Consider the following 107,220-nt stretch of genomic DNA (forward strand, 5'->3'; position numbering starts at 1 on the left):
TATATATATTTGTCTTTGTTTGAGCCGATTGATTTATGGTCCTGTGGCGTTTTTGTGTGTGTGACCAGGTGTGTAAACATCCTACACTCTCAGCTGTGACATCACCAAGCTGGGAGAGGGATGTTTACTCTCTTTGTCACAAAAAATCTTCAGGAAATGATGGCGACGAAATATAAAGATACACGTTTGTGTACAAACAATTGGGTATTCCCGCTATTTGTGTGTCAGAATAGCACAGCTGATTGCCTGCCATTACGCTGCGGTTGAATGTGGGAGTTCAGGCCACAGACTGCAGCTAAAGGTCTCATTTCTGTCCAGCTAGAAGATTGCATTACTCGCTCTTGCTTTGCCTATAAGTAATTTATCCTCATCCTGCCTCTAGTGTTACAGAGCTAAAATAATTTATGGAGATGTAACCAGTTGATAGGCCTTATGAACTCTTGATTCATCTGTGTGTGTTTATGGAATTGTTGGATGCTCTCTTGCATTTATGAAGGTCCTGCTAAAGTGTGCTGCAATATAAGGTGTATCTTTCTTTATAATTGTGCCTGTGTGTGTAGGAGGAAGTGCGTCAGTCCGTCGCCCCAACTGAGCCGGTTCAGTATTACTTCACTTTGGCGCAGCAGCCCAGCGCGGTGCAGGTCCAAGGTCAGCAGCAAGGCCAGCAGGTGGCTGCTCCCACCGCCACCACACTACAGCCTGGACAGATTATCATCGCTCAGCCTCAGCAGGGCCAGGTAATCATCACACACTCGCCATAAACCCAAAAAACGAAGTGTGTATATGGGCTAAGACTGCATTCGAAATCATTCAGTTCCCTTGTATATAGTAGGTGAGGATTTGTGAGTGGCAGTGAAGATACACAACGGACACTGATAGGTCACATAACAATAACAACATGATGAATATAGTATGTTGAGACATTCATGGTATATGAAACACTTTTTAGCAGTTGCAAAATACCTGTTCAGAGGGCCTGTGATTTTGGCCTTAGCTGTTCAAATTTAGCAAACATATGCATTTAAAGGGAGTGTTCACCCAAAAATGAAAATTGCCCCATGATTTACTCATCCTCAAGACATCCTAGGTGTATAAGACTCATTTTTCAGTTCTTCCAAGCTTTATAATGGCTGTTGAGATTTTGAAGTTCAATAAAGTGCATCCATCCATCCATCATAAAAAGTACTTTACACAGCTCTGGGGGGTTAAAAAGGCAAAAATAGCACAAAAAAATCTTTGTAAATCATATGAACTTTGTAAACCACATAAATGGATGCACTTTATTGGACTTCAACATCTCAAGAGCCATTTACTTCCATTATAAAGCTTTTTATATTTTTTTAATATAACTGATTGTATTCGTCTGAAAAAAACTAAGTCATATACACCTTGGATGGCTTGAGGGTGAGTAAATCATGGGATCATTTTCATTTTTGGGTGAACTATCCCTTTAACACAGGAAAACCTGCGAATATATTGTTGAGTCATCTTGCGTGACACAGCAAATGGCAAATTATGATATATGGCTCTGACGTAACTAAAGCATCTTGACTGTATAAAAGAAACAGGCAACTATTTTGATTATGTCCCACCCAAACTTCCTGTTTTAATAGGAAATATGTCAACACAGCAAAGAAAACTGGCATCTGGAGGACACTGTTTGCCCTTGTAATTACCCTAGTGTATATTATACTACGGTCTGGTGGACAAAAGGCTGAAACTTTATCGTACCTACTCTCTCACACAACACTTGAGCCCTGATTACTTTGATCAGCCCATTACCAGATCATTTGAAACATGATTGGTGAAGGTTGAAAGCCCAGAGGTGTCATTCACACGTTGCTATCAGGTGAACGGTAGACAGTGCAGTCACTCTCTTATGTGAGATCTGTTCAGGTTCCTAGCGTTAACACAGCAGTACTATCCACACCTCTCCTTTTTTGTTTTTATGTAATTAACTTTTATTTTATTAAGTTCTACTGGTTTAATTCTACCAGTGTAAGGCTCTTTTTCACTTTCTCACTCCTCTTCTCTATGGTGAACCTCTTTAAAGATCAGTGCTGCTTCAGCAAGCTGCAGTTTGCTGACCTGTCAGACTTGGGCAAAGTAGTGCTGCAATCACCTTAGAGAGCACTTGGGTCTAATATATACAGTGGGGTTCAAAATCAAATTTCAACCTAAAAATAAAGTTTTTAGGTTTTTGAAAAATGTAACCCCGAAACATAGTGATGTAAAATCAAGAAAAATATTTACATTTGTGGACAATTCTTTATTTATATGTTTATTTAGTAGTGGTGTCAAGTGTTTGGATGCTTTACAGTTGAAGTCAAAAGTTTACATACACATTGCAGAATCTGCTAAATATTTATTATTTTACCAAAATAAGAGGGATCATACAAAATGCATATTATTTTCCATTTAGTACTGACCTGAATAAGATATTTCACATAAAAGACATTTACATATAGTGTATATATACATTTTTTTTTTGTGATAATTGTTTTTGAGTCTCTTGTTTGTCCTGAACAGTCAAACTGCCTGCTGTTATTTTATTTATTTATTTTTTCACACTGAGTACAACTGAGGGACTCACATGCAGCTATTACAGAAGGTTTAAATGCTCACTAATGCTCCAGAAGGAAACAATGCATTAAGAGCAAGGGGTAAAAACAATGAATATTAGGGTAAATTTTACTTATTTTGTCTCCTTGGAAACATGTACCTTTCTTCTGTAGCTTCTGAAGGGCAGTGCTAAAAAAAAAAAAAAAGATATATTTAGGCAAAATAAGACAAATGTATCTTCATTTTGTTCAAAAGTTTACACCCCTGGCTTTTAATGCATCGTTTTTCCTTCTGGAGCACCAGTGAGCATTTGAACCTTCTATAATAGAGATTTTAAAAAAACATTTAAAAAATCTTACAGACCTCAAACATTTGAATGGTAGCATATATATAAAAGTAGGAAAGAAATACAATAAGAGAAAAATAGTGGTGTAGAGAATTTATGCATAGGAGGAAGCTGACATGTATATTGAACAATTTTGACAAAACATTTGTCAGGTTGTGACCTGTTCCTTCTTGTGCTCTGTTCAGGCTGTCTTCTGTTTACCCTTTAAGTAAAAATGTATTGTTTGTGAGGTTTTATCTTCATACCTGAGGACAGAGAATTGGTTCAGCTTCATCTCGCTGTCTGCTCACTGCTTTGTGCCACTGTATGCAGTCATTTCTCCCCAAATGCAAATCTTTCATAAACTGCCATTATTTTTCAATTTTACACTAAAGCTTACATTAATTTGCTGTAACAGAAGCTTCATCTCCGCTGCTGATTTAAACTCCGCTTCAGTTAATGCCTGTTCACATCAAATCTGGAGTTTCAAATATTCACAGCCATTTTTCACATTTGAAATGTTCACACTATTTGTTTTGCTTGTAAATGATTTGTTACTTGTAAATTATAAATTGTAAATATGTGACCCTGGACCAAAAAAACAGTCATAAGGGTCAATTTTTTAAATTGAGATTTATACATCATCTGAAAACTGAATAAATAAGCTTTCCACTGATGTATGATAGAACAATATTTGTTTGGGATACAGCTATTTGAAAATCTGGAATCTGAGGTTGCAAAAAAATCTAAATATTGAAAAGTTGTCCAAATGAAGTTCTTATCAATGCATATTACTAATCAAAAATTTTGTTTTGATATTTACAGTACTTAAATAATTTACAAAATATCTTCATGGAGCATGATCTTTACTTAATATCCTACTGATTTTTGGCATTAAAAAATTTCGACTCATACACAACTTAAGACTGGTTTTGTGGTCCAGGGTCACATATGTATTATTATTTATTAAAAAATATTGTTCAGGCCTGGTGTGAACTTTAGAGTTAACTTATTTTTGAAAGCTTTATGCATGTTTAATGTCATTGCAAAAATGTGGATGTGGTGTTTGTTCATACATGTGACACTTTCATTTCTTTACACTATTTGTGGCTTTTCAGTGCATTGCTTTTTTTTTGTTGCCTTTTATGACATTAAAGTATGCGCTTTGCATGTGCTTGCTTGTGTCGTCAAGTTCACTCTTTCTCGAATTATTTCCTCCTCTTCCTCAGGTATTGCAAGGAACCACAATGCCGCAGCTGCAGCAGGTGCAGGTTGCTCAATCACAGGCGACCCCTATCACGGTAAACACCTCAAATCCCACAAAATGGGCCCCTGTTCTTCCACCAAACGTCCTTTGAAGCACAAAGCAGCTTTTTTTGGACAAATAAATTAGAACTGCATTCTGAAGCACAATACATCGACAAAAATATTCCTGTATGGGTACGATATCATATACTATACGTTAAACACTGCAGCAAACAGACACCGAGGGTGTTAATATCTAAAGGTCAGTCCTGTTATTGGTTGTATGTATTTTGTACTACACAAATTTTTTTTTTTTTTTGGTCTTAGCAGTAGTCAATAGGAATTTTTCTCCATTGTGCGATGTGACCACAGACCTTGTGTTTATTGATCTGAGCTCCAATATTGTGGTTAGTGAAAGACTTCAAAAGGAACTTTATAACATTTTGCACTGAGAAAACTGTCATTTTATACGAAAACAGCTTTTTGCTGAAGTTTATATCAATATTATGGATATTAAGGATTCAGCCATTTAGCTTTGCCACCACAGGAAGAAATGACATTTTTAAATATATGAAAACAGAAAGGTTATTTTAAATGGTAATATTTCACAATATTACTATTTTTACTGTATTTTCGATCACATAAATGCAGTCTTGATGAGAAGGAAAACATCAAAATCTTTCAGAAACATTAAAAGTCTTCCCAAGTGCCTAACTACAGGCAGAAGCCACCATTTTCTCCTAAACTAAAAAGAGCTGATATTATTCACCCAGGACAAAATCTGCAATTCATATGCCCTCTACTTGATGCTACATGAGGTCACTGAACGTCTCAGGCCAGATAAAGTTGTGCTGCTTAATAAATTGCTCTCGCCTATCGGGTGTCAGTTCCTGAAGAGGAGAGATCATCTGTCACACCTCTGCAGTCAGCGCCCAGGTTTCTCCGTTCAACACGAGGCCCAGGGTCACAGTCTTGCATCTCTCCCCTTTCCTCAACACATCTTCAGTTTCACTTTCTTTTGGAGGCCTTCCCAGTCTACAATACATTGAGCTGTAATGCTAAAGCTAGTTCGTCTATTCCAGCGTACGTGCTGAAAGAGACTTGAAAGGCAGATCCAAATGCATCTTGTGCATAAGTTTGAATCTGCAGTCCCACCCTCATGACTTTCATCCTTTCTCTTTCAGAGTGCTCCGGTGACCATGCAGGTGGGCGAAGGCCAGCAGGTGCAGATTGTGCAGGCCGCTGCACAGGGACAGGCTCAGGCGCAGGCAGGACAGCCAGCTGGACAGACTATGCAGGTTATGCAGCAGATCATCACCAACACGGGAGAGATCCAGCAGATTCCAGTAAGAACTTAGGAGAAATGATGTTTACCTTTTTATTTTTGTCATTTGGCCTTTTCAAAAGGATTTTAAATTGGTAATGGGGAAATATAGCACACCAGACCAGGCAAACATGCTTGTTAGTTGAAGGTAATGATGTGTGCTCATCATTGCCCCCTTGTGGTGTCCTGCAGGTGCAGCTCAACACTGGCCAGCTGCAGTATATTCGCTTGGCTCAGCCCGTCTCAGGAACACAGGTTGTTCAAGGACAAATACAGACGCTTGCAGCAAACACTCAGCAGGTAAATCTTGAAACCTTTGAGGAAGTGCATACTTATATATATTAACTCCAATAAAGGGCACAAGAGAAGAGTGTTTGGGAACCTTTTTATTTATATTATCATTATTTTTCGCATTTGATGACACTAATGGCTCAGATGTTCATCTTCATCTTTAAGCAATTGTGTTTCAGATAATACATATTTCCTTTATTTGATGAATCGAATGAAAGTGATGGCTGTAATGTTGTTGAATTGTTCTTTAGATTTCACAGACAGAAGTACAACAGGGTCAGCAACAGTTCAGCCAGTTTACTGATGGCCAGGTAATGATTTAATGCTTTTGTACACACACATTCAGACAATTGTATGCTTTTGCCTTAACTCATTTTATACACTACTATTTTAGAATTCTCTTCTGGTCACCAAGCCTGCATTTATTTGATCCAAGGTATAGCTAAAGCAGCAATATTGTGAAATATTTTAACTATTTAAATTTACCTTTTTAAAATAGATTTTAAAATTAATTTATTTCTGTGACCAAAGCTGAATTTTCAGCATCATTACTCAGTCTTCAGTGTCACATGACATGATCCTTCAGAAATTATTCTAATATGCTGATCTGCTGTTCTAGAAACATTATTTATTATTATTATTATTATTATTATTATTATTATTATTATTATTATTATTATTATTATAAATATTTAAAACAGTTAAGTACATTTTTTTTCAGGATTCTTTGATGAATAGAAAGATCTAAAGATGAGCATTTACTGTATCTGAAATAACATTTTTGTAACATTTATACACTATACCATTTAAAAGCATGAAGTCAGTGTATATATATATTTTTTTGGTGGTGGGGACTAATAGGGTAATAGAAATGAATACTTTTATTTGCAAAGAATGCTTTAAATTGATCAAAAGTGATGATAAAGAAATTTATAATGTTACAAAAGATTTCTGAATAATGCTGTTCTTCAGAATTTTGTATTCATCAAAGAAACCTGAAAAATCTACCCGGCTGTTTTCAACATAATAATAATACTAATAAATTCATTTGAGCAGCAAATCAGAATGTTAGAATGATTTCTGAAGGATCATGTGACTGGAGTAATGATGCTAAAAATTCAGCTTTGAAATCACAAGAATAAATTACATTTTAAAATATGTTCAAATAGAAAAAAGGTATTTGAAATAATAAAAATATTTCAAAATTGTACTTTTTTTGCTGTACTTGGGATCAAATAAATGCAGGCTTGGTGAGCAGAAGAGACTTCTTTAAAAAAAAAAAAAGTTTAAAATCTTACTGTTCAAAAACTTTTGACTGGTAGTGTATATCAAAATATAGAATATTGTAAAATACTATAGAACACAGTATTTTATAATACTATTCTATGTTATGTGCTATGTAATACTATAATTACATTATTTTCTTTCTTAAAGGAATAGTTGACCCAAAAATGAAAATTCTGTTCCAAACCCATAAGACCTTTGTTTATCTTTGGAACTCGGATATTTTTGATGAATTCTGAGAGCTTTTTTGACTTGGCAACACAACTGAGACAGAAAGGCAGTAAGGATGTTGTTACAATAGTCCATGTGACATCAGCGGTTCAACTGTAATGTTTTGAAGCTATTAGATTTCTTTTTGTGCACAAAGAAAACAAAAATATGACTTTTCATAAAATTAAGGTTGAACCACTGATGTCACATGGACTATTTTAACAATGTCTTTACGTTTACGTTTGTCAGTTGCGTTTCAGATCTCAGCTATTTATGACTTCAGTAACCCACATCCCTCCCTTTCTTCCTGTGACTCTACAGCAGTTGTATCAGATCCAGCAAGTGACGATGCCGGCAGGACAGGAACTGACCCAGCCCATGTTCATTCAGTCCACCAACCAGACAGCTGACGGGCAGGTCACCACGCAGGTCAGTGCGGACTGAGGCTGTCCGTCCGAATCCTCATTGGCCCGCGGAGCTCCCGACACCACCAACCAACCACAATGAAGGAGAGGAGCCACACACCAACAAAACGCAGTCCTTCCACTTCCCTTCATCTCATGCCATATTTTGATCAAGTTCACCGACTGGTTAAATTCAGCAATCAAATAATAAACTTTAGATTTAAGCGTCATAATTTACCGTCCAAAATACATGTATTGCTGTTTTGTTAACAGAGTTTGGGTCTCTTTACTAAAGTGCTGGAAGGATCAACGTGTAGTGGCAGAGATTTTGATTTCTGCCATATTAATTTCAACTGTATGTCTTCTGCAATATGACTAAGGAGTATGAACCCACCGTCTTCCTTGCAGTATAAGTAGAATATGTCCTTGTTTTATAGTTCAATGTGGATATGGGTAGAGATTATGCTTTCCGATCTGTTCAGTGATAGTGATATTAAGAGTGAGGCTTTTGAAACCTGGAGGGCACTTCTTTCGTGAAAAAATCTATCTTTTTTGTTTTTGTTTTTTTTAAGCCCTCATCCATTTTGACAGATTATGCCATCTCATGATGTGTAGAGTTCTAAACTTGATAAAAGCCATAATCTACACATTCTGCATCTCTGTAGTTTAACTCTGTAATTCTATAGTAATTGTATTAGTTCAGTTGTAGTATCTTGTATAGTTTTGAAATTTGATAACATTGTATTTGTTAAAGGGCTTCTTGTTGGGTTTTCTACATGCAAAATGGTCCTCTTCGTGTGAATGTGTGTGAATGTGTAATTGACGTGCTTTCCTTGCGTGTTTTTCTGGACCAGTTTTAAAGAGACTTCCTCTGCTCCGTGAAATTGAACTGCTCCACTGTTACCTACTTGTAAAAACAACACCTAATTAAATAAAAACCCTTTTATATAAACATTTTTAATACCAATTGTAACTTTTTTTTTTATTGCCCTCTTTTTTTGTTCATTTTTTTTCCTTTTCATATTATAATTGTTGGTCATGTTGTTCTGCATGTAGTTATGACTGCCAGCATGATATGCAATACCTAGGTACAAATTTTATTTTATTTTTTATTTTATTTTTTTCTTTTGTAAACAGACCTTGGTTTGTGAGAAAATAAAAACTCCTGAAAAGGTTGGAAGGTGTATTTTTTTTTTTTTTTTTTTTTTTTTTACATCTTTGGCAGTACATTGTAAATAAAGTGTTTCTGGTGGTATAAGCAGAGCCGGCCCTCCCTATAGGCGAACTAAGCGGCTGCTTAGGGCCCCGCCGCCACTAGGGGGCCCCCACTAGTGATCCAAGTCATTACGTTGCAAAGCGCGTGGCTGTCACTAACCAAGTTTCCATCCAGTTTTCGAACTTTTTTGTTAATCGACAAAGAGAATATGCGTAAAATAAACCTGCGAAATTTGCTGTCCAACCGGCCTTTTACCGATAAAATGGTGTGCATAATGACCTCATCCCTAAAAAAAAAAGAAACCGTGACATAAGATTTGGTGTATCGCAAAAAAAAAAAAAAAAAAAAAAATTGCCCTTGAGCTGTTTCCATAATTTCGCCTATATTGCGTAAATTATATAGGCTAGTAGCCTGTTCTTTATCCATTTGAAACAAAACCTAATACTAAATGTAAGTGTCAAGAGGTTTTTTTTTTTTTTTACTTTGTTAGACTATTTACTTGATCATCAACAATAATCATAAAAAGGAGCAGTTGTATTTCTATCATTTTTTCTGATTAACTTTTAAATAGGAATGTTAATTTCGATTATTTCTCCTGACAACCGACGGTCATTTTTAACCGTTAACCGACAAGGTTATGTTAAAGTACAATTAAATGAAATTTTAATTAATACGCGGCTGTGACCCATAAAAAATACCTAAATTTGTTTTCCATGGATTAATTTTATACACGCAAAAAGCAGCATAAACAACAGAATGTGAGGATTCACATGGTCACGCACCTGCAGCGATTCTGCAAATGGAGGAAAACATTATAAAAGCTATATAAAAGAAACAAATAGATATGCAAAATATATTTTTCTAAATAAATAATGAATTAACAAAACGAAAAAAAACGTGAAACAATTAGTAGCCTATATCAACCTATGCAGAATTTAGTTTCTTTTTTCTGATGCGCTTTTGAGAAAGCGGCATCCTTTTTGTTTTCTTTTTTACAAAAGCAGACTGTTTGTTTTTAATGTGAATGTGCATAAATAAAATAAATATTTAGAATAGTTTGGAATAATGTCTTACTACTCTTATATGACCACAAACGAAGGAGTAGGCTATTGTAAGTTTCTTCCACTTTTATAAGGGGGAAAAAAATCAAGTGAGCGTGCTGGCGCCTCCTGCGCGCAGTTAAGCATTAGGCTACTAACTGGATCGACAACGCGGCTTCATTGTCAAAATAAAATACAGTCAAACATATTGAAAAACATGCTGTTTTATTTCCTCTCATTTTAGGACAAATCATTTAAATTTAATGGAACGATACTCATAACACAAGAACAAAAATATAAGAAGCTACTAACAAGCCAAAACGAGTTAATTTAAAATGTTGTACTTATCATTCCAATATCCACATAAAACAAGATTTTCAGAACAAAATGAATACATTTTAACTTGCAACGTAGCCTACTAAAGGAACATTAAATTAAGATATGTATGTTTGAGAGGTAACTTGTCAGTTTAATCAAATGAATATGATTTATGCGTTTTTTGAACTGGAAAACGGTGCTTTAACATTAGCAACACGAACAGGGACGCTGCCTCACATTTATTTGCCTCTCTACAAAAAGTGTTTCCAAACAGATTTTTGTGACATTTGAAGTATGGATTAAGAATTAATGTTCTAAAGTTAAACGAAAAAAGATTGTTTTGACACATAAGAAATTTAATCGACAAGGCATTTCCATCAGCTATGTCGAAAGCGCAAATTCCGAAGCTTTACATGTTTTTTTGTTTTTTTTTTTGTTTTGTTTTTTTTCCCACAAAAAAAATCTTTGGATGGAAACCTGGCTACTGGCAATACTCGATTTTTTTGCATGCTTTTGCAAGGCAGGGCCCCAAAATTATCCTGCTTAGGGCCCCCAGATGAACAGGGCCGGCCCTGGGTATAAGATCCAGGCTTTAATTCATCTTGTATAATGCCCTAGTCTCATGTTACTTACCTACCAAATTAAGGCTGTTTAGAAATGTTTTCATTAGGCTGCTAACTTTGACTACATTTATTTTTAACGCTGAGCACATTAAATTTGCCTCTGGATTTGGCGTCACAGTCGAACGTTCTGTTCCTGAGCTTGTACAAATGAAAAGTGGCTGTGTTGGTTTTCAACACACGGTGGCGCCATTTCAACCTGACTAGGGCTCAATCACTGCAGGCACATTTGTGGTAAGTAGAATTCAGACTCAGTTCCACGAATCGAATCTTTTAAACCTTTCTTTTCTTAGAGCCAGTTCTAAATACAGAATAAGCCGCAAGGTTGTGTTATTAATAAAGGTTTTATTGTCATTTGTGCCTAAGTCTGTTTAATGCTGGCATGGCTCAAAAATAAGCATATTAGAACTTAATTATACTTTGCATGCACATCAGACAATACATCTTTCTAGTGCATTTACTTGCAACAGTACTGCTACTCAGTTTTAATAGACCGATTTCATGTTCTCAGATGCTACATGGTTTTTGGCACATTAAAAATCGACTCATGTTTTAATTTTTTTTTATTGGTTCAGTAAATCGTTCATTTGTAGAACCACTCGGACCGATTGAATTAATTATTTTAATCATCGGATTGATTCTCATTCACAATCGCTCTAATCCTTTATTCAGGTCATTGCTTTCATTAGATTTTCAACGGCCAAATTCCCCGAACAATTTCACCTACGCAAACGTCATCACATTCCAATTTAGGAAATCATAATGCAGCCAAATACAATTTATGAGGAACATAAGCAACACCTCCAGAGTCTTTTATTAGTCACGTGACAGAGGCAATGAAAAAACGAATCGGACAACCCTCGCTGGACGCGTAAACAATGCCACTCAAGCGAACGGAACTCCATAATTTTGCTGATTATTTCTGCTGAAATGATCGATTATTATTATTATTATTACATGTTTTGGGCTGTACTAATCAGTCGGACCGGAAAAAAAAACATTTGGAGTACTAGACTGCCCAAAGTTATAACAAATTAAGGAGATAAGTTCAAAAACTGTCTGAGGAACAAAAGGCGTTTGTGGTTGGCCAAACTGAACCAGGATTTCCAGGGCAAGAATCTGGACGACATTTGTGTTTGTTTTTATCATTTCTGGTCAGGTAGGTGCAATAATTAGGCTAATATTTTAATTAATACCGCACTATGTATCTTTACCACATATTAACTTTAGTTTGTCAACCTATTGTGCCCTTCTCTAAATGATTTAACAGCTTCCACACGTTTTTTTTATTTTCGTAGTTTTGACAGCATTTTAACCGTGCAATCCATGCTGTTGTTTATATCTGAGTATCTCCAATATGGCCACCTATCCTGGTAACTGACTAAACTGTGACATAAATGCAAAACCTCTGTCTTTCTAGTTCATTTATTTGTAACATTTCTGCTATATGGATTTAAAAGATCATTTTAATATTCTCAGTTGCTCTTACTACCAATCTCTTACTCAGGCATAGTTTTTACAAATTGACTCTTGTTTGACAAAATGTTTCTTAATTCAGTAAATGGTCATTTGTAGAATCACTCCGATTGACTTTGAATCCTTGGATGATCGAATCAATTTATTAACTCTTGTTCGATCGCACTCTAATCCTTAATTCTAGTCATTGCGTTCGATTCATTTTCAGCACCCAAATTCCCTGAAAAAGCTCACCTACAAAATTTTCATCATATTCCAATTTAGGAAATCAAATGCAGTCAAAGATAATTTATAAAGAACGTAAGTAATTACCTCGGGAGTCTGTTATTAGTCCCGTGACAAAAACAATGAACAAATGAATCTTTCATGAATGAATCGTTTACAAATCAGACATCGCTCGCTACAGTGTTACCATGTGTTTTCACAACGCGTCATCAGTTGGCCATATTGGCAGCACTGAACGTAAACAATGCCTCTGAACTGGACGAAACTTGCATATTTTGCTGATTATTGCTGCTGAAAATGGTCAATGATCGTCATGTTCTGGGCTGTAATAATTGGGAAAAACATTTGGAGTACTATAGATTGCCAAAAGTTATAACAAATCAAGAAGAGGAGTGCAAAATACTCTCTGAGGAACAAAAGGTGTTTGTGGTTGGCCAAACTGAACCAGGATTTCCAGGACAAGAATCTTGATAACATTCGTCATTTCCAGTCAGGTAGGTGAAATATTAGGCTAATATCTTAATTAATACTGCTCATACGTATCTTTACCACCTATTAACTTTAGTTTGTCAAACTATTGCACCCTTTCCTGCTTACTAAGTCCTTCTCTATATGATTTAGCAGCTTCCACACAGTTTTTCCATGGTTTAAACAGCATAAATTATCAGAACAACATATTCAGTAGTACCATAACCGTGCAATCAATACTGTTGTTTACATTTGAGTATCTCCAATATGGCCATGCATCTGAGTAACTGACCAAACCGTGACATAAGTGCAAACCCTCTATGGCATGAGTGCTTGCATTTGCAACAGCATATCTTGACAAAATTACATAAACAAACTTGAAATTTTCCATCTCTTTTTTTTTTTTTTTTGTATAATGGAAAAAATTAAACGGTTGAGTCACGGGTTTGTCAATGAGCGCTAAGCTTTGGGAGGTCAGGCTGCTTTCCTTATCCGGCCTAAATCTTGAAAGGAAGGCTTGATTAGGAGAGAACAGAGAAAGGAGTGGAAAGAGTCGGATGTGCAGTCACAGTTAAGGCTCCTAAATGTTCAGCCATTGAGAATACAAGTTGTATACCAAGATATAAAATCAGGGCAGCTGCTGGTTTTGTCATTCTGTCTTTTTTATTTTATTTCTATTAATTTTATTAAAAAAAAAACGTTTCTGAAAGCCTTCATATGCTACAAATAAGCCTACACTTCCTGCAAGTGGTGTGAGGCCAGGATTTCACTTGTGGACATGGCTAATCGTCTTACGCGGTGAACAATTACTGCATTAATGAGTGAGGATTGGTTCTTAATATTTGAGATATGGGGCCTGGCGAATATCTGTACCTAATCCTGGCATGACTTGGATTTATTAACTGTGTTTGTCTTGGCTGTTGAGTTTCTTCAGGTCAAGGAATCATCCAGAAGATTAGCTGAAACAGGTCATGAGAGACCATGAGAGATTTGTTAATTTAATACCACCACCAAAATCATGCACAATAAATCATCTGATGTAAGACACTGCAATGAGTATTGCACACTTGTTGTTTTATTGTAGCCTATCACATTGTGCCAGCCTATTGTTGTCATAGAGAAAGCAGTTCTACTGTTTGCTTGGCACAGCCATTGTGTTGATAGTTTTGACACCTCATCATATCAAAGGGGAAACCCAGCGGATCAGGCTTCAACTTTGGACGTGGTTCTAAATTCCATTACATGACCCTCAGCTACTGATCTCCCATACTGATTTATTGCTGTTTGGCTTCATTAAAAGTATAAAACAGTCTTTATTCAATTCATTTTCAGCTTTATTTGTACAACACCTTTAGAACAAAAGAAAAAATGTGTACTGGCATTTTTAAATTGTTTGTTGATTTCCTAAAGTATAACCCATATATGACTGATTCTACACACACAAAAAAAACATTATACCATTTTGTCTAAATAAGTAAATAAATACAAATAAGTTTTAGCTTCTACTCTCGTGAACCAACGTCAAAGACTGACACGGACAAGAAAAATTGGTTAAATAAAGTTGGTATTTTTCTTTGCATGCAAAAAGTATTCTTGTATCTTCATAACATTAAGGTTGAACCATTGATGTCACACGGTAAATTTTAACAATGTCCTTACTAACTTTCAGGGCCTTAAACATGGTAGTTGTGTTGCTGTCTGTGGAGGGTCAGAAAACTCTCGGATTTCAACAAAAATATCTTCATCTGTGTTCTGAAGACGAACAAAGCTCTTACGGGTTTGGAACGGCATGAAGGTGAGTAATTATTAGTGACTAAAACAGAATTTTCATTTAAAAAATTATTTTCCAGCCAAAATTTATACAAAAATTACAAAAAAAAAATCAAAAAGTAAAAGTTGTCTTGTTTTCAGAAAAGACAAGTCAAAATGAAGTGTGTTTTTGCTTGAAACAAGCTAAATAATCTGCCAGTGGGGTAAGAAAAAAAATTTTGTTTTCTGTTTGAAATAAGATTTTTTTTTTTCTTACCCCATTGGCAGATTATTTTCATTTAATTCTCTTAATTTGAAAATATTTTTTACTTGTCTATAAAATCCTTTTGGATTTAAGAATTTTTCGATATTTTGGCTGGAAACAAGTCAAAAAATCTAAGTAAGAAAGGCATTTTTTTTGTTTTGCAGTGCTGTCTCTTTAAGTGAACAACGAATGATTGCAAAGATAATCTAAATGTAAAAATAGTGGATAAATGCATTTTATTATTATGTAATATCTTGAATTTTAGTGGATAACCAGTATAATACTGAAATTTCATGCTTTCAACAAGCTAGATTTTCCGACTCTGTGTATGTGCAAAACATTACAGTATAGTGGGAGAGGTATTTTATTTCAGTCAACTAAAGTAAATAACTATTGGATTAAACATTTGTACTCTGAACCGGAATCTTAATAGTGCTGAATTCTATTGAGGATAATCTTGTGTTTTCCTTGTTTTGGATTCTGTAAATGACTGACCCATTTGTTTTGAGACAAAGCTTTAGGAATTTGGCTCCTTATGATTTGCACACATGTCTGTAGCAGTAATCTCAGAGAGAGTCTGGAGCTACAGAACACTTGTCCAGACTCTTGTGGACAAGCCGGAGTCCAGGTGGGGCCTCAGTCACCACAGTTTCCATGGTGTGGGTTTATGGGTCCTTGCTTTTAAAAGCCATAGTGTCTGGGGGACTGAGGTTTGATTTATTGGCGCAAAGTGACAAACTCTTCCTCTTGTGATGTTCTGTACTGCACGCGCAATCAATGTTTTAAACATTAGGTGGGTGACACGAGGACATTTTAAACTTAGGTTGTGTCTGCATTTTAAGCCAGCTGAAAATACCAGGTACTTTTTTGACAACACCCAGCTGTGAGTGCTTGAGAGCTCTTATGATTAACAAAATGTTTCTCCAAGCTTTTTTTTATGTTAATATTTGATACCCGTAAACCCAGTATTACTTCTCCATTGTTGTTTAGTTCTTGTAATAGTAGAATGTCACAGTTGGCAATATTTGCCTTACCTCTACTCTGAATGGGCAGATTGGTAAAAAGTGACATTTACCCAAAGTTGAACATTGTTCAATTCTCGGTGACCAAAAAAAGAATGCAAAGTGTCCATCGTCTGCCATTTTTAAGTGCATAAAACATGTTTGAAAAATATTCTAACCTCAGGGAAAAATGCTTTGGGGGACACGGCCTTAAAGATGTTCTCCATGGTAGGTTAAAGGAGTAGTTCATTTCCAGAACAAAAATGTACAGATAATGTACTCACCCCCTTGTCATCGAAGATGTTCATGTCTTTCTTTCTTCAGTTGTAAAGAGGTGTTTTTTGAGGAAAATATTTCAGGATATTTCTCCATGTAGTGGACTTCTATGGTGCCCACGAGTTTGAACTTCCAAAATGCAGTTTAGATGTAGCTTCAAAGGGCTCTAAACGATCCCAGACGAGGAATAAGGGTCTTATCTAAAAAAAATAATAATAATAATGATATACTTTTTAACCTCAAATGCTCGTCTTGTCTAGCTCTGCCATGCACATGCCTATGTGTAATCCGGGTCAATACAGTTCGGGTATGTCGAAAAACTCCCATCTCATTTTCTTCTCCAACTTCAAAATCGCCCTACATCAATGTTTTACCTTTTCTTGTTAAGGGCATTTGACCTTTGCATGTTTACTTTGTAAACACTGGGTCGGTACTTCTGCAGCGATGTAGGACGAGAAAATGAGATGGAAATTTTTTGACATACCCTAACTGTATTGACCTGGATTACACGGAGTATGCATGCGCATGGCAGAACTATACAAAACGAGCATTTGGGGTTAAAAAGTATATACATTTTTATTTGTTTTGGAAAATGACCAATCGTTTCGCTAGATAAGACTAGGATCATTTAGAGGCCTTTGAAGCTGCGTTTAAACAGCATTTTCAAACTCGCAGGCACCATAGAAGTCCACTATATGGAGATACTTCCTGAAATGTTTTCCTCAAATAAAAACATAATTTCTTTACGACTGAAGAAAGAAAGACATGAACATCTTGGATGACAACGGGGTTAGTACATTATCTGTAAATTTTTGTTCTGGAAGTGAGCTACTCCTTTAAGGATTTTGGATACAAAAAGGCCTTGTATTTGGGTGGGAATAAAAGGTGTCTCAGCCCTCACAGGTCTTTTAAAAGGTTTCTTTCATTCAAAGTACTGGAAACGCACCAGCAAGTCCTGCTCACACACCAGCATGTCCTGCTCAGCAGAAGATACAACCGTGCTACTGTTCCAGCCTCTGGGCTGCACGTGCGTCATGACATCATTTTGGAAAAGGAAGTGATGGATTTGGAAGTAAGTTTAGGAGAGGCAGGATTCTAGTCTAACCACAGACTGCACAAGCTCAGTTTGTTTGGTGTTTTTCTGACCCACAGAGTATAATTTGATGTATAAATGATTTCTGTGAAAAGCAAATGATCTGAAGTTCCACTTAGTTCTGCAAAGGTTTTAAAGGATTAGTTCATTTCCAGAATAAAAATGTCCTGATAATTTACTCAGACCCATGTCATCCAAGATGTTCATGTCAGTCGAAAAGAAATTAAGGTTTTTGAGGAAAACATTCCAGGATTTTTCTCTATATAGTGGACTTCAATGGTGGGTAATGGGTTGGAGGTCCAAATTGCAGTTTCAATGCAGCTTCAAAGGGCTCTACATGATCCCAGCTAAGGAATAAGGGTCTTGTCTAGTGAAAGGATCAGTCATTTTCTAAAAATGCATAAAAATGTATATACTTTATAATCACAAATGCTTGTCATAGTGCGAGTCTGCAACTTCATGCATTACGCAATCACGTTGAAAAGGTCACATGTGGTTAGTTCTTCGTTTGTGTACTCCAGTTCAGGTAGGGTAGGGTAGAGCAGGGCAAAAAAACTCATTTTCTCCTCCAACTTCAAAATCAGCTGACATCGTTGTTTTACCTTTTTTGTAAAGGGTGTTGTAAATGCGACAGGGTCGGTACTTCTGCCTACGTCACACATGACCTTTCCAAATTGACTACGTAATCCGTGAAGTCGAGCCAGTGCAAGACGAGCATTTGTGGTTAAAGTAAATACACTACCGGTCAAAAGTTTTGGGTCAGTGACAGTTGTAATGTTTTTAAAGAAAGTCTCTTATGCTCATCAGTGCTGCATTTATTTAATCAAAAATATAGAAAAAAACTGTAATATTGCGAAATGTTATTACAATATAAAATAATGGTTTCTGTTGTAATATACTTTAAATTTTAATTTATTCCTGTGATGCAAAGCTGAATTTTCATCAGCCATTACTTCAGTCTTAAGTGTCACATGATCCTTCAGAAATCATTCTAATATACTGATTTATTATTAGAATGATCTATACTGGATCTATATTGGATTATATATTGCAACAGTTGCCCTGCAAAGTATTATTTAGAAATTGTGATATTTTTTCAGGATTCTTTAATGAATAAATAACTCAAAAGAACAGCATTTATTCAAAATATAAATATTTTCTAACAATGTAAGTATTTGCTATCACTTTTTATTCATTTAACACACCCTTGGTGAACAAAAGTATTAATTAAAAAAAAAAAAAAGAAGACGAAAAATTTATGCTGCGTCCGAAATCGCATACTGCTTCAGTAGGTACTACATTTAAATTCAAACGTACTTCATGACCGTTAAAACAGTACGTTCTATATAGTATGAACATGGGTAGTATGAATGGAATTCGGACATACTACATCCGCCGCGTCTCCACTTTCCATTTTTTCGAATAACGACTCCTCTCCTGGAGCCTGAAGTGTCCATCGGATGCGTACTGCAGAATTCGGGCGGAAGCAGTAGGTCATCCGGGTACTTCTCGCCTACTGTATTTCGAATACTATGAATTCGGACATACTACTCGCCTCACATACTGTTTTTCGCGTTCTATATAGTAGGGAAGTATGTGATTTCGGACGCAGCGTTACTGACTTCAAACTTTTGACCAGTAGTGTACATTTTTAAACATTGTTTCACTACATAAGACCCTTATTCCTCAACTGGGATCGAGCCCTTTGAAGTCGCATTGAAACTGCAGTTTCACATTGAAATCCACTATATGCTGGAATGTTTTCCTCAAAAACCTTAATTTCTTACCGACTGAAGAAAGAAAGACATGAACTTCTTGGATGACATGGGGCTGAGTGAATTAAACTAATCCTGTAAGTCTTTGTATCATATTGTATATTTCATTTCATTATTTTGTATCTTCCTTTTTCCTGACACTAGCTGAATTGAGAATAGCATACTCTTATTTCTCTTACTATTCTGTAATATGATAATATGCTATTCTGAATTCAGCCATTGTTTACGTTTTCTCTTCCTCTTCTATTGATTTATTCTTCAGTCTTGCCTTGTTACTGGTTGTTGTTCATCAGTTTTGTTTAGTCTTCGGTTTTGGTAGATGTGTCTTTTGAGTTCCTGTGTGCTTGTAAAAATTCTCATGTCTTGTCTTTGGTCTAGTGTTGTTTTGAAATAGTTCAGTTCTTTTGTGAGCTGAATTTGTTTTGGGCTGTTCATGGTTCATGTCATGCTTTTTTATGTAATTATTAATGGTTTTGAACTGGTCGTGAACTTGTGATTATTTTTGGATTCTGTTTCATTGCGAAGCAACTAATAAAGTGCAATAAAGTGGGGTTCACTAGTGGTAGGAGAAATGAGGCGTTTAAACAAGTTCTAATCAATACAAGCAATTGACCCTTTGCAGGGAGTTTGAGTAACAGTTGACCTGACCAATCATAACGCTGAATCTGCCATCTGCCAGACAGTAGAGTAGATTAACGTCGGGGAACTTTAACTTGAAAAATGCTGTGTTTTGATTTCTTTCCGCTAAAACAAGATACATTCTAATGTTCATTCATGTTTATTTCATTGTATAAGTAGTAAAGAGGAAGATACGATTGACGAAAACTCAATATTATCATGGTCACATGATGATATGAAATGGTAGGTCTTCCGGGCAAAAAGTCATGTTTTTAAAATATATTTAAACTTCTTATTCTAACATAAAAGGTCTTTAAAGTTGTGTTTTGGGCCATTATGCTTTGACATTGTATCTGTTAAACCAGGGGTTCTCAACCTTTTTTACGCCGGTGCCCCCCCTCCTTCTCGGATCAATTTTACAAGGCCCCCCTATGCCTGACATTTCCTTTAAAGTTGTTTATTTTTAAACTTTTTATTAATATTTTTTATTAACTAAAACATTTATTTTGCCTTTTTATTCTTCTACTGCATGTTATAAAAAATCTCAAAATTCAAACAAACTTTGAATTAAAGTTATACTTTTGAATTTAAAAGAAAACCCTCTGCTCAGTTCTAATTTTTTTACATACAGTACAGACCAAAAGTTTGGACACACCTTGGACACACCTTTGAACCAAAGTTTTCTTTATTTTCATGACTATGAAAATTGTAGATTCACACTGAAGGCATCAAAACTATGAATTAACACATGTGGAATTATATACATAACAAAAAAGTGTGAAACAACTGAAAATATGTCATATTCTAGGTTCTTCAAATTTGCACACTCTTGGCATTCTCTTGATGAGCTTCAAGAGGTAGTCACCTGAAATGGTTTTCACTTCACAGGTGTGCCCTGTCAGGTTTAATAAGTGGGATTTCTTGCCTTATAAATGGGGTTGGGACCATCAGTTGTGTTGTGCAGAAGTATATATATATTTCATCCGCACTATGCAAATGTTTTGAAATTTTACGCAAAAATACTATGCATCATAGCCCCGAAATCATGAATAGTTTGTGAATCAATAGCGGACTTATGCATGCCTAATGTACAACTCCGAAATACAAGAATAAATACATAGCGCGAGTTTGTTACTATTACTCTTTGTCGTCTTTACCTTTACATTAGCGCGAGGGTTTGTTTCATGCAGCCAAGAGATGAAGTAGAGACCTGTCTTCCCACGGGGGTATAAGTTACTTTTATGCGGGCTTTTGCGGGCGGGAGTGGGACAAAACATGAATGTCGCGGGTGGGAGCGGGACGAAATAACATATTTCTGCGTGCGGGTGCGGGACTAAGGCCGAAAGCACAATATGGCTTAATCTCTTCATCAAGACAGTTTCAAAGTGTTTCAAAGCGAAGCACGCATTTCGTTCAGGCGATCAGCTTTTGATCCAGTGTTTTTCGCGCATCAGAATAGCTCAGTTCACAGTGAATGCAGTAAACTTGTTTATTACATTTGCTGTGAGTTTAGTGTGCGTTTGGGAATGCAATGGCCACCGGTTATGCTTAATTTCCGTGGCAGATTATTACAGCATTTCACTAGATTTGAAGTGAGTTTGTAGGCCTGTTTTCACCGAAGCTTGAGGTTTTCCATCAGAATAAAAGCTCCACTGTCATCTCCGTCAAAATAAAAGCTTAAAAGTACAAAATGAATTGCTGACAGCTAGCGGTTTTAAATGGGTAACGTTACTGCAGTCCAAATTCAAAATATCTTTTTCAAGTGTAAAAATTAGGAAAGAAGTATTGTAATTTCCCTAGTGTAGTGTAAAGCAAAAACAATATACCTATGAAATATTCATTTTCATTTATTTTGCAGTGCAGTTGTTTTACAATGTATTACGGTCATTGTTGTTATTATTGTTTTATTCAAATTTGTTTAGCTTCCAAAAACACCAGTGTGAATGTAATTTAGACTGAGACAGTATACCACAAATAAAAAGAGGGTTGAGTCCCCTTTAAAGTTCAGGTAAAAGTCAATTAACTGACTTTTTTTTCTGACTTAAGATTTCTTAGTTGGGATGGAGTTCTTAATTTTGAAAATTGCATCAGATAGAATAATTAGAATAATTTAACTTTAAAATGTGCAAAATACAAAAAGTTTTTCCAATTCTTTTGAAATTTTTAAAAATATCACAATAAATGTATCGTAGACTTGATATTGCAGTGTTATCGTATCATGATATTTACCTAGATTTGACACATTAAAGATCCAAAAATGGTATTTATTGTTTGAATTTCTTATTCTCTAATTCTTGTGATGTAATGTGGATGGGAATGGGTGATTTTTAAAAATAGTACTGGTTAAAAGTATGAAAAGGTGTCTAAGCCCATAAGCATCAGCAGATTACACAAAGGCAATTGTACAAACTCATACAACTTCAACTCACCTTACCTCAACACCTAACATCAACAAGAACAGTTGTAGAACATCTGTTGTTGTTTTTTGTGGACTGTAGAAAACAAAGTATTGATGAAGTCAATGGAAAAGAAACAAATTTAATAAGGCAAACAATATTTTTGGTGTGGGAAACATTGCTGAGCAGTCGTGTTCTACGGAGCACAGCGGAAGTGAGGGCCTGAGGTCTTACCAGTCCTGCTGATGTGTGTGTATTTTTAAATTCTCCTAATGTCCCTCTGTGGGCGTTCAGTTTTGGATAACACAGGGCTTTCTGGGACGTGAGTGAATGTGTCCTGTGAGTGTGTGTATATTTATGTGTAAGAAGCTCTAAGTTTTCCCATATTGCCTCATCACATTTCTTGTCTATTTGCACCCATGCGTCAAAGGAAGGCGAGAAGGTGTTTATGTCTTTCAGTAGATTTCTCTTAGCAGTGACATTTGGCCCTTAAAAAAACGGGTGAATTCTCTTCTGTGCCCGCTGACCTTGCCCAGCTGCCGTTTGTCATCAGAATTCTGCGCTAGAGGTTTAGGACTTGTATCAGTCGGTTTTCATGTTAATTGCTAGTGTTAGGAGGGGACTCTGTTTGTTTATGAGTAGGTGAACCCTGAAAGATTGATTCTGTCATGTGAAACGTTTGAAGATAATCCTATGAGGTTGCTATGGGTCATCTGCATCCCCCCCCCCACTTTTAGCATAGCTTAGCATAGATTATTGAATCCTATTAGACCAATAGCATCGCATTCAAAAATAACCAATAAGTTACGGTATTTGTCCTATTTAACCCTTTGAGCGGTACGGTCCCGCATATGGGATTCTAATTTCTGTGCCCCTGGGAGTACGGTCCCATATATGGGACTTAGAACATTCGGTGACGTCACGCAAACTGCGCTTTGGCGCGCTGGCTGGCACTGAGCCAGAGACGGACGAGCTCTGCGCTTGTCATATAATCATAACTATGCAGTGTTTTTAACCACATAACACTTATTTTAGGTTTCAGACATTTAAATACACATAAGTACTAGTAAAAGGAGACATTTAGAGTTTGTAAAATACACACATATGTATATGGAAGCAGCAAATAACAATCTATTCAAATATAATTTGCCGACATGTTTTATTTATATCACATACACATAGGCTAAGTAACTAAAAAGTTCACTCTATTCCTCTTCTAGTTCACCAGCCACTTACTTGCATGTATTTCGGGAGAAACGGATGAATTTACTTGCTGTAAAGCCGGCTGACAGGACTCTCTGGCTGTGTCCAAATTCAGGGTCTGCATCCTCCTTAGGATCCTTCCTACCGGGTTGAAGGAGGAGGGGTCCTCCGAAGACCGCAAAACCTGGAAGTAGGTGTCTGTGAATTTGGACAGCCTACCCTTCTTTCAGTTCCCTCCCTTACCCGTTGCTCATATCCTGTCGCCTAGCAACCGTGACAGCGCTAAGCAAGAAGTAAGGTTATCTGTACTGCACAAAACAAAATAACTGCTCTTTCGTCCCTAAAAGCATTAAAAACAGCTTCAATCACTAACAAGAAATTAGCTGTGTTTAAGGGGATATTCACACAGGCAGTAAGAAAGAAGCTAGTTTACGAAAGTTTTGTTTTTAAACATATAAACATACAAATGTAAAAAAAAAATAAGCTTAACGCTAAAACCAAAGGCCTAACTAGACAACCGCTGTAAAAAATATTTTTTGAAACGCCAGTTTTTTTTAAACTTAGGCATTACTGCCGCTCGCTTCGTCCGCCATTATTTGAAAATTCTGGAAGCGCTCTGCCGAAAGAAATTATGGGATAGGTAGGACGGGAAAGGATCCACCAGACCCATCCTTCCAATTCGGGGAAAAGGAGGACGTATTTGTGGGCCGCATTTGAAGGATCCTACGAATTTGGACAGCCTTCGTCGCGGCGCTGTGACGTAACATCCTTCAAATGAGTCCTCCGAAGGATGTAGACCCTGAATTTAGACACAGCCTCTGAACCGCAGCACGAACAAACATGGCCGCGCCCATCTCACATTACAGATCACGATTCAGAGCATTTATATAAGGTTTTAAACGACGAAACATACTAATTCACACATATTTGTAAATCGGAATATCAGATAGTTCATTGCATGATAAGCAAGTGTGTGAGTATTCTGAATAAAAAAGGAAAAACGAAATAAAAGCGATCTATCTGTCATACAGTGTTATTGTGTCTATGTTGTGTCACATGACAAGCTTGACGCGTCGCCATGGAAACAATAAGGACGAACGTTCTAAAATAACGGTTGCTTTAAAAAAAACTCACTCTCGGGGGTCCGCTAGAATATTTTAAACTCACCACTGAAAGGGTTAAAATTTGACTCTTCTGCAGTTATATTGTGTACTAAGACCGGCGGAAAATGTAAAGATGCGATTTTCTAGGCCGATAAGATTAGGAACTTCACTCCCATTCCGGCGTAATAGTCAAGGAAGTTTGCTGCTGTAATATGGACGCAGCAGGCGCAGTAATATCACGCAGCACATCGCAGCACAACGTGACCAACTGCATGCACAGGGAGCATTCCTCGTTGGAAGTTACCTAGCTGGGAACTAATTTCAGGCGCTGCGTGATATTACTGCGCCTGCTGCGTCCAATATTACGACAGCATATTTCCTTGACTATTATACCGGAATAGGAGTGTAGTTCCTAATATTATCGGCCTAGAAAAAAAATCACATCTTTACATTTTCCGCCGGTCTTAGTACACAGATATAACTGTAGAAGAGTCAAGTTTTAAATAGGACAAATACCGTAACTTATTGGTTATTTTTGAATGCGATGCTATTGGTCTAATAGGATTCAATGATCTATGCTAAGCTATGCTAAAAGTGATATAGCCAGAACAGGAGAATGGATGAATGGATTTCAAAAAGGTAAAACTCAACTTATTAACTCGGGGGGAGTTGGAGAATGAGCCTATTTTCAAAAAAAGTGGAGTGTTCCTTTAAGTAAAACCAAGCTTGGTCTTGTCACATGCAGTTGTCCTTACTGGTTTCTTCAAGAACCTGTCTCATATTCCAATAGAAGCATATTGAAACTCCATGTTTATTGTTATCCCATTTGACATGAAAATAACCAACCTTAAAATGGTCAAGAATGAACATATCTGAACTTATGGGATATTAAGCAACGCAACTGACACGTTCAAGACCCAGAAAAGTAGTAAGGACATCGTTAAAATAGTCCTTGACACAACAGTGGTTCAACCGTAATTTTGCGAAGCTACAAAAATACTTTTTGTTTGAAAAGAAAACAAAAAAATGACTTCAGTTGCACAATTTCTTTTATTTTAACGATGTCCTTACTACTTTTCTGGGCCTTGAACTTGTCAGTTGCGTTGCTCTCTATGGAGTGTCAGAAAGCTGTCTCAGTCTTAAGTTGTTATGGGTTTGGAATGACATGAGGGTGAGTAATTAATGACAGAATTTTCATTATTGGGTGAACTATCTCTTAATTTTTTTTTGTTTTGTTTATATTGATTGTATTTTAATTGCTATAATTGTTTATTTACTAATTATTTGACGTTTTCAGGATATAGTTATGTTTATGCTTTTGGCAAATTACATTGCATTCAAGGTGTACATGTTATCAGTTCATTCATTACAAGTATCCCAAGTATCCTTGTAATCTTTTACACTTTTAAACTCTTACGCCTCTTTCCTGACTAAATGAATAGATGCATTTAAAAGTTAAACAGATTAATAACATTTCGTTAGTTTTTTCATCCTTGCTCCTTTGCTCCTTTAATTCCAAGCTTTAAAAACCAGTAGTTAATGAACGTGCATTGAAATATCATTAAGTTTAAAAAAAAAAGCAAGGGGTTCACTATGAAAGAACGTTGCAAAGTTGCACAAGAGTGCATGCAGGGAATAAAGCATAGGGCTTAAAAGGCAAAGGACTAATGCATTCGACGGGTGCTCTAAAGCAGTGCAAATAGCGGCAGCCGAAGCCATTAGGACGGTCTGCATAAAATCACATAAACTAAATGCAAGGTATTGATTGTTGATGTCCCTCTTCTCCGCTCCATCATCAACCATCAACACCACATAACTTGGGCATTAATTCTCAAACTTTTATAAGTTTACTGCAATATAAGAGAGTGACGAGACACTATTACTATTCTTATTTTACTATTGTCCTTACGGTTAGGTGACACACGCAGACAATATTGGCATTTACCGAGGCACATGTTCAGAGCTTAGAATACTGTACAGCACATCCCCAGCACCTGTTCGAGAGGGTTAATCTTGGCCTTGACATCAACAAGATGGCCCTTTGATTGATTCTCTCAATATGACTGAGTGCATGTTTAGACAGAAGTACATTGATCCAGCATGTAGTTGGATAAATGTTTGATGTTTGCACTGTGTGAATTATAGCTACTACAAGTTTAAGGGGGGATTTATATTTTGATTTTCTGTGTTAGTTTTTAAGGGTGTGCAGCAATTTGTCATTTGGCATCACAGAAAGTTAAAGTGATAGAATTAATATTCTGTCATTATTTACTCACCCTCATGGCGTTCCAAACCCATAAGATTTTCAACACAAATTAAGATATTTTTGATGAAATCCGAGAGCTTTCTGACCCTGCATAGACAGCAGGGTCCTACCGTGTTTAAGGCACAGAAAGGTACTAAGAACATTTTTAAAACAGTTTGTGACATCTGTGTTTCAACTGTAATTTTATGAAGCTACGAAAAATCTTTTTGTGCACAAAAAACGAAAAATGTTCTCCTCCACGTCACTCTAGCAGCATTTTGGAGAGTACCATGACGCATTCAAATGCTTTGATATGCTCGTAAACAATGCATACACATGGTGCTTCTGATGTAGAGTGGCATGTGAAATTAGGGGCAGAGCATGCCTCTAAAAACAATGTTTGCGTTTCATCTTTTTCTTCAATGTCGATTCACAAACTAAACACTTTATTGGTGCCATCTAGGTACAACCTAAAATGAAAAATTATGAAATGTAGACTATAGAGACAGCCCTAAATAAAACATATGACTTCAACGACAAGTTATTTCAGCTCAGGAATCCAGAAGTTCAGCAAGCACTCAGAAACATATGTCAAAATCTTGCCTTGCCTACTTTTCACAGCGATTGGTTATCACCCCGGTATTTTTCGCGTTTGAGATTTGCATAAAGTCGAGGAATGCCCAACCTTTTTGACACTTTTGCAACTCTCAACACTTTCTCGGTGGCACATTCAATTCCATAATGCACCGCCCAACTTTCATAGGAATTAATTGAAAATGCTTGCTCCGCTGCGCTTTCTACGTGCCGGTGGAAAGCACCATCAGAGGAAAGCACGCGCATGGATTGTGGTACTCTCCAAAATGGCGCTAAGGTGCATGACACGGAGGAGAAAAATTGTTGAATAAACTTATTTGACTTTTTTGCACACAAAAGTATTCTTGTAGTTTTTTTAAAATTACCTTTAATCTTACACTGATGTCATATACTATTTCGTCAATATGCTTGGAAACTTATCGGGCCTTGAACGTGTCAGTTGCGTTGCTGTCTATACAGGGTTAGAAAGCTCTCGGATTTCATCAAAAATATCTTAATTTGTGCTCCGAAAACGAACGAAGGTCTTACGGGTTTGGAACGACATGAGAGTGAGTAATTAATGACAGAATTTTCATTTTTGGGTGAACTGTCCCTTTAAAGTAAATTATTTGACCTTTTAAACACACTCACTTAAGTTTTTGTTACAAATTCATGTTATGAAATATAGCAGAAAAGGTAGTTAGTAATTTATCACATATTTATTTAGTATACCAAATGTCATCTTTTCACCTCAAATGACTCGCAACCGCTCTAGTTACCTCAGCTTTATACGTGCTATGACTAACTTTTCGCTAAGGTAAATTTCTTTTAAAGTCAAAATACCCTTTTTGTTTTCATTTCTTTTGGAAGGTTCAAGTCCTTGTTAGAGAAGCCAGACCTCCCCAAACCGCACAATACGCACGTTGTGTTTAGAAAGCAACTCTGTTTTGACAATTGACTCACTGAGGAGACGTTTGCACAAGGGTCATGCGCTAGATTGTAGTAAAAGCATGTATTTGAACCGAACCCCGGCGTAACATCTACTTTCGCTCGGAAAAGATGTGACTTGTTCCTGAGGGAAAGCAGAAAACATAATCCGTTCATCTAAATTTGGTGGCGGTGCCAGCCATCACTCCCTCTCCTCTTCGCGTCTCTGCTCTCACTTTCATCAACATCGCGCTCCGCGCAGCACGTGCCGGTTACGCACTCTCTCAGTCCACACCGCCGAGCGTCTTGGACTCTATAATATGTCACGGACGTTTGGGACACTCTTGAAATGACCGAACTACGGGCACGACTTTGAATTCATCTCTCACGGACCGGCTCCGCGCTCCTCCCCAAAGAACCGGAATCAGCGTCGCGCTCCGGAGAGGGAAAACCGGGCATGTCGTTTACTTCTAAACATTTCTGCTGTGTGCTTAGACAGGATTTGTCAGGAAAACTTGAGTTATGGCATGCGTTGGGCTTTTTTGTTCCGCTGGGTGTATTACAAAACTTTTGAGTAATTAATTCGCACGTTAGCGTCTCACCATGAAGTGCTCATTGTCCAGTTACGATTTAAGATGAAAACTGAGCTATCAGTGTGGAGTCAGGGCTTTAATAGATGTGTCTTTGTGATTAGCGATAGTGACCTTAACTTAACAGTAATAACATGTAGACGCGCTCTTTAAAGCTTTTCAACTGTTTCACCTGAGTAAGCCACGGTTATTCACTTGCAGGTTGTTAGAATGAGCATTTCGTCTTTTAAAGGGATTAATTGTCTTTAATTAGTTGTCTAATTGAGCTAAATGTGTTTATCAGCAAAATAATAGAGTAAGTTTTACTGTATATTAGAGATCGTTTTATAACAGTATTCACACTTTTCTACTTAATCAGTTAACATCGAGTCCACAGATACATTCTAGTAGGTCTCTAAAAATAGCTGCTTTTTATGGTTATTTGCCTAAATTATTTAACTTTGTATGTAACATATTCATTCTTAAATGAAGTGTCGATATATTTAATTTGTCAAGATTAGATTGAATTTAAATTTAATGGTGATCTTTGCGACTAAACTGTTTAGGGAAAAGTATTATTATTTTTATTATTAATGCAAAATCACAGTATGAATTATTAATATTGCATACATTTTAATTATATTATTAATTATAATATTGTATTTTTATTGTAGTATGACATATGTAGGACACTTAAACGAATACAAATAATCATTTTCGGTCATTAGGGGATTAAAAAAAACAATATCGGTCAATCTCTGCTGTATGTGTTGCACTAGTTTGCCTGTGTCAACACTATAATGTTGGGTAGCCCTTCAAATAACGGAGGCATTAGGATGCTGGCCCCCCCTGCAGCCAGTGATGACAGGCGGGTCGAGTTTGTGGCTCTCACAGCAGTTCACACCGAAAGAAGCGAGCCGTCGACCCCAGAGCGCGGACACCCGTCTCACCGCACCGGCTTACTGGGCACACCGCTGCCGGTGCCACCGGGCCCGAGGGCGACCCCTTCTGCCTCCAGCAAACGCTACAGAAAGTTACAGAACTGCCTGTACAACGTGCTCGAGAGACCCAGAGGATGGGCATTCATCTATCATGCCTTCATGTAAGTCACCCACAATTTTGAGATTCACTTTCTCAGTTTTTCTTTTCCAGAGTCTTAAGCTAAGCAAGAAGCATGTTGATAAATCACCTCAGAGAAACGGTTAATGACTGCAACGTAATTTGCTCACACAAATGGCCCACCTGCCACGCACACGCTCACCTGGAGTCAGCGGTGGTCTCTAATTCTGAACAAGCTGAGTCGAGATATTTTCCTATTAGGTGACCCTTCCAATAGACCATATCATTTCAGCATCAGCCAAGATTGATTTTCATCTCTCACAATTGGATTAAATTCCCATGCTGCATTCTTTCAACAAATCAAGTTTGCTTGAATGGGAGAGCGGCCGTTTGACATTTACAGATGCGTTGAAACTCGGTTGAAATCGTAAAATGCTTTGGGATGTTCTAATACAGCACATTATTAAATGTTTTATTCATTGTTGCTCGTCGTGTTGCCAACTAAAAGGGATGAGTATTTAGCAAGAGATGTAGAGCAAGTGCTCCGCCATGCTAACTTTGACACTTGTTTATTCAAAGTTAGTTATTAGCCCACTTCTCTTTGCTTGAGAGTCCTGAATGGTCCCTATTCTAAGATAATCCACTATATCATTGTATTTGACTGGTCAGAAGTTGTTCCCTGCAGGCAATCACATCAGAGTTCATTTATGGATGTCTGTGACTATAATTTTAGCCATGTGCAATGGAGGCAGATGTACAGTATGTTGTCTTTTAATTTAGTGTTTCTTTCTTGAAGTGTAATTTCTTTTTAAGAAGGCCCTTGTTGACCACCGTTTTTATCCTTTCAATGAGTACAGTGAGCTGTTAAAGGGGAGAGATAGACATCAACTGCATTCCCTTATAGTTTGAGCGCAGAATGGAGCTTATCAGAGTTTTTCATACCTCCGCCTGTCATTCATCTCTCTCACTCAAAAGCACAACACAGAATTAATTCACTGGTCTCCTAATGAGTGCTTTTGGTTTTCAGGCCTAATCTAATTGCAAATTCCAAAATAACTCGTAATCGCACGGCTTCAGGGTAAACAATTCGAGTTTGATTTTTTTAAAATATATATATATATATATATATATATTGATTATTTGAACTAATATGTGGTGCGAATTACATTATTAATCTTTCTGCACTTTAAAGTCAACATGATTTTCACTTTTACTACTGTTACATGACGTATTTCCAAGTGAAACAGGATATTCAGTGAGAGAAATGTAGGGTGGGATTTGATTTTATCCACCATGATTAGCACGTGGAAAGTGGGCGTTGGATATCAGAATGGAGCCAGACAGAATGTGATTTTCCTAAAACAAGACCAGGGGTCTGGTTCACCAAAAAAAAAAAAAAAAGTTTATAAAATAAATTGTGAGAAGTGAGAAGTTCGTACGAATATTCCTAGGTGCAGTTCTTGAGAACGTCTTCATTTTTAATTATAGGTTTAATTTTGGACGCACCTGACGGCCGTTTTTTAATGTTAAGTATGTGAAGTGTGAGTCTAAAGGTCATTAAAGTTCCTATATGAAATCTAGGCTCATCAAACGTTTCTGCAAGTGGACGTATTACGTGAAGTACCTTTATACCTATTATCATAAACTTGAAAAATGTGTCTTGTCACTCTTGGTCAACCTGCTAAAAGAGCTTTCCCTTTGTCCATAAAGAGAAGATCTGGTCTGGCGTGTTTCACCCCAGTGTAGTTTAAACAAGTATAACGGTCTCTAAGCCACTGCCACTATTTGTTTACACCATCTATGTTGAGCACTCTCTTCTTCCTCTCTCTCTCTCCTCTCTTCTCTCTCTTTTACTCTTTCTCTCTTTCACCCACACACTCACACTTACTAAATGCACATAGAGCCTATATATATAATTAATACACTACCAGTCAAAAGTTTTTGATTAAGATTTTTTAATGTTTTTTTTAAAGAAGATTCTTTGCTCACCCAAAATACAGCAATTATGAAAAAATATTAAATAATTTTTCTATTTAAAATAACTGTTTTCTCTTTGAATATATTTTAAAATGTAATTTATTTCTGTGATTTCAAAAAATTTTAGCATCATGACCCCAGTCACATGATCCTTCAGAAATCATTCTAATATTATGATTTGCTGCTCAAAAACATTTTATTATTATTATTATTATGTTGAAAGGTTTCTTTGATGAATAGAAAGTTCAGAAGAATAGCATTTATCTGAAATAGAAATCTTTTATAACATTATAAATGTCTTTATCATCGCTTTTGTTCAATTTAAAGCATCCTTGATAAATAGAAGTATTCATTTCCATAATTTCTTTCCCCCCAAAAAAGCTTTTTATTTCAGATAAACACTGATATTTGGATCTTTCTATTAATCAAAGAATCATAAAAACATTTACTCAACTGTTTTAAATATTGATAATAACAATAATAAAAATATTTCTTGAACAAATCAGCATATTAGAATGATTTCGGAAGGATCGTCTGAGACTGAAAACTGAGTAATGATGTTCAAAATGTAGCTTTGATCACAGGAATAAATTAAATTTAAAAATATATTTAAATAGAAAGCAGTTATTTTAAATAGTAAAAATATTTAAAATTTGTACAGTTTTTGCGGTGCTTTGGATCAAATAAATGCAGGTTTGGTGAGCAAAAGAGACTTCTTAAAAAAAAACATTAAAAATCTTACTGTTTAGAAACATTTGACTGGTAGTGTATATAAGGTAAACACCAAATTTGACATTTTTACCAGTTCATGATCTTAGTCAGAAATCATGGGATTAATCGCAATTATTTATTAAACTGGGTTTAAACAGATAAAAAATAAAAAATAAAATAATCAAACAGTACTCCACTTTCTGTGCCTAATGGAAAGCTCACTGTATAAATTGGTCTTTATATATGAAAAATGTATATTAGTCTCTGTATTTTAGGAGGGTCGTATTTGGGGCTCCATATACTATTATCTGTCCTGTGACAGGTTTGGTGCAGCTACGCTACGCACAGAGTAAATTCTTAAATTCAAACTTTTTTTTTACTTTCTGTATTGGCGTAGATACTTCATTTGCATTTATGGCAGATTAGTTGACAGTTCTTTTACTTTAGGAAATAATTATAGCACTCTGCATAAGAGCTCTTGAACACTTGAGCACTCTGAGCAACACAGTAAATATGTAGATGAGCATTCTTATAATAATACATTGACTCTCTGTCCTATGAATGAAATACAGTGAGGAGTTATTAACAGTACCTGACGTGTCAAGGTTATGGCTCTCAAGTTTCAGACACCCAGTGTCTAATTTTCTGTTTCTATTAGCGCCTGGGCATGTGGCTTTTGGATGTTGTAAATTCTGTCAATGTATGGCATTAGTTTCTGAGTTTACCTTCTATATGCCATTCGAGAACAACTATTAACATGAGCATCAATGCAAATGGATGTCTGATTGATTATTTAGTGTTTATTCATGGCCATGACAAATACAAGTTAATTGCTAGTAGCTGTACTTCAGCCAGAGTCTCTTAAATGTCTGAATTAGCCCAGTTTTAATGGGAACTTTAACTGTAGATTAGAAACCATACTGCATGGCTCAGGGAAATGAAGTAGCACATTGATCATTAAGTTGAGACTGCGATTAAGCAAGGGTTATAATGCCTTGATCGCTTAATTAGCTCTGCCCTGTGAGGCTGCTGGAGGCAATGTGTTTCTCCCATGGTACTGTGTTTTTGCCACAACTGTTGTGTAGAGCTTCTCAAACAAGCTTTTTCATTCTGAACACTCTGTCTCTCTCTGAAACCCAACAGTCAGATGGCTTTCTCACAGATTTGAAACATGCAGTCTTAATTGCTAGGGAATTATGTGAGATTGTCAATATTTTGACTCAGCAGTAGAAAGCTTGTGTCTAATGGACAATTTGGATGGGATTAGCTTTCTAACCGACATTTGACTTAATAACAGGAGAGTGTTTCCTCAAAATATTGGATGAGAAAAAAATTTGTAGTAAAAAACAACAACAGCGCCAGTATTACAAAATATAATGTTAAAAAGTTTAATCACTTGTTTTTCTAAAGAAACTCTGTCCAGCAGCAGCACTAGCAAGTAAAGTTAAAGTGGGAGTCTGCTCTTGTCTTCCCTGAGCCCATTGACTTTTAACAGACCCACTAAAGCATGCAGTAGGTTTGGTGGGGGGTAATTGAGAATAAATGGGTGAAAGTCATGTGAGAGTAGGCAGTGCCTCCGTTGCGATTTGATTGGATATGACTGGTTATGTTAGGCTGTGATTGGTTCGTGCTATAAATCCCACCTATTGTGTTCATGAACAATATAATACAATATAATGGCGTTAATAGGAAGACTAGTTTAAAAAAGTAAGTGACACTTAGATACACACTTAGATATAACCACTTTGTTATGTCAAAATATAACTTAAAATGGCATGAAAACATGATCTGTGGGAGTTTTTAGTGAGTAATCAGCTTGGTGAAATTTTAATTAATACTTACTGAGCTCTGATGACGGATAATTAAATAATTAAAAAATAGTTTAAAGTAAACTATTAAAAAGAATAGCTGAACATAAGTTCACAAATAAAATATATTGTTTAAATTGTTAATACCTTGTACGACAGCACATAAAAAAAAACACACTTGAAATATTTAAAAAAATAAAATGGAAATATTTTGACAATAAAGTCACAATTCTGAGAATAATGTTGAAATGTTTTGAGAATAAAGTCAAAAAGCAACAAAGCACAACATATTTTGATTACTGGGTGGCTGATGCGCTACAAATAATGAATGGAAAACATTAAATATTATTTCCAATTATTTACTGTATTATACCGTAAATAAAACAGCTTGTGAATAGCCACTTATATACCTCAGAAAAGACGTTTTGCGTAGTAGGTGGTGGAATTTTCACAAAGAAAACAGTGTAATTTAAAGAATGTCTCATTGTAATCAAAAAGATTGCGTTCTGTCCTGCCACATTAAAGAGTGATAAAACACATTATTGCAAGACACATTGTTTGTATTTCGCTATAAAACTGACAGATTTTGAAAACTGAGACCTTTTTTTATATTAAAAAGTACCAAAAGCACAAAGCTTATTGCTATTATTGGATGGCTGGCGCACTACAAATGGGCCTAATGAATGCAGTCGAAGATGTGAAATATTATTTCCAAGCATACTGTCCCTCCAAGTCCACATGGTATGATTTCTACTAATAATTCCAGATACATTAAAATACATTTCGGTGGCCTGGTAACTTCTCTCGGTGCTCTCAATCATTTGCATACGCAGACTATACTCTTAAAAAATTATAACTTTAATTGCTACCATTTAATTCTCATAATTTCAACTTTATTCTCGAAACATTTAGACTTTATTCTCAAAACATAAAGACTTTATTTCTCATGCTTTCGATTTTATTCTTGAATTATTTCGACTTTATCTTCGAAATTTCAACTTTATTTTTCATACTTTAGACTTTATTCTCGAAACATTTCGATTTTATTCTCGAAATATTAAGACTTTGTTTCTTGTACTTTCGACTTTATTCTCGAAACATTTCGACTTTATTCTCGAAACATTTTGACTCTATTTTTTAAATATTACAACTTTATTCTCAAAATGTTTCTACTTTATTTCTCGTAATTTCATTTTTATTCTCGTAATTTCGACTTTATTCTCAAATAATTACAACTTTAATCTCAAAATTTTAGATTTTTTATTTTTTTTTAATGAATAAAAGGCAGTCATAACCTTATTTTAATAAATGTAAAATGCTTAAAAGGACTAACTTGTTGAGATTCATACTTGGCTTTCATAAATAGAATATTGATATTCTCGAAACATTACAACTTTATTTCTCAAAATGTTGATTTCATTTTTTAAAAATTCCGACTTTATTCTCGAAATTTCAACTTTATTTTTGAAACATTTCGACTTTATACTCGAAACATAGCGACTTTATTCTCTAAATCTTTTGACTTTATTGTCAAATTTCGACTTTATTCTCGAAACATTTCAACTTTATTCTCGAAACACTTCGACTTTATTCTCCAAATTTCGACTTTTTTCTCAAAACATTTCGCCTTTATTCTCAACATTTCAACTTCATTCTCGAAACATATAGATTTTATTTCTCATAATTTTGACTTATTCTCAAAATTTTTCGATTTAATTTCTCCTAATTTCGACTTTATTCTCCTAATTTCGACTTTAGTCTCAAAATATTTTAAGTTTATTTCTCATATATTTTTATGTGGCACTAAAACGCTGTCGGAACCTTCAGTTATTATTTTAATAAATGTAAAATGCTTAAAAAGATTAACTTGATTAGATTAATTCTTGGCTTCAATAAATAGAATATTGATTACATTGTTATTTGTTAAGTGACAGTTGTGAGCATCCAGTATTTATTTATTTGTACCATGATAGAATGTCATTATTACCACTATAACTTATTTTACCCAGAAGGATGAAGCTTCACAAGGCAGCATGACAAGAAGAAAATGAAATTCAATTAGGTGGGAAAAAATGTAGGTAATGTGCTCTGTGACTTTTATAGATCTTTTGATTCGGATGGATTGAAGGCACAAATGACATTACTGTCAAACTTTTACCTTCTTTAAGGAAAATACTGAGGGACAAAATGCATTTTGTCCACTCACTTGGGTGAAAATGAAGCCATTACACACAAATCATCCAGAAAGGACACCTGCTGCTGTTCCTGGCACAAATTCTTTCACTTGTGACACTGAGCCATTGCTAGGACACGAGAGAAACCTTTGACACTTAGAAGTTATACACAAATGGCTGGTAGCCTGTAAAATGTTTAAAAGGATTGTTTTTCTATCACCCCCGCGCTCAACCCAGATTAAGTTGTCTTGTCAGAGGGTAAACTTACAAGCTATCAGAGTGTTGACGTGACGTTTGCTAGAGATGGGGGTCAAAGGTGAACACATGTAATGTACATGAGCACATGCCTAGGATGCAGCTGGAGTTTTAGTAGGCCGAAGCTGACCTTTGGTTGCATCCGTTTTCCATAGCACCACATATAGAAAATCACATGCTGTTTTCAACATGCCCCGAGCAAACACAAGGGCTTTCAAGCTTCACAGCGGTTCTTGGACTGTAAATGGGGGCAACGGTGCCAGGAGTTGTTAAACAGTCTCAGACTGAAGAGGTGAACAGCAGTGATTACAGTGGAAAACATCTTCATCCCCTGAACAGCCCCCAAGTCACGCTTCAACCTCACCCTACAAATTAAGCAATAATTGAGCACTCGTTTTGTTAAATGACTTTCTTGTTTATAAATGACTTTAGGATTAACGAAACATCTTTGCGGCTTAATATAATAAAGATGGTATTGCACAAAGGAAATGGATGTAGCCAAAAGAGAAGGATGTTATGGAGGTGAGAGAAGCGAGGGAAAAGTGAACAGGCCTGCATTTTTATCTCCTTTAGGATTCAGTCATGTTTTGCAGTTTTACCCATTCTTTAACTTTAAGTAGTCAGCCAGAAATAACAGCTTGTCCAGAACTGGTGCTCGGTCCCTCAAAGTGCTGTACACTTGAGTTTGAGTGAATAAATATATAACAAAAATTGCGCTCCCTCGGCACAAACGTGTAGCCTCGCACTGTGGAATTGCGTGTGTAAGAAATGCTTTTGTGCTCGTAGTGCTGTTGCGCTGTTCAATAATGCATTTTTGTGCTTTTAAAAAAATTACACAGCGATCATAAATCCAACGGGGATAGGACCCTCCTCTCGCGGGAAGGTCATTGATTTTTTTTTTCTTCTGTGGTGGCCGTGACCTTGTCGAGTCTAGCTGCTGACCAGCGGGGCCACTGGGATTTTTAGGATATGCTGCATTAAGGATGCCAAGATTTGTACAGTGGATTTGTAGCAAAAAGATTTGTAGGCCCTAGACAAACCACAGATTGTTTGTCCTGTCCACCTCTGGATGACAAGGCAATGATTTAATACACATGCTTTAGTAGGCTTTTAAACATAATGATGGCAGACACTTTTCCAGTAAGCAGGGCGGTTATGATAAAGTGTGTTGAGTGATACCTTGAACTGTGTTTCCAGCTTGGAGTTGCCTTTAGTGGTGTTTAGTGAGATGTTTCTGTTGGATTTTAAGTTTAGTTTAGTTTGATATGGTTAGCTTTTTCTTTTGTTTTGTTTTTGTTTTTATTGAACTATTTATTTGTTTATTTTTATTTAGTTTTTCTTTTTTGTTTGATTTTGATTTTTTTATTTAATTTTGGTTGTGTTTATTTTTTTCTGTTTTTAGTTTTTGTTTTGTTTTATTTAGATTTTTTATTCTGTTAAGTGTTGTTTTTTTTGTTTTGTCTATTTTATTGTTTAATTATTTAATTTAATTTCATTTTTTATTTGTTTTTTTGTTTTGTTTTTTTAGTTTGATATGTTTAGCTTTTTCTTTTGGTTATTGGTTTGGTTATCTATTTTATTGAGATTGAGATTTTTGGTTTTGTTTAGATTTTGTTTATTATTATTTTGTTTGTTTGTTTGTTTAGATTTTTTGTTTTAGTTTGATATGTTTAGCTTTTTCTTTTATTTTGTTTTTGGCTTATTTTTATTTATTTTTTAGTTGTGTTTAGTTATTTTTCTTATTTTAATTATCTATTTAGTTTTTTGGTTTTTTTGTTCTGATTTTGTTTTTTTTTATATAAAATTTTTATTTTATTTCATTTTATTATTTTATTTTATTTTGTTTTTATTTTTTGTTTTATTTTAGCTTGATATGTTTACCTTGTTCTTTTCTTTTGGCTTTGTATTTATTGAACTATTTGTTTATTTTATTTTGTATTTCGGTTTTGTTTTATTTTATTTTTATTTTTTGTTTGTTTGTTGTTTTTTATTTTTTTATTGTGTTATTTTGTTTGTTGGTTATGTTTAGATTTTGTTCTATTTTATTTGATTTTATTATTTGTTTTGTTTGTTTAGCTTTTTCTTTTCTTTTGTTTTTGTTTTTATGTAACTATTTATAAGTTTATGTTTAGTTTTTTTCTATTTTATTTAGTTTGTTTTGTTTTGTTTTATTTTTTATTTTCTTTCATTTTATGGTTTTATTTATTTATTTATTTATTTTTTATTTTAGTTTGATATGTTTTCTTTTTTCTTGTTATTATTTAACTATTTATTTGTTTGTTTATTCTATTATTTATTTTGGCTGTATTTGTTTTTATCTATTTTTTTATTTGTTTTTTTATTTATTTTATTTTTATTTTCATTCATTTCATTTTTATTTTCTTTCATTTTAATATTTTATTTAGTTTTTATTTGTTTTGTTTTTTCTATTTTAGTTTGATATTTTTAGCCTTTTCTTTTCTTTTCTTTCTTTTTTTACTATTTATTTGTTTATTTATTTATTTAGTTTAACTTATTTTTTATTTTATTTTGGCTGTATTTAGTTTATTTATTTATTTATTTAGTTAGTTTTGTTTAGATTTTTTTGTTGTGAAAAATAAGACATCAGCCTTTAGCTACTAACTTTATTTGTGTATATATAGGACTTCAATATTGACACCCGATATTGACATTTTTTTTATCGATACCCAACTTTGATCTTTGACAATTTTCTACCTGCAGTTTTTTTTTATTTTCCTCACCATGCCTTTTAACTTGGTGACTTTTATTTTAATTTTTTGCATGTTGCATACTGTACCTATGTATTGACTGCAGTAGATAATTATCAATCATATTTCAGACTTTTACAACATGGGCTAAGACAATATGTTTAAATCCTCATTATTTATAGATGAAGGATTGAGATGGATGCATCTTCCAAAGTACACTTCATTTACACAAAACAGGAGATGAATGAAAATTCATCTGACGTTGTCCAGAATTAAAGCTAGTTAGTCTATTAGAATGACTGCTAGTGTTGCTTCAGTACCCGTGTTTTTTATTGAAAATCAAGTGGTGTTCCATCACAGTACCAAAATTGTTTATTGAATATAACTTTGTACTCAGCATATTCATTTATCCTGCTCATGACTGCAGTGTTGCTTGTTTCCCATTAGCCAGTTTTATTGGTTAGCGTCAGTGAAGTGTGTAAATTCTGCCCCATTAAAAACAGCCAATATTTATTTAGCTATCACTCTCCATTCCATGATATGCTTCAGCAGTGTATTATCTCTTCTTCTCACACCACCTTTAATTTCCGCACAGGCTACAGCACTCCCTCTCATGCCCATGCAGTGGCTATCCACTCATTTGACTAGTGGTAATAAGGTGAATTAGGTGGAAGAAGAGGAAATGCCTTCTGAGTCCTTCTGCTAAGTGCTAGTTGAGGGCACATTCAGGATTGATTGTTAAGTACTTGTGAGTGGACTATAGCCTCAGGTCTTTGGCTCAGGTCTTTAAGTCTCAGTAGGATGGTCCAGTCCTTCCAGGATAAAACACAGACATGCATCTGTTTTTTTTTTTTTTTTTTTTTTTCAAATCAGATGAGCTAGTTTTGTGTTGTTTTGTACAATTTATTCAGAATTTTGTCTGAGGTGCTTCATAATGTTGTGTTTGTTTGTTTTAGTGTTGTCTTTTTGTTGTTGTTGATTTTTTTGTTCAGTTTTGTGTTATTTATTTATGTATTTATTTATTTATTTTCATGTTTAATCTTGTTTAGTTGTTTGTTTTGGTTTATTTTTCCATTTTGTTTAATGTTTCCATGTTTCATCTTTTGCTTTCTTTCTTTATTTGTTTTGGTTTCTTTCAGTTAGTTTTGTCATTTTGTTTTGTTTTGTTTTGTTGTCATGTTCCATCTAGTTTAATTGTTTGTTTTAGTTTATTTTCATTTTGTTTATTTTTTTATGTTTCATCTACTTTATTATCTATTTATTTATTTTTTGTTTGTTGAATTTATTTATTTTTTTGGTCATGTTTTTTTATTGTTTGTCTTGTTATTGTTTGTCTTAATTTTTCGGTTTCTTCCTTTGCTTTTGTTTTATTGTTTTCTTATATTTTGTTTTACAATTTTTTTTGACATGTTTCATCTAGTTTAATTGCTTTGGTTTATTTCCATTTTGCTTATTTTTTATGTTTCATCTACTTTATTTTTATGATCTATTTATTTGTTTGTTTGTTTGTTGGATTTCTTCATTTTTATTTGTTTGTTTTGGTATTTTCATTCTTGTTGATTTTTGTTTTCTTTTGCTTTCTTTCTTTATTTGTTTTGGTTTCTTTCAGTTAGTTTTTTTATTGTCATGTTCCATCTAGTTTAATTGTTTGTTTTGGTTTATTTTCATTTTGTTTATTTTTTTATGTTTCATCTACTTTATTATCTATTTATTTATTTCTTGTTTGTTGAATTTCTTTTCTTTTTTTTCGGTCATGTTTTTTATTGTTTGTTTGTTTGTTTGTTTTGTTGATTTGTTTGTTTAATTTTTTAATTTGTTTTGGTTTCTTTCTTTACTTTTGTTTTATTTTTTATTTAATTTTGTTTTTTATTTTTTATGTTTCATCTACTTTATTTCTATTAGTTATTTATTGTTTGTTTGTTGGATTTCTTTTTGGGTTTTTTGGTCATGTTTTGTTTTTTAAATTGTCTTGTCTTGTTTGTTTGTTCAGTTATTGTCATTTTTGTTAAAATGGTGTGTTTTATTTTTGTTTTTTAAATGTAATTGTTTGTTTTGGTCTTTTTTTAAACTTAGTTTATTTGTATTATCTATTTATTTATTTTGTTTGTTGGATTTCTTTCATTTTGTGTTTTGTTGTTGTTGTTGGTCATGTTTTCATTGTTTGTTTGTTTGTTTCTTTTTTGTATTATAATTTTTTGTTGTTGTTTTTATTTATTTTAGTTACTTTTTTAAAACTTAGTTTATTTGTATTATCTATTTATTTATTTTGTTTGTTGGATTTCTTTCTTTTTGTGTTTTTTGTTGTTGTTGTTTTTGGTCATTTTTTTTCTTTGTTTGTTTTGGTATTATATTTTTTGCTGTTGTTTTTATTTATTTGTTTGTTTTGGTTAGTTTCAGTTAGTTTTGTTTTATTTTATTTTATGATGTTTTGTTTTATTTGTTTAATTTTTTCATGTTTCATCTAGTTTATTTTTATTATCCATTTATTACTTTTTTTGTTTGTTAGATTTCTTTCTTTTTTTGATAATGTTTTGTTTTTTAAATAGTTTGTTTTGGTTTGTTTCCATTTTGTTTAATTTGTTCATGTTTTATCTAGTTCATTTTTATTGGTTTATTTGGATTTTTTTTTGGTCAAGTTTTATTTAATTTTTTTTTTTTTTTAAGTTTTGTTTTTGTGTTGTTTTATGTTACAAAACATTTAACTCTCAGAAGGTGGAGCTCCGTTTTACAGTGGTGCTGTTATTTTCTCAGTCACAGACTGAAGGCTGTTGCTCAGCAGATTGAGTTAAATGAGGTGTGTAGGGAATGCTCTCTTTATCTGCATTAGTTCACATTGTTTATTAAGGCTTTGAGTGACTTCATTATGTCTCATCCTTAGAGGAACTACTTACTAAGGAAGCTGAAGGTTACTGCTCTTATGAAAGATGTGCTTATTTCTTTTTTAATTTTTCCTAGAAAAGTAAAACAATAATTAAGCAAAATATGAGATTAGCATTACGCTAATTGGATTTTATTAGAGTGGAGGAAGTGATTATCCAGGATCACTCTCGCAGCCTGTAGATGTTTGGGTGTAGAGATGCACCGATCCGTATCGGCCGATCACTTGCGCGTTTTGTCAGTAAAGCCGGTTCTGTAATCAGCGGTAAATGCCATCAGGTGCGTGATTTCACGTTGAGCCGTATATACTACACACAGCCGTTGTTCACTGACGAGCTGCGCACTTTCACACTGATAATGAACATTGATTTGCGCAGCTCGTCGGTAAACAACGGCTGTGTGTAGTATATACGGCTCAACGTGAAATCACGCACCTGATGGCATTTACCGCTGATTACAGAACCGGCTTTACTGACAAAACGCGCAAGCATTATCGGCCGATTCGGATCGGTGCATCCCTATTTGGGTGGCAGGTCACTGTAGTCCAATATACATTCAAGAAATGTGAAAGAAAGTTTGCCATTTCCAGTCAAGACCAAACATGCATGGGGTCTGGCCTCCTTCAATGAATGTTGCATCCCTAGATTTCACACAGTCCCTCCTCACATCTGTGGCAGTGCCTGCTGACACTGAACTGATGTCTCATTCAATACCCTGTCACATTCTGTACATGGCGAAGCATCCAGCTGGCACTACCGGCTTTACTCAGGTTCCTGATAAATTTATACCATGGGAAGGTTATTCAGTGCTAATGTTAACTATGTGTGTGGAGAGAGAGAGAGATGTTTTTTTATTTTGTGTATCCATGCTATGGCAGCTGCCAACATGTCTTCAGTTTCTAAAGGCGATTAAGACCAGACCAGAATAAGAATTTGATCTTTTTTAGGCAACACTAGGGCTGTGCAATTAATCGCAATCGCAAAAAAATCGCGATTTAAGCACATGCGATTTCTAAACCGCATAAGGCTGCGATTTTATCTATCCCCCCCAACGGCACCCCCCCCCCCGCCCCCCTTGAACGTCAAGTTCATTTTATTTTCGATATAGCACCAGATCACAATAGAAGTCATTTAAGGTTATCTTTCCTATAGAACAGGTCTACACATTGTTCTCTTATTAAACAAACTAAACTGCCTTATGTTATTCATCTTATTTACACGAAGGCATGTAATTTCTGTCTCTACATGGTCGCGCGTTTACAATGTCTCCTCCGCGAAAACACGGACTGGATCGCGTTCATAAAAACCTAATTTACTATAGCGCGGAATACCATGGAATTCGTTGATTTTTGGATTAATAAATCAAAAATTGGTCTGTCACTTAATTCAAATCACGATATTGACTAGTGTCTGTGAAAACTGAAATGCAAAAAGACCGTTTTAATATGAATCCTGCATGTTCCGTTTGCCTCTGTATGCATGAATGGCGGAGACGCCTTTTATTTTTCTACTACACGCATACTGAAGCACACGTGACGCTCCCGCTAATTTTTTGCATTTGCATCTCACATGAACAGATCAACTCAATCTCCAAAGGTGCTGCGAGTTTCACTTTTACCGTTTCATTTGAGAAAATTAGCATCATATTATACTGTACACACAGAAACTTCACGGCCACCTGTCAAAATAAAAGTACGGTTTAACATGAAACAGAACAATATTAGTCTTGTATTACTTTTGTACAGTATCATGTAGGTGTTTATATATATATTAAAACAATATATATGATAAAAAAATTAATATTACAACAAGATTAACCACTTAATTATTATTTAAATGTTTTAAACTGAATATAATTTTTCTTCCATGTATTGATTTTAACAGTAAACCTCTGTTTGTTTGCCAGCAATTAAAAGGGTTTATTTTTCATTTGATTAAAAATAAATAAATGTTTATGCTTTTTGATTATCAGAAAAATTAAAACACATAAGAATTTCTTTAAAAAAAAAAAAAAAAGCAAAAGATTGTAGAGCCCTCAAAATGTTAAAATAGAGAGTTTTGGACTTATTTTTCCACTGAAATGAATGTTTTCGTTATTACACAAAGTAGGCTAAAGTGCCGGGAAAAAAAGTAACATGGGTTTCTTTGTGAGTTTATAAAAATGTTTCAGAGTTTTAAGTATTTTAAAAATCTAAATCGAAAGTCTGAAACTCTTTGCCTCTCTATCTCCAAATATTTATTATTGTAACATATTTTATTTGATATTTCTCTGTTGATTCTTGCTCTTTGTGTATGTTTTTTTTTTCATCTTTTCCCTTATTTTTGCTATAATGTTGTAAGTATAATATTTTTGTTGATTATTTACAGTATTAATGATGATTGTGCCTCATGTTTTGTTCCCTGTCTTGTTATGTACATTTTCGCAATAAAAATAAAATAAAATAAAAGTAACATGGCTAATTTATTTTATGTTGTCTGTTTTAAAGACAATTTTACTACAGTTTTGTTTATTAAACTTAATAATATGTTATTTCATTGTGACATGTTTCGTTATGCACTTCTTGTGCTTCTTGCACAGCCCTAGGCAACACCAATGGTAAAATTGTATAGTTAATACAATGTTAACATAGCAGCCATTACTCCAGTCTTCAGTGTATGGAAGCCCGTTTCCTCCACTGAATTAAAAAAAAAAAATAGTCTCAATTCTGTCTTTTTTTCTTGCACGTATGAGTTTATGATTCATTATAAAGTCAGAATTGCAAGATATAACCCACAATTCTCAGAAAATATGTCACTTTTGTCAGAATTTTATTTTATAATTGACTTTATTTCTCAGAATTGCACCTTTATGTCACAATAGTTTTTTTTTTTTCCTCAAAATTGCGAGTTTATAGCAGTTGTGGCTTTTTTTTCTCAGAATTGTGAGTTTGTATTGCACAAAAGTCACTTTTTCAGAATTTGTTATTTTTAAGACTTTATTTCTCTGAATTGTGACTATATTTCTCAGAATTGGGAGTTTATATCTCGCAATTGTGACTTTTTCTTGGAATTGCGACTTTATGTCTCAGAATTGGGAGTTTATATCTTGCAGTTGTGGCTTTTTTCAGAACTGTGAGTTTATATCTCGCATTTGTGACTTTTATTTCTCAGAATTATGAGTTTATATCTCACAATTGTTTATTTTTTTTCTCAGAATTGTGCATTTATACCTCGCAATTGTGACTTTTTTTCTCAGAATTACGCATTTATATCTCTCAATTGTGACTTTTTTTTCTCAGAATTATATCTCGCAATTGTGACCTTTTCTCAGAATTGCAAGTTTATCTCTAAACTGTGACTTTTTTTTCAGAATTGCAAATTCAGTATCGCAATTCTGACTTTATAACACACAATTGCAAATGATTAAGTCAGAACTGTGAGATATAAACTCGCAATTCTAAAATCTTTTTTTTCAACTCAAAATTAGACTTTATAACTCACAATTACGAGTTTAAATCTCACAATTCCCAGAATTTGAAACAGGTTTCTATATCAGTGTTGCATGATCTTTTTTTCTTCTTTCAAACATAGAGGTTCACTCTGATTTTGTGCCATTCAATCAAAGTGGGAAAAACACCTTTAATTTTTTAAATAATAGACGATACAAATGTTATTTTGTTCCTCACATAAAGCCATGCAAATGATCATTCACTGATAATTTTCTCTACTGCAGTTCTCAAATCTCATTTGTGCTCATTTGTGCTCATATGTGACCCTGGACCACAAAACCAGTCATAAGGTTAAATTTTACAAAACTGAGATGTAAACATCACATGAAAGCTCAATAAATAAGCTTTCTATTGATATATGGTTTGTTAAGATAGGACGATATTTGGCCGAGATACATCTATTTGAAAATCTGGAATCTGAGGGTGCAAAAAAATCAAAATACTGAGAAAATCACCTGTAAAGTTGTCCAAATTAAGTTCTTAACAATGCGTATTACTAATCAAAAATTACATTTTGATATGTTTACAGTAGGAATTTTACAAAAAATCTTCATGGAACATGATCTTTACTTAATTTCCTAATGATTTTTGGCATAAAAGAAAAATCGATAATTTTGACCCATACAATGTATTCTTGGCTATTGCTACAAATATACCCCAGCGACTTAAGACTGGTTTTCTGGTCCAGGGTCACATATGCCTATTCAAATATATGATGTCATGCTGACAACCGTCTTTGGTTCTCATGCATCGCATAGCCGATTGTGATACACCAAATTTTAACATATGTATTTTAAAATGATAAAAAAGATGAAAATCATTGCGAGAGCCGTTGCAGTAAAAGGTAGCGTTGTGCGGTGGTTCGTCCTTGTGACAGAGAAGAAGTCCTGATGCGGTGTATTCATTTCTCCTTTCGGGGCAGAAATGTTTCCCGTGGGACGACCTGTCTCTCCCAGGATGAGCAGCGCAGCGGGTTTTAAGTTTCCGGGATAATGACGAACAGGAGCTTGGACTGTTCTCCAGCTGATAGTCTAGTGTTCGCACTGTAATTTACAAACGCTGACTCAGGGTTAAGATTGTGTGTATTCTGCGCTTTTTTAGTGTTATTTTTTTTCCCAATGAATCACAGTGATTAATTACCATGTTAATCTAGCAAGTGCATAACTGCCAGTCAAATCACTGCTTTTGCAAAGTCGGCCACGCTTAACAGATTTCCTAGAGCGGGGAAATAGTAAAGCAACCGTGGGTGATCACAAATCTGTATTTGTGCAACTTTCGTCATGCGAGGAATGCAGGAACACTCTTGTTTTATTGACGTAATCCGGTATCCATCTGAATCTGTGAGTCACAACACCCCCTCCCATAAAGATCAGACGACGACCAGCGTTTGAAAAAGCACAGAGAGACGGGAAGACCAAAGGCCCAGAAGTGCATAACCGTCATAGCGTGTAACGTGATCCACGCCAGCGTTGATACCCCCTTAATCTGCAGTAATCTCTGTTTATGTAATGTTATTTTTTGCCAGGCTAGACTCGGAGTCTGACGATTCTGGTGCGAGCCTTTGACCCAGGCTTATTTTAAGTGGACGTAACCATCTTACTACACTCAGGTGGTTTTTACAACAACAAACTTAAAAGTTAATCACCAGAGATTTAGGCCTGTTAGAGATGCTTCAAATACTTCGACCTTTAGAACATTGTCTTTTGTAAGAAGCCAAGGGACATTTCTAGCATTTGAGCCTGCTTTCATAAACACCTTAACTGTAAATGTCATTTGTTTGATGTTTTCATTGTTCAGGGGTTTATGTTGTAGTCCTGAATTCATTTCGGGGTTAAAATAAGGTCAGCCAATTTGTCATGAGGGTTATTTGTCAATAAGGTCATGATTTATTCATATTATTGTTTTTTCATATAACAAGTCTTTTTAAACTAAGAGGGTTCGTCAAAGGAGTTTGAGGTTTTATTTGTGTATTATTAATGGTTAAAACGCCATTAACTTAAAAGGTCTGAAAGTCACACGCAGCAGTATGAAACGCTGTCAAGTGCACATGACCTAGACTCTGTTTTAACTCCGTTTTGCATGTTTGTGTACTGGTGTGCATGTGTATGTGCACATGTGAACCACAGAATAAACATTTCCACTATTTATTTAAAAGAGCTCTAAAAAATAACCTGTTTATTTTGTCATCAGTTACACCACCCTCATGTTGTTCCAAACCCATAAAACGTTGGTTAATCTTCGAAACACAAATTAAGATATTTCTATCATGACAACTATCGGGGTAGATCGTAAAATCTGTATTAATGTAAACAGAATGTGCATAGGTTTGGTCTCTGCTACGCTGCTGCTGCAGAGCAAGTAGACTTGCTTCTGCAAAATGCTCAGATCATAAAATTAAAAGGAAACATGCTGCTGCTGCTGCTAGAGAGAGGAAGGTTCCCTGTGGCAGATCTAGAAAGGTGGTGCTGGGGAAGTGGTGGGCTAAGATGAGGACACTCATAGTGCGTGGACATAGCATTCGTTGAATACATCCTGGTAGGGCTGGGCTGATAATGATAATTATCACAATATAATTTTTCTTGATTTAAATGATAACAAGAGTTTGATAAATGTTTACTCACTGATGAGTCTCGGTCACTAAACAGCGCTGTGAGATCCAGTGTGAAGCACTTGATTTCAGCGGAGAATGCAAATGACTCTGTGATTTTAAAGCCAGATGGTACAGTGCTGACAAACAGGAGAAACACTGAGCGCAACCATACAGTCTAAAGGCTTTTCAATCTACAAATCGCCATCATTTACCATGGATTTACTATAATCACACTAACTGCACCATAGTATTGTGGCAGAATTGTGTGATATTCATATCGAATTTTATTATAGTATTAATGTAGACATGTGTTAAATTAGTAATGGAATATAATTTTTTTTTTATTAAGTTACAGTGTTTGTGCATTTATACTAAATGATTTATTTAAACTACTGTTTTTCATACAAATTCCAAGAAACCACATAGATTCATTTTTTAGCATTTACATTGTTAGTTCATGTTAGGTCACAGTGTAATAACTAATGTTAACAAACACAACTTGATTTAATAATGCATTAAATGCTGAAATTAACATTAACTGATATTAATAAATGTTGTAGGAGCATTCTTATTTCATGTTAACTAATGTAGTTAACTAATGTTAACTAATGAACCTTATTGTAAAGAGTTACCATGATTTGAAACAATATCACGCATTAAAACATGCAAAGACTACGGTTGTTTTTTTAGATATTTATTTCGTTAAGGAAACTTGACTGGAAAAGTGTAAAGAATTAAGTGTTTGTAATGTTCTGACCATAAAGAGTAGTTTCAAACCACAAATAACTGTCGGGTTTCTACAACTTTCACTTAGGAGCAAAAATCTGCCTTTAAACTTGAAAGAAATAAAGATTTGAAGTTTATTGTGATAATTATCAATATCAACTAAAATACTAAAAAAATATTGTGATAATTTTTTTGCCCATATTGCCCAGCCCTATGTTCTGGTTATATAGGTAAACAGTACTGAGTATGTGAATCCGATAGGGACAATGAATTAAATGAACCAATTAGAATGCAAGTAGAGTTTCATGGCTAAACTATTCATTTTTAATGAAACCTGAGAAGATCCCTCCATTAAAAGTCCAGGTAACCAATAGTTAGACTACCTGATCTCATGACGAAAACGTACCTGTGGGAACTTTTCACAATATGCGAAATACGTACCAATAAGTACATATCACTGCAGTTACCAACAGAAATGAACACTAGAGGTGGTAAAACCGTGAGCACTTGTAATCATTTTCATACACAGTTATGATTACAACTCCATGTTTCGCTTTCCGGACATAATAAGCTTGTTTGATAGCTCAACCATCACTGAACTGGACTTAGGTTGCAGAACCCTTATCTTACATTAAAAATACATTAAATATCTTGAAGTTTTATTTAAAATATCTTCATTTATGTTTTATTCATGTTTTGGGTTTGGATGGACATGAGGGTCAGTAAGTTTGATTAGCTTGTGAACTATCCCTTTAATGTTTTAGTAGTCATAAATTAGAACATAAGCAGTCAAGATATTTTCAGAGCATTTACAGAAATGCCATTGAGTCTTTTATAGTTTACAGGATCAATAAAATGTAGTGATTGAAAATAGTGATTAATCTTCAACTTTTGCAGACTAGAATGACTTAAAATAATAAAATGTCTCAACTTGTCACTACTCTAGTGACTATTTTTCAGTATTTCACAATTCATTTTCACAATAGACTTATACAATAAAGTTTTAACTACATAAATGCTATTGTGCAGGAAATAAGATTAATTGAAAACACTTATTACTTACGATGACTAAATTCTGTGGTGTTGCTACATTATGGATTCCTATGCTCTGTATTTAATTTGCATAGAATAGTTAGCAATGGAGATTCTAAGAAATAGGGTGCCCCTGTGAACGTCTTCACTGACAAATCGGCAGAGCTAACCTCCCACTCCCACCTCCCTCCTGCTTGCCGGTCGGCAGCTGATGTCTTGTGTAAGTCCCCTTAAGTGTTGTTAAGGCCCTTTAATTTATAATGGCAGGTTGTATAAACATGTCGGGAAGCCTCACCATAGCAACAGAACTAAAACAAATTCATAATATAGAGAGGTATTTATAAGGGCTAGCATCCTGACGACTCTCACAAAGTGGTTCGGTGTCCGTGTATCTGTTTTTGAACGAACATATTAGTGAACTTCATCGCTAGTACCATTATCCATACTAAAAATGCTATTAGTGGAAATCATGGATGATTTTTCTTGGTCATACTTCTTGGTCATATTGACTTCGCACACTGCTTTTTCTATCAGCTGCATGCAGTTAGGTCTGTCACATTATTTAACACACTCATAATTCAAGTAAATTACAAAACAATATCAAGATTAACATTTGTTGCTAATGTGAGAGTATTGGACTGAGTGTGCATACAGTATATTTATGACTTTATTTAGACTTTGTAGATTAATTATTATTATTTACTATTATAAATCAATTTATTAACTGCAAATCTTAACTATTAATAATGTTTCTTTCTCGATCACAGATTTGAGCTTTTATCTGTATGAAATATAGTTCTTATTTTGGAATATTGTGTTGTTAGTTGTGGATACAGCTGTACTGAGTATGTACTTAGATACGTAACAATGAGGTAACGCTTTTACTAGTCATTTATTAGACCTGACAGATCCAAGTAGGAGTGTACAATCTGATACTGTGCATGTTTTTCTTTGTGAAACTACGAAAGCTTTCTAGCATCTGCTGGCCTGGATGGTCTTATCTTGGCTCTGCTTCCTACAAGATCTCATATGATGAATGAGAAGAATTCACAGATGATCTCAGTGTTTCTTGTTGTGTTTCTCTTATATTGCTTAGTACGTTGTTAAATAAAGGTGCTTCACGATGCCATAGAACGACCTTTTTTGTCTAAATGGTTCCATAAAGAACCTTTAACATCTGAAGAACCTTTCTGTTTCAGAAAGTGTGGTGAAAGAAGGTTCTTCAGAAAAGAGTGTCCGAATGGTTCTTTGTAGACCCAAAAGTGGTTCTTCTATGGCATCGCTGTGAGGTACCCTTTAAAGCACCTTTATTTTTAAGAGTGTAGTTCTAAGATAAAAAGACAGCCATTAGAAAGTCATGCTAATATCTTGCATCCAAGAAATGCATCTGGTCATGCTATTTTTGATTTCTTTATTTTTGTTATCAGTGTTGAAAACAGTTCTGCTGCTTAGTATTTTTCTGGAAACCATAGTTGTTTTTTTAGGATTCTCAGGATTCAACCTTGTAAGTGTAACACTTTTTTTTAAAAGTAATGCATCCTTGCTGATTAAATTTCTAAAGAAGAACATACTTTTCTACTTTGTTCAAACATCTCTGTTAGGTTAGATGGGGGAATATCATGTATCTAACATGTGTTTGCTGATACAAACTGTAACTGTATCAGAAACTCCAGGTTAAACCTCTAGTGATGAGACAGCAGCGGTGGAGTCTCTGTTCTGTGTTTTGTGTCAGTTTGAGCAGCGTTGACAAGGTGCTGCACCCTTGATTACACTCTTGCGTGCCTCAGCAGTCGTTTAGATGAACCAGAAGGTCCATGTTTGAAGTCTTGGTCAAAGATGGTAGCCCGCTGATCTTGTAAATAGTACTTCGAATGATAAGCGTAATGGTGAGATAGCATTTGGCATGCTCTATAAACGTCTCTTCTTTGCTGCCAGATGCTCCCATCGCTTGTCTGTTAATAAGGCTGTCTTCAAAAGAACGTTCCCACCAGAGGGTCAGAGGGACGCTTCTGTGACATCTCAGCCGAACAGAGACACTGACACTTCGTGATCAGGCTTGTGTAACTTTGATTGGCTAAATCTTTTTATATAATTCAGGGGGCGCTTATTTCTAGGAACTGTTTTAGGGTTTTTTTGTTCTTTCCTCCACCCACAGTGTTATGCACTTTTTAGGATACTACATAAATAGTGTGTGTTTGTGTGTACATAATTGTAATACACACAAAAATGCATACACTCACTTGAAGTAGATACAATTTTTGGTATATACAGTCAATCCCGAAATGAATTTGATTAGAAATGACACAGACGTCTTCCAGAAGATAATAAGACGATGTACAAGAGGCATCATTGTGGAAAAAAATTATTACTCATCTTTTATTTACATTTGAACAAAAAGTGGCATGTCCAAAATTATTCATACCCTTCTTAATAATCGATAGAAAAGCCTTTATTGGCTATTACAGCAATCAAACGCTTCCTATAATTGCTAAACAGCTTTTTGCATGTCTCCACTGGTATTTTTGCCCATTCATCTTTAGCATTGAGCTCCAACTCTTTCAGGTTGGAGGGTCTCCTTGCCATCACCCTGATCTTTAGCTCCCTCCACAGATTCTCAACTGGATTTAAGTCAGGACTCTGGCTGGGCCACTGCAAAACATTAATATTTTTGTCTGCTAACCATTTCTTCACCACTTTTGCTGTGTGTTTTGGGTCGTTGTCATGCTGAAATGTCCACTGGTGCCCAAGGCTATGTTTCTCTGCAGACTGTCTGATGTTGTTGTTGAGAATTTTGATGTATTGCTCCTTTTTCATGGTGCCGTTTACTGTGATTAGGTTCCCTGGTCCACCGGCTGAAAAACACCCCCAAAACATTAGGTTCCCACCACCATGTTTGACAGTGGGGATGGTGTTCTTAGAGTTGAGAGCTTCTCCTTTTTTACACCAAATGATGGCTACATCAGGCCAAACAATTCAATTTTTGTTTCATCTGACCATAAAACAGAAGACCAGAAGTCTTCTTTGTCCAGATGAGCATTTGCAAAGGCCAAGCTGGCTTTTGTGTGCCTTATCTGGAGAAGTGGTGTCCTCCTTGGTCTGTGTCCGAAACCCAGCGGTGTGCGGTCTCTGTTGGACTGTCTGCCTTGAGATGTTGCCACCAGCAGAGCCCAGATTCATCAGGATGGCCTTGGTGGTGATCCTTGGATTCTTTTTTTACTTCTCTCACTATCCTTCTGGCCAGCACAGGTGTCACTTTTGGCTTCCGACCATGTCCTCTGAGATTTTTTAATGTCTTGTATTTTTTAATAATACTTTGCACTGGAACTTCAAAACATTTAGATATGGTCTTATAGCCCTTTCCTGACTAGTGAGCAGCCACAATGCGCAGCCGCAGGTCCTCAGTGAGCTCCTTAGTCTTAGCCATGACTGTCCACAAACCAACAGCAGAGAGCTTCTGTTTTTCACCTGTTCAGTTGATTAAAACAGCTGTTCCCAATGAATCAGGGTAATTAGGATGCTTTAGAACAGCTTGGACTTTGGATTTTCCCATAGACTGTGACAGTTTGCAAAGGGTATGAATAATTTTGGACAGGCCACTTTTTGTTCAAATGTAAATAAAAGCTGAGAATATTTTTTTCCACAATGATGCCTCTTTTACATCGTCTTATTATCTTTTGGGAGAAGCCTGTGTCATTTCCGGTCAAAAAAACTTGCTGGTTGAATAAAAGTAACTTTAAGTCAGAATTTGCCAGGGGTATGAATAATTTCGGGCTTGACTGTATATATATGACAAGAAGACGTACATAAACTACTATCGAAACACATTTACCAAATAAATTCACATTTACCATTAGTTAACATTAGTTAATGTATTAACTCTCTCATGGACGCGTGGACGACAGTTAGCAGAAGCTAGAGATTACGGTTAATAAAGTTTTAAATATAGATATTTTTCTTTAAAAAATGCATTGATTTGCTTCGGAAAGGCCTTTATTAACCCTCCAGAGCCGTGTGGAGTATTTTTATTATGGATGCATTTTATTGGGCTTCAAAATCTTAAACCCCATTAACTGCCATTATAAAGGGAAGAGCCAGGACATTATTTAAATATAACTTTGATTGCATTCGTGTAAAAAAAAACAAGTCATATACACCTACGATGGCTTGAGAGTGAGCAAATCATGGGGTAATTTCCGTTTTTGGGTGAACTGTCTTTTTAAAGTCATTACCTCCCACATAAAAGCTTTGCCGCTGACCACCAAAGATGTGTAACCTTTTTCTTTTTCTCACACCCTTGAATTCCTAAACATCTTAATCCGGTCAGCCACAGGTCAAATGCTAAAACCACTTCTTTCTTTTGTTGTTGTTCAATCCACTGACCAGTACCTGTAAATCTCATAATCCACTAAAGGAAATTCCCACTAAATGAACAGAAGTTCTGCCACTTTCTGACAATTTAGTTGCAGTTTCACTTCTCTAACCGAACAAAGACCTCGACTTGACCGTGCACCTATTAAGCAATTATCCGTGCTCCATGCCCAACGTGTTACTCTTAATCAAAAGAATGATTTGTAGTCCTAATCCATACAAAGTGGAATCGAGTAATGAATAAATGCTCAGAAATAAGTGGAAATATTTAGCTGTCCCACAGAGCATAGTATTCAAACTGCAAAAATATTTGTATATTTCTAAATAATACATAATGCAGTGTTTTTTGTGTGAGCAAGGCTATTAGTGAGTGGTATCTCCAATACAATCAAATAATAGTAATTTAAAAGAGTAGAAAGCACACAGTTTGGAGTGTAATAGATATATGAAGGAAATACACTACCAGTCAAAAGTTTTTAATGTTTTTTTTTTTTTTTTTTTTTTTTTTTAAAGAAGCCTCTTCTGCTCATCAAGCCTGTATTTATTCGATTTATTCAATATGTTTTAAAATGTAGTTTATTCCTGTGATTTCAATGCTGAATGTTTAGCATCATTACTCCAGTCACATGATCTTTCAGAAATGATTCTAATATTCTGATTTGCTATAGAAATAGAAATCTTTTGTAACATTATAAATGTCTTTATCATCACTTTTGATTAATTTGGAGCATCCTTGCTAAATAAAAGATACTGACTCGAAGCTTTTGAATGGTAAAGTGTGTAATGTTACAAAAGCTCTTTATATCAGATAAATGCTGATCTTTGGATTATGAATTATTATTAATTAATGAATGTTTCTTAAACAGTAAATCAGCATATTTGAATGCTTTCTGAAGGATCATGTGACGCTGAAGACTGGAGTAATGATGCTAAAAATGTAGCTTTGACCACAGGAATAAATTACATTTTCAAATAGAAAACAGTTATTTTAAATAGTAAAAATATTTCAAAATTTTACTGTCTTTGCAGTACTTAAGATCAAATATACAGGCTTGGTGAGCAGAAGAGACTTAAAAAAAAATCTTACAGTACCACTCAAACGTTTTTGAACAGTATACGGTGTGAGAGCTATTTATTTTGAGACTATTTTTGATTCATGTAACATGTACTGATATGTGACTTTGGTATGGTTTGTGGCACTATATTTATATTTAGTTTAGATCACAGACTTAAAATCGTCTCAGGTTACGTATGTAACCCTGGTTCCCTGAGGGAACGAGACACTGCGTCCTGAAACGCTGTGGGGAACGCCATTGGCGGGCCGCACTCTGAGTCATGTCCAACGTCCAATGAGAAACGGGAGTGACGTCACAGGCGCGGTGACGTCATCGACCAGGAAGTATAAAAGCACGTGCGTTTGAAGCTGGCGTCAGCTCATAGGCATGAAGCGAGCGCAGCAGGGATGCGGGAATTATGGTCCGAGACGCAGTGTCTCGTTCCCTCAGGGAACCAGGGTTACATACGTAACCTGAGACGTTCCCTTCCGGGAACTCTACACTGCGTCCTGAAACGCTGTGGGGAACGAGGTATCAACGTCCCCATAATTTCCGCACCCTGCCTAGTGTCTGCTAGAACAAGGGGGGAAAAAAAAAAAAAAAAAAAAGACAGCGTTAGTACATTACAAACCTCAGCCTGGGGATCCTGCCAGGACATGGGTGGTAATACATCTCTGACTGTGGAGCCCACCAGATCAGAGGGAAAGAGACCTCGGCCCTCGAGCCCACGAGGTCATGTCATCCTTCGTCTGGTCTCGCAAGACCGAGAAGGGACAGTGTCTAGCAATACTTACCTGATGAGACACTGTAGTAACTCCGCCTGGTGATCTTGCCAGGACGCGAGTGGTAATCCACCTCTGTCTGTGACCCATCACCAGACAAGAGGGATAATGAGCCTCGGCCCTCAGGCACACGAGGAGAGATGTGGTCCTTTGTCTGCGTTGCAGCCAGTACAAGAGGGACACGAGAAGTGCCTGGTGATCTTGCCAGGGCACTGGAATTCATCTCTGTCTGTGATCAGCCACCAGACAAGAGGGATAGAGTAGGCCTCGGCCTTAGGCACGCGAGGCTAGGATTCTCAACCGCTGCCTGTCCTCAGACCAGTGCAGGGGGAGAAAAAAGTTCCTCGGCCCTCGGGCGCACGAGGAGAGATGGTGGTCCTTTGTCTGCATTACAGCCAGTACAAGAGGGACACGAGAAGTGCCTGGTGATCTTGCCAGGGCACTGGAATTCATCTCTGTCTGTGATCCACCACCAGACAAGAGGGATAAGAGACCTCGGCCCTCAGGCACACGAGGATAGGGTTCTCGACCGCTGCCTGTCACACGACCAGTGCAGGGGGAGAAATGCTCCTCGGCCCTCGGGCACTCGAGGAGAAGTGGCGATCCATTGTCTGCGTTACAGCCAGTACAAGAGGGACGCAAGAAGTGCCTGGTGACCTTGCCAGGGCACTGGAATTCATCTCTGTCTGTGATCAGCCACCAGACACGAGGGATAGAATAGGCCTCGGCCCTCAGGCACACGAGGCTAGGGATCTCAACCGCTGCCTGTCAGCAGACCAGCGCAGGGGGAGAAAAGGATTCCTCGGCCCTTGGGCACGCGAGGAAAGATAGTGGTCCTTTGTCTGCATTACAGCCAGTACAAGAGGGACGCAAGAAGTGCCTGGTGACCTTGCCAGGGCACTGGAATTCATCTCTGTCTGTGATCCACCACCAGACGAGAGGGATAAAGGCCTCGGCCCTCAGGCACACGAGGCTGAGGTTCTCGACCGCTGCCTGTCATATGACCAGTGCAGAGGGAGAAGATGCTCCTCGGCCCTCAGGCACACGAGGAGAAATGGTAGTCCGTTGTCTGCGTATAGCCAGTACAAGAGGGACATAGGGAGTGCCTGGTAATCCTGCCAGGACACTGGAACTCATCTCTGTCTGTGATCGACCACCAGACACGAGGAATACAAGCCTCGGCCCTCGGGCACACGAGGCTGTAGAGGGGAGTCATACGCCTTTGTCTGGGGAAATTGCCAGAACCAAAAAGGGGTAAAAACTCCTTTCCTTACTCAAAGGAAAGCGCCTTTTGACCTCTTGGGACTAGCCTTAGTGCTAGGGCTGAAGGATGACTGAGCCCGGAGTGGCTCTGAGGTCTAGTTCGTAGAATCTGACGAACGTAAGAGGTGAGGACCAACCCGCCGCACTGCAGATGTCCTTGATTGGGACACCTGCCATCAGAGCTTTGGAGGCTGCGACGCCTCGAGTTGAGTGAGCCTTGACTCCCATCGGTGATGGGAGACCAGAGGACTCGTATGCAGTAGAGATGGCATCAACGATCCATTTACTGATAGTAGGCTTGGAAGCCGGGCACCCCCTCTTAGGGGGGCCGTAACAGACAAACAATTGCTCTGATTTACGCCACAGGGCAGCTCTGTGGACATAAGTGTCTAGTGCTCTTACTGGACACATTAAGTTATACTTCCTCTGGTCGTGCTCCACGAATGGAGGAGGATAAAACGCTAACAGCGTTATTGGCTGTGGTGTTACTGAGGGGACCTTGGGTGTGTACCCAGCTCTTGGGTAGAGGAATGCTTTGGCCAACCCTGGGGCAAAGTCAATATAGGAAGGGGCCACTGAAAGGGCCTGCAGGTCCCCAACTCTCTTAAGAGATGTCAGCGCCAACAGCAGTGCTGTTTTTAGGGTAAGCATCCGATCGGAGGCCTCCTCCAGAGGCTCGAAGGGAGGCTTACACAGCGCTTCTAATACCACAGCCAGGTCCCATGTAGGGACTCTCGGTCTTGCACGAGGCCTCAGCCTGAGTGCACCGCGGAGGAAACGTGAGACCAGGGGGTTTCTGCCCACTGAAAGGCCGCCCTGAGGGGCGTGGTAAGCCGATATAGCCGCCACGTACACCTTCAGGGTGGAGTGAGCTAACCCAGCGGACAAACGAGTTTGCAGGAACTCCAGCACTGTACCAATTGGGCAGTGGACTGGGTTTGAGTGGCGTTCGTGACACCAGGACGCAAACAGGTTCCACTTTAGGCCATAAAGTTTCCTCGTAGAGGGAGCTCTGGATTGAAGGATGGTCTCAGCAACCTCGGTTGAGAGACCAGCTTCTATGAGCTGTGCCCCCTCAGGGGCCACACCCATAACTTCCATTTCTCTGGGTGGGGGTGGCGTATTGCGCCCCCAGCTTGAGAAAGAAGGTCGCTCCTGACGGGAATCTCCCACGGAGAGCCGTCGAGGAGGGCGATTATATCCGAGAACCATACTCGGGCCGGCCAGTACGGGGCTACTAGCAGCAGCCGTACACCGTACCGGCGCACTCTTTCCAGAACTCCCGGGAGCAGAGCGATCGGGGGAAAAGCATACAGACGAAGCCTCGGCCACGTCTGTACCATGGCATCCAGTCCGAGAGGAGCTGGAGGAACTAGAGAGTACCAAAGGGGACATTGCGATGTCTCCTGAGTCGCAAAGAGGTCCACTTGGGCTTGACCAAAGACTCTCCATATCTGCTTCACCACCTGAGGGTGAAGCATCCATTCCCCGGGCCTCAGCCCCTGCCTCGACAGGACGTCTGCTCCCACATTGAGACGTCCAGGAATGTGAACTGCTCTCAATGAGAGAAGCTTCCCTTGTGACCACAGGATGATCTGGTACGCCAGCTTGTATAAGGGGCGTGAACGCAGACCTCCCTGGTGGTTTATATAGTAGACCACCGCCGTGTTGTCCGTGCGGACCAGCACGTGACGGTTTCTCAGGTCTGGAAGGAAATGCTTCAGAGCCAGGAACACTGCCAACATCTCTAGGCAATTTATGTGCCAGGAGTGATGCTGGTCGTTCCATAGGCCTTGGGCGGAGCGGCCACTCATGACCGCTCCCCACCCGGTGAGGGATGCATCTGTCGCTAGCGTGACGCGGCGGCAAGGAGCTCCCAGCACTGGACCTTGTAGTAGGAACCAGGGCTTCTTCCACATGACTAAGGCACGTAGGCAGCGCCGCGTGACCTTGATCTTGCGGAATGGGTTCCCCCTCGGGGAAAACCCTTTGGTTTTGAGCCACCACTGCAGTGGTCTCATGTACAGCAGTCCAAGAGGTATCACGTTGGATGCAGCTGCCATAAGACCTAACAGTACTTGGAACTGTTTGACAGTGAGTAGCAGGCCTAGTTTGACCGCATTTACTGCAGTAAGGATCGAGTCTATCCGAGCAGGTGACAATCGTGCCTGCATCGTGGTCGAATCCCAGATTACACCTAGATAAGTGGTTCTCTGTAATGGAGATAGCACACTTTTCTTGGCGTTGAGTCTCAACCCCAGCTTTTTCATGTGAGCAAGAACAACATCTCGATGTTGAGCCGCTAACTGTTCTGAACTGGTTAGAATGAGCCAGTCGTCTATGTAGTTGAGTATGCGGATGCCCTGGAGTCGCAATGGAGCCAGAGCAGCATCCACACACTTCGTGAAAGTTCGGGGAGAGAGTGCTAGGCCGAACGGAAGAACTCTGTATTGGTAAGCTTTGCCCCTGAAAGCGAACCTGAGAAACTTCCGGTGTTGAGGAAGGATGGAGACGTGAAAGTATGCGTCTTTCAGATCTATCGTGACAAACCAGTCCTCGGACCTGATTTGAGACACGACCTGTTTGACAGTCAACATTTTGAACTTCAGTTTTCTTACTGAGAGGTTTAGCTGTCTGAGATCTAAAATGGGCCGCAGGCCCCCATCCTTCTTGGGAACAATGAAGTACCGGCTGTAGAACCCGGCTTCTCTGTACTGAGGAGGGACCACCTCGATGGCCTCCTTCCTCAGGAGAGTATTCACTTCCTGTTCCAATACCAGAGCCTGCTCGGGGCCTACCAGAGTAGGAAATACCCCGCTGAAAGGTGGCGGCCTGGCGCCGAATTGAATGGAATAACCTTTCTCTACAGTACGCAGGACCCACATAGAAATATTTGGCAGTAGTTTCCACGCTGCCAGAAATTCTACTAAGGGAACCAGCCTCTCGAGACTGGTCTCTGGATTTATAAGAGGAGCTAACTTGGTGACCTGTAGCAGCGAACTGGCAGGATGCACCTGAAGTGAGCGTTCTCGAGACCCCCGTGGGGGTGGCGAACTCTCTGGTTCCGCTACGTTTCCGGGCGGAAGGACCAGAGAATGATGTTCGCGGGAGACTGCCGCGCCCTGTAACACCGGCAGGGTTAGCTGACGAATCTCCTGAGGGCCCCGAAGAGAGGTGGTCACCGTACTCCTCAGAGGCGGTGAGGCACCTGAATCTTCGAGAGGGGCTGCCCTCATTGGCCCTGGGCCACGACCATCAGGGCCTTTTAGCCGAGGCCCTCTTGGACTGTAGGACGACCCTCAGGTCGGGCCTAGTCTTCGAGGACCCCGGCTTGGAGCGTTGCTGAGCCCGCCCTCTAGGCCGCGCCGGAGGGGACGGGTAGCAACGCTCCTTTTCTGGGTCTCCCTGTGTGAGGAGCTGGAGTGCGGCTGGGGCTGCTCCCGTGCGGCAGCCCCAGAGGAGAAAGTGCGGCGAGGGAGGTAGCGCTGGAACGCCGCTGCCTGCCTACGGGCCTCCTGGTGCCTGTTGACAACTGTGTCAACAGAGTCACCGAAGAGGCCAGCGGGGTGCAGGGGGGCGTCCAGGAGCGTGACCCTGTCCTTCTCTTTCATGTCGGACAGGGTCAGCCAGAGATGCCTCTCCGCGGCCACCAAGGCTGCCATAGACCGCCCAACAGCGCGAGCGGTCTCCTTGGTGGCCCGAAGCGCCAGATCAGCGGTCCTACGCATCTCTGACACGCTCACCTCCTCGCCATCACTAAGCTCCTTCAGCAGGTCGGCTTGGTACGCCTGGAGCACAGACATGGTGTGTAAACATGCACCAGCCTGACCTGCTGCCGCATAAGCCTTGCCCATCAAGCCTGATGTTACTTTTAATGGCTTGGTGGGCAAGGACGGAGCCTTCAGGGACGATGCCAGGCCGGGAGACAGATAGCTCGCTAGTGTCTGCTCGACCTGAGGCATCGCCCTGTAGCCGTATCCCTCCATCCCCCCCACATTACCGTAGTAATCTGAGGCGGGGGAGTAGAGACGAGAGGAATACGGCTTATCCCACGACCTCGCGATTTCTTTATGGAGGTCGGGGAAAAAGGGAAGGCTCCGTTTGGGAGGTGCTGATTTAGCCCTCAGGAAGCGCTCATCAAGCCTGCTCGCCTGGGGCTCTGGATCTGGAGCGGGTGACCAGCTGATATTGAGTTTGGCCACCGCGCTCGTCAGCACCTCCACCAGCTCCTCATACTGGGGTGATCGGGGGGGCGGTTGTGGGAGATCGACGCTCTCTATGTCAACCTCCTCGGAGGAAGACAGGAGAAGCGCCGACTCCTCCTCTCGGAGGGAAGGAACCGCAGTGCGGGCTTCCTCATCCAAGAGGAGGTCATATGATCCGCTGGGTGAGGAGAGAGATAGGGGATCACCCGTCTCAACTCCCTCCAGCAGATCTAGCTGCGAACCCCACGAGTGCAGCTGCCGCTCCGCCTCGACGGAAGCGGGGCCAGACCCGCGGGGAACGCTAATGAAAGCCCCCTCCTCAAAGAGGGCTTTCCGGGAACGGAGCAACCGCAGCGGCATCCGCTCGCACTGCGGGCAGCCAGCCCCCTCAAGGGCTGACCTAGCGTGCTCCGCTCCCAAGCAGACCACACATAGATCGTGTGTATCCCCACCAACAATGAAGCGTTGGCAGGGAGGGACACACCGTCTATGTGGCTGCTGAACCGCCATTGTTCTCTCGTTCTGAAAAGAACGCTCGTTCTTAAAAGAACGTTTTCCCCCAGGCATTTCTGCTCAAATAAAAGTAGTGCAATTGGCACTGAAAAACAGCAGAATGCAGATCAGACAGACAATAACACAGAGCGCTCTCGCTGAATGACAAAAGCTGACGCCAGCTTCAAACGCACGTGCTTTTATACTTCCTGGTCGATGACGTCACCGCGCCTGTGACGTCACTCCCGTTTCTCATTGGACGTTGGACATGACTCAGAGTGCGGCCCGCCAATGGCGTTCCCCACAGCGTTTCAGGACGCAGTGTAGAGTTCCCGGAAGGGAACTGATCAGGAACTACAGAACATAAAAGTGTGCAGGTAAGTGGATGCTGCTGAAATATTACCATTCGGCCATCCCAGCGCTGCAGTAATGACAGGGAGAAATGAGGACATATTTAGAAACAAGTCTGCATTAAATCAAAGCTTCTTTGACAGAGCTGTGGGCCACGTGCACCGGCTTCTCTTCACCTCATGTGTAAATAAAGGCATTATATTTTGCAAGGCTTTGGGCTTTTAGGAGTGACGTTAGCAGTGCATTGAGCGGTGAAATGTCAGCACATAAATACTGGAAATCTGGGCAATGAACTGTGCATGTGAAAGACTGCAAGTGTGCAAGATGTGTGTATTTTGAAAGCACACAGCTTCAAATCTTTTGTGCAAGTTTGTGTGAAATTGAAATGTTAGGCACATTTCAGTAAAAACGTGATATTTTCACAAAATACATATTCTGTAATAGTTGCATATGAGTCTCTCAGTTGTCCTCAGTGTGAAAAGATGGATCTCAAAATCAAACAGTCATTGTTGGAAACGATTCAAATATACAAAAATGCTGAAAAACCAAAGAATTTATGGGACCTGAAGAATAGCGGGCACTTCAGGACAAACAAGGGACTCATGAACAACTATCACTAAACAAAAAACAAACAAAAAAACAACATCAAGTGTATGTAAACTTTTGAACAGGGTAATTTTTATAAATTCAGCTATTTTTTTTTTTGTGGGCTATATGTAAACGTCTTTAATGTGAAATAAAAAATAACATGCATTTTGTGTGTTGAAACATTTTGCACATTCGGCAAGGTGTATGTAAACTTATGACCTCAACCGTATATATCGAAAATATATTGTTTTTCAATATAAAATTGCAGACGTGGTAACACGGAAGGTTAGAAGTTTTTGTGTGTGACATCCTGTTTGTTCAGGATCTGGAGAGGATTCTCTAATTGTCTGCTCATGGTAACAGTATTGTCTGTAAATGTCAAGCCTCTCATCATCCTTCTGCCGTCCAATTAACATCTCTCACTGCTCTTCTGCTTTTCCACTCAGCAAGCTCAGCATATATCCCACTCACAATACCGCGACTCAGTGGCCTGTGATTGTGCCCTTTCAAACTATAGCGTGAATGAGAGTTTCCAGATAGTAGAGTGTGTTCAGAAGGCCACAGGGTGTATATGTGTGTGTGTGTGTGTGTGTGTGTGTTGGTGAATGGATGTGTGACATGAATGAATAGTGGAGACACACTGATAGATGCCATTTGCAGTTGGCACAACAGTATATCAGTGATCTGATTAAAATGAAGTAATTTATGATCTAGCAGTTACATAAAGTCTCTTTAATAAAGGCTACTCTCATAGCTGAATATGCAGTAAAAAAAAACACTACAACAGCATAGAATTGTCGTAATAGTAGTCTGGGTGCGAGCTTTAGCAAAGGTGAATAAACACTTTTTTTCCTGGTTTGCTCCTTACACAAAGGTATGGAAGCCTACTTTAGCCTCTGAATAAAAACAAAATATTTTTTTTCTTTTTATCTTACAATTCTGACTTTCTCGCATTTCTGAATTTATGTTTGGTTAGCACTGCAAGAGAAAATAATAATTTAAACTCTTTTGTGATTTTTTTTATTCTGTGGCAGAAGGAAAACTGGAATTATGGTATGGAAAAAAGTCAGAATTGCGAGATGTAAACTCAGAATTGCAAGAAAAGAGTCTGACTTTTGTGTTTATATCTGTGATTATAGTTCTTTATTTCTTAGAATTGCAAGAAACTGAATTGTGAGATAAAAAGTCGCAATTCTCTTTCAATGCTTATAATGATCTTGTGTGGTAATGATTCAAAAAATGTTACTTTTGTGTTCCTGATACAGTTTTGGAATGACATGAGGGTGAGTAAATAATGACCATGAATTCACTTTTGCTTATACTGTTGCTTTAAGTCAAGCAAAACATAAAACTGAACTAAACAACATTGAGGACTTGAGCAAAAGCTATCGTTTCCTTTCCAGATGTGAAGTGTGCTATTAAAAACATTTAAGTGACCTCATAATAACCTCATTTCCCATGCAGGGCAGTTTTTCATGATTCAGTAGCTTTAGCCTGTGATTTCTTCTGGGAAGTGTCTGTGCTCATTTTCACTGATAGTATTTCTGTTTGTATGATCGGTATCTATCAGTGTTAACCCTGTTTCGCTGACATTCAGAATTTATGCTTTCCAGACTGGTTGCAGCTATGGTAGCGCTGTACTTCCCATTGTGTTGTCTGCTCCTGCTTCTTCTTTTTGACATCTTTCACAACTGTGTACAGTGTAATAAACACTGACTTCCAACTCCACTTTACAATTAAATGAATTATTATGAACTTAGCAAGCAGCTTTCAAGACTGTGGATAACAGATTTGCATTATGGATGGATTGTTTGGTTTTACGCAGTTTCCCAGCAGAGCTTGTGTTGCCAAACCTGTGCCTTGTGTTTATTTATGCTTCAGCAAGATGTTTCCCCTCACTTGAACAGTTGTATTTTTAATTTTCAATACTGTAAAGACCCACCATATTTTGCAGTAATATTTGTTGATTTAAAGAAAATCGGTCAACAGTTTGCATGGATTTAAACTTAATTCATATTATTTTTAACTATTTTTAATAAAATAATTTTGATTTTACATTGATTTTACATTTTATATATATATATATATATATATAAAATGTAAAATCAATGTAAAATCAAAATTTATGTTATTATATATATATATATATATATATATATATATATATATAATAACATAAATTTTGTCTTAAATATGTTTGAAACAAGAAAACACTTTTTGTAAATGGAGTAAGAAAAGGCCTTGGGATTTAAAAAAAAAATTACTATAAAAATAGACAATAATACTGATTAAGAAGATTGTTTTTTTTTTTTTTTTGCAGTATTTTTCAGTTAGTTCAAGCTGTCCTGACAATATTTAAAAGGGACATTGGATGCCCATTTTCCACAAGTTGGTATGATTCTTTAGGGTCTTCGTGAAATGTCTGCAAAATACTTTAAAATTCCTTAATGGTTGTTTAAAACAACACCCTTTGTATCTTGTCACAAACAGCTCTGTTCAGTCTTCCGTTTTGGTGCATGCCACTTTAAATGATAATAAGCTGCTACCAACCCATCCCTCTCCCATCAAAAACAAAACTTGCGTCCTCAATGACTCTGATGTTGGGAGAAAATGAAGACTCTTATTTTCACTTTTGCATTCAAATACAAAACACCTGCATTGTTTATTAGACATTGTTGTCGCTATAGCTGCTCGACCATGGAGAAAATGGTGGACAGCGTACAACTGGCTGAGGGCGGAAATATGCTAATATGAGACAGTCCATCAGTGGTCGTGGGCGGGGCCTGAACAGTATGGCGTCATACTGCTCAGAAAATAAAAACAGCTTGTTGACACCATGTAAAAGTTAATTTTGCATCTGATGTCCCCTTTAATAATTTAAAGTAAAGTAATATAGTAAATTGATATTCCATCCAAAGTGTTATATGCAGACAAAAGCATGACAAGATACCCTATAACAATGTAAATAAACCGGGAAATGGAGAAACATCAATCTATCCATCCATCTATTCTCTAGACCTCTTGTCCTATATAGGGGTCGAGGTAAATGGTCAAACAATGCAACTGTATTAATTATTCATGCCCTAGTGCATGCTGGGAAGAGTTGAATGGGATTGAACCAGTCCTATTTAAAAAATAAATAAATAAATTTAAAATAAAAGTTTTTTGTTATAAAAAAGCTGGAGTAAGATGAATTGCTTGCTTTCCTGAAAGTTTGTATCAGATTTTTTTGTTTTGTTTGTTTTTTTAGAATTCTTGGTTTCAGAGTTTATCACGTTTTCCCTGACTGTGCCTTTATATTAATCAGAATGCATGAAACAGTTGCAAAACCACTGCATTTTAATCATGATCCAAACAAAAATGCTACATATATAGCCCCTGGAATGTCAACTTTTTTAAGATATGACAAGTTTTAGCTTTAAGTAGTACTGGGCAGTTTTATCAAAAACAGATTTCGATGTAAATTAGATTAGTATCATTTCAAAATCTAATGCAAAAACAGTATAGTTGTAGAACTATACTGTGTGAAACATCTGAACGTAACAAAAACAGCAGACGGGCTGAATGAGAATGCAAATTTATTCTCTGACAGCAGGTAGCGCTTATGGATCAGCAGCAATACAGTAAACAAAGCTGCACTTTGCTTATAAATACTACATTAATATGCATTATATTGAAGTAAGATGAAACGAAAATACCATCTAAACTTGTAAACACAGTCAGCTCCCCTCAGAGATGCATTCATTTAAACCCCCAACCTGCAATTCGGTATTTAAGATCGTGAATAGTGAGCTTGATCTGCCTGCTACAGTATTTTCTTCTCTTTTCTTCCATCTTAAGTGTCTCTGGCTTCTGTTAATGACTATTTACAGTTGTTGTTTTTTTGCCTATAGTTAAAGAATTACTTGTGTGTTATTAAAAGTTCTTCATCCATTAGTCAGAAATGTATGCAGTTAACAGAAATCTCTCAATTCACGACGCTGTCTACATTGCTTACGCTGCTTCATTCTGCCTGAAAGCTGTATATTGTTAGGATTTCACATTACTAAGCAAGGCAAAATGACTACAATAATGAAAGAAATTGGTATTTGCTCGAGGTAATCATTTTAAACAGTGACATGGACAGATGTTTAGAGGTTCTCTCTTTTGTTCAGGTTACCATACACACGTAATTGTACTATATAAAGCCTTGTACAGTATCAAGGCATTCATCTTTTTTTGCGTCTTCAGCCTTTCTTTCCTTTTCGTATATTCCCCACAGATACCTCGCAGCATTAACAATGTGGTTGTGTGTACTGGACAAATTTGCAGGCTGTCACAATTCAAGGCACGTGGATATTTATAGAGCTTTCCACTGCTGCCACCTTTGTCCTCTGCTTAGAGGTGCAATCTTTTTCCTCTTCTTTCTCTGATTTGCTATACTATTTGTTTTCTAGCATTTTAACCCATCTACGTATCATTCTGCGTGCTTATTGTCATCCTAGGTAAATCATGTGACACCTTCCGCTTTTTCTATTTCCAAACATTTATCCTTCTTCCACCCTTACCGTAGCTTAATGTTTATCTCTCTCTCGTTGTGTAACTGATACCTGGTCCATCAGCTTGCCTCGATTGAATTAGGGTCAGAGACTCTGGCTTTATGCGCAGATGTTTTGTGGTGTGCAGTCTACAGAGTCCAGCTCAGCAATGTGTAAAGCCCTCCCTATTCATCATCCCCTCTGTTTACCCACATGGCCCATATCTATGTCCTCATGCTTTCATCTCGCTGTGGCTTTTATGGCATATTAACAGTCCAAGTGATGAATTTAGCCTAAGATTTAGCCTAATGAGGACCACAGCAGGGTCCATTACAGCATACTTCATCTTAATGTATCGCAGAGAATGAGAAAACGAAACGGGTCATGCTGCGTACGAGGATTATTTCATAACCCATATTCAGTTTTAAAAAACTAGAGAAGATGTTACTTAAAAGACATAAAGCCTTCTTATTAGAGATTCTAATGATTTATGTTTTATTGGATGGATGGATTATTTGGATTCTGTATGAAATGTCTGATGATGGATAAATTGTTGGTTAAAGTGAGCAGCTTAACTCGAATTAAAAAGTTTATGCAAAAATAAACATTTACTCGCTTTCATATTATGCTTTTTTTCTTCTCTTATAGTCTTCTCTTATTTTCTTCTCCCATAGTCAATACTACTACTAATAATAACAATAATTAAAATTTTATGTATTTAACATTTTGTTACATTCTGTTGCATTCACGAATGCTACTATTCCATATACACTACCAATCAAAAGTTTTTGAACAGTAAGATTTTTTATGTTTTTTAAAGAAGTCTCTTCTGCTCACCAAGTCTGCAATTGATCCAAACTACAGCAAAAACACTCTGAAATATTTTCACTATTTTACTATATTGTTTTCTATTTGAATATATTTTAAAATGTAATTTATTCCTGTGATTTTAAAGCTAAATTACTAGCATCATTACTGCAGTCACAGTGATCTTTCAGAAATCATTCTAATATTCTGATTTGCTGCTCAAAGACATTAATTATTATTATTATTATTATGAATAGAATTTTTCAGGTTTCTTTGATGAATAGAAAGTTCAGAAGAATAGTATTTGTCTAAAGTAGAAATCTTTTGCAACATTATAAATATCTTTATCATCACTTTTGAACAATTTATTTCAGATAAATGCTTATCTCTGGATCTTTCTACTGATCAAAAAATCCTGAAAAAAATTATTCATACATTTTAAAATCTATTCAAATAGTAAACAGTTTAAATATTTCAACATTTCACTGTTTTTGCTGTGCTGGATCAAATAAATGCAGGCTTGGTGAGCAAAAGAGGCTTTAAAATAGATTAAAAATCTTACTGTTCAGAAACTTTTGACTGATTGTGTGTCTGACATTTATCCAAATGTATTTGAATAATTATTCATATATATTATAATATAAAATGAGAACACAAAAGTAACAACAACAACAACAACAACAACAAAAATTGCATTTACAAGGTCCAAAGTTGACGTTTGTTCATTTGTTGATTTCACAGGGTTAGCTTCTGAAAAGTTTTTTTCCTACACTGTACATTTTTATTATTATTTTGTAACTAAAACAGATTATTGTAGTACATTTTACGAGAAAATACTGTTTCAGTCTTTTTGTACTTGAGCTGTTTCTTTGTAATAATTTGTGAACCTTAATAGCAATTTCTAAAATTTCTACCTGGACCAATTGTCAACACAGGCATACCATCAGAGGATGGTATCGACATGACTTAAAGTCAAATCATGTGCTTACCAGGAAATACAAACACGCGTGGCACTGCATTGTTTTCACCTCACGAGACTGTCATTTCTGCTGAGTTGAGTATTTGATTTCTGCTTTTGCCAGATTGACTTTGGGCTTGGAGGTTGGGTTCAAAACTTGCTTCTCAGCTGAAATGCTAGCCGCACATGGTCTTTGCATGCTCTAATGTATCTATTTTTTTTTTACTGCGTTCATCGTTTTTTGATGGAAACCTACTGGGGGCAGCTAAGCAGTTTCTGGGCATTTTCTTCCTCTGGCCATCCAGTCAGATTGTTGATGATTCAGGACTGGGAAACTGGGCCTTGGCTTTCAGTGCTTTTGGCCTCTTTTTTTTCAGTCTGTTGTTTTATGAGGGATCATTTTACCTACAGTACATTAGTTTGGCAGTAATGAGTCACGCTCAGCAAAAACGGTTCAGGGATGAAGTGACCTTTTAGTCTTCTGAGGTTTTCCAAAATTATTATTTATGCATAAAGAATGTTTGAGGAGCATGTTTAAAACTAAATGACTTCAGATCAATACCATAATAGTTCCCATAATCTTTGATATGTTTTTATTAGACCAATCTTTCAATCTATATATATATATATATACACTCAGAAAAGTCTAAAAATATATTTTTTTGTAAGTGTTGATCGTGTTTGCTTAAAGTCATAGTTCTTTTCTTGCACTCCAAACTGCAAATGGGCGAAATTTCAACCTTTCAAAAATGTCTCCAGAAACCAAGTCCATTAAATAGTGTTTGTGCGTGTTAAATTAGCACTTAAATCCATGTATTATTAATCCTGTTTTTGTTTACTTAAACAACAGGTGTTTCCACTCACCCATGATTCGCTTTTTTCCATCCAACACACGAAGGCATGGATTACAGGTTTATCCGTGGCCTCCTTGCTGGATTTGTTTTTTTTTTTTAGGTCTTGACTCATTCTTTGGGATGGTAAACTTTAGAAATAGAGTATTATTATCTTTGGCCTTTTTTAAGTGTTTACAGCCTCTTCTGAAGTCACCTGAACATCATCTAACAGTAGGCTACTGTATTTTGATGAAGACATGAACTGGGGGGTGTTCCATAAAACAAGTTTACAAAATAAGCCAGGCTTTTTTCAGTTAGTCTGACTTATTGTCACTTGATTTGGCTCAAAATAAGTCAGAATAACTGAAATAAGCCTGACTTATTTGGTAAACTTATTTTATGGAACACCCCCCTGGCTGTCTGCCTATCTCTGTCTCCTTCCTCTTTTCTGAGTGAATCAGTGTACAGCGGCTCATTTAGATCTGTCAGTCTCGTAATGCTCTTCATTCCTTAGAGTTTGTGCTATTAGCATCTTACTGTTTCTATCAATAATTGATTGTGAAAAAAAGCCCCAGGAGTTGTATTTCAAACATCCTTATGGGCCTTATTAGGCAACAAGGTTCTTTTGTTGTGACTATTTGAATCATCTTGCTGTTGCTCCTAACCGTCACATTGCACCCAAGAACACAGCTGAACACTTTCATTCTCTCCTCGTAGAGGTAAATTGCTAAACTGACAAGTAAGTCAGCGGGTATGAGCGAGCGGTAACGCAGAGCCGTGTGAGCGAGTGGGCCAGATGTGTCCGGTTTGGCATCATCCCCAGCAGCAGCTGCTTGCACGGAGCCAATCGGACTCCAAGAGCTTCTCTGAGAACCGCGGGGTGAATCCAGCTTTTACTTTGCGGAGCTTCAGCTGGGAGCACCTGGAGCTGTCCGGGAGCCCCAGTTCTTGCGAAAGGCCCCCTTTTCCCAAAGAGTGTGAGTGCTCCCGAGAAATAGCAGGAAGTGGCTGTAATCTCTGCTTTTATCCACTCCATTTTGAGTGGGCATGCTGGGCTTTCCAAGCGGGGTCTGTGACAGCAGTGATTAAGAGCATCTGTGTGAATGAGCTGAATGCCAGCTTGGATTATGGGGTGCCATGGCGAGTTTCTCCATCTACCAAAGGCCAATATTCATCAGTATGTGTAGAACATATGTTTGTTTTTTATGTTTTTGGTCAGTCTTTGCTGTGATATATGTGTTTTTATTTTTCCTATTGTTTCCTGAGGTTTGGTAGTATAGACTAAAAAATAATAATTATAAAATAACTGTTTTACATGCTAAATTATTACTCATCCCAGTTTTGTATTGTATTTTGATCTGTTAGTTTGTGTGTGTTTGTTTGTGTTTCAGTTTTCTCCTAGTGTTCAGCTGTCTGGTGCTTTCTGTTTTCTCCACCATCCCAGACCATCATAAATTTGCCAACGAGGGGCTCTTCATCCTGGTAAGGGGTTAAAATGACACCAACTATACCTTAAAGCAGCGGTTCCCAATTCCAGTCCTCGCGACCCACCGCTCTGCACATTTTGTGTGTTTCACGCATCGCTTCCGACGTTTGTTCTATTCCAACGTTACTGCCCTTCGAAGTGGACATCACAGGATATTCCGCCATTATTCATTAGTTCGAAGCGAGCGTATGTGTTCCATTTGAAGGTCATTAAAGCGTGCGAGACGTAAATTTAAAATGCATTTATTTACAAATGCACTTATGTCACACTTCTCTAGTAAGTTTCATCTGTGTGTGAAGACGCTACATGCGGTGACGTAGCGCAAATATGTGAATGAATGTTTCGAAGTATAGTAAACAGATTTCCCCCGCTTAGGGAGCAGGGAGCAATGAACACTTTGCAGGGACCACGTCAATCGGATCGCAGTTCCTGCACGGACCTCACTTCTAATGAGCTGGTTATCTGAATCAGGTGTGTTAACTAAGAGAGACATGCAAAATGTGCAGAGCGGTGGGGCGCGAGGACTGGAATTGAGAACTGCTGCCTTAAAGGATTAGTTAACCTAAAAAAAAAAGTCATTAATTGCTCACCCTCAGAATACTTTGTGTGTCTATGCAGGGTCGGAAAGCTCACAGATTTTATCAAAATAATCTTCATTTGTGTTCCAAAGATTAACAAAGGTCTTAGGGGGTTGTGGGGGAGTAATAAATGATGAGTAATTGATGACAGAATTTTCATTTTTGGGTGAACTATCCCTTTAAACAGCCTAACAATAACAATCACTCTTGAGGAAAATTATATCAAAACAATGCTGATTTTGTTCATGACACCACAAGAACATGCACAGTCCCAAACATTTCGCTAGCAGCTTTCCTTAGTGGTGACATCAAAGGCATCAGACAGGAAAAAAGTTAAACCTGTTTCACGCTTTTAAAAATGTCTCAAAAACATTTGACCCTGGTAAAACATCTACTAATCAAATATTAGCAATTTATATGTTGATTTATTTTAAGGCACAGCTACTTTTGAATGGCCAGGCTTTTTTCGTACCTAGATGGTATAATTCTAGGTAGAGATGCACCGATTGACCGGCTAGAGATCGGAATCGGCCGGTTTTTCGCATGATCGGCCCTGATCGGTGACCGGACGGTCAATTTCTCCTCTTACCGATTCCTAGCCGATCCCTTTATTGCCAGTGGCGCATGCAATTACGTCACAGCTACGCGCGCGCACTCACAGTCGAGTGTAAACATGTCGTTGGTGTGAGTGAAGATGACACAAAGATCGCAGTTTGTAACAATTATAAGGCCAAAATACAACGTGAGGGAACAACCACAAACACCTTTCGTAACAACAAACCTAATAAGACACTTCCATCATCAGAACCATCACTCAGCTGAATATGCCCAGTTTGAAAAGAGGAAAGCGGCTAAAGCTAGCGCTCCGAGTCTAAACCAAACCTCGCCAAAGTGTCGAAGGTGGTAGATTGTGCCCCTCGCTCTGCGTATTTTGTTGTTTCTCGTAGTTAACACACCTGACTCAGATAACCCGCTCGTTAGAAGTAAGATCTGTGAATAAAATGTGTTCCGATTGACATGGTCCCTGCATAGTGTTCATTGCTCCCTACTCCCTGAGCAGGGGAAATCCGTTCACGTTTACTACACTTTCATTCATTCACATATTTTCGCTGCGCCACCGCATACAGCCTCTTCACACACTGAAATATTTCGAAGCGAGCATATATATATATATATATATATGTTCCATATGAAGGTCATTAAAGCGTGCGCGACGTGAAATTAAATTGTGTTTATTTACAGATGCAGTAAATTTCATCTGTGTGTGAAGACGCTGTATACGGTGATGTAGCGCAAATATGGGAATGAATGTTCCTTAGTGTAGTACCGCTGGATTAACTGATGACAAGGCAGAAATGCTTCTCTTTATCAAAAAACATTGGCCATTAATGCTCAAGTAATAGATTTAGTACTAGCATTGCTATTTCTACCTGTTTGAAGACACAGTGCACTTTTTGTTTTCAAAGTTATTGTTGTGAGACGATTCTGTAATTAATGTTTTAAAAAATCCATATAAAATTAATTGAAGAAAAGTAGATTTTTGTAAGTAAGCATGCTTTGTTACTTATATTTTATTTCTAATGTTTTCCAGGCTCAGAGCACTTTATTTTGTTAAAATTTTTATTATGAGAAGATGCTGTAATGTTTATTCATTTCTTTTATTATAAAATACCAAAAAGATTTTTGTTACTAGTATAACTATTACAGGAACTAATTTTTTACCTTTTTCGAAGGCACAAAGCACTTTATTTTGTTGTTAAAGTTATTTTGTTGTAAGAAGATCCTGTAATGTTTATTAATTTATTTTATTATAAAATAAATTTAATTAAAGAAAATATTTCTGTATATGCTTTCATTACAGTAAAAATCGGAATCGGCAAAAATCGGAATCGGCAGGTCACACTTACTAAAAAATCCGAATCGGAATCGGCCAAGAAAATTGCAATCGGTGCATCTCTAATTCTAGGGCTAGGTAAATATTGGGCTGAACACATGCCGGTTTATTTTGACCCAGCTGGTTGGGTTTAATGTTTTTACCCAACATTATGGGTTGTTTTATTTAAGTCTACTATTGTTTAAAAATTATTATATTGCTAAATTAAAATAGGCAGGAAATTAAAAATAACACACAGAATTACAACAGCAATAATGAAAAGGTAAACATTTATTAATAAGCAAGAACATCCATAGGCAAAAATATAAGACAAATTAGTTTATTCTGGTGAATACAGCATAATTTACAATATTACATACATTTAAACTTGTTTAACAAGCATTACAGAAATAAAAAACTGTCACATTTAAAAGAAGCATTTTAGTTTAAGTGTATTCAAATGTTCTCTCTAATCACTTTTCACCAAAATAGTGCTAATTCTCGTGTCAGTGTGTTGCTGAAATCTGAGCTAGTGATGGACTGCTGTTCGTCAGGGGAACTGCGAAGTTCAGACTGCTGATTCTTGTTTCACTCATAGCTGAAAGATGCCGTAACTGACTCCATAACCTGCCTGTAAACAAACATTACTGAGATTAAAAAACACATTTTAACATTAAATTAAATTATATTCAGTATTATATAGAATAGAAAAAGTTTGTTATGCAAGGCAAAAGGCATTTCCATCATGCGAAGCGACCACTGCTGGCACAGCTGACTGACATCTCGTCCTTGTATGTTAAATTTGTAAAATAATTTACAGCACAATAAATACTTTAAAAATAAAATAAAATGTATACAAACCTTTATTTCACTCAAAAAGTGCACCAAATCGGCAGAACCACTATCTCCTGTAGAAGACGCAAACAGCCCATCCTCTGTAAAATGACCCAACAGGCTGAACCCAGCATTTGGGTTTAAAAAAAATAACCCAGCTTTTTTTAGAGCACAGAAAAAATACCCAGCACCTGAGTAAAAAAAAATTAAAACAACCCAATATAATGACCATACAGGCTGAACCCTGCATTTGAATTATGTAAGGAATAATTGACGACGGGCCGTAGAATTCTTAGAAAATAATGCACACCCGAGGTGGTGATGCGGTCACGACGCGAAGCGAAAGTGTAAACCAATAAAATTGGTATTTGTACCATTTAACACATTTGACCATAATATATATTTTACTGAAGTGCACTGAAAGGTGCATAGTTCACCCAAAAATGAAATTTCTGTCTTTATTCACTCACCATTACGCCATTCCAAATTGTTCTCCTGTATTATCAATTTCTTTTTCTTTTTTTTCTTCTACTGAACACAAAAGAAGTTATTTAGAAGAATGTGGGTAACCAAATTGTTGACTGGAATGGCATCAGGGTGAATAAATGACAGAATTTTGATTTTTGGGTGAACTATTCCTTTAGCTATAAGTGTAACACAAATATTTTTAAAATAAATGGATCGATCACAAAAGTAGAAATTGTTTCTTGTTCTTAATTATTGATTGAATAAACCTCATCCTTCATCTCCAGACAGCTTTAAGCCTGACACAGCATACATTGTTTCACATCTATTGAATTGCATACAAATGAATCCACTGACTCACTCTTACCTGTAGAGCAAATGGTTTGACTTCCTTCCTGTGTTTTGTATCCAAAAATGTAGTTTAAAGAAAATTCAAAGTCGGCAGCCACAGACTATCTGATCTGTCTAAGTATCTTCACTAAACAGCATCCACGTCGTCTGCGCCGTCTCTAAATACATTCATAATAGCACATCATCTGAATAATTAATCGCACAGGGCTTTCTCTGTGGCCGTTAGTCTGTCCAATCGCAGTCAGTATATGTTTTTTGAGGTGTTTTAGGAGGTGTGTCTTTCAAAAAAAGGTGAATTTGGTCTTTTTTTCTGTTCGCCAGCAGTATGGATTAAATGTGCCGTGTATGCAAGCCTGTTTTGCTGTCTATTGTAATACAAAGAAGTTTATCTTATTAGTCCAGCCGGTATTGTTCTGAAATCCTTCGTAAGCATAAACATATGTAGTAGAAAGTAACTCCAAATTATTATTAATTCATTATAAAGCTTTTTCCTAAAGTATGTTCCGTGTGCCGTCCATCTTGAGGGATTGCGAACTTTATTTACTATGATAAACTATAATCAGTGTTCTGTATACGGCTTCATTATAACACATGAGGGGAGCGTTTGCTCAGTTTATAACTGCAAGGAAACACATTTTGAAAATTATTAGGCCTTATTTTCATTACCGTTTTAGCAGCATCTCAGGCCGGATTCATTTCTCATCTGATTGGCACACGGTAAGCATTCTTGTACTGTCTCATGTCTCCCTGTGGCTGCGTTAAGTGTGCATTTTGTTTTCCGCTGGGATCTTTGCTCTGGGAAATGGCAGTGTAAGCACACGGCAGGATTCAGGTGTTGTCGAGTATGCAAGAAGTAGCCGACTCCATCCAATAATCTTAGCTGCAATTCTATAATCACTCATTCAGTATGAAGTGCTTTCCCTCTCACACCGACTTTCTCTCCCAATTTTTTTCCATTTAATGGTCTAATTCAGGAAAGGGCTGTGTTGTCTATCATGCAGGTCCTGGTATTGACTGTACACTCAGTCTGTAATGTGTTTGTTCACATTGAGAGCGCGGGTGCCACTACAGGATCTGTAATCAATACACACATTTAGCGCAGGCCTCTGCGAATCCAAGCCGTCTGTGGCATCTTCAACAGGAAGAGAAGCAGTCATATGATTTAGCGTAAATGATAACTCATATTTTTTATGAATTAGAGGTATTTGATCAGTCTAGTACTTTAGTCTTTACTGCCAGGTTGCGTATTTTTATATTTATAGATTACTGGCAGAACATCTGTCATAAGTTTCAAGGTACTAGACAGGCATTATTAAGAGAACTGATTTTAACATGATTCCATGTTGTTTGACTTGCAGGAGTTTGTGATGATCGTGGTTTTTGGGCTGGAGTACTTTGTGAGGGTCTGGGCAGCCGGATGCTGCTGCCGGTACAGAGGATGGCAGGGTCGGCTACGGTTCGCCAGAAAGCCCTTCTGCGTCATAGGTAAGACTTAGAGTCTGAGATCAGAAGCACCATGTCTATTTAAAGTGATGGTGAACCAACAGTGTTTATATAAAGATCTATGGCAGAAAACACTATTCACATGTCTAAATTTAGTCAGTTCAGTCAATATTCTGTCATTCTGTCATTGTCTATACAAAGTTATCTTTATCAAGACATACATGACTTTTTTAATGGTCAAAGCTTATATATATATATATATATATATATATATATATATATATATATATATATATATATATATACTAATGTACACTTCTGTTAAATATGTTGAAAAAAGTCTCTTATATTCACCATTCAAAATACAGTAAAGCTATATTTACTTATATATTATGAATGACTTTTATTCCTGTGATGCAAAGCTGAATTTTCAACGGCCGTTATTCCAGTCTTCATTGTCACATGTTCCTTTAGAAATCATTCTAATATGCTGATCTGGTGCTCAATAAGCATTTCTTTTCGATGTTTACAAAAGCTGAGCTGCTTAATATTTTCGTGGAAACTGTAATACTTTGATATTTCAAAAAGAACATCATTTTTATAAAGCAGAAATCTTGATCACACTTTATTATAAGGTCCAATTCTCGCTATTAATAAACCATTAACTACAACACTTTCCTCAATAAACTGCTAATTTGCCGCTTATTAATAGTTATTTAGGTAGTTGTAAAAATGTAGGTATTGGGTAGAATTAGGGATGTAGAATATGGTCATGCACTATAGGTACTAATAAACAGCTAATATGCTACACTGTAAAAACAAAAGTAAAAAAAAAAAAAAACTGGCAGCCGTGGTTGCCAGAATTTTACTATTAAAAAATACAGTGGCAGCATTTAAAGTTTTACAGATTTAACTGATATAATGTTAATGTACCAGTCTATTGAAGTACTGAAATCTGTTTACTACTTTTGTAATATACTGATAACCACCAAAAGCAGGTGGTGATGAGAAAGTCACATAATGAACCAAAGCTCATCACAAGAAGCTTTTACACAAGCTGACAAAGAAAATACTAACGTATATAGAAGGTGCACAATGTCATTCACACAAACACTAAACACCATCATGGTAAGACACATGATACTAATAATGCAATGCACATTCATTTAACAACATTAGATGTAACATACAACCCTAATGAACGTAACTGCTCAGCAAAAACTAAAAAGAAACATTGTTATGTCAACAAAAACACATCAAATGTGAAATGTAACACAGGGAATTCTGGGAATGTCAATTTAAGTTTTTTCACTCTAAATGAAATGAAATGTCCATTACAGTTTTTCACTGTATATAGTAAGGGAACTTACTGTTAAAACATGATCATTTTTACATTTTTTTTTTTAAAAACATGATTCATTTTTTTAAAGTCTTTTGTTACTTTGTAAATGCGTTTACTATCACTTTTGATCAATTTAATGTGTCCTTGCTGAATAAAAGTAATAAATTCTTTAAGGCAGAAAATATTACTGACCCCAAACAGTAACTGTTTTGAACAGCAGTGTGTATAGATATCAATGTACAATAGGTTGAGAATTCAGCTCGTACAAACATAAATGACAACAATAGATGTCTTACAAAATATGGTGCCCCTTCAAAAATGAGTTTTGCTGTCATATATTAGTGAAATAATATGCATTTAAATACCTTTTAAATATATGCATTTAAATGTACAATTTTCTTTGTTTCTCTCCATCTGTTTTCCATCTTTGTCATCTGTTTTTCTCATTTTGTAGACTTCATTGTCTTTGTGGCATCGCTGGCGGTGATAGCAGCGGGCACACAGGGAAACATCTTCGCCACATCTGCTCTACGCAGCATGCGTTTTCTGCAGATCTTGCGCATGGTGCGCATGGACCGCCGAGGAGGAACCTGGAAGCTACTGGGCTCTGTGGTGTACGCTCACAGCAAGGTGACGGCACACCTGCTAATCCATCACAAGACGTTTGCTTCAATATTATGTCACTCAAACATTTGTTTAAAATTTATTAGTTCACTTCCGGAATAAAAACTTTCTGATCATTTAGTCCCATGTCATCCAAGATGTTCATGTCTTTCTTTCTTCAGTCGTAAGGAAATTAAGTTTTTGAGGAAAACATTCCAGGATTTTGAAGGTCCAAATTGCAGTTTCAGCACAGCTTCAAAGGGCTCTACATGATCCCAGAGGAATAAGGGTCTTATCTAGCAAAACGATCTGTCATCTTTTGAATAAAATTACAAATGTATATACTTCTTAACCACAAATGCTCTTCTTGCACTAGCACTGTGATATGCATGCATGTCTAAATGCATTGCGTAATCATGTTAGAAAGGTCATGCAAGGTTAGTTCTTCATCTGTGTACTCTGATTCAAAAAGGTAGGGTAGGACGAAAAAATCTTTCTCCTCCAACTTCAAAATCATCCAACGTGTTTTACTTTTACTTGTAAAAGGGAATTTGACTTTTGTGGACGCTGACTTACTTCTGCCTACTTTACTTGTGAGTTTCCCAACATGACTATTTAATACATAAAGTCCAGCTAGTGCAAGCTGAACATTTGTGGTCAAAAAGTATATACATTTTTATTTTTGGTTCTTGACCAATGACTTCAATTTGGAGCTTCAACTCATTGAACCCCATTGAAATTCGCCATTTAGAGAAAAACCCTGGAATGCTTTCCTCAGAAACCTTAATTTCTTTTCAGCTAAATAAAGAAAGACATGCACATCTTCCACGACATGGGGGTCAGTAAATTATCAGGAAATGTTTATTCTGAAAGTGAACAAAAACAAAGTGTTATAAGATTGTCTGAAAAAAAAAAAAAACTTTCCTTTCTGTTTCAGGAGCTGATCACAGCCTGGTACATTGGCTTCCTGGTACTGATCTTTGCCTCGTTCTTGGTCTATTTGGCTGAGAAGGAGGATAACCAAGAGTTTTCCACTTATGCTGACTCCCTCTGGTGGGGAACAGTAAGTACTGTCCTCGACTCAACTGATGACCCGTGTCGCTGCTGTCAGACTTGTTCTTTCAGTCAGTTCCCTAGCTCAGAATAGCTTTGTGGGAATTGATGTTGCAGCTATTTTGTTTGATTTCTACTGGGATTATAATTCTGCCTCTAATAGACTGATTGCTGAATAATATCCTGAATCTGCTGAGTTAGAAACGATTTTTAAAAGCATCACGCCTACGTGCACACAGTGGGGCCTCAAGTCAGGGGTATTATAGTTTTTCACTTTCTATTTATTTTAGATTCATATTTTAATTTACGTATGTTTCATAAATGTATATTGCATGTTATTTTAGTGTTTTCCATTGTTTCAGGTTTAGTTCAAATGTTTGCATTGTAATGTCTAAGTTATTACTATCTGGTAGCATTTTACTGTTCAATGCAAGGAGGTTGTAAAGTTTTTATAATACATTTTTAGTTTATTTATTTAAAATTTTTAGTTTAGTCATTTTTAGTTTTTTTTAGTTTTTTTAGTTTTCATTTTAGTTTTTCAATACTGTAACCCCTTTTTTACAGCAAATGACCAATTTAATCATTTTTTTAGAAAGATTTTGTTAATTGTGTTGTTGCTGATAATTTTCCTGACCTTGCCATGCATTTCACTGATCAAACTGGTTAACCATAAATGTGTTTTATGATTTAAAAATGTTGAAATTAGGTGGAAAAAGCATCTTGTTATTTATACCTCCACTGTTTTTACCCAGATTACCCTCACTACGATCGGCTACGGTGACAAGACGCCACGCACCTGGCAAGGTCGGCTTTTAGCGGCTTGTTTTGCCCTGCTGGGAGTGTCCTTCTTTGCCCTGCCAGCTGTAAGTACTGCCGTCGATTTTAAGATCAGTGACATTTCTTTTCCCACCGATCCCAAACCATCTAATAGTCCTCTGTCCTTTCTGTAAGGGCATCCTGGGTTCAGGTTTTGCTCTGAAAGTGCAGGAGCAGCACCGGCAGAAACATTTTGAGAAGAGAAGGACTCCCGCTGCCAACCTCATTCAGGTAAACTGCTCAGTCAGCAGCACACCTGCCGCAAATACGATCATGATTTCTATTTCCACGTCCAAATACGTGTATGTTGTGTGCGTGTTGTGTACATGTACATCCGTGTGTGTCATCTTGTGCTGTGCTGTATCGTGTTGTCTCCCCAGGCTGCATGGCGTCTCTACTCTACAGATGCTCAGCACTCATATCTCACAGCCACCTGGTATTTCTATGACAGTATGCTGCCGTCCTTCAGGTAAGTATGACCTGTCACGGAGCCATCCGCGGAGATGCTTATCTGTGGCGTGCAAGTTGAACTGGCCTTGTGTGTAACTGATATGACTGACAGGTGGCTTTGCCGTTTTGAGGTCATGATTTCAAAATGAAGGGGTTCAAAATATCCCAAATAGCATTAGACTGATTTATAATCGAGTTTCTGAGAAAACAATATTTTATTCAGGATAAACACTCAGTCAATGAATCCCCCTGCGCACACACACACACACACACACACACACACACACACACACACACACACACACACACACACACACACACACACACACACAATGTTACTATGAAATCCCTTTCACTTTAATTAAAAGTGGTACTTTGACCCAGAAATCATGATTTAATTGATAGTTTTACAGTTCCTTTTATCATTTTATTCATCTGCAACATTCATTTTTGCATGTACTGAAAGCAAAGATTATGAGTTTTCATGAGTTACGTGAGATTTAATTTTGGTCCCAGTTAATGTGGGATGAAAAATGTGGAGAAATAGAAATTGTAGCCAGTTTTTTATACTTTCTTTTAAAACAAGTCTTGTTATGTTAGGCAAAAAATTATATTTGTTTAATGATTTCTTCACTACCAGTCAAAAGTTTTTGAACAGTAAGATTTTTAATGTTTTTTTGAAGATTACCAAAATACAGCAAATGCTATTTGAATATATTTTAAATTTAAATTTATTTCTGTAATCAAAGCTTCAGTGTCACATCATCCTTCAGAAATCATTCTAATATGCTGATTTGCTGTTCAAGAAACATTTTATTATCAATATTTAAAACAGTTAAGTCAATTTTTTTCAGAATTATTTGATGAAAAGAAAGATCAAAAGATTAGCATTTATCTGAAAAGAAGTTTTGTAACATTATACACTACAGCATTCAAAAGCTTTAAGTCAGTGTTTTTTTTTTCCTTGGGTAAGAAAAGGATGCTTTAAATTGATCAAAAGTGATGTTAAAGGCATTTATAATTTTGCGAAAGATTTCTATTTCAGATAAATGCTGTTCTTCTGAACTTTCTATTGATCAAAGAAGCGTGAAAAGATTCTGCTCAACTGTTTTCAACGTGATAATTTTTTGAGCAGTAAATCAGCATATTAGAATGATTTCTGAAGGATCATGTGACTGGAGTAATGATGCTAAAATTCAACTTTGAAATCAGGAATAAATTACATTTGAAAATATATTCAAATAGAAAGCAGTTATTTTAAATAGTAAAAATATTTTAAAAGATGTCAGTTTTACAGTTTTTGCTGTTTTTAATGCAGGCTTGGTGAGCAGAAGAGACCTTAAAAAACATTAAAAATATTACTGGTAGTGTACATATTCATACAAATAAGACAAATTAAACAAAAATAAGTAATTTTACAGTGCATAAAGATCCTAATTAATATATTTTTGAAATTGACAAACAAATATGGTTCATATTTCTATTTCTCCCTTAATAATATTTATCCCACATGCATTCTTGTTGGATGAATTCATCTTACTAATTATCATTCATTTAAAATGACAGGGATGTTTGTATTTCTGTTTAACATTTCTTAAATGTAAAACCTTGCTATTGTAACTGGATTGTCCCTGTCGTTTTAAAATGTTTTGATGGTTAATTTGCCATTTTGTGTTTAGTTTTGAGTTTATTTGGCATCTTTTTCTTTTCTTTTTTTGTTTTGTTTTCTTTATCATGTTTTATTATTTATATTTTTTGCTTGTGGGTCAGAGAACTGACATTACTGTTCAGTCACCTCCAACGGCAGCGTAGCACCAAGAAGGTTCTTCACAACTCCTACCACACCCTGCTGTCGGGGCTCCGGCCGTATAGCTCCCCCTACCTGTCCGGGGACAGGTACGACACTGTCCAGTTTAACTATTTTCCTAGAGGACACTAACTCTTCCCTGCTATTTACATTTACATGCTACAATACTATATAGTGTCAGATCTCAGGTCATTACTTAAAACATTCGTCAATATATAAGTTGTTCACAGGAAGTTCAACACCTGACACTCCAATAAGCTGCAGTTAATGCAGCTACAGTAGTTGTACTTGTTTGTGTTTTCTGTATGCCTTTCTGTGTTTGCTCGTCTTGTTTTTTGTGCTGATACTAATACACATCTATACTGGGACATTGAAAGATTTATCAGATATGTGATGAAGTTGTACTCTTTGATTTGGGTAAAAAGTTGCTTTTTAGTAGTTATATAATCAAAAATCTCCAGAATTGATCACATATCTGATGCTGGTCTTTGATACAATGGCCTTTGTGTGTGTATGTGTGTGTGTGCGCGTGTATGTGTGTTAATGCATACACACATTCGTGTGTGAGCATTATCTCTTTACCCTTTGACCTTTCAGTGTGTCTTACAACCCATCTTCATACCCCTTCGTTCAACTTCTCCATTCTCCTCCTCTCCTCTTCATCTCTCTGCCATCACTTCATCCATTCACGTTTTCAGGAGGACAGACGTTCCATGCAGGTTTGTGGTAGGCTTTTGAGACGACTGTATTTCGCCCAATGGGAAGTGTCGTTGGCCGTGCTGTGTTTACAGTTTGAGGTGCTTTTTGTTTAGAGCGACCATGATAAAAATTAACTGGGCCTCAGATGCAACGATGGTCCGGCTGCATTCAGATGCACTGAAATCTAATCGAATAACCTCACATGCCAGTACCTGCATGCAACCCCATCCCTGCCTGCCTCACTTTAGACTCTCTCACTCTACTTTTCCGAAATTACCTATCACCCCTATAAGTTGCACATGTTGTAGTCCTTTCAACTAATCCTGGGGGGGGGGGGGCAGTTTTTCATTTCAGTGCAAAAAAAAAAATGTAAAAAAAAATGCAGAGATGTGCTGAAAGGCTGCAAGTGCTGATCCTAAATCCTGAATGTGTGTGTGAGCTCACCTACCCTTTCTCAAGAAACACTTATTTCTCCACTTATTACTAAGTTACACTTTGTTTTAAAGTGCACGTTATTGCCTAAAAGTAATAGAGAGCTTGATGATGCTCCAAACCTGTATTATTTGCGTTCATCTGTGGAACACAGAGATATTAAGCAATATTTACAATAAGGGTCAGTGGGAACTGTCAAGAAAACAAAGTGATGTGGTTCGTACAAGTTGTGTGCTATATTCCAAGTTTTCTAAAGCTGTACAATATATTTTAGTAGGACTAAAATGTAAGTCAGGGATAGTTCACCCAAAAATGAAAATTCTGTCATTAATTGCTCACCCTCATGTTGTTACAAACCCGTAAGACCTTCCTTCATTTTCAGACACAAATTAAGATATTTTTGATGAAATCCGAGAGCTTTTTGACCCTGCGTAGACAGCAACACAACTGACAAGTTCAAGGCCAAGAAAGGTAGTAAGGACATTGTTAAAACAGTTCATGTGACATCAGTGGTTCAACCATAATTTTATGAAGCTATGAAAATACTTTTTGTGCAAAAAGAAAAGAAAAATAATTTTATTCAACAATTTCTTGTGCACCACATGCATGTGTCATGTACTTGCGTGATTGCGCGACGAAGACTGACACAGAAGAAAAGAAATTATTGATTATTATCAATATTTACAACAGTTTAGTAATTTTTTTCAGAAGTCTTTGAGTAGAAAGATCCAAATATCAGCATTTATCTGAAATAAAAAACTTTTTAACATTACACACTTTACCATTCAAAAGCTTGGAATCAGTATCATTTTTTGGGAAAGAATAGAAATTAATACTTTTATTTAGCAAGGATGCTTTAAAGAAAACGTTGAATAAAGTCATTATTTTTGTTTTCTTTGCACACAAAACATTTTCATGTAGCTTCATAAAAATCCTTACTAACTTTCTGGGCCTTAAATGTGTCAGTTGCATTGCTGTCTATGCAGGATCAGAAAGCTCTCGAATTTCATCCAAAAATGTCTTAATTTGTGTTCTGAAGATGAACGAAGGTCTTACGGGTTTGAAACGATATGAGGGTGAGTAATTAATGACAGAATTTTCATTTTTGGCTCAACTAAACCTTTAAGAAGGTAAGTTAAATTTGGATCCATTCCTCACACAAAGCATTTACACATTTATGCTATTTTATAAAGATGTGTTTTGTCATTTTTAGAGCTTGACTGCCTCAGTCCACATTGACTTTCATTGGATGGGGAAAAAAAGCAGCCAGGACATTTTTCAAAACATTGTCTTTTGTGTTCCACAGAAGAAAGAAAGTCTAGATAGTTTTGAAATTATAAGGAATGAATTTGCATTTTTGGATGAACTATACATTTAAATTTGACAATCTGAATTTAAATTATGTTAAGATACACTAACAAAGAAAGATGAATCTATATCTGCTTACAAGGAAAACATCTACTTGGGTTGTATTACACACTTGCATATGCATATGAAATTTCAATGTTTGCCCGCAATGTCTTGCAAATGCACACTAAAAACAAGTGTAACACGTGTGTCCTGGCACAGCCGACTAACCCTCACGACCCCTCACGAATCCCTCCCTCTGCCTTGTGTGTCTCTTCAGTCAGCTCATTTCTAAAAAGAGGGGTTTCTTCCGGATTCATACTGGCAGTAAGCAGAGGTATCCATGTGTGATGTGCCTGTGCACACTGGGCACGATCCGTCCCACCCCGATGCCTGAAACTCTCTGAGACGATGCCTGAAACTCTCTGAGACTTACTGACCCAGTGCAGCTCGACCCATTCAGGGAGATTCGTAGATTCATAGTCATCATGACTGGATTATATATTCCTCGTAAACGGTGAAATACTAAGGCTGCACTAGCTCAATAATCTCAGTAATCTGCCCTTTAATCTGTGAGAGGCTGACCAGAGAACAGAGTACTGTATATCTCTGCTCAATGCACACAGATGAGGCCTGCATGTGCTCACAGGGCAAAGATAACCCATGCGGTCGGATGTAACTAAAAACCTGAATAACTGTTCTTCATGGTTTATTTCGATATGCATGTCACTTTGATTTAACTGTTTTGTTAAGAGGCTAAATCATTAATGGCATGTTGTGGCATTTGGATGCAGGAATATCAAGAATTCTTAAATCAGCTGTTATACATTTTGTAGGAGAGGTATGCATGTACGAGTCATGCTTAGACTGAGATCTTTGTTTTAATGTGTTTAAGCATGTGTTTGAATGCGAAAAGTAATCTGGTGTAGATTTATGGGTTGATAAATTGTGCTCTTGACAAAGGAAGTGCAGTGTGCATGAGGTTTGTGACCTCTATGTACATGAGATTTAAACACTTTTTCAATTTAAGGCTTTTCACACTTGAAATAGTTAACCCTGAGTCATTCTAAACCCTGATTCACGTTTCACACTGCTCATAATTTACCCAAGGTTAACAATTAGTACTGTGTATTTTATTTGTAAGATGAGGTTTCACACTGTACATTCCTAAACTCTGGGTTAACGTTCTTATTTGCGTATTTTCGGTGTCAGTGTCATTGATTGGACAAACACATCACGTGACTTTTTTACAAACAGTCAAACCAAAAAATTTTTTACTAGTCAGTGCAAGACACTAAAGTTCATTTATGTAAGTGAGGATGACAAAATAAAGTAAACTGTGACTTCTTATACTCAAAAATTCTTAATACAGTGGACTATCAGTAAAATTGATAAAAATTGGGTCCAAAAATTATTCAGACACTTTAACTTGACCATGTTTTTCTTAAGTGTTTTTTCTTTAATTGCTAATGCAACCTAATTACTTACCTTTTTATCAAATTTATCTGACATTATCAAGATGAATTACTTCTGACACAGTTTAACTCTGAGTTCTTGTCATATTTTATTACCATTTTCTAAACAATAGCGAATAAACTACTGATAAATGCACTGATAACTTGAGAAATGTTAAAGGTGTCAAAATAAATTTCGGTTTGACTGTAAAGTTTTTTTCTAAATGCACCTTTAAAACTATAAAGCTAAGAATATTCACAAAAAATGACTTCTGCGTTGTAAAATAAGGTGGATACAATGCGCCATGTTTTTGCGACTATCCAAAGCACAGGAACATGAGGCATGGGACTGGTTGTCGGTTGCATCTAGTCATAACAGTTTAACACTGAATTGTGTCACATTGTGCACGTTTGACATAGGTAAAAGCAATGCTGACACTGCTTCTAAATTTTAAGTGTGAAACATTAAAAACGCATTTAGAATGACAATAAGCGGGGGTTAAGCACCATGCGAAAAGCTTAAATGATGACTAGGACTGTAGAAGATCTTACTTTCTGGCATGTTTTCATCAACCATTTCGAAATGTCATTATTTTTTTAATAAAATTATGGGTTTAGTTTGATTAAGCAAAACATTTCAGCTAAAAATACCCACTTCTGCATGCTTGTGCTTGATTCCATGGATTCAAAGAGTGCTCTTGCATTTCTACTGTTGCTTCTTTTGATGGCATGCTACAGGTTAATACACCATCATCCCCAATCAACTCAAGACATTAAATTAATATCTCAATATCTGCTATGCTTTCTTAACTATTTAAATAATAATGCAAATGACTTTACTTACAGCACTATAAACATTTTCAACAATTCTAGAAGTTAAATCAGTGGAGGAAGTCTAGACCCTTTTAATTGAAAGTGATGCACTGCAAAAATCATTCATTTTGTCTTGAAAATATGTGTGAAACAAAAAACTATTTGTAAATGGATAGGAAAAAGGCATTGGGATTTTAAAAAAGACATAGTATGTTTGTTTGTTTGTTTTTACTAAAAGACAATAATACTGATTAAGTAGATTGTTTTGCAGTGTTTTCCTGTTAGCACAAGCTGTCAAAATTTAAATGGAACATCGGATGCCCATTTTCCACAAGTTGGACCCTTTAGGTTCTTCATAAAATTTCTGTAACATACTTTGGTTAAAATTCCCCATCTCTTTAAATGATAATGAGCTACTGCTCACTCCGCCCCTCTCTTTCATCAGGCATGTCCATATATGGCATGGAGGTGGTCTTATTCACAATAGCTACCTATCTATATAAAAACCGGCTGCAAATTGAAACAGCTTGCTGGATTACCGTTTCAGACTTAGACAGCCCTTAACCAGCTGGTGCGTTTTCTGCTTTTCTGAGCTAGCAGACACGTCAGCAATCTAACTAAATGCAAAAAAAAAAAAAAAACTAAAAGAGTGAAAATCTCATCCGATGTCCACTTGTTATGATATTATCTAAAATGTAGATTTGATAATGCAACAGTGTAATATAGAATTGAGATATGTACTGTTTCTGTTTAAATGTGGGAAAAAAAATCTTTTAATAAAAATGTAAGTGGAAAATAATGTAGATTTGAACCATGAAATTATGTGACACTTACACAGGGCAACATATGTCTTTGATTAATCATTTTCCTTCTATGTGGTGTCAGCGTTACCATGTAAATTAAACTAATCATCTGTTGATAGATCAGTGTCTGTTTCCTAACCCTTTTGTCTGTTTGTCTTTGTTTAAATGTATTCTTACATAAGCAAGCATAGTTTCTGAAAAAGTGTTTTACATTATGGAACATGTAGGAAAAATATTTATCAATGTCCTTGTTTGCATTCAAAATTGGTTAATTCCTCTAATTTTTTTGCCAGTGGGAAGATGGGCTTCCGCGATCGCATTAGGATGAACAATTCACGCTCCTCTCAGGCTATCCGGAGCAAGGCTTCTCCTTTGCCCCCAGGTAATGTGCGGTGCTCCCCCAGCACAGAGAACGTTCCTGAAGCCACCAGCCCCGGCAAGGTCCAGAAAAGCTGGAGCTTCAACGATCGGACTCGATTCCGTACCTCTCTTCGGCTAAAACCACGACCTGCTGCAGATGGTAGCTATCTCTGTCCACGTTTTCCTTTGTACAGATACATGTTCACATACAGAAACTACCATTCAAAACTTCAAGGTTGGGAAGATTTTTCTCTTATGCTCTCTTTTCTCTTTTCTCTTATGCTCTTCAAGACTGCATTCATTTGATAAAAACACAGTAAAAACTGTATTATTGTGACATATTATTGCAATTTACAACAACTGTTTTCAGTTGTATTATATTTGAAAATGTAATTTATTCTTTTAATGGGAAAGCTGAATTTTTAGCAGCCATTACCCAGTCTACAGTGTCACATGATCCTATTTAGTTGATGCTTACAAAAAACGTTTCTTAAAGGGATAGATCACCCAAAAATGAAAATTCTGTCATTAATTACTCACCCATAAGACTTTTGTTCATCTTCACAACACAAATTAAAATATTTTTGATGAAATCTGAGAGCTTTCTGACTTTGCTTAGACAGCAACTGTACTATTATGTTCAATTCTTCGACGCAAATTCACGTTGTGTTGCTGTATATGCAGAAAAGCTCTTAAAATTCATTATACATATTGTAATTTGTGTTCTGAAGATGAACAAAGGTCTTACAGTTTTGGAAAAACATGAGGATGAGTAATTAATGACAGAATTTTCATTTTGGGGTAAACTATCCCTTTAAATATTATCAACGTTTAAAAAACAAATGTTCAGAGAACACAATTTATTTGTCATATAATGTTTAATTAATTTAATGAGCCCTTGCTAAATAGAAGTATAAACTTGTTTTAAAAAAATCTTCCTGACCCCAAACTTTTGAACGGTGGTTTGTGCTTTGCTCTTCTCATTTTGGGCTGATCTCTTATAGTGGAGGGAGTCGGAGAAGAGCACACAGAAGACAAATCTTACTGTGATGTTGCCATGGAGGATGTGATACCAGCAGTGAAGACCCTAATTCGAGCTGTTAGGTGAGTCAGGGGTTGAAATCCCCACTACAGAGCTCCACAGAGTCCTATAGTTCATTTAACGACCGAGTATTCTCAGATAATGTCACCATGCGTGCCGTTCAGTTTGAATGAGTGGTTGGTCTTTTGCAAAAGGGACCTCAGTATAGAATCTGCTCCGTCAGCCGTGACCTTTTCACGGTGCAATTACATCAGTTGGCCATTATGGAGACAAAGCGGGGTTAGACTCATAGAGGGCATGGCAACCTTCGGTTGTGGCTCCTACTTCTTGCTTAAACAAGCAGAAAGTAATACAAGATGTTCTAAAAATATTGTCAAGTTCTTACTGAGAAGCCAGTGGCCTCTCTCTGATTGGTCAGTGCGGCACAACCTTCTAGTTTAGGAAGTACAGGATGTGCATGTGTGATTGTTGTTCACATGGATGAATTAAAAGAAAACAGCTAAAAAAAAAAACGGATTTGATTTTTTTTTAGGAGTATTGAAATATTATATTTACTTTAATTTTTCTGTTAAATTCTGTCAGCATTAAAAGGAAAAGTTCAAGTCATCTTTTCACCCACCTTGTGTTGTTTATGCAAGTGGTATGACTTCTTGAGTGAAAAAAAACACAACACAAATAGTCCCTCCTGTAAAACATCTTTTTTACCTTGTCAAAAGCAAATCTGTTCACAAAAATCTGTTTTGGTGCATGCCTCTTTAAATGACAATGAGCTACTCTGCCCTCCAAAGGCAAAGTGCAGTAACTACGCCAACACTGAAACTGAGAAAAATGCCTTTAAAGTTTTTACGCCAGCTAGTCAAACATGTTGACACTCTTGTTTCTCTGAAACACTCTCGTTTCTCTGGGACAAAATTGAACCAGGAGACTTTGCCACAAGACAAAACAGTTGTCACAAAGTCCATTTTAAGCCTTAACTCAATTTTGACCAAATGCGTAGTTACTGCGCTTTGCCTCCTCTCTTTTTTTTTTTTGTATATTTGGTGCACGTTACCATTAAAAACAAAACTAATCCTGTCAGCCATTTTGATTTATGTTGAAAACCTACTTTTTTGAACTCATCCTAGACAGTATGTCCAATTTTGGGTGCTGACAAAAAGTTATGGATTCATACAGTGCCGCAACAAATGTGAGGCATAATGCCAAAATGACTCTGTATGCAGGCTGTATCTCTGCAAAGTTTTGACATATTGACAAATTTTAGTTGTGCAGTTATCACCTCACACTGACCACACCACATCAATTTTGTAACAGCAAAACCTACTGGTTGACAGTGATAAAAAAAAAAATTTGCATTTTCATAACGATATGGCAATGTGTTCATAAAAAATAGCATTACGAGTTTAAAAAGTATTTTTTTAACTATTTAAAATAGCAAAAAACTAAACCTTACAAATTTTTAATTTTGGAGTTCATCCGAATTTTCCTTCTGTACCTTATGGCTCAAAAGTTATTAGAGTGGAACTTTAAACAAGTGGTGGCGCTAGAGAGTCTGAGTTAGAGACTCCAGACTTGCTATGCTTAATGTTGAGACTGTCCACCATCAGTGTGCCAAGTTTCACAACCGCAAACAGTTCTATGGGGTGCCATAGACTCAAGAGTGGAAAAAACGAAAGAAGAAGAAGAAGAACGCCAACGGATTCTGTGCTTGGCCCCTAATAATTTCTCATTTTAAATAGGTTTTGTGTATAATTTGTTCTACAGATTCTTTTAGCTCAAATGTAAGTCATTTAGGATAAAAGCATCTTCCAAATTCATAAATGTAAATGTCAAAACTAAATGTGAAAAAATGTCATTACACATCATTAGCATCACAAATATAGTCACATATAATGCCAAAATGCAGTTGAAGATTGATTCAGGCCATGATCAGATCTTTATAACAGGACATGTGATAAATGTTTTGACAAAAAAGGAACAGTTTAAAGAATTTCAAGGAATCAAACAGTGCAACCTGGTCTCATGACAATGTACTTGTGGACATTTTGCGAAACGCAAAATTCATACCAAAAAGTACATATCACTGCAGTTTGCAACAGAAATGTCCACTGAGTGGTGCTAAAAAGTTTTCCCCTCGGAACAGATGAACGTACATATGGTACATTTTATGTGACGTTGGTTTTGTACGTGTCATTGCAGTTCTGACTTGAAATGTCCATTGAATGGTGCTACAACTCTAATGCTCCGTGATGTTTTAAAATAACGTACCATATGCACTATACCTGTATACAAAACCCGATAGTATAAACAAAGGCGAATGTGATGTAAAAACGCAATTATGCCGCTTTAGCTTGTTTTTCGATCTCTCATCATTCATCATGAGTCATGTTTTTCACAAGATTTGTACCCAAGGATTCCACATCCTAAGTCCAACTCCGTGCCAGCAAGCTTGTTAGGTCCGCAAAGCGAAACATATAGAAGTGTAATCATAACTGTGTACGAAAACAAATAAGTGCTGGCTGTTTTACCGCCTCTAGTGTACATTTCTTTTGGAAACTGCAGTGATATGTACTTATTGCTAAATATCATATTTGCACCTTGCACATACTGCACCTGTGAATGTCGCACTTTCTGAGAACAATCGTATCTTCCAGCCTTTCATCCTGACCAGTATACCGTGGGTGATTAGGTCACATTGCCCAAACACATTCTCAAAGCAGAACTCCAGGTGTGTACATACTCACAGGTGCATCATTTCCTGTTATCTGGGCGAGAAGATTCTGTGTTTTACATAAGAGCCCTCAATAAGATTGATGTCCTTAAGGATCAGGCAAATTTTAGCTTCACCACAATGCTGAGGTTTCACTTTTGCGGAAGGCCCACAGTTTATCAGTGTTCGGCTGCACAAATGTGTACAGCGTACTATTCAGTCTAAGGACGGAAGAATATGGAGCGCTCTAAAACCAGATTTCCCTCAAATAAACCTTGAATTACTTTCTGTACAGTTTATAATGTAGTATTTTATGTCCCTGGTGTAGCAGAGAACCAGGGGAAAGCTTTGGCAGTACTGCAATGAATTAGGTCTGCTTAATGACTAAAATATTTTCTATTCATGGAATATTTCATTTAAAGTTCCTGTATGTTATTTTGCATTTATCCCTACCTCTGATAAATTATGAAGGCTGATATTTGTTCATGCAGCTATTCTTAGAGATTCCATCTCAAATGCTTCTGTGGACTGGGGTATTCTAAAGCTGCCCATATAATGATACACCCATACAGTGCATTGCCATCGAGTGAGCGAGTCAGCATTTTAAGGAAACCCTTGGAGGATGGAAATAAATGGGATTTCTTTTTTCCTTTCCCTCTCTCCTTCTCTTTTTCCTTACCCTCTCTTTTATCCACACCTGAGACCCGCCCTGGCAAAATATGCAGCTACCTGCAAAATTAAAAGACGGAAAAAAAATACATATACAGACAGCAAAAAGCCTAAACTCTAGAGTCATCAAGAAACTTGTTTGTTCTGTGGGGGAGGTTGATGGGTGCTGTAGGCCAGCTGTGGACTTCTTCTGAGATCCGACTGAAACTGCACCATCACCCGGGCAGAGATGCACAGCTCAACATTTGCTGTTGCACACGCAAGCTGTTCCTGCAAAACAATGGCTCTTTAAAAAAAAAAAAGTCCTCCTCAGTATGTTGAATTTACCAGCACTGGAAGACTTTTGTCCAAGCTCGGTTTCCCCCCCTGCTGGTTGCTAATAAATCTAGAGAGTGAGGAAGGACAGTTCTCCTGCTTGTGTTCTCTCCATAACTGAAGCTTATCCCACTGACACTGACGGTCAAGAGCATCTCTGCTCATGCTTAGGTGCATACAGTGATGTCTAGTACATTTTCAGCTGCTTGTGCCTCAGAGATTTGCTGATATATTTTGTACTATTTAAAATAACTGTTTTCTGTTTAAATATATTTTAAAATGTAATTATTATTCCTGTGATTTCAAAGCTGAATTTCATTACTCCACTCACATGATCCTTCAGAAATGATTCTAATATTCTGATTTGCTGCTCAAGAAACATTTTTTATTATTATTATCAATATTTAAAACCGTTGAGTACGTTTTTTTCAGGATTCTTTTCAGCATTTATCGGAAATAAAAAGCTTTTTTAATATTATACACTATACCATTCAAAAGCTTGGAGTCGGAGGGGGAATTATAGAAATGAATACTTTTATTTAGCAAGGATGCAAAAGCGATCATATGCGATGATGAAGACACAACATAATGATAATAAAGAATGTTTTCTGAGCAGCAAATCAGAATATTAGAATGATTTCTTAATGATCGTGTAACTGGAGTAATGGTGCTAAAAATTCAGCTTTGAAATCACAGGAATAAATTACATTTATAAATATATTCAAACAGAAAACAGTTATTTTAAATAGTAAAAATATTACAAAATGTTACTGTTTTTGCTGTACTTTGGATCAAATAAATGCAGACTTTGTGAGCAATAGAGACTTTTTTTAAAAAACATTTAAAATCTTACTGTCTAAAAACTTTTGACTAGTAGTGTATATGAAATGATATTTTGGAAATATTTGGAATGTGTGTAGGATTGCTCATTTGTTTTCCAGTTATTTCTTGTAAATAAGCATTTTAGGATTTATACACACACACACACACACACACACACACACACACACACATGTTGGGTTTACATGTTTTATGGGGACATTCCATAGGCATAATGGTTTTTATACTGTACAAACCGTACTTTCTATTGCCCTACACCTACCCTACACCTAAACCTAGCCCTCACAGGAGATTGTGCACACTTTTACTTCATCAAAAAAACTCATTGTGCATGATTTATAAGCCTGTTTCCTCATGGGGACCTGAGAAATGTCCCCACAAGGTCAAAATCTACTGGTATTCCTATCCTTGTGGGGACATTTGGTCCCCACAACGTGATGAATACCAGGTACACACACACACACACACACACACACACACACACACACACACACACACACACACATGTTGGGTTTACATGTTTTATGGGGACATTCCATAGGCATAATGGTTTTTATACTGTACAAACCGTATTTTCTATCGCCCTACACCTACCCTACACCTAAACCTAGCCCTCACAGGAGATTGTGCACACTTTTACTTCCTCAAAAAAACTCATTGTGCATGATTCATAAGCCTGTTTCCTCATGGGGACCTGAGAAATGTCCCCACAAGGTCAAAATCTACTGGTATTACTATCCTTGTGGGGACATTTGGTCCCCACAACGTGATGAATACCAGGTACACACATACACACACACACACACACACTAGTCAACATTTGAAGTGGATCAAAAAAATTAAATTAAATTTGTCCAAGACAAGAACAGGTATTGTTTTGGTTTTAGGACAACTTTTGTTAAAGAAAGGTTTTAAACCACTTCAAATGTTGACTACTGTATGTGTATGTATGTGTGTGTGTGTGTGTGTGTGTATATATATATATATATATAGATATAGATATACACACACACAAAACACGTATAAAAATTAATTAATCAAAGTTTTAGACAAAACAGTAAACAAAATTAGCTTACATTTATTTGTTAAAAAAACATAATTTGAATAAAATTAAAAATAATAAATAATTGCACAATTGTGTAGTTTTTCTTCATTTTCTAAATAATTCTTCTACAGAGTGCACACAATAAGGCATTTTTTCAATTTTTTTTTTTAGATTAAAATATTTATTTTATACTTCAAAAACTACACTATAATGACGTGGGAGAAATTCCCATTTTTCCCTCCGGTTCCTAGGAGGTTACATTACACAATACACACGCACATGCTTTCCCTCTGTGTAAAGAGGGTGTCATCGTCAAAGTAATTACCATCCGTGAGGTGGGGGATGTATTCTCTCTCTCTCTCTGCGCTGACTGTTTATGAGTCACGCATGTAATTGATAAGGCCTCTTTCTGTAATTAATCTTGTTACACTTATTAATCTTGTGACTCGTTTCACAGCTGTTTGCTTTTGTTTGCAGTATTTCTGTTTTATCTTTCTCTGTAATGCCATGGAGGCTTCTACGTCATTCTGCCTACATTCTGGCTCATCATAATGTGCTTTTGTTTTCTCCTGTGAATGCAGAATTCTGAAATTCCTGGTGGCCAAGAGGAAGTTTAAAGAGACCCTGCGGCCATATGATGTGAAAGATGTGATTGAGCAGTATTCAGCAGGACACCTCGATATGCTGGGCAGAATCAAAAGCCTGCAGACCAGGTTGGATAAATCAAAATAAAATACAGACAAGCCATCATTCCTACAATTAGATTTTACTCCTAACACAAAAGCATTTCCAATTGAATTATTTTATTAACAGGGTGGATCAGATCATAGGCCGTGGTCCCATTCCATCAGATAAAAAAGTGAGGCCTGAAAAAGGGGAGAAAACTCCTCCTGAACTGGAACAGATGGATGAATTAAGCATGATGGGACGTGTGGTCAAAGTGGAGAAGCAGGCAAGTTATGAATATTAATATCGATCTATGTACCTGTCTAACTATCAATTAAATTTGGGGTCGGTAAAATTTTTGTTTTTGAAAGAAGTTTTTTAGACTTTGTTTTTAGAATGTATGTTTTTAAAATAAGTCTTTTATACTCTTATACTTAGATCGCATTTATTTGATCAAAAATACAGTAAAACGGTAATATTGAAAAGTTGAGGTTTTTTGTTTAAATATCTTGCAAAATTTAATTTATTTTTGTGATGGCAAAGTTGAATTTACAGCAGCCATTTCTCCAGGCTTCAGTTGTTGTTTTTTCTCTTATTGTTTATTTTGTTTTTGTTTTTTTGCATTTTGTTAATTTATTTATTTATTTTGAAACATTACACTTTTTTATTTTATATTTTAAACAGCAACTTTAAAAACATGTAAAAATCTTCTGTAAATTTAAATGACTTTACTGTCACTTTTTGATCAATTTAATGCATCCTTGAAGAATAAAATTATTAATAAAAATATAGCTGCAAGCAGCGATTACTGGGGTTCAATCGCATTTAGGCATGTATAACAAAAGACATTACAAATTATTTAGCAAGCCTGTAACCACCTAAATGAATGATTTAAAAAAGCATTTTTTTGGCAATTACAGTTATCATTTATGACTGTTATAGCATCCATTTTCCTTAAAACATTGCATGCTTGTTTTGAATCACCTGTCACATGTGCTCACCAGGTTTTGTGAAGTTTTGAGTTTTTGTTGAGGTTTTATAGGCTTTTGGGTATATTCGGACAGGCCGCTTTTCTAAACAACCCCGTTATAGCTTCTTAAAGGGTCAATTTCAATATTTTTTCTAATAATTATTGACCTAGAGAGTCTAGAGAATTGCACTGTAGTCATTTTTTTCCAGATTAAGCGAAAAACCTAGGACTAGTTCACAATATATATATATATATATATATATATATATATATATATATATATATATATATATATATATATATATATTTTAAATACAATACAAACAATTTGATTGACAACGTTGTAGAAGTCGTTCGGAAAGAGGTCGTCTATCGTATGATATGAAAATGCATATGTGTGAATGAAAACAGTGCAATATCCAATCACTGATGCTCTTGAAAAATGTGATATCGCTCACAGTGGCCGATTTCTTTAAAATTTCTCACAGGCCATTAGGGCCGTGAGTCAAACAGGCCCACTGAGTTTTGTTCCGATGGACCTCTGTTAACCTTATCTAACAGGTAATTAAAATTCATCAGGCTATGGCAGCCATGTTTTTTTAAACAGGCAAATGTCCGTATAGATGCTTGTGGCAATCTGGACCAAGACTGTGAGTACCAATTTTCACGTTAATAGGATAAACCGACCGTTGTGTAATTGTGGCCATTTTTATGCTTTTTCCCCTCTTATAGTGCCACCAAGTGGTCAAGCTCTGTGACCTTTTTTTAATGTGATCTCAGATTCAGCTCTTACACATCTGTTAGGCAAAAATACCTCATTCCATTCAAAAGTTATAGCCATTTTAGTAAAGCAGCCCTGCTGCTTTCAAATGTTTTGGCACCCATTTGCAAAGGTAGGTCGAAAGTTGTTGTTTTTTAATAATTATTGATATTCACTCTCCAGAGAATTTTTCCTGCACTGGTTTGTTTCAAATCAGACAAAAAACCTAGGACTAGTTAGCAAAAGTAGTTCTTTCAAAAAATGTGAAATATCTGAAAATTTCGTTACAGTTATGGGTGAATCCGAGGAGTGCGTTTTGTCCGGGGTGAGCTAAGAATTTCAATGACATAAGACACTTTAGGAGTTATGAGTGACTTCGTACTTTTGATCACTGTAGTGCCCCCGTCAGGCCCATTGGGGCTAGCTTTGGTGACATTGTCGGCGGTGCGAGTACTACCATCCCGCCAAGTTTCAAGTCTCTACAACTTTCGATTTTGGTCTGCCTGATCAGTTTTACGTGGAGATTGCTGATCCTTGGCCATTCTAACAATTACAATTGGGTTTCAGCGCTATGCACTTAAACACCTAAAAATCATGCTGACTCCAGACTTTCAAATGGTAGTGCTTTTATCTAGTTAAAATATACATCTAAATGACTTTTAGCTCATTTTAATATGACATGTATTAAGATTCAGCATGCATTCCACTACCTAATACTACCAAATCTTGTTTTTTCTTGTAGTCAAAAAAGTTTTTTAGAGGCTATGCATTATTAATTTTACATATATATCTTATGTATATATTCAGTGTTAGTGTGCTTAGTTTTCACTTGTCATGCAGTAATTCTATAGTGTCTAAAGTGCAGCCCATTGTGTTTCACATAGAGTTGTGGTTTTGAAAACTGCTGACATTCAATAATATTCCAAACTAATTTCCTGAACATTAGCAGATCATCATAAAATAGAGCTAGGTCTTGTTGTAACTTGACAACAATCTCTTTATTTTTTCCTTTTCAGGTGCAGTCCATCGAAAACAAGCTGGACCTGCTCCTAAACTTCTACTCCCAGTGCCTGAAAAAGGGCTCGTCCCACTTCACTCTGTCTTCCCTGCTGGAACCCGACTTAACCTCTGACTACCACAGTCCCACTGATCAACGCGACCTGTTCCCCTCGGCAAACACCCTTAATATCTCCCACTCAGACAGTGGCAACATGGAATGACCCCCAGAGACACCCAGCAGCAGTCCCACTCTGACTCTAGCATCAGGGCAACTCATCCAAAGGCTAAATACCTCCCTAAACTAACCTAGCACAGTTCCTCTAAACAACTGCTGTATCCTTGCATGGGTTCATCCTTTGCACAGTGGATGCTGCCTTCAGGCCAACATTTCTAGACTTTTGCCTTGCAAACTATGCCCTGATATTTCGCAATGTCCGGTTTTTGTTTTAACACAGTCTTTCTTCTTTTTACTTTGATTCAGAGAAATATTCTTACATGAATGAAGATGTTATTGAGGTTTGTTGAATATTTGGACTTCCTCCAGTAGATGGCAGAGTTTTATCTAAAGTGGTCTTCAACCATCACTTTTTATCAGTCTTCCAAAATATGAGGGGACGAATCACCTGAATGCTACAAAACTGTCCCTTGTACATTTTATTGATGCTATTTCTTTCTGGAGGTCTCTGTGCCAATATCGTTTCTTGGTTTTGTTGAGGTTTTGATAATCAATAGGCCCCCCCCCCAGAGCAATTCTATTTTTCTCTCTGTCTTTTTTTCTAAGAAATCAGGGCATTGTGAACTGAATTTGATTTTCGGACTCTCCTTCTCGGCCTTGGCCTTACACTTTGGCCCGATGCAATAGACTCCTCGTGCCACAAGAAGAAGTCGCTGAGCTTCTAATGAATGTACTGCATATAGTACTTTTCCTTTATTTATCACTGACATGTCCTTAGCAAAAACGGCATGATGGACTGACGGACAGGATTTCCACCAAAGCATCATCTCCTGTCATTTTGTTTGTGCATGGTTCCTCTTGGCACTTCAGGAAGGAAAAAACTTCAAAATGTGAGACCCTCAGGTTTCCTTCCCACGTTGCGGTGTCTCTTTGGCTTATTGGGTCCCTCTCTTCTGCGATCGCACCCTGCCACTGCATCATCTCCCAGAAGCCCACCGTGCAAAAAATAAGAAAATCAAATAAATAAAAATATTCTTTGATGAAATAGCCAGCATTAAAGTGCATGTTAATAGTTCGAATAGTTCAGGCAAGTTTGTTTTAATTTAGTGGGGTTAGTTGTAGAGGCTGTTCATATGCCCTTCTCTCCAATCCTCAGCCTCTCTGCCTTGCAGCCCATCTCCTCATTCAGCATGTGCATCAGTCAGACTGCAAACAAATAAGAGGGTCAAAAATAGTCTATATATTCTGCCCAAATGATCAATCAGAAGAGATTTAAAGGGATATTTCACTCAAAAAAATGGTAATCTATATCATTCCGAATCTACATGATGGACCCTTTTCACATTTCTACACTATACAGGAAAACTGTAAAAATATGTGTATTTAGAATTTTGCACTTCATTGCATTGTGTTTTAGAGTTAACAGAAATATCTATAAATTACCGGTATATTTTTCTTTTTTTTTTTAGGGTTCTCAAAAGCGGAAGTCTTCATAGTTGGGAAGCTAACTTATGCTATCTGAACCATGGAAAAAAACACATGAAAGCTGGTAAATCATATAGAGAAGGACTTAGTACGCAGGAAAGGGCACAATATTTTGACAAACTAAGGTTAATAGATGGTAAAGATATGTATGAGCAATATTATTTAAGATATTAGCCTACTTTTTCACCTACCTGACCAAAAATGATAAGAACAAACATGAATGTTGTCAAGATTCTTGCCCTGGCAATCCTGGTTCAGTTTGGCCAACCACAAACGCCTTTTGTTCCTCAGACAGTTTTTTGCACTCTTCTTCTTGATTTGTTATAACTTTTGGGAGTGTATAGTACTCCAAATGTTTTTCTCATTTTGACTGATTAGTACAGCCCAAAACATGACAATAATTGACCATTTTCAGCAGCAATAATCAGCTAAATCTGCGAGTTCCGTTCAGTGGCATTGTTTATAATCAGTGCTGCCAATATGACGCATTGTGAAAACACTCTATATAGTGGTGACTGGAAACAACAACAAATTTTTGCATTCCTATTTCTCCTAATAGCAAAAGAAAGACTCCATGACAGTGTTTCTATGACTTTCCGAAACAGCAAAAAAAGTAATAAGGGACTGATTATGTGGTCAGAAAAGAGAAGGATGTCACTTCCTCAGCCACTGTATCAAAAACACTCATGCTAATCGGTTTTCAGTAATTTAATGCCAAGGTAATAAAACACATAGTATAGTGCATTATGATAACAATAGCTGTGGAAACATCATCACAATCTGTAAAAAGGGTCCATTTTCTTTCATCTGTGGAACAATTTTTTTTTAAATGTCTTTGTGGCCTATACAGTGTCAATAAGGTCCAAAACAACATATTTGACCCTATAGACCTAAAAGCGGCATTACGTAACTTTTGGTTAAAAATTATCCAGAATCAATTATTGAGAAAGTACATAACCAATCAGTGTTCAAAACTATCTCCTTACTTTAGCCCAATTCACAATGGTAAACTTGTAGTAATGTTTTGTAATTTGAGTGGTTCGGGTCATTCGTCTTTGCGTCATTACGTCACGTCTCTATAAATAAAGAAGGAGTCCTGGGCTGTCTAGTAGGCTATATCGTGTGTCTGGATGCTGTAGATGGCGGATCATTTGTATCCTCTTCTTACAGCAGCTGGATTAAACTAGTCATTTTAGAATGAGTTCTAAGGAACATTAAATTGTTTTTCAATGTCTTTCGATGACATTCAAATGGTATGACAATTAGAGATTGTGAACTGAAACTGAAATCTACAGGTAACACTAATTTGAGAACAATTTGAGAACAGAAGAATAACGATCATTTTCACGGTTTGACATGATTTGAGCTAATTTTGCTATTGTTAGATTTAGGCTATGTTTACACTAGTACGTTTTCGTTTTAAAATAACTTTTGCTACGGGTACGTCTGTTGTTTACACTACTCCATTTTTGAGACTTTCGAAAACGCTGCAGACCCCATTTTAGTTTGAAAACTCTGGGGTTGCGGTTCAGACCCTGTTTACTCTAGTGCGTTTTCACTTTAAAACAACATTTTAAAATGAAAACGATCCTTGTCTACACTGGTGTTTTCTCTGCCTTTCAGAAACAATCTTTGTCCACATTACACAACCGAAAACACATGTCACATTACCATTCATAATGAGCATAAAGTTATTGTTTACACAGTCGTTAAGAATATGTAGAGCGAATGTGGGCAGCCACGCCATTTTTTAAAAGTATCTGTTTTAGTCCATTTAAACGCACACTGAAATGCAACCCCAGAGTTTTCACACTAAAATTGGGTCTGCAGCGTTTTCGAAAGTCTCCAGTTTAGAGGGACGAAAACGCCAGAGTAGGGTAAACAACGGGCGTAACTGTAGCAAAAGTTATGTGTATTAAAACAAAAACGTACTAGTGTAAACAGGGCCTAAATCACCATTTAATCACTCTTTTTCAGTTGGTCAGAACAAAACTGGCAGACATTTTACTTGTTCAATTGACATTATTAGTGAAACTTACTTCTAACACGTAGTATCTGTATTTCCAAAGTACAGTGAATATTCACACTGGTGCATTGAGTGACAGTTCACATGATTCATCCGTGCTGAAAAAAAACGTGCCAATGCACAACCCACGTAAAAAATATAATCCGCAAAAAACTGCAATTTCTAATAGAGATGGCAACAAAGAGACAAAACTTACATAATGCAGCTTTAATCAGGTTAGACGGCATATTGAATTTAACACGGATGAAAATGAGACTATGAGGAACAGACTTGCAGTCTTTACAATGGTCTTAGATCATGTAATTTTGGTGGTTTTGTCTATTTTTATTTTTTTTTTCAGAAAGCTGTTGTGTCAGCTGGACAATCGGTACGAAGGTTAAACAATAGTACAATCAACAGTCAATCAATTTCATTCCAGTCAAAGTAAAAGATCTATTAAAGCCATACACATCTGTGACCCTGGACCACAAAACCAGTCTTAAGTAGCGCGGGTATATTTGTAGCAATAGCCAAAAATACATTGTATGGGTCAAAATTATCGATTTTTTTTTATGCTTTTATAAAAATCATTAGGATATTAAGTAAAGATCATGTTCCGTGAAGATATTTTGTCAATTCACTACCGTAAACATATCAAAACTTAATTTTTGATTAATTTTTAATTACTTCAAAGACGATGTTCTCAATATTTAGATTTTTTTGCACCCTCAGATTCCAGGTTTTCAAATAGTTATATCTCGGTGCTTTGTACAAATGTATAAATCTCAATTTTTAAAAAAATTGACCCTTATAACTGGTTTTGTGGTCCAGGGTCACATTTGAAACTGCATAATAAATGCATAAATAATGACAGAATTGTCATTTTTGGGTGAACTATCCCTTTAAGACTACAATCTTTCACCAGGTTATGACCTCACAATGAATGCCTTGTTCTGCTACATCCATCATCCTAAAGATCAATGAGTCAGAGATCCATCCAGCATGAAGAAATACTTATGACGTGTTATTTTTCTCGTCTGATTATACGAAAACGTTTCTCAAATTGTCTCACACGTGACCTTAACCTCAGCCATGTGCAGACTCGCCACTATTTTTGAAGAATTGTGTAAACTGGGAGAACTGAGATTAATCCAAGGCACTGAGATGAGCATTGATGCATGATCTCAACATTAATATCTATGCATGCAGTTATGGGATTGGTTCCAGCTTTATATGACATGCGGTTCAGGTAACGGACAGCATGGAGGAAATTGTAGGGAATACAGCACTCCTCTGCCTTACTGACATAGCTAGAGCACACTGACCATGTGTTTACGGTACAACGGTGGACCTAAGAGATCGTTTAGGCCACTTGCCATTCATCATTCTAATGGACAGAACTGGAGTACACATTTCAAGCAGAATTTTCTACATTTACGTTTCTCTTGCACCTTCACAGATTCCAATATATCCTCCTTTAACCACATTTGTTTCTACTGGACTGTATTTGAAAACAAACACTTGTTTTTAATGGTTCTTGTTTTCCTAAACACACACTCTAACTTATCTGTCCCTTTAAACTGAACTCTGAACCTTTCAGCCATTACTTAATACTTTTGTTCCTCATTGACATGATTGGTAACTGCTAATGTGAGAGGTAACTTGATCTATAATATGTATGTTTAACTCTGACATGATTGTAAAAAATGAATAAATCCAGATTTTGTTTATGAAAAACAAGTGTAACAGATCTCTGGAAGTAATTTACAACAATGTAATGCTCTTTTGAATACATTTTGATACATTTTAAACATACTGTAAATCAGAGCATCCCATGATGCCATTTGTAAATTTAAAGGTGCCATAGAATGGAAAACTGTGTTTACCTTGGCATAGTTGGGTACATGAACATGACATACCATGAGTCTCAAACACCACCATTTCCTCCTCCTCATATAAATCTGGTGTTTGCAAAAGACCACCGAAAAACAGGTAAATTCCAACGCAATAGCCCCGATCGTTAATAGTTACGCCCCCAACATTTGCATTGTCCAATCACCAGTAGCGTAAGTACATCAGTAAAATTACAGGAGCTGAAGGGACATGGTTAGCTTAATGCTAGTGGTAGCCTGTTACATTGCAGTACAGATGTACATACTGTTACATTGCAGTTAGATTTCACTTACCACATAACAGATCCTGAGCATCACTAAAGCATCAAAACTTGTGCGGTAAGTCCTTGTGTCGCTGCAGTATAACGTTACACAGAGCACATGCATTTACTATAGTGAGAGTAAAATGTGGGGATTCAAAACGGCAGATTCAACAAACCGCATATTAAAAGGGGCTAGAGCTCCGTAATTAAATAAATATTTCCTCTATGTGCGAGCTATTGAGATGAGCAGCTCTGTGAAACAGCCAATCAGAGTATAGCTCACATTAATATTCACGAGCCTTCCAAATAAGCCAATAACAGAGCATTTCATTCTAGGGACAATTTCTAGGGTTGTAAATTGACCTGTAAAACCATTTCTGGAAATGTTTTGCCCTTTCCTATGCCATTTACCTTCTATGTAGATATCAGAGAACAATTTAAAATATTGTTTCAAAGCATTCTATGGCACCTTTAATGTTTCTGGCTTCCAGTCTCATCCATGTTCTACAATTGACAGCTGTACAAAACAGCTAGTTTTGCTGCTTGATATTGCAAATTGGTGTGTCTTACCAAATTATTTTAATGTATTATCTTAATTATGAACACTAGTTTGTAGTGCAAACAGTTTTACCGTTTACTGCAGGTTGTTATTCATCTTGTTATTTCCCTATAGCGGCTAATAAACCGGAAGTCTCACCCATAAACTTACTTATGCATTGAAGAAAATTTTTTTTATAAATAACTAATAACCATATATTACTTAAAGTGTAAATAACAATATTAACAATAAAACCGAATGTTAACCCGTACACAAATCATGTGTAGCGTCAAGATGTGCCAAATATCACTAAATCACGAACCAAGTGGGGTGTAAAAACAAAACAATAAGAATCAGACAAAAAAGTAGATACTACACTTGCCTTCATACATCCACCAGTCAGGTTCGTGGGACCAGCAAATCCCAATTTTGAACCATCATTGTTTGGAGAAACTATTTGATAGAGTACTTTGTATGTAACGTAAATAAATCCATACGTACAGTTGCAATCGAAAGTATTCAACACCCTTGACCTGCAAGACATTTTGCTGCAGAGAACTAAATTTTCTAAAAACAAATTAACAAAGGCATTAGTACACTATTGGAGAAAGTATTTTAGTACACATTTGAGTAATTCTGAGAACATAAATTGATGAATAATGGAAAAAAAAATCAAATTGGCTCTAAACGTTCATGTTCAAAATTATTCAACCCCCAAAAGTCAAATTTGGTGTAGGATCTTTTATTCTTTAAAACCACCAATGAACGCTCTTTGAAAGTGTTTAGAAGCGTCTATCACCTCTCTGCTGCATTATTGGCCCATTCCTCACCTGAAAAAGCTTTTAGATCACTGATAATCTTTGGTTTCATTTTGCCACTGCTTTCTTCAAATTCGACCAAATATTTTCAACGAGAATTAAATCTGGAAACTGAACAGGCCACTCAAGAACATTCTGTGACTGACCCCTGAACCAAGCATTAATAGATTTGGATGCTTACTTTGGGATGATTGTCCTGCAGGAAAGTCCATTGATCATCATCTTCGGTCTTTGTACCAAAGGCATCACAATTCTCTTCAAAATGGCCTGATACTTCAAAGAATCCATGGTTTCCTTCATACGGTCATGTTTTCCACTTCCTGCTACAGTAAAACAACCCCATAATAGGACTGGCCCACCTCCATGTTTGACAATGAGATGGTGTTCTTCTGCTCATAAGTTTTCCCCTTTTTTTTGTACCAGACATACCGCTGATCCATAGGTCCAAAAAGTTCTAGTTTGGTCACATCACTCCATAAAACATTCTTCCAGAACTCCATAGGTCTATCCAATTTTAGCATGTTCAAGCTGACCTTTTTGTTCTTCTTGATCAAGATTGGTATTCGCCAAGATGTTCCAACATGAAAGCCATGCTTGT

At 36.8% G+C, this 107,220-nt stretch overlaps 2 protein-coding genes across 6 annotated transcripts in view; both read left to right on the forward strand.

The window, feature by feature from the left end:
* nfyc (nuclear transcription factor Y, gamma) overlaps positions 1–8,597 on the forward strand; it is a 24,672-nt gene extending 16,075 nt beyond the window's left edge. For 4 of the 5 annotated variants that reach the window (XM_073821603.1, XM_073821605.1, XM_073821604.1 and 1 more), the window contains exons 6-11: positions 561–737; positions 4,117–4,188; positions 5,317–5,478; positions 5,649–5,756; positions 5,999–6,058; positions 7,563–8,597. In XM_073821603.1, coding sequence (XP_073677704.1) covers positions 561–737; positions 4,117–4,188; positions 5,317–5,478; positions 5,649–5,756; positions 5,999–6,058; positions 7,563–7,685 — 702 coding nt within the window. In that variant the 3' untranslated portion in view covers positions 7,686–8,597. The remainder of the gene's footprint in view (positions 1–560; positions 738–4,116; positions 4,189–5,316; positions 5,479–5,648; positions 5,757–5,998; positions 6,059–7,562) is intronic. The other variant, XM_073821607.1, reaches the window with a different exon arrangement.
* Positions 8,598–29,337: 20,740 nt separating this feature from the next.
* LOC141289955 (potassium voltage-gated channel subfamily KQT member 4) lies at positions 29,338–104,822 on the forward strand. The gene is made up of 16 exons (XM_073822149.1): positions 29,338–29,903; positions 71,816–71,906; positions 77,370–77,496; positions 79,251–79,426; positions 80,337–80,462; positions 81,205–81,315; positions 81,404–81,499; positions 81,649–81,737; positions 83,489–83,614; positions 84,224–84,244; positions 86,284–86,340; positions 89,367–89,593; positions 90,438–90,537; positions 96,633–96,764; positions 96,865–97,003; positions 99,464–104,822. The coding sequence occupies exons 1-16, from the start codon at positions 29,602–29,604 to the stop codon at positions 99,665–99,667; spliced, it is 2,124 nt and encodes a 707-aa protein (XP_073678250.1). The 5' UTR covers positions 29,338–29,601; the 3' UTR covers positions 99,668–104,822.
* The last annotated feature ends 2,398 nt before the right edge of the window (positions 104,823–107,220 follow it).

The sequence above is a fragment of the Garra rufa genome, chromosome 17 (genome assembly GCF_049309525.1).
Source record: "Garra rufa chromosome 17, GarRuf1.0, whole genome shotgun sequence".
In the NCBI taxonomy this organism is placed as follows: Eukaryota; Metazoa; Chordata; class Actinopteri; order Cypriniformes; family Cyprinidae; genus Garra; species Garra rufa.

Bases quoted from the DNA above. Each gene is read 5' to 3' on its own strand.
- LOC141289955 (XM_073822149.1), top strand. From the start codon at position 29,602: ATGTTGGGTAGCCCTTCAAATAACGGAGGCATTAGGATGCTGGCCCCC. The intron at 71,907-77,369 runs GTAAGGGGTTAA...TTTGACTTGCAG, and splicing joins ACGAGGGGCTCTTCATCCTG to GAGTTTGTGATGATCGTGGT. The intron at 81,500-81,648 runs GTAAACTGCTCA...TTGTCTCCCCAG, and splicing joins CCGCTGCCAACCTCATTCAG to GCTGCATGGCGTCTCTACTC.